Raw genomic sequence first — 104,753 nt, 5'->3', positions numbered from 1 at the left:
AATGTTCTTTAGAAATTATATTCCACGAGGGTCGAGACCTTCCTCATTGCCTCCAGGTTTACGTGGCAGAATTTCGAACGATTCGGCACACCCAGTTAGAAAAAAGCTGTGAAGGCGATCGATCCCTCGGATGCGCTTTCGTATCTTTCGGACCTTTCGTGTCACCTTAACTTATGATAACGAGTTAAACCCTTGACACGGGACTCGGGACAGGAAAATCTCGAGTTGGCCTCATGGTCACAAAAGAAAGCAATTTAAACCCGAGATCCTTGATCCAGATCAAGAGGTTCCGCCTTTCCCTTGTACTCGAGGAGGGACAAACTCATCCTTAGGACAAGGTGCTAACGATTGGTCACCTTGTAATCGTGTAACTCCTAATTGAAAGCCCGAAAAGAAACTAGGATCCCGGGAGGTTAAGCTTCCCGAGCTTTGGTTTGTCCAAACTGCAAGCTGCGCTCCCGTCAACCTCCTTTGGAGGTTGCAGCGACAAATCCCGGGTCGGGCGACAAATCCCTGGCGAAAGCCCGAGGATGCCCTCAGCCTCCTCCTGCTGGACCCGGGGATATCCCGACAGGGTTATCCTCTGGATATCCCGGGACCGGCCGACCCGGGAAAAGCTCCGGGTCTCTATTTGAGGAACGTGCCGGCGGAGCGCCCTAAGAAGCTTTTCGGGTAAAAATAGCGGAAATTGCATTCGGCGGGGGAGGCTGCGACACGACTTCATCCATCGCAGCCTGTACGTGACAGTCGGATTTTCCCTCTCTCTCGTCCCGAGGCCGAGGAAGCGACACCTCGTCTTCCAGGGCCACGAGCACAAGCGTGGCGCCTCCCATGGCTATGGGGAACTCCTCTGTGTGCACTCGGTTCCCCGGACTCTTTACAGCTGTTACCTTCAACCGTCGGGTACACCCGCGGTACAAATAAAATTCCACCGACGTCCCTGCACCTCGCAGTCGTCCCCAAGAGGTTCCCCCGAGGAGCTGAGCGAGAGATGAATTGTCAGGAAATACAAGGACGCATCCGATGGTGGGAAAATGGCCGCCTCCGGTCCAATCTCGCCTCCCACGGCGAAATTCGGGAAACCTCGACGGCACCTCATTAGTTCCTCCTGGTGGGTCAATTTTTTATCACTCGGTTTTCATGGACACGCAGGAGAATATCCAGCTGATCTTATCGACGTTTTAGTGCACTTAGTAGTTTTTGATGACCGAACGCTGCCAGAATTCATGGTATTCCTGCCCCTCGACGCCCGGGGCTTTATGGGCTCCGTGTAATAAAATTCTAGTTCTACCTATAAAAATACCGGGTCCGTCCTCTAAGCCCGTTATAAAATCAGCGACTCGCTTTGAAAATCCCACTGCCAGGTGGCTGGAAATATACCGACTAAAAATATCCGAGAAGCGATTCGGCGAGGACGCTGGCCTGGGTTTGGGAAAAATCGGGACACTTCGTTCTTTCGGTAAAATGCCCATTTTTACGAATTTCGGTGGCGACCACCCTTAGAGGGTGGAAGGTGTGGAGCGGGGCTTTAATTTCCGGTCCATTTTGCCGCAACCCTTTCGGTCCGAGGGGGTTAAAGGTCCGCTCGGACACCGCGAGAGAGATCAAAGTCGGCGGGGCTTTCTTCCGATTTTTCGTAGCCAACTCTGGGGAGAGGTCGAAAAGCGCTCGAAGGGGTTGAAGATGGAAGAGGGCGACGAGAGAGGTTGGCGTCGTATGTTTGAAACCACTCGTAAAAAGCTCGACCCTCCACATTTTTCCCGGCTATCGGATCCGATCGATGTATCGAACTATCGGCGACACTCGGCCGGTCGCCTCGATAATTGAAAACCGATCTCGAAAATGGAAGCCGGCCGCGACTGCAAATTGTAACGTCGGAAATTCCCGGCTCCGCTATCGCGGAATTGGTTTCGCCCGATTAAAGGAGTCGCGAGCGCGGCTTAGCTCGATAATGCGAAATCGATATCACACCCAGGAGGAATTGATTCGCGGAGAGGTTCGCTTCCGGAGCGGCGCCATCTCAAAGGTGGAGTCGCGATCCTCCTCATCGATACGTGTATCGCCAAAGCGAGAGGGTGAAAATTTTTGAGGTGAATTTTTAAAAATTCCACTCAAAGGAAACTGGCGAAAGACGCGATAATAAAGAATTATATCGATCGATCGGATCTCGAGAGACCTTGTCGAGAGGTTCGCGTCCGGGTCGGCGGTACCTCAAAAGTGGAGTCGCGAATGTACTTTGCTGCACGAATCGCCAGAGCGAGAAGGGATAAAATTCGGCCATTTAAAAAATTCATAAAATTCCAAGGAAAATCGCGAGAGGCGCAATAATAAACAATTAGGCCGAACGATCCGATCTCGCGAGACCTCGTGGGAGATTTCAGGAATCCCTCGAAGAGGCCGACCGCGTCGCGAGGTTTCTCCTCGGCGGGGCAATTTCGCTAATGCCCGTGAATCGGGCCGCACGCTCCGGCCAGGGTAATTCGCCTCTGGAAATTCGGAAATGAAATTGGTACCTACGGGGCCCTCGGCTTTTAATGCGCGTAATTACGTAATTGGCCGAGCGCGAGAGGCGAGTCTCGAGAGGGAACGAGTGCCCCGAGGAATCCGGGGAAGAGCTAGAGGGAACCACAAGGGCTCCTCGAGGAGGAGCGAGACGCTCGGCCCGAATTCCGACTCGAATTTGTCTCTCTTTCGGGAGAGGCCGGCGATTTATTCCCGCTGACCTGCGACCTCCATCTTGGAACGCGAAGAGTCATGGCGACCTTCCCTCCGAGGAATCTTTTTTTCGATCTCTTTCTAATCCCCGCGAAGCGCCAAGATTTATGGAAAGCACCGTCGAACGGCAATCGAGCTCGACAGGGGTTTAGACCTCCGCGTCGTCCGAAGAGGTTCAGACTTTTCTGGGAGCCCCAGACCTCGTGACAAATTCGGGAGCTCGCCTCTCTTGACTCGCCCTGTATAAGGCTCGGCGATGGATCTCTCGCGGAATTTTCTGCGAACGGGCCTCGACCTCCATCCACGGTCCGCGCTTAGAATGCGCATTACTCCCTGTCGTCGAGAGTTTAGCGCTCACTGCCATCACCGAGAATAGTCATGCTTTATGACGTTTCACAAACGAGCGCCTCCTCAGAGGCATTCCTTGCAGCCGGGCACGGCATGCTCGAGAGACCCGAGTATCACGAAAAATTTGTCGGCCCCTTCGCGCGCCTCGGCGCGTTCTCCAAAATGGCGTCTCCACCTCGCTTCTCGATGAAACTTGATACTCCGCATTTAGCGCCGACATTTTCCCCCGTCAAATTTCTACCCTTCCCGAAGCGGATCCGATACTCGAGGATCGTTCCCAAAGACGCTAAAGGATGTCTCCCGTTTTCGTGAAAATCGGAGAAAATGGAAATGCCCGTCGAGAGATTTCTTTCTTTCCGAGATCGTAATTCAGGAAATAAATCAGGGTCGGCGAGGTAGCGCCAGCGATCCCATAAATCGCAATCGACGATCGTTAGGGCGGGTATGGGAAGGTTAATTGTCGTCCGACCGATTGAAAGAGGTCGGTAAAAAGTAGTCATTTGCCGCCCTTTCTCGAGCGGGCGCACCAGGTGGCTGCGCGCAGACGCAATTACGCTCCTCGTAATTCAAAGGAAAAAATCACGTATCTCAGCTCGTCACCTGGTTCCGTCCACGGCGACGGATGATGGAGACTCGCGAAGTAACAACCCGCGTTGAAATCCCTCCGCAAATTATGAAATTCGGGATTCTTCCAAAATTGGAGGTCATTTATTGACGCGGTTTAATGGCGGCCGAGTTTCGCACCAAATAGAAAGATGGGCATGGGTCGTGGGGATAAAATAGTAAAGCTAAAGGACATCGGGATGCCATTGGAGGAGACCCCAGAGGGGTACTTTCTACGTAGGGAATTGAATTGCGTTATTTATACCTTATGGATAAAGTCTCGCGCCAAGCACACCTTTGTACTCGGGCATTTCGCCGGAACCAAGGAAGGCTCTTCTTCGGTGGCGGGTTTCGTGCCCCCAGGTGACTGCGTGCTCGCGCAATTTCGCACCTCGTAATTCGAGGGGAAAAAAGAGAAAAGAAAAATGGCGCATCTCGTCTCGTCACCGCGGCCTTTCGGGGTCGAAGGGCCGCGTCGCAAAAAGCTGCAACCGCGGCGGTGCAGGTGCACCTCGGAGTTGCAGCCGCGAAATATTTTCGGGACGTTCCGACGGTCGTAACTCAGCGGGCCGTGGCATAGCTTATTTTACTCCCGTATTTTGTCCTCGTCGAGGGACGAAAATATGAAGCGGGAAAAAACCGCGGCAAGTAGCCGCGGCGAGTCGCAACAACGACCGCGAGGTCTCGCGTCTCTATACGCCAACGTGCCCCTGGTACGACAAGCAAAAAGAATTCTGGCCCGAAACTAAAGACCCACTTTCCACGCTTTCCCGTGAGAATTTCACCTCGCTCTCGAGAAAGAAATTCGCAACATCCGAACCACCGTAGATGCGTTTCGAGGGCGTAATCGCGCATCCCGCGTCACGGAAATTCCGCCGAGGGAGACGCCCCGGGGGTTTCCTCCCCGCGTCTCGTTTCTAAATCGTAAATCAGGCGCGATGCGCGCCAAGTGCATTTTTCGCATTCGATCCCAAACGCCGAGTGGGAATATCCCGGATAAAATATGAAGGAAGGGGGCGGCCCCGAACTTCGAAAAACCGCTATAATTAACTGGCGCTCGTTTCACGCGTCGCGATAATGGGCTTTCGAGTATCCACCCGTGATTCCTAAAAAAGCTCCCCTAGGAACTCGAGCCCGAGGGGCTGCACGCGCGTCTTGCATCCTTAAGTCCCGTTCACCTGTCAACGCGACGGAAAGGGACGGTGAAAGGTGCTCGAGATGAAATTGCCGTAATGCGATTCGCGAAGGGCAGCTTCCCCCTCCGCTGCCTCTTTTTCTCCCGGAATTCTCCAGCTTCCCTCTCGCGAGCCTTATTAAAAAAACTTCTCTTTAAAATCAACACCAGGGAAGATCGTCGTAACGACGAGGGGCACCTCGACGAGGGCTCGAGGCGCAATCGAAGCTCGAGGGTCGAAGATGCACTCTGGATGCAACATCGGACGTGTGCATACAGAGAGGCGGTCTTTATGCCGCGAACAACGACAAATATTAACAACGCGCGTTACGAAAGGCCGGCTCGAAGGCTCGTAAAACAAAACGGCTCGTTCCCGCGGTCTGCCGATCGCTCTCCCTTTCTCTCTCTCTCTCTCTCTCTCTTCTTCTTCCGCACGTTTTCCCACGCTCGAGAGAGGGACGGAGCGAGAGCGGGCCTCTCGAGGAGGCCCGTGGCCGTCGTATTTGCATAAAAATGCCATTTGTTTCCATCGTCGCGCGACGTGTAACCCTTTCTTCAAATCGTATGCAAATGAGGCCCGCGAAGGCCAGGTGTAAAGTATAATTTGAATCGGCCGCCACGTCTCGGCCGCGGCGAGGAGCTTCCTCGGCGATCGCTGCGATAACGCTTATTATATCCATACCGTGCTGACATTCGGTAAAGGCGCTGTCAACTCGACTTTGACGGATCCTGTCACTCACCTGCCCCTGCCACTGATGGATGGACTTGCCACTGTCGGGGCTACCCGAAAATTATGGGGCTCCTTGCGAGGCGTTTTGCGATTCGACCGATTCCGGCACGCGTAGGTTCCCTTGGTCCTCCTTGATCAGCTGATCGAGGGAGGATCAATCGGTGGGAAAACAAACAGCCGGTCTAGGGACGATTAGCCGGTCGAGGGGTGATCAGCTGATCGAGGGATGATCAGCTGATCAAAGGATGAACAGCTGATCAAAGGATGAACAGCTGATCTAAGGACAAGAATAGATACCTATGAGGAAAGGATCGATCTAATCATCTCCTCGCATATAATCTACACGCAGAAATCTAAATTCCTTCATTAAACAAATTCGTACAATGGACTGCATTTGCATAATTCCAGAAGACGTTTAAATTGAACGAACTGAACTTTAGTTAATTGATCATTCACAATATGTGACGATGGAACGGTATTGACCAATTTTGTTATGTCAAATATTTTGCTGTCTATGTAATAACCGTTTTAGTGGTTGACACGAGACAAGTCTAGTCGTTTCACCGAAATGTTTCTCCGCGTGCGGTTTGACTCGAGCGAAAGAAAGAAGGGATATCGACGGTCGATCGGTTAAGCGGGAAGCTTAATATCGAAGAGTCGAACGCCAATCCTCGCCGGCGTCCGCTTTCCCGGCTCTTTTCCCGAATCCCTTCGATCTGGCCGCCTGTTCGGATTCGAGAAAAAGGTTAATTGCCACGATCCCTGTGGACCACCTCGACCTAAGTAATCCTAGCTCGACGGGCCCTGACGCGTCGATTGCTTCGGGATGAATTTTCCCACCTCCACGTTCATGGAAGAAATTCGCGGGAGGTCCTGCCGCCTCGGTGCGACGCATTTCCCATTTAATTTTCCCGAGGTGAAGCCATTTTCGTCCCGAGCACCTCGAGTGGTCTTTGCGGTCCGGCCACTTAATCAGGGGGATAAAAGTCCTCGATTCTATTAGCCAACCGGACTGCCTCGAGCGGCCATTTGCATTCCTAATTATTACCGGTTGGCGAACCTCGGCATCGTTCGCGCTGGCGCTAGCAATTTTCTCTTACGCTAAAGACCACGAGTCGATCCGCGACCGGGATTGCTTTCCTTTCGGCGAACGACCTGAGCCGCCTCGGAATAATCTCGACTAATTTCCAGCAAGGCTTTTCGTCCCCCGCTGATCGCTCGACGAGACCGATCGAGGCGGTTTGCACCTTACGAATGAAAAAAAAAAAAAAGAACTCGAGGGTTCGATCCTTTGAACGGAACCGCAATTCTGACGTACGTAGAATTAAGCGGTGGTTTCATTTCGCTTGCGGGTCTGTGACGTCCGTTTATCCGCATGTCAAATTTTTGTCATGCTCGCGTTTTCGCATGTTCAATTTTTGTCACGGTCACGTATTCGCATCTCCGATCTTCATAATACTGGAATTCTGAATTGGCACCCCTATATGCAGGAAAAAAGAAACGCATAATTCAGTGCCAAAGGGAAAAGAAAGGCACTCGCACGTAACGCCTCTCGATACTTCACAGCGCCGGGATGCCCTTTAGGCGGGTCTACTAAATCGACCAACTAATCGACCGGCTAGACTAGTTATTCCCACCCTAATGATAATTGCCAGGCGAATCTCCCGGAGATTCGCATCGGTGCGAATGGTCTTCTCTCTTTGCGAGGCAAAGCGATCGGCGACTATCGCTGCATTCCCCCGCTAATTAAAGAAAGCTGGCCGTAAATCATCCCGGCTAACTCGCATAGTCGTTCCTCCGCTGGACTATTTTATGGAGGAGACCTTCTGCCTTTACGGGGAAACAATTTGCCCGCCTAGGAGACTCGTGCGGGCTCGAGGATTTGTTTATTAGCGAAAGAAAGTAATTGCCCCGTTGTGTAAAAAACCCCTCCCGCGGGGGAATAATGCCCGGCAAACTAATTCCCCGATGTGGAAAGGAAGACCCATTGGCTAAGTCGAGGGGAAGGCTACTTTAAAACTAATAAGCTGTCACGGCACGCCGTAAACAATCATTCGCGGAATTCCCCATCCCGGCCGATCTTTATTTCTTTCCGCGGATAATCACCCTCTCGCGTCAAACGCACGTTTATTTACCGTTCCGCAACGAGTCGCTCCTTTCTACCCGGGATAATTCACCGCGACGTCAGTTTTCTCTCCTGGCTCGAATTTCCACGCCGGCTAATGGCGACCTCTTCGACGGCGTCGCGATCGACTTAGAGAGAAACCAGTCGAAATTCGCTCTTCGGTTCGTAATAACCAGGTGAGAGAGAAACCGGTACCGACATCGAGCCCGGTGGTCGTCCCGTCCGAGTCCGTGCACGTTGCTCGGCATTAGAGACGGGAAGACGCGCCTCCGGTTTTTCCGCCGATCGGCCATCGAACGTCGACCTCGAAGCCTCCGGAGAACCCGAGACTTCTCCAGGGGCAAAGTAGCCCCAGATATAAAATCAGAAGATATCTAAGATCGAAGATATTCACGGGATTTTTCGTTCACACGTTACGTCGAAAGCACAAAATAATAGATATAATTATGATGTGATAATGACGGTCCCAGCCAAATCACGTTATTTTAATCGGCCGATCGATGGCGTGAATTTCGTACAATGACCAGTGGGACTTTTTTGGATCTCGTGGCAAGAAGGTATATTTTTGTGCCTTGGGGATTTTATATCCTTGCATTTTTTTATTTTCCTTACAGCATACGTCTTCGGTGCGACACCTGTCGTGCAAGAGTATGGTGTCGCACGGAGCGCGGCGCGTCAACACGTGGAGGGTAGAAAGCCAATCGGAGCTCCGCTTAAGTGCGTCACTTCCTCCACAGTTAGGATTAAGTCAGCTACTGTAGTAGTTATTTAAAACGCTTATTTTATACCAAAGGTTCTTGTTTAGTTTATTTGACGCGTACGACCGTCTTTGTCTCGGTAAAAATGTCACGTTGGCCTTCCGAACACCACGACGGATGGCCAGCAGAAATGGACGTGATTTTATAGTAAAGTGGACGTTACTCCGTTAGTTAGTCGTTGCAATCCAGTAGTTAGATCCCGAGGGGCCTTTCAGGTGTCTCGAGTCGCGACGTCCGGCGAAAGACAGGCGCATCGGCGATAATCCGCGGGATCGATCGCGAGCTCCCCATTAATTCGCCTCGGTTCTTAACGACTCCATCGAGCCCGAGGTGCACCTTTCGTTTTGAGCGACGCAATTTGCATCGCGCAAATGAGAGCTCGCCGAGGCGAAGGCCGGGGCAAAAAGTCCTCCTTTTAATTCCGCCGGTTTACGATCGACGCGCACTCTGCCGGCCGAAGGAGTGCACTTACGCGCAGGCGCGCGCCCTCGCCGGAAATGAGATTTTTATTCCGGCCGGTGGTCGAGCCGCGGGTTAGCTTTGTGCCGCGATTTGCGCGAGACATTAAGCTCGAATTTCAATATTGTTTTTGCCCTTAAAGCGATTCGTTCGGCTTCGTTATTACCCCTGGCGAGTGCGGTTAAACCTCATTGTTCACGGATTTCGAGTGGCGGCGCACGGAGAGAGAGCCCGACAATCCGAGCTTTTTACTCGTACACTTTCCCCTTACAACGGAAAAGCTCACAAGGGCGAGATACGAGTTTCTTACGCCCCGTTACACCGAGCGCCAATTTCAACGTCCTCGTCGTACAATCGCGTTAAGAATTATTAATTATTCTTCAAAATTCCCCATCGATATTTAGTGATCGGTATTTTGAGCCCAATGTTCATTTTATACGATCCTTTCCCTCTAACCTAATATCGAAAAAGCTTGTCGGGGCAAGGAACAATTTCCTTACACCTCGTAACATCACGCGGCAATTTCAATTTTCTTCTTGTACGGTCGCGCAAGAAACAATTAATTACTCGAAAAATCTCTCCTTCGATATTTAGTGAACGATATTTTGAGCGCAATGTTCATTTTATACGATGCTTCCCCTCTAACCTAATAACGAAAAAGCTTGTCGGGGCAAGGAACAAATTCCTTACACCTCGTAACATCTCGCGGCAATTTCAATTTTATTCTTGTTCGGTCGCGCAAGAAACAATTAATTACTCAAAAAATCTCTCCGATATTTAGTAAACGATATTTTGACGTCATATACAATCCTTTCCCTTCCATCTGGCGTTCGCACCTTCGGCACAAAGAACCTCTCAGCTTCAGCTGCGAAATCGCATCACCCCGAGCGATCTCTCGCCGATGAGACTTCACCGGCGTAGTTCGTTAGAAAACGAGCCGACGCGACGCCTCGGGCCGTTCCAAACTTGTTCGCGACTGAGACGTGTAACTGGCTTAAGTACGAGAACGTGCTAATTAACGATTAACGACGACGAACTACTCCGGGCAGCTCTCGTCACGTCGGCGATCGTTAAACGACGAGCTCTAGGAGCGCCGTCGAGCCGCGAAACGAGCTCTCTCCCTCCGTGACATTGTGTATTATTTTTTTTTTTTTCTTTCACCGCCACCCTTTTTTCATATCACTTATAGGATCGTAATATTGTACCCTGTGAATGTGTACTTATATTTAAATGATTTCATCTCGTAACGCCATGCCCGGCTCACTGGAGATCGAGGGGACGTAACAAATGACCCTCTTTATTTTTTTCTATCGTTCTCTCTACTTTCCTCGATTCACCTATTTTCGGGTGGCGAGAAAAATCCCGGTTCCATTATCCCCGACAATTGTCTCATCTTCCATACAACTCCACCATCGATCGACGTACCAAGGGCTCCGGATCTCCCGGGAACGCGAAAGAGAAATGCCTTCGCATTCGTAACGATAAATCCGAAAGAAGATGGATCGCCGCAATAATTCCTCCCCCCTAATTAATAACAGCGATTCCTCCTTCCCGGGTCGATAAATCTCGAAATGGAAGTGCCCAAAAAAGAAGTAACGCTCGGTATTAACATACGGATTCCCCGATGTACGCGTGTTTCCATTCCTTCCTTTCTCTTCTACGTAAACCTGAACGAATTCAAGGGACGACCACGCCCTCGGATAAATTATCCCCGTTATTAATGGGGAATCCGTTAATCCCTGGAGGACCCATGGAATCCGAGCGTGGGAATCGGCATCGATCGTCTATCCCGGAAGTGCAACTTCGGCGCAAATTCGACGGGACTTCCTCCAAAGACCTCTCTTCTGCGCCCTTTCGATTCGAAGCAGGCTTTCCGGAGTGATTTACAGCCAAGAGTTTTCGTTTTCTCCTTCGACCTTTTTACCGCCCCCTCCCTTGTTTCGACTTTTTGCTCGCATTTCCATCGGCCTTGCGCTTCACCTCCGAGAGAAGAGCACGAAGCGACTTGCGATCTGTGGGAAAGGCATCTCGATGCAGCATCCGAGGTGGACTTAACCAGCCTCGATAAGACGCTTTTCCTCGTCCACGTTTCCCTGGATTTCGATGTCCCTTAAATCGATATCATAAAACGCCCTCCGCATCGAGGAATAAATCCCTTGGCACCGCAGGACGCCATTAATTGCCCGTATCGAATTTGAATATTTTCGTCCGAGAGTTATGGCGGTCCACGATTCCTCCCGGAATCATCTGTTAAATATTACCAGGCGCCCGTTTTCAATTAACCTCCTTATAAATACCTCGGCGCTTCATCCCTAATATCCGTGGAGGAATTAGGACCACCCCCGGGACAAAAGGACGAGAGAGCATCCGGACTAATATAGAACACGAAATAGTAGCCGGTGTCAATTTCCTCGGCCACGAGGTCCCTATGCTAAAATGCATTAAGAAGCGAGACCGAGGCCTCAAATCACGTTTATGAAGGGATGCCACGAGAGACATTAAAAATAGGAGCCTGTAATTAAGGATATACCGAAACTCGATCTCCCCTCCGCATTTAAGTGCACTTCAGCGGCGCGCCCATGACAGGTGTAAAGAGCGCCGTCCGCGTTAAATTTCTCTAAAAATTATACGCGTCCAGTTTTAGGTAGGCATCTCTTTACCTCCGCTCTAGATAAATGTCCCACTTGTTTATCCGCGACCGGAAGAGACGAGGAAGCGTACCAGGGCATGGTAGAAGGAACGGGGAAGACCGTTCCGTGTCAATTTTCCACGCGAGGGGTCCATCCCAATCCGACTGGGAGCCGAAGTGCATTAGGTAGGTGAAAAAAAAGAAAGAAAGAAGAGGGAAAAAAAAAGAAAAACGGGGAAAGGGTCCACGATGCAGCGTGCATGTGTGGCGGGTCTCGGGACTCGCCGGAGGTGACTCGTGGACCGAGAAACAAGTCCGTAATTCGGAGCAGGAGGAGCGAGTCTCGGAAGAGGAAACTCATCCGAGGGATGCTGGGGGACCGAAAGTGGAGCAAAAGAAACGGGAGAGGAGACGCGCCTCCACCGGCAACCAGTTGGCCCGCGTTAATCTCGCCCTCGGAATATTTCGACCTTCGACTTCCGCCACGAAGGAGACGAGCTTTTTCACCGTACCGAGGGATTAAAAGCTCCGGCAGAGACTCGGGTTTCCGGGATTACGGGAGACGAGCGAGCGATCGAGCTTGCGCTCCGCGGCGACGCCGTCGGGACGCTCCGTCGACGCCATGCGTCGCCGCTGATGGGGAACCGTGCTCTCCCTGTTCCTGGAAAATTCGAAAAAAAAAAAAAGAATAAGAAAAACTCGGGAACGACTCCACGGTCCGAACGGTTGCATCCAATCCTGGGGAACGGGACCAAGGGAAGCGTTTCCGACATCGCTTCCGGTGGTTTTGCTGGAAACGCGGAAACTGGGAATTCGAGGCCAAAAAGGAGGTACTTTGGTGGTAGGTCGAGGCAATCAGGACGAGAAGGACGAGGATCCTCGCCACGGGGTCTTAATCTCGGCCTCGAGAGCTCGCGGCTAATCAGGGCGTCCTGAAACCTCGGGAGGAACTCGGCAAAGTAGTCGCGTAAATCCCGACTAAGAAGCCAAAGTTCCTCTCTTTCCACGCAGTCGATATTTCTGGACGGCGGAGATAGAGACTCCAATCATATTATCCCGGGGCACTCTTATCCCCGTGGAGTTAGAAAACGGGACAAAGGCGACGGGGAACAAGAGGAGAGCGGCTGCACCCGACATAACCTCCTTGGGCTTTCGCTCGCGTGCATTTGACTAAGCCACCCTGCGTGTCTTTCCCTAACCCCGACTTAATACCGCTAAGGGAATGCCTCCGCAAACTCGACAATTTACGGCCGCCAGTTCGGTCAAGAAAGTTTTTCGGAGCCACGCGAAGGAAAGAACAAACCCGAGCGAAAGGACTCGGCCAACGGATCGTTTGTACGAAAATTCAGGAAATTTGGAAGATTCAAAAAATGAAAAAAAAATCAGGAAATTCAGAAAATTCATCGGGATTGTTAGGACATCAAATTTAACGGCAACCCCACGCGGAATGGCGGACTAACGAGGAGTCGTTGGCGCGACCGCTGAGTAAGCGCGCTTTATCGAGTGGCCGAAGTAAAGAGACTCGGTGCGGCGTGTCCGCGCGTCGTTTCGCGCCGGTGACATAAATCCAGCTGAGTCTCGGCAATAACGTCATTCCGCCGGCGCGGCATCGGAAATCTCCCGACGCGAGAGCGATTCTAATGATTCCACGAGAGCACGCGAGGGATGCGGCCCTAACGCGGCATGGCCGTCACGCGTCGGCGTCGTCGTCGTCTTGCCGCGTGGCGTCTTCCTCTTGGAAACGCGCCGTTTGATCACGTTTCAAAGCGCGTCCGGGCCGCCTCAATAAAGGAAAACGCCAAACGCGTTTCCTTCCCTCCGTCGTTTCGCGCCGTTATGCGCGAGCGCGACCTTCTCGCCCGAGGAAAAAATCCGCCTCTAAAATTACCCTCGGGACAGTGCGGAGGTATTTCGAGAAAACGAGACGCTTCTGCTCACCTGAGATCGCATCACGGGACGCGTTTCCCCCGCACGCGGAACCGTGGGCCGTAATGAACGCGATATATCGCGTAAAACGGCCGTAAAACTTCCGCGCGTCGGCTTCGTCGTCTCTTCGTCCCTCGAGGCGGCCGCCATCTTGGATTGCACCGCGTGGCCCCCGAAAGAAACCGCGCGAGGCTTTTCTTTGAAAATCATTCTTCCCCTACTTTCTCCGCTGGAATTATTTTCCTACCGAAGGGGAACCTCTTCTAGGATACGTTTTGTGAGGCCCGTTTGTTTGCCTTTCGATAATTTCCCCCCGTGGCAAGGGAGCTTTGAGAAGGAAAGTATGGAAGGAATCCGAGGCGCGTCTGCGACGCGCGGGGACGAAAAAATAAACGGCGATAACGAATCGATTACGTCGACTCGCTCGGACGGAAGTAATTCGATAATTAAATCGGAATTCGGTGTCCCGACGGGGAGAAATAAAGAAATAATGAATTCGCCGAGTGAGTCACGAAGGAGGGATAATTGAATTCCTCCGAGTCCGCTCGGAGTCCGCCATGTTGCTTTTTCAGAGCACGCAGGGTCGTTCCGTAGAGTCTGGGATTTGTTTAGTTTCGGTCACCCTGTACACTTAGCAATTAATTACCGAGGGCGGACCTTTAAGCGCCCCGACGCCCCGCGTCCTTCGGAGAACCGCGAAACGACCTTAAACCCTCTTATGGTCATAACTCGGCGGCCAATGAGAAGGAAGCGAAGAGCTTTTTTCGCTCTCCGGGGAAGAGAGCTTCTCTCGGGCTAGAGAGAGAAAAGGCAGAGCAGCCGAAGAGTGTCACGCTCGATAAAAGAAGCATTTCACCGGCATGTGGTTCCGCCTTTGGGTGCCGTCGCGACGCGAGGGCTTTTAATTAAAATCGTCGCCGTGACGGTTTTCGAGTGGAACGGCCGTCATGAGAATGGATCCTAAATTTTGCCCAGAAGAAAGGCGGGACCAAGTGTCGCCAAACGCTAAGAAAAAAAAAAGCATTGAGCCAAAGAAATATTTCTTTGAATAGTACCGAATAAATGTTCGGTTAATTCAAAGAATAATTATTTTACTCAAACTGGAATAAATTGGATACAACGTTTCTTAGGGATTCCGACAATCTCGTTAAATTTCTTCGGGTCAAATAATTATTTTTCGACTTAACAAAATATTTCTTTGGTTAAATGAATTTTCTTTTCTCAGCGTAAAAATCCAAAGAAAAATACTCTGGTGCTGTGATAGAGCCCAGAAATGATCCCGAAATATCCGCAGGAAGAAACCCCGGGAAAAGGATTCGTCAAGGATGCAAATCGTTCCACAAATCTCCTCAGAGTTGAATTCGAGCGATCGATCATCGAGCGACGCCCTTCCCTGACGTTTCCCCTTTCCGAGTGGGCGATCTCGAAGACAGCCTATTGACTCCATGGGTGACGTCGGCGTCGCGACGTCCACCCTTTGAACGTCGACGTTGCGCCGAGGGTCGCGAGACGAGGGTCGCTCGATAGATCGAGAGTCCTCCAGAGGTCGAGTCTCGAGAATCCCAGACCCACCGATTGATTTTCGTCATTTAACCGTCTGCGTGCCCGTCGACGCGTCCCAAGATTGCGGCGCAATCGTCGCCGATTACCCGCGAGCGTCTCCGCTCCTCGAGCCGCCACTACGGCATCTCGAGACGTTCGTTATATTCCCCCAGAAAGATCCACTCCCACAATCGTGGCCCAATTTAAAGGTTCCCCTTATCCCAATAGTTCCCCTGAAAACGCCATTTTCGAAATGCTACGAACACCGAGAAAAAAAAAAAGTTTCATCCAACCCAAGAAATATTTCTTTAAATAATACCAAATATATTGTTAATTCAATAAATTACTCAAACAAATTGGGTGTAACGTTTCTTCGAAATTGGGACAATTCATTTGAGTTTCAGTCGAATTCGTCGAATTAAAAAATCATTTTTTTGGTTCGATGGATTTCTCCTTACGGTGCGGAAATGATGAGAAAAATTCCCATCTCGAAATTTGGCACAAGGTAGCAGCTTGAAAAAGCTATTTCGAAAGGGCGGCCCTCGGTCGATCCTCAAAGCTCGGCAAACTCGAAGGGGTTCAAAAGAGCGCGAAAAGGCACCCGGGAGTTTCTGCCCTTTGCACTCGCATAGTCGAAGATCGATACCTCGCGCTAAAGCTCAACGACGTGTAATTAGGATTACGGCCAGCCGAGCTTTACCGGCGCTGGAAAAGCTTTCAGCGCCAATGAGGCAAAGCAAACATTGGTTACAAATGGAGAGACCCGCCCTGTCGTACGCCGAGAGCACTCCCTCTCTCCGTCCCTCCCCGTTCCTCTGCATCCCTGCTTCTCTTTCTCTCTCGGAGGTCCATTCTCGGTGTGCTTTTTTAACTCCTCGCACTCCGCGCTTTCAGGATCGATGCAGGCTCAAGGAGCGAGAATGAAAAGAGCTTTCCCGAAGAGTCACGAGCTGCTCTTTTTGCACTCCCCCCCAACTACAATTACGATAAACGCCATTAACGTCTTTGCTCCGATCCTCCGTGCAAATCGGAGGCACGAGTCCGAGAGTTTAAACGCTTTCTGGCTCTCTCGTTAAAAAGCACATTCGAGAATTACGTTTAAAAGTACCTATCCATTAGGTCTGACTATCAATAGTAGATCGATACCACGGTGGAGTTAAACTCAAAAACGGTGATGGATGCCCCGAGATCATTGAATTTGCTTTTAAATGTGTTCATCGGATCTGGATATCAGCACGAGATCGATACCCTGTTGGATGTTCAATGAGCTGAAAAGCATTGATGGGCGTCCTAAAATCATTGAACTTCGCTATTAAGGGGATGCATCGGATCCGAATGCCACAATAAGATCGATACCACTGTGGATGTTCTGAGCATGAAAGCATCAATAGACGCCCCGAAGTCATTGAATGTCACTTTTCAAAGTATCCATCGGATCTGAATACCAGTACACATCGATACCACGATAAACGTTCAGTGGGCCCGAAATCATTGAATTTCGCGTCTCAAAGCGTTTGATGGTCTCCTAGTGCGAAGTGGATATTGACAAACGGTTCAACGGGCGATCAGTCGCGGAACGAATCGCGCCATCCTAAAATGATGAATCAGTTGGACTGCAGTTTAGGTGGAGGATGGATGCTGGGGAGGAGGCGATAACGAATGGTTGTCATCGCCTCCCACCGGAGTGGACGATCTCTGTCGGGCGTCGATCTCTAGCCGACCGATCGATCGGGCTTTGAAAGGGTGTCGATCGTCTGCGAGGCATTAGGATCAAAGCCATAAAAAGAGAAAAACTGCGGCGACCTCGCCCTCGAGCCCATAGGGCGTGGTCCGGGCCGGCGAAGATCAAGAGCGCCGCGGCGCTTCCGGGGGTTCCGCGTCTGTTCCGCGTCCTCCGCGGAAGCGGCCATTATTTCCAGAATCCATAAATAACGCTTCCCTCTTTACCGTTCGGGCCGAGGCGACTTTAGGCGGCAACCGTTCGCGTAACCGTATTAAACGCACGATAAATCGGCGGGCGTAGATTATCCCGGAGAAGGCAGGTCCTCGGTGGGAGAGAAAGAGAGGATTCGTTACGGGAGGGACGAAGACGGCCGCATCGCGGCCGGAGCGGGGGACGGAGAGGGACTTCATTACCGCTTCGTTCGGTCTTGCATAAACCATTTAACCCGAACTCTCCGCGGTTTCCAGGCGGAGTCGACGCCTCGTACTAAATCTGCCGCTAAGAGAGTGCCGCGCTCGCTGGCGCGGATTTAGAGGCGCGACGCACCCTCGAGGACCATCCCCGAGGACCCCCGAAACAAAGCTGAAACGTCGCGAGTTATGTTTCTTAGGTTAACGTTAAAAGGGCTTGACAAAAAGTCACGGCGGGCCCAAATCGCCAGGTTCTCCAGGAGATGACGGAAACGCCGTAATTAGAGTCCCAAGGACAAAGGATTCCCGGATAGGAAAGAGTCATCTTTCCCGAGACGTCCACTGTTACTCAAAGAGCTCCAGGATGCAAAGACAAGACGTTTCGGGGACAACGAGATCACTTTCCACCTGGGGGGCGCAATTCTACAGGAATCATCGAGGGAACTAGGTGCGCGAATCATGTTTCTATGCCTCGAAAAAGGGGTGAAGACTTGGAAAAAAAGAATAGAAATATCACCGGACTCAAATCGGGAAATTCTCGGGAAGAAGTCGGGAACGCCGCAATTAGGGTCTCGGGGACAAAGGATTCTTGGGTAGGAAAGAGTCATCTTTGCCGAAACGTCCACTCTCGCTCAAAGAGGTCGACGATGCAAAGACAAGACGTTTCGGCGGAGGTGCGGGACTATTTCCGCCCTGGGGGCCGCAATTCCGGAGGAATTAGCGAGGAAACGCGAACTAGGTGTCCACCTCGACAAAGCGCGTTAATCTGTTTGGGTTGACTCGGCTCTTTGGTCCTTGGCTCTCTCCGGTCTCCGTCTAAGGTCCGCCGCGAGGAGGAAAATGGAGGAATAAAGGTCCACTCAAAGCTCTCTTTAATTATCCACTCGCGCCGAGGGAGAAGCCCCGTCCTCGTCTCGCCGGCTCCTTTTTTACGGGCAGAGGCGACCGGGAGTTTATTCAATTCCGGGGAGACGGAGGAATATCCAGTTTCGAGGGAAAACGTGGCTCGCCTCGTCGTCGCGCGGACGTGCCCGGTCACAGCATGTTTATGGACCGTCAGCTCCCGGTGTTTGCCTTCGTCGCCTCGAGTTCCTCTCTTTTAGCAGATATAGCGTAAATCCGACGGGAAGATTGTCGGACGAGATTCCTCGACGTCGCTCGACCGACCTCGAGCGATCTCGACGCGTGAGTTCCGCTCCCCTGGACGCTGCCGGCGTCGCCGTTAATAAAGAAAATCAATTTTCTTCCCTAAGGAAACGTCATTTCAGAGGGAAAAATTGGGAATGAAATGAAAAACGAATTCCCCTTGGCGCTCTGCTGGAATTTTTTCTTTCCCCAACCGGAGGACTAAAAATGTCGGGTTCTTAAATTAATCAAAGCCTCATCGCGTGAAGTAAACTTAATAAAACAAATGCCTGGTTTACGTGCATGGATACGCGCAAATAGATGTATTACATGTTTCTTCATTTATTTACTTTATGAGTTTCGATGCGTAGCCTAACTTACTACCACAACTCGCCCCGTGGAAACTCCCATACCTCGGCTCCGATTTCCGGCGCGGGTTCGATATAAACTTCGTCAGCAGTCGTTGCACAATAGTCCTCGATATTCCCGAATGTCCCGGATATTTCTCGTCCTCCAAGGAAACCCCATTTTCCCTGTCAGCCGGCGGTGCAAACGAGGCGGAAGTTGTACCTCGGCGAATCTCCGAGAATAACGGAGGACCGCCTTAAAGCGCGGACCATTTCCTCCGGCCGATGGATAAATCTCCCCTAGACACGATCGCCGGATAAATTTGACGTCCCCGTCCTTCCTGGGACCGCTTGCGTGGTTCTAAAACCCCCTGGCACGTATAATTTCCGTCCAGAATCTCGAGGTAAACCGTTCGCGCCCGATTTTTCACGGAAATTTCAATCGGCCAAGGAGAAGAGCGCGGACGACCGAGGTCGGTCCATAAAAACGTTACTTTCGCTATGAATCTCCGTTAAAAAACAAAGCCCGGAGAAAAATGGCCAAAGTTCGCCAGTGTAAAGGCATTACGGGCGCGCGTTAAACGAGGCGTGCTAGCGCAAGCTTGGAATCTCGGCCGATTCCAAAGAGAAATATTTATTCGAGCTTGCGAGGGGGTATCCGCCCAAGGGGATGATGCGCCTCTCAAAGAGCGCCATTGTATCTCTCGAAGCCCCGGAAAGTACGACTCTCCCCCGGGCTTAAAATTAAGAATTAATCTCGGGAAATCATCGGAATATCTGTATCCGCGCAGTCTCGGGGGGGTCCTTGAAGGTCCTGCAAGAAGGAGGAGGCGATCGCAGAGGTCGAGGCCATCGGCAGTTTGCCGGGTCCGACGGTGCCTTATCGAGTCCGGATTTCCATGAAAATCCGAGAAATGGACTCGGGGCGTAAGCCGGGATCGTATCAGGGCCGTAACCTTAACGGGAAATCGAAGCTGCTTTCCATAAAGTCCTCCTAAAGCTCCCAAATCCTGCGCAGCCTGGCGTCGCTTTACCAGGCCGCAGGATTGAAAAGCTCGGCCCGAGAACGAATGCTCTCCCGGAAATACGAGATCCTTCGGGTGTCGTAAGGTCCCCCCAAAAGGTCCCTTCCGTTCTTCCTCCCCCGAAGAGAGCTCATCGCGTCGTCGCTCCGTTTTTCAGAAACGATAAGTGCACCTTCCCAAGGATATTTCCCGCGAACCCTTTCGATCGTTTCATCGAGCCGAGTCCTGGCGTCTTTTTGATTTTTATCATAAATTAACTTAAGTTTAAACTAAATTAAAAACCCTTCCCCAATGCCTTCATATCTTAAATCTGCACCCTGCACATGCAATTTAACCCTCTGCCATATTCTCACGTACAAAAAAAAAAACATTCATTTAACCAAAAGAATATTTCCTCAAAAGTCCCTAAGAAATATTTTGCCAATTTATTGAAAATATTTCTTTGGTTCAACGCAATTTTTGTTGCTGTTAATAACAGTCGAAAATAATGATCGAAATGAAGGGGAATCCGTTTTTTAAAAAGACATGTGCATTTTCTGCGCTTTTGCTTAAGCATTAAATATTTTTCTTTAAGGATTAAATAAAGCAAATAATCTCCGGTGAAGAATATTAACCAGCATCGGTTATGATTCGGTTAAGTCGACCTCCGCGTTCCGAACTCCATCATAGAATCTGTCCTCGATACTCGAGCGTTCGATAGGATCGAACCGTTCGAAAGGGCCCCTTCTGGTGTTTCCGGATTTGTCCAGCAGAGCATGGGGCGTCCAATTTGAAGCCACATCTGCGGAGTGGGACACCGGGGTAGTTCTTTAGCCGCTTAATGAAAGAGGGTGACGTCGGTGGCGTCCTTATTTCTGCATAGCCTAATCCCTGGGATACGGTTCCGCATAATAAAAACGACCGAGTGGCTTAAGTCCGATCTTACAACTGTCGCAACTCTCGTTCGGCCCAATGGATCCACACGCGATACACCCCCGGGATTCGTAGCAGGTCCTCCAGAATCTGCCACGCGTGTTTACACGCCGGATTTAATCACCAAACAGCGGCAGAAAATTTATGCTCTCCAAGAGATGCGATCTTCTTCCGGCGGCCATTTTGGAGAACCATCCGAGCGCTAGGGTAATGTAAATCCCTGTGTTCCCATGTACGTATGTACACACCCCGAAGCAATAATAAGCCTTTATCGACTCTGCTGGGAGTAAAACATGTCATCCGAGCGAATAAAAGCTTCGGAGTCAGTGGGTTCTCCCAAATGGACACAAAGAGAGGCTTGTCTTGGTCGACGAGACTCGTGCCGAGGGTCCGACTAGATTCCTCGAGTTTTCTATTTACCCGCGTCGGGTTATAAACTCTCGTGTTCGAGTGCGCGGCGGAAACGCTTAAGTGCCGGCCGTGGGACTCTTTACGAGGGCGATTACATAAATCTAATAACGGGAGAGAAGGGGCGCGGGCAATCACCATCGACGTTGCGTAGGACGCGTAACTGCTGCCACGGAGCGAGAGCTACCCTTGGCCACGGGGCGGTGCGTGCAACTCGTGCGTTACGCGGCCACACGCGTCCAGGTGACGGGGGTTTATGTTGCTGACGTGCATGACTCCCGGGAAAGCATGTTCGCCCGGTGCCATGAAGTCTGGTTACAGTCTGAACGTGACACGCAGTTACGCCGGTCGGTTTGTCTTTATGCATGGGAAACCTCGGCCGGCTTTATTCGGGGAGCGAACGGGGTAAACACCCGCGTCGAGACGCCGTCGGCGTCGCGGGGAGATTTTTCGCTCCCGGGTGGAAACCCACGTTTCTCGGGGATTCGCCCTGGCTCGAGTCCGGGATAATTAATACAGGGGCACTTAATTAATCCCCCCTACGTGGGGATTATTTACGGCTCTAATCGGCCGCAAAGTTTCACGGGACCTAGGCCAGAGGCGACCGCTCGCGATTCCGCCTCTTCTCCCCGAATTCGGGCGCGAGTTCCGCGACGTCGCGCCGCCGTCGAGAGGGGGACCTCCTCGAGGACGCCGATTGTCGACCGCCGACTGCAAACACCGACGCATCGAAACAATCGAATTTCAATCTGCGCCCGTTCATGCTTCTGGTTGCACAGTTGAACAAACAATCCTTTCCATTAATATGACAATGCCGTCACTCTCTGATGTATTTACACGGGATCTGCCCCGCCCGTCCTCGCCGCTTCCGACGCACCGGTTCGATTTCCCCGTCGAGTTCGTCGGCCCGTTTTCAACAGGAGACGCCACCCTCCCGGTTCTCCGATTTTCTCGCCCCCAGACCCGAGGAGAGTCGTTTAACCGTTCCCGGATCGCGGCGTCGTCTGGGAGTCCCCGCGCGGCCGCCATCTTGGAAACCCCGAACACGCATCGGAATCGTTCGAAGAATTATTTAACGCAAACCTTCGGCTTGTAGCGGGAAAATCTCAAAACTCGATAAGTTCCTCCCCACTTTCCGCGGTGGGAACCGCCGTCCGGGAACCGATCTGCATATTCATCGCCCTCGAAACGTCGGTATAAACGCTGCCGTAGATAACCACGGGCTCGAGACGGCGCCGTGTAAACGCCGCGACGTGGATGGACGATTCACCCCTTAAACGGACGCCCTTACATGTCTCGAACAACGAGGAGGTGGAATCAACTTGCCCTGGGATTTTCACTCGGTCGGATCGCGTTTAATCCGGACGAATCGCGGATAACGAATTTGATAACGAGATCGACGTTGATCCCGCGGAGGAAACCTTGCGTAAACGGGATCAACGAATCATCCATCCGTCCACCACACATGTACTCACGCCGCAGGCTAAGGGCGTCATTTGTTATTAACGATATTCATGCGCTGTCAATAGCAGGGGTTTCCACTCTGGCCAGTGATATCAGCTGACAAGCCACTAAATCGAGTGACGAGCGACCCTCTTTCTCGCTCGATTTCGAATCATCTTCGGAACCATAAATCTACCCGCTCCGCTTCTGGTTATTCGAACGTACCGTCGCGTCGCTAATGCGACACCACGAGTAATCTTTAGTAAGGTCGAAACCCGTTTAAATTGAAAATCGAGTCCGATGCCCTCGAACCAGTGAGGACCTTCATTGTCGGGTTTATTCGGCCCCGCTTGATAATGCGAACCGACAAGCCGCTAAATCGAATGACAAGCTTACCACATCCCGATCGTTCCCTCTTTCTCGCTCCATTTCGCCTCGGCCCTCCACCCTCGGCCAAAAATTTACATGCGACCGCTCGAAATGGTAAATATTGCCCTGTTTTCCCCCAGATGCGGATTCCCATTGGATGGAAAACAGAGGACGTGTTTTTACACCTGGCGAGGAACAACCGATTCCAGCCGGCTAACGTGTCCGACTAATTGCATTATTGGGCGAAAACCCAAAAGCTCGTTTCGATCGGTAGAACGCGGTCGACTTCATCCCTTAAGATTCGCAAGATTTTCAGGATTTTTTTCATACAGGTTAGAGTCTCGTTACAGTCGCCCGATTTTTTTTACACACAAATCGTTGTCTTTGCCTAAACGTATAATTACCTCGAGTCGATCGGAGGGGTACCTAACTAAATTTACAATCCCATCTCTGACGTGGAAACGCGTTTCCAAGTTTCACCTCGGTCCGACCTGACGCATTTTTCTCCATCTCGTGAGTTTTCCCTCTTAAGTGGAAACTCTACACGTATGTGTTATTAATAATATCCACCTCCTGCACCGAGGAAAAGAGATTCATCGAATCTAAGAGATGTTTAATTGAACGGTACCAAAGAAATGTATATATTTAATTCAATGAATTGGGGTGAAATAAATTGTCGGGAATTATCAAGATATTTCGGTACCACGGAAACATTTCTCCGGTTGACCGGGAATTTTCCCCCGGGGTGGAAGACGATCCACCTCGACATCTCGGAAGCATCCTTACCCAGCGGAGCGAACTCGAGAAGCGAGGAACCATCATTTCCGGCGTCTTCTCCACGAGGGCATTCTTTCGAGTTCCGTCGTCCGTCTTATCCAGCGCATGCGCGCGGCGAGCTCGGGAGATCTTAACGAGCTGCAAACAAGCGGAGTGCAACCTGGCGCGGAGTGCAATTACGGCCAAGAGTTGCGTCCCCTTTAATTTTATTTTTCATTTCCCCGGGCCCCGGCGGGGAAGTTTCCACGGGGCCCGGGCCTCCACACGTCGTGGTTTCTTTTCAATTACCAGCCGCCCCGTAATGAAGCTCGCTCCCGCGAGAGACGGGGCCCCGAAATCGTAAATAACGTTCGCGCGATGACGAGTTTACGAGCGAGCGTCTCCGAGGACGGTGCCTTCCAGATTGCGAATTAAGCCTCGCCGCGCCGAGAGATGGAGAGATATCCTTCCGGTGATCTATGTGCGCTCGCCCCGTCTCGGATTCTCCCGCGGCCGGATAAAAAGGAGCAAACTATCGCGGGATCGCCCGGGGCGCCCGCAAGAGGACGCCGGGCAAGAAGCTCCATACCCGAGCTATACCGCGGGACGCCATAATGCCCCATAGATCACGTTTCTTCCTACCGTTCCGGCGTACCGGGATGTCGCGTGACGCCGCACCCGGAATCGCCAGGCTTTTTCCGCCAGCCCTCCGTGTATCGGCTTTCCTTTCCTCCAATTTTATCCCGACTTTCTCTGGATTTTCTGTCGACCCTCCGAGGGTGGAGGCGCGGGGGACGAGCGAAATCGGTCTGTGCCTTGTAATCTTGGTTCTGGTCCCGAACTTTCTTCTGTCTAGGTCTAATTTTCGACTCGATCTTCATAATATGATCGAGTCAAGGTGTAGATCTTAGTTTTGTACTTTTTATACGATTAGTAATGTCCTCCAATTTTATCCCGACTTTCTCTGGATTTTCTGTCGACCCTCCGAGGGTGGAGGCGCGGGGGACGAGCGAAATCGGTCTGTGCCTTGTAATCTTGGTTCTGGTCCCGAACTTTCTTCTGTCTAGGTCTAATTTTCGACTCGATCTTCATAATATGATCGAGTCAAGGTGTAGATCTTAGTTTTGTACTTTTTATACGATTAGTAATGTCCTCCAATTTTATCCCGATTTTTTCTGGATTTTCTGCCGACCCTCCGAGGGTGGAGGCGCGGGGGACGAGCGAAATCGGTCTGTGCCTTGTAATCTTGGTTTTGGTCCCGAACTTTTTTCTGTCTAGGTCTAATTTTCGACTCGATTTTGATAATATGATCGAGTCAAGGTGTAGATCTTAGTTTTGTACTTTTCATACGATTAGTAAGGTCCTCCAATTTTATCCCGATTTTTTCTGGATTTTCTGTCGACCCTCCGAGGGTGGAGGCGCGGGTGACAAGCGAAATCGGTCCGGGCCTTGTAATCTTGGTTTTGGTCCCGAACTTTTTTCTGTCTAGGTCTAATTTTCGACTCGATTTTGTTAATATGATCGAGTCAAGGTGTAGATCTTAGTTTTGTACTTTTCATACGATTAGTAAGGTCATCCAATTTTATCCCGATTTTTTCTGGATTTTATGCCGACCCTCCGAGGGTGGAGGCGCGGGTGACGAGCGAAATCGGTCTGTGCCTTGTAATCTTGGTTCTGGTCCCGAACTTTCTTCTGTCTAGGTCTAATTTTCGACTCGATTTTGATAATATGATCGAATCAAGGTGTAGATCTTAGTTTTGTACTTTTCATACGATTAGTAAGGTCCTCCAATTTTATCCCGATTTTTTCTGGATTTTCTGCCGACCCTCCGAGGGTGGACGCGCGGGTGACGAGCGGAATTGGTCCGGGCCTTGTAATCTTGGTTCTGGTCCCGAACTTTTTTCTGTCTAGGTCGAATGTTCGACTCGATTTTGATAATATGATCGAGTCAAGGTGTAGATCTTGGTTTTGTACTTTTCACACGATTAGCAAGATGGTCTCCTCAAGGCCTAATTTAGAACTCGATCTTGCAAATATGATCAAGCATGGGTTTTGCACTTTTCACAAGATTCGCAAGATGGTCTCTCAAGGTCTAATTTTTAACTCGATCTTGCAAATATGATCAGGTCTTGGACCAAGACCACCTGCAGAAGCCCAAGATTTTTCCCATCGCAAGACGCGCGGCTCGAGTTTCCCAAATGAAAAATAATGAACCGGCAGAAATGGGTCAGCGTTTTCGTGTCCTAAGCCGAGGGGGTCTCTCGCGAAATCAATGGAGCCTTAATAAAGGGCCCCGCAGCCCTTAACAAAGCGTCATTGTGGGCCGTTGTTATCGCGTAACGCGATATCGCCTGCTTTCACCTCGGCCGCTCCTCCGGGCTCCCTTTCCCGCTCCCATCCGGGATTCCTCGAGGTCCTCGCCCGCGGAGACGCGGGGTCGCGTCCTCCGTTTCCCTATTTCTTTCCCCAGGTCCCATGCCCCCCCACCCTCCTCGAATAAATTACGCCAGTTCCCCGTGAAAAGGAACTCGAAAAGGAGAAGCAATCGCTACGCCGAAGAAAGACCCCCGCCCTCGTCTCTCGCCTCCGTGCCAACTCCATTGGGGAGCGTCCATTCGTTCAAACTTTCTAAATAAATTCGAGAGGAAAATAAAAAAAACGAGAGAGAAAAAGTAGATGACGGACAAAGAACTTGGAATGTCCCTCCCGCGTAATAGAGGGTATGATTTGTCGGGAAGAGATCGTTTCCGTCGATGGAAACTGGGGAGGCTGAAAGAAGTTCTCTCAATTTCGAGCCATCCTCTTTCCCTGAAAACAGGGTAAATGGAAAAGAAATCAGACGCGCGTTTCATCTCACGAGAGGGAGGAATATCGTTCGAATTGATGCTTGTCCATTAACGCGGCAGCTCGTGGGGTGGTCGGAAATTTATTTAATTCGAAATCACGCGACATTCCCTATTACAGGGGCGGCCGCGAACTATCGCGAACCGCGAAACCATAACGCGCGACACCGCGTTAATAAAACACGCTATGATGTCGCCACAGAGTGTCATCTGCTTTTGACATGAACGGCCTCTTCGGGGTCGCGGCCCTCCCGGGTGCTGATTAATCGCTACACGTGTTAGTTCGCCAGTGGGGTGGAAAAACTACCCTTTTCTCCCGGGGAGTTTCCGCGAGCGGCCAACTTTTCCTCCCTTTTCCACCGAGGCAGTTTCCAGTTTCGAGAAAAGAAAGCCGTCGAGGGGGAGGAAACGGGAGCCTCCTCGTTCCAGGTTCCCACCCCCGAAATTTCCCGGTGGCCGTTTCATCCTTTCCCAGACATTTTCCAAGCTCGGGAAGGAAGCCTCACCGAAAAACGTCTCCCGGATCTTCGGGGTGACTTTCCTCGAGTTTTCGCGGGAGGGCCCCGTGGAAAGTCCGCGTCACGAGGGTGCATAAATTAGGGGACGTTCTCCAGGAGGAGCTACAGTTTACCCGACCTCCCCGAAAGGCCGGGGAAACTCGACCCCGGAAAAGGGGGCTTTCTTCCTTCATTTTACACGTCATCTCGAGGATTATTCGCCTCTAAATAAGTCGGGGGATGTATCTCTCGGCGTCTCACTTAGACGCGAGATAAATTGGGGGATGGCATTTACTCGAGCCTTTATAATTCATAACGCCCTTCCAGAAACTAGGGCCCTCACTGCAGGTGTATTTCCTCACCCCGGGCAACCCCTGAGGTGAGCAAATTTCCCTCTGGCCATTTTCGCCATTTTCGACTTTTCGCATTCGTTAATGCACGGAGTGCGTTCATATTCCCACGTAGAGAAGACGATTCCTCCTCCTTTCTTTCCTCTCGCGAGCTCGGGAGGATTTTCGAGCAATTCCTCAAAGTGCAGGCAATTCGCCGACCTAAAACGGAGCACTCGCTGCGCCGAGGCATAGCGCTGCCGTAAGGAGACGGCCTCGGGGGTGCATAAATTGAGGGACGTCTTCTTCGGATCCCCCCAGTCGTAGGGGTGAGGGTGAATATACAAATATGTCGGAGAAGCCGACATGCAGGAGCCGCGGATCCGCGTAAAATTGGATTCGGGCCGCGAGCGGGACGTCCCCTGAATGTCCGAGGGTCGTAGGGGGTGTCAGGGGGAGTCGCGACCCGGGCTCGTAATTTCCTTCGCGGTCTGCTTACCGTGCAAATCGCGTCGCTCAAAGGCGATGCCCATCGGTCGGCAATATAATTACCGCGGCGAGTAGGCGCGTTCTGCGTTTGAAGTCCCGGCCCCGGGATTGCTATTAGCGACGTGACTGGCCCGCCGGGCGACATCGGCCCCGCCGGTTATTGAAATTCTAAAATGATTTTATACCCGGTGACAGGTAATAACGGACGCCTCCCGGCCGAGCCGAGCGCCATCGCGCGACACCCGGAGGAACGCGCGCTACCCTTTGTTCGCGCCAGTGCGCGCGGCGGCAGCCCGGCGCGAAATGCCACCCTATGCGGGTCTGCGCGCCTATCAGGGTCCGCTAATTCGAATCGGGCCCGCCAGAGGCGCCCTCGACCTCCCGGCTCCACTGATCTATATATATTGACTGGATAGACGATACACTCAAAAAACCTCCAGCTGAAATTATTATATGCACCCGATTAAAAGATTTCTCAAATACAATGACACGCTGAGAAAAAAAGTTGGTTAACTCAAAGAAATATGCATTGATAGAACAAAATCCTAGGATCAAAATTCGTTGAAATCGACGATATAATTGTTTCTAGCAATTACGTATTATTCAGGCAACAATTCTTACCCTTCCTCCCCTACCCAGAGTTTCTCATCGAATTTACCGTAACAAGTATTAACGCAACCGTATAATAATTTATTAGAAATGCCTAATACCTTTAATGCGTGAAACAGCCTCAGAGGTTTTTTTCAGTGAACGTGTAGATACCTTTTTTGAACAACGCGCCACTTTCGACGCATGCGCAGGTAGTACGAGTTGACGAGACAGTGGTATCGGTTAGTTCGGTGTCCAGGCCACTACAAGAGCGAGAATCGAGGAGAAAATTCATCCCCTTCCGAAAGGGTTCCCCCGTTCCGACTTTCCCCAGACAGACCCGCGGAAAGTGGAGCGCGACGCTCGACTATCCGTCAAAAACCCCGCAGAGGGTTCTTTCTCCTTTTTGGCCTCCCCGCAAATAGCCCGCATGCATCACCCGCGACCGGCCGCCTTTACAAAGGAGGGGCCTCTCTCTCTCTCTTTCTCGCCTCGTTCCCTCTCGCTCCCGGGATCTCGAAATGATGCCTGAATAAAAAAGCTGAGCGTATTTCGCCGATGTCGTGCTATTTATTCTCGTACGCCACGGGGCACGTAAGTTGGACGCTGCCCCTTCGGATATCTTGCTCGCTCGCGCGTTCGAATCTCGCGCCATTGTGCGCCGACATATTGGGTTTCTCCTGATAGCGGCCATCGGTCACCATTGTTGCCCGCGACGCACCGATTTGCACGAGATATGAGCAATTATTTGCGTATCGATAAGCGCGAGGGCTTGGATCTCTATAAGACGAGATTTTTCAAGATCACTTGGTTCGCGTTTTAAAGGCGTGGTTTTGTTAAACCCGCGGTGTAAACGATGGTGTACCAAGGCGAGTCGACGCGTACTTATCGAATTTATCGGGTCGAGAAGTTAAACCACCGTTTACACTGATGGTTTTATAAAACCAGGCCTTTAGTACGCGGACCAAGGGATCGGGGTAAACTAAGGCTAAGACTGACATGGGCTTGGTTTTAGTTTTTCTATTATGATTATATCTTGGTCTTGGTCTTATGTGGTTTGCATTCGGTCGTGATTATACGAGGCATTCGTCTCGGCGTCGACCAGCGATCGGACGGTCTCGGTTGGTTAGGTTTTCATTACTTTCCGAGACGCGTAAACGACGCAACCTGGGCGGACGGAGTATTTCCGGCAATGGTCCCGAAGGATCTTTTGAAACGCTCCGAGCGAGTAAAAGAAATTGGAAAGTTCGCCGAGTGGACGCGGCGGACCTTTCGGTTCAATCTCGGTCGAGTTTGGGGTTGAAATGAGTTGGAGGAAGGGCTCAAAGGCACGGGACGGTTTTTTAATTCGATTGGTAAAACTTTCCTTGTTAATCCACGACGGCCGTTCCTTCGGGGAGGAACGAAATCCGGCAAATCCGATTTTGATAATGATCCCGATACCGTCGATGTCGCTCGCGGATGAGATCCGCCATGTTTCGCGTAAAACTTGTAAAATGGAAAAACGGCCGGGGGTGCGTAAAGTTTGACCGGGAACGAGATAAATCGTGCAACGCGAGTACGAGGGTGGAGGGGAAACGTCGTAAATTGATTAATCGTTGAACCGGATAAATTGTTTAACGGCGGCGAAAGGTAGGCGGGTCTCTAAATAAATTTGCGAAATCCCCGAAAGGAATAAAAGAAAAGGCCGCCCTAGATGGGTGGAGGCGGCCGCGTCCGGTCGAATCCCCGTCGCGTTTCGGGGTTGCGGACTCGCGACGAGGGGTTGGAACTTACCCGAACGATTTCTTAATTCGATTGGCGAAACTTTCGAAGCCCGTTTAAGAAGGAGTGGCCCGAACCGCCGAGAAACTTGGCTCGATTCGATTTCAATCGGTTTTCCGCCGGACAGCTCCGCGGCTATTAATGAAAAAAGAAAAGAAAAAAAAGGAGAAAAAGCGCCGAAGAAGAGGAAATCGGCCCTCGGCGTCCGCCGCCATCTTGGAGCACTCGCGCTCGCGGGGCGGGCAAACTTTTCCGATAATGAGTTCCTTAGAAAAATTCCATCCACCGGGAGGTGTGGGAATAATTTCGGCCCGGGGAAATATTTTCGATTGAAAGGAGTCTCCTCTCATTTTCCATCTGGCTTTTCCCCGGGCCCCCGGCCGGCAGTCTTTTCGGCGCTGCGAGCCGTTAAAGCTCGTCGATAAAAGGCGAACCTCGTTCCCAAAGAGCGAGGAGGCTCCCCTTCTCGGCGGCAGAAGGACCTCGTCCTTCTCGAACCGGACCAACGAGAGAGCTCCATCGGGATCCGCAAAAAATTCAACTCGTGTTTTTTTAAGGATACCCCGGCTCAAGGGGCTCTTCCACCCCCGACGTCCTAGGGCGGCCGACAATAAGGGGTTCGTCCAAAAGACATCCACGGCATCTTTAACTGCCACGAGTTTAGAAATTCCCAATCTACCCGACGACCCTCTCCGAAATTCAGCCCAACAATATTCCGACTCTCAGAAATCATTTTATTCGCCCCCCACCTGGATTCGAATCCCGGGAAGCGTCTCTTCTTCAAGGGGCTCGCGTGCGTCCAAAGGTAGCTATCTCGGAAGTCAATAATAAATACTGTCTCCGAATGGTTCGACCAAAGAGTCCAGCAATAACGATGCCCGTTCGAGCCGCAAAATTGACGGGATCGTGGCCGGCCGTTCCGAACCCTAACCCTTCCGGCGAAAGGCAAGGCTGCCTTTCAATTAAAGAGGACCCGCGGCCCGTCGAGGCAAAATCCCTCGGCGTATCGATTTACCTTCCCCGAACCCTCCTATGGGTCTACCTACGGGAATTTCCATACGTGCACATCCACGTCCATCCGTGCCGAGCAAAGAACTCGTGGTCGGGCAATCGGCGACAACCGTAACAAAGCGTTGCTCGCTTGGTATACTCTCGAATGTCTGCGAGCAAATACCGTGTACGCCCCTTGACCCTCACCCCCCCGGCAATACTTCTTTACACGGTCTGGCCCCTGCCACGCCCCCCATCTTAACGCCCGCTTTCAGTGTTTTAATGTTTTAGTGCGTTTTCAGGACGGCTCGATAGTAACTTCGCTGTAAATTCGTACGAGCTGAGGCCACAAAAATACGAGAGGGCGTAAAAATCGACATCGACCCCTACGAAAGGGTTGCTGCAACGCATTTTCTGTGTTTTAAATTTCTACACAATTTTCGGGCACTTCTTTTTAAGCGCGATTTCTTTACGTGGCTTGATCTCTCCTAGGCACCCCACCTTAATACTCGCTTTCAATATTTTAATGTTTTAGTGGGTTTTTAAGACGACTCGGTAGTAACTCCGCTGTAAATTCGTACGAGCTAAGGCCACAAAAATACGAGAGGGCGTAAAAATCGACGTCGACCCCTACGAAAGGGTTGCTGCAACGCATTTTCTGTATTTTAAATTTCTGGGCAATTTTCGGGCACTTTTTTTTAAGCGCGACTTCTTTACGTTGTTTGATGTCTCCCACGCACTCCACCTTAACGCTCGCTTTCAGTGTTTTAATGTTTTAGTACGTTTTCAGGACGGCTCGATAGTAACTCCGCCGTAAGTTCGTATGAGCTAGGCCACAAAAATTCGAGAGTGTGTAAAAATCGACATCGACCCCTACGAAAGGGTTGCTGCAACGCATTCTCAGTGTTTTAAATTTCTGCGCAATTTTCGAGAACTTTTTTTTAAGCGCAACTACTTTACGTGGCTTGATCTCTCCTAGGCACCCCACCTTAATATTCGCTTTCAATATTTTAATGTTCTAGTGGGTTTTTAGGAGGAGTCGATAATAACTCCGCCGTAAGTTCATATGAGCTAAGCCACAAAAATTCGAGGGTGCGTAAAAATTGACATCGACCCCTACGAAAGGGTTGCTGCAACGCATTCTCAGTGTTTTAAATTTCTGCGCAATTTTCAAACACTCCCTCGGATCAGGGTTAGAGATAAAGGGAACCGACGAAGTGCTATGAAACAGATAAGGGGAAGGGGGATGAAAGGATCGAAAATTCGTAACTTCGAGGATTCAAGCGCTGACCACCGTCGAGCAGGGGTGAGTCAGTCCGAACGTTTCCCGGAATCCGCAGAATCCCCCGGGAAGGCGGAAAGAAAAAAAAAAGAAAATAAAGTATGGGCTCTTGGGGTGCGTTTAATGGAAACGGGAACGTCCTTTCTCGTCCGCGAAGAGGAAGGGCTTGGCAGTGCCGCCCCTCGTTTAAGGGCGGCCGAAGGATCTCGGGGTGGCTCTCTAAGAATTGTGGGAAATAAGTAGTGTGGAACCGTGCCACGCCGGGGGGAGGTAGGGTGGTTCGCCCCACCAGCGGAATTTAATTTCGACATTTTAAGAGGTCACCCTCTTCGCCGACCACCCCGGCCGTCTTCGGGCCGCTCGTTCCGATAGACGAAAGGGGTTTATCGACCTCCCGGTGCAAACCTCCCGGAGGAAGACCTCCCCCTCTGGTCCCGAATTTCTCGGGCTTAATTCCTATTATCGTAAGTTACCTGCCTCGTTTCCCCAGGTTGACCTCGGAGGAAATTTCCCTGCCGCCCCCTGGACCCACCCCCTCGGGGTCCCGACTCTGCCAGTTCGCATGGTCCGCGGTGACTCACTTCGTGGGTCCACGTCGAGGAGCACGGTCCTCGGGACCAATTAATTAATGGAGGTAAATTAACTCATCCGACCCATTAGCATTCGTTATCGTCAATCGCGAGGTCGGCCGTCCGTCCGTTTCGCTCTAAGGGCGCCGCGACGCGGCGTCGTTTCGACGGCGACCCGCATAAGTAACCCGAGACCTTTGGGAACGCATCTCGAAGGGTCGACGACGTTCTCGTCGACGTCCCTTTCTCCCGGGAACAATCGCGCTCCGATAGACGGCCGTGCGAGTTCTTCCGAGAAGCGCGTCCGATGTCTATGCCCAGGAAAAAGGAAAAAAAGTCTTGAAAGAAGCGGCGTCAATTTTCCGACCGATCGGTGAACTCCATTTCTCCCCGATTTCACCCGCTTCGAGTACTTCCTTTGAAAATTAGTTTCTCTTTTTAAACCATTCGTCGTTAGTCTTTCAAAAAATCGTACGCTTTCGCCGATAGCGTGGCATGATTGTTTATATTTTTTTAAATAATACAAGCTTCTCACTTCTCGAAAATGGGACCCTTTCGTACTATGGGAAATTACACCCTAATATAGTTTCGTAAAATAGTTGGGCCCAGGAAAAAGGAAAAAAAGTCTTGAAAGAAGCGGCGTCAATTTTCCGACCGATCGGTGAACTCCATTTCTCCCCGATTTCACCCGCTTCGAGTACTTCCTTTGAAGATTAGTTTCTCTTTTTAAACCATTCGTCGTTAGTCTTTCAAAAAATCGTACGCTTTCGCCGCTAGCGTGGCATGATTGTTTATATTTTTTAAAGTGAAACAAGCTTCTCACTTCTCGAAAATGGGACCCTTTCGTACTATGGGAAATTACACCTAATATCGTTTCGTAAAAAGTTCCGGCGAAGGAGGAAAAAAGGGCATGATAAATAATTTCCGTAGAAAGAAGACTCGTTATGGGATTTCCTTGGTCGCCGTTTATTCTATAAGTCGGTGAAAATTCATTTCTAAGGCCCACGACCGAGTCCCAAGCATTGTCGTCGTCGATGGCGACATCGGCCGCTCTTTTCTTTCCCAGAAACAATCGCTGTCAGGTCGGCGAACGTGAGCATTGTTCCCCGACGTGTAATCGCCAATGAGAAGGAAGGACATTCCAATGGAACCCACCGCCACGGGTCGGCGCCGTCGCTTTTCGAGGAAATTCGAAGGAAAATGGCTAACCAAGATTGGCACAATACCAAAACAAGCGGAGAACCGAGCGGCGTCTCTGGATATTTTATATCGCCACTCTAATTCCAATTGGACTTATAAAAAGTGGAGGCGCGTCCCTCGTCGAGCTCCGCCGGAAACGATTACGAGGCGATCAGTGAATTACGGCTGGCGGAAAAGGAAAAAAAAAAGAAAAAAGAGTCGTTTCGTCTCTCTTCAACGGCAAATTCTCGTTTTCCGCGTCGATAATGGTGGAGTCGCTCTCAATTGAGATCTTTTCTTTTAATTTCCCGAACAAAGGCCCGCGCAAAATGCCGCCGCGAATCTCGAAACGGCCCTATCAATCGACGTCGAGATCGATATCGCGATCGTCGCGACTACAAAACGGCGGCATTGTTCCTCGAGAGTGAGAGAGGGAGAGATCGTTCGCTCGAGGATGCGACGCGTAAGACAATGGGACGTCCATCGACTCCTGATAGCAATGAAAGGGCGTCGCGACGCCACGCCGCGACTTCCGATCCTCCCTCAATAACGGGGTGACACGTTTTGAATAAAGCGATGTCGAAATGCCGATACGCTCCGCGAATCGGCGGCGATAAATAGCGGACGTCCACGAACGAGTTTCCCGGAGGAAAAGTCAATGGGCAATGGATTCCTATGATACACCTTTCGGTACCCCATGCACGTATTTTCTCTCCCTAGGTACGCGGGATATTCCCCATCATCCCTCCAAGAATGCTCTTCGAAATGTTCTAAATTTAATGATACCTCCGACAGATGCTCGATCGTAAGAAGGACTTAGATAAAAATAATCTAGAGAATGGAAAGTCCTTCGATGAGATTCGCAGATGTCGCCGAGCAAGATGGCGGCGTTAAGGATTTATATTTCCCGCAATGGAAAATCGCGGACCGAGATCCGTCTCCATTATCACTGAGTTTGTTCGAGTAGCCCTCGGCTGCCATTCCCGCGTTCTCATATGCATAAAGAACCAATTGTTCGACCGCCTATCTCTCGTTCTGCAACATTAGCGGACCGCCCGGCAATCCACTTGATTATCTTTTAATTAAACCTTTGCGCTTTATCGGAGCTCCTCTCCCTCGCGCGACATGTCGCGGGTAACTCGATTACGTCCATCGGAAGGGAGGACGAGATTCCCTCGGAACTTCAGGATATTTGCGGCGAAGAGGGGAAGACGCACCCTCTGCTTTTCGGAAAATTGGCCGCTTCGATTTGAGCCGAAAAATTCGCCCACGGCGGGGCCGACGCTTTTGTCGGTACGCCGAGGTTAATTAAATATCCCGGTAATTAGAATACTTGATCGTTTGTTTGTTGGCTTCGCCAAATTGTCGACTCTGCCTTTCAACTTAGGTTTACAAATTTTCCACGTCGATCTGGTCCAGCCGAAGCTTTTCGCTTCTTGGACGGTAACTTAACTTGCAAAATTTGCATTAATTATTGAAAAAATATTTATGTGTATAATCGTGTTACGAATTTCATGAGTTTCCCAAATGCTTTGAGTACACGTGGTAGAAGGAGAACCGTGACGAAACCTGAAGAAGAGTTTATACTTCTCGATGCGACGTGGAAGATGGATGCACTTCTTCGGATGCGACTCGAGTGCGGCATAAGTGCTCTTGGCTATGAGGCTCCATAAAGTTCGTGAGAAAGACGTAAAGTTAGGCCGAAAAGCCATAAACACGTCGTAGCAAGGGATCGAAATTGATATTTTATGCTCGACCGGTGTGTACCTTCTCACTCCTTCGGTCGCTTCCTTCCGCAGGGCCATTTTCTTCATTTCCTTCATTTTCTCCTCCTCGACCTTGCAATTCCAGATCGACGTTTGTCTCCCGAATTCCGATCATATTTAAAAATATTTTCATTTAAAGAAATTCAAGCATATCTTTCGTTCTTCCCAGCATTTTCTTCATTTTCTCCTCCTCGACCTTACAATTCCAGATCGACGTTTGCCTTTCGAATTTAAGTCGCATTGAAAAATATATTGATTTTGGGAAATTTCAAGACTCTTCCTCATTCTTCTCAGCATTTTCCTGATTTTCTTCTCCTCAACCTTACAATTCCAGATCGACGTTTGTGTTTTAATTTTAGGCCATATTTAAGGATATTTCGATTTTGCGAAATTTCAAGCATATTCCTCGTCCTTCCCGCATTTTCTCCTCCGTTTTCCCAGGTTTTCGCGAAACTCTCGACCGAGAGGTACTTTTATCATTCCACTGGTGTGCACCCCATCAAAAGCGCATCCGAGTCCCAGTAATATCCGCAGCTCGTCGGCGCAACTTTGAGCGCGAGCTCCGATACGTTTTATCACCGCGTCCGATCCATCGAACTCGAGGTATCGCCGAGCAAAGTCGTCGTTTCCCCGGGCGCTTATCCTTCCAATGGGAATTACGGTCCTGTTTATTTTTGGATGACTTAGCCGAGTGCGCTCGTACGATCCATTAATCCGGAATCGCGGTTTTATCGAGGCGGAACGATATCGATATTCGCTCGTGAATGGATTCGCGAATCAAGGACCACCGTGCAAACTCCCGTTCCTAGTATCTTTATTCCCCACGAAAACCACCCCAAAGCGAAATATCCTGATTGGATAACGTACCCTGATAAAAAAAAAAAATTCCCCCTAACTAAAGAAATATTTAGTTCATCCAAAAAATAATTATTCGACTCGAAGGAGGTCAAATAAATTGCCAGAATTCCAAAGGAACGTTGCATCGAATATATTAATAATTGTTCTTTGTATTAAGGAAATATTTCTTTGGGACCATTCAAACATATATTTCTCAGGGTGAAATTTTCAGGTATTACTAAGCTCGTACTGCTTGCGAGGGAGTAGGTTTTCCGAAAAGTAGGTCTAATGGAATTCGTAAATTGCTTGGACGCGTTCTCGAACGGCTGAGGGTCTTTACGTGTACGGGTCTCCTTTCCGCGGGAAAGAAATTGGAGGAAGCCCTTGTCATGTCGAGGGCTCGTTCGACCGGGAGACAAATATTTGGATTATGCTCCGGAAGAGTCTCTCCTGGGTTTACGAAACCGGCCTGGCCGTGTATCCGTGTATTAAAAAACGATCTCCCGGGTCCGGACAAGTGCGGAAACCGCGCGGACACTTTTACGACACCGGAATTACTCGGCGGGTCCCTTCGTGCAAACCGCGCGGAAACGAACCCACGGGAACCACCGAGTCGAGGCGAATTTCGATAAATATTTCCAGTGCGAGCCGGGACTTTACGAGTTCCGAAGGGAGGTCGCGAAAGGGGATCCTCATTCCGGGATAAATTCGGGGGGAAAATTCCGCGGCGGCGGAAAAAATTCCAAAGTGATAAATCCTGGATCGTTCGACTTCCTCCTCCTCTTCCCGTCGAAGTTTGGGGCGTAAAAAGTTCCCTAAGAGGCATCAAGTAGAGTGGTAATTTCATTTGGGGGATGGCTGACGCCAAGTTATCCCGCGGGGCCCGGAAAGAGCGAAGTTCCACAATCCACCCAGGCGGTTCCATTTATGGGCGACACCCGGTTCGTCATAACGCGCCCTCTAACGATCTCGAAACTCGTTATCCCCGTTCGCGCGGCCAACGATGGCTTGTAATAATTATTTATACGGAGGGTGGGATGTTTTACGTGCTCGGAGATACTTTTTCGGCCGCCCCCGCCTCGGTGGCTAAAAAAGACAAATCTAACCGAGGAAGCCCACGCATCTGGGAAGGACAATTATTAACTAGTTAACCGGTAAATGATAAATGAATTCTCTGGGAAGATCCTCGTTTCGGGTCCTCGGATTAAGGTTTGCAAAAGTGGAGGACACGGTGGGATCGTGGACGCAGGATTCGGGCCTTCGCTCCAGGCGTGATCGTAAAGGCCCTCTCCGTGAAACGTGGCGGAGATCCGCGATTACTCGCGGAGAAATAAAGCCCGAGACCGCACGGCGAGGCCCCCGGGATGCTCGATGAATTATTAAACGGGAAGCCCGCTTCTAATGAAGCTATAAAACGAGCTTCGGGCCGAGACCGCCGAGGAAAAAAGTACGCTTCAACCAGAGAGCCTCCACGCCGGCGAATTCCGATGGAATTACCGGCCACGGTCGGCCTATGGGCCTCTTTTTAATACGAAACGCTTTTCCCGAAAATTCCGACGCGGACGCCTATTCGATTTACGAAATGGCCGCTTACCGGCAATCCGACCGGGAGGACTCGATTTTCATTTCAGCCTTTTCCCGGCTTTGCCATCGACGAGGGCGAGCGGAATATGGAAATTTACGAGAATACATCGCAGACTACCCCGATGGAAATTCTAACACGGGCAGGCGGACTTTTTCGTGATTCTCGCGAGCCGATTCCAAGATGGCGGCGCCCCGCGTTTAGAAACCCCTGACGCAGAAATCGAAGTTCGAGTCGCGTGTCGCACGCTTGATCTCGGTATCGTCATTTGCTCGGAGAAAAAGAGTTGGGATCCTTTTTGGGGCCTTTTTCATCCCGGAGGAAGGCCCGGGACACGCGACGTCCCTCCGACCCGCGGGACGCCGCGGAGGCGTCGGCTCGGTAAATCCAAGTAATTTGATTCGGTCAAGTTAACGAACCGTGTCGCGGCCCAACATTCGTATAGTTCAAGCTGGCCAAACAAAGGGCCATTAAGTATGCTAATGCACCCGAGTTTCTGGCTCGCGTTCCCGAGAACCCGAGTCCGCCGAAAGTGCAGCGGCACGCGATGCCCCCTTCCTCCTCCTCCACCTCTCAGGGGCCGCCATGTTGATCCGGTCGACTCCAAATAGGGCGAGTCCTGCCGCGGGACCGCGATTGTCGCACCCGCTGTCTAATTCCCACCAGAACTCCGCTCCCGCTCGGGAAGAATGCCCAAATTTTTCCTCCCGAGCCACCGGATATCAAATTAAGATCTCACGAAACTTCCGTTCTATGCACCTAGAAGTATTGATAAAACATTCCTCTGGGTGCACCGAATCATTCGAAACTTCATCAAGTCATCCCGGAGGCCCTAATAATAATCGCAAAAGATATATGTGTCCTTGGTTATAATCTAGGATAAATGAAAAGATTTTTTTTTTAATAAAATGTCATGAGCGTCACGTTCTTCCTTACAGCCTCCATACCCACGTGCTGGAGTCATGTTCCCGGCGATTATATTTACGTCGATACCGAATTGAGAAAATTAAAGGGAAAAATTCGATTCCATGAGTCGAGTACGGGTTATGATCGTGTAGTAAGATTCCAGATAAATCGGTTGATGCATCGTTTTAAAAAGTTTGATATCCACGGGTTGGTAAAAATCACCCTTCGCGTCATCTTAAGTCATCTCCCTGGTGTACGGGCAATCGATAAGCACCGTCGAGAGTATAGATCTCGAAGAAACGAAAAATGAAACAACGCCTCGTGACCGAGCGTTAACGTGGTAACCTCGGCCCACTTCGATTGCGGTTATCAGCGTTCTTCCCTGCCCTCCCCCCGCAATTCCCTGATAACCCCGCGGAATGCCCGCTAAACCGAAAGCCGATGCATCGATGATAGAATTCTCGCTCCCGAAGTCCGCAATTTTTCTTGCCCCCGCCCCCCCTGCTGTAATTTACCTCCCCTCGCTCTCATCCTCCATCCCCAACGGGATAGCAATTCACTTATCTCGACTTGGTCTCTGACGAAGTCGCCATTGATTCCCGATGTTCCTCGCTACCAAAGCGAGGGCGTCGAGCAACCCCCTCGCGGTGATCGTTAACATGTCGTTATCATAATACCGTTGAAATTCCCCAGGAACCCTCGAGTTACAATAAAATCGCGTCGAATGAACTCTTAACCTATGGTTGGGATTTCACTTTCGACAGGGTCAGATCTCGAGGTTATCCGGATTTTCCTTCCTCTTCTTGGAACATCCCGATAACCCGGAGATCCGCGGAAGACAACTCGGAGATGGCCCGATGCTCCGATAATGCAATTCCCACCCCACCACGTGGTCCAATTTTCCCCCCTTTGGGGGACTGCCCGAGTTCGACTCATTCGTTCTTTCTCCATCTCCATCTCCGATGGGATCACAATTCAGTTATCCGGCACGCGGCGTCTCCTGCAGAATCGCCATCGATTTCGAAGGATCGCTCCTGGTCTTGGCTAGGGGTTTCGGATCACCCCTTGCGGTCCTCCCTAGGGCCTCCCCTAGGATAATGTTAATTTTTCCGCAGCCCCGCCGACTCGGCTCCCGGACATCGGGTGCACTAAGGGCATTTCAATTGTTCCCATTATCCCTGGAATAATTCATCGGTACTTCCTGTCGCGGACACGCCGAGGAGTTATGGCCCCGCGATCGTTCCCAACCGGTGGTCCATCGAGATTATGCCGTGACTTACGACTTCGCTCTCTCTCTCGGTCCATTCGTCCCTCTCTAAATCTATCTTCTATGTCCACCTGTACGCGGACGGGGTGGATACCTGACGCACCCCCGAGGATCTAGAAAATCCAGGTCTCTTAACCCTTTCGCTAAACCGGACGACTGTACTCGCTCGTCACGAAACGCCATTTATGAGTGATTACGCTTAAAAAAAAAAAACAAGCAAAATTCTTCATATTTTTATCCGCAGAATTATTTTGACATTTTATTTGTCGACGTACAAATGCTTTTGTACGAATTTAATGGTACAAGGTATAAACGCCGGAGTGTCCGTACCTATTTCATGTATACGCTTTTGACGTGGCGTCTTTGTCGGGGATGGCGTTCCGTCTTAGGGAAAAAATTAAAAGACTTCCAGAAGGTGACACCACTAGGGATAATTCGGAGGCCGCAATTTACCGTCTGACTCATCAGCGGTCTCCGAGTCGCAGCATCCCTGGACCACGTCGAGGCCACCCCTCGTCGGAAATCCGTTTTTCGTCGACGCGTCACCGAGCTGACGCGTCCGACGAGGGGAGGGAAGGGACACGTCGACGTGTCTCCAGATAAAACGTGTCGTGGTTAATGAAAAAAATTGATACGATCTCCCGGCCCGTCCGACGTCGCTCGTGCCCTCGGACGACGAGGCGAGATCCGCGAGAAGAAAAAAAGAAAAACGGCAGATCTCCGAAGGAATCTAGAGCGAAATCTCGCCCCAGGGGTTGGGACAAATTTTCAGGACCCACCCCTGGGGAGGGCCCAACTTGAACGATAAATTTCCTCCTCGGACGTCGAGCCTACGAAGGAAACTCGTAACTCGGAGGTCCGTTGATCGTAATTATGATTTACGTCCGGAGAGAGAGTTGCTTCCTCCGGAATTTTAAGGGTAGGGAGGTCGATCGGGGAGGGACCTTGAAAAAACGTGACGGGGTGGTTTCTCCCGTTGGAAGTCTCGAGGGAGATAGAAAAAATAGAAAAAGAGGATATATCCAGGCTCGAACGGGGAAGGGGGACGAGGGTCGCTCCTGGACGTCTTTCTTCCCCAAATCCGAAGGAATCCGAATGGTAACTCGATCTACAAGGGCCCGATGGGGTGCACGGGGTCTCTTCCCCCATTCTTGGTCTGAGATCGCCGAGCAATTACCTCGGCGGTGCAATTACATATTTAATTACCTATTACTTTGATTGCCGGTAATAATAAATAATGGATCGGGAGGTTGCACGGAATGATGCTTTCGCCTTGCCCCAAAGCAGCACGCAATTATATCGACGGTGTAATTACCTTCCCATTTACATCACGATTGGCTCGGTTGATAGCATTGACGGTCACATTGCTATGACCTATTTAGGGATCCATTAATTCAATTACGGATAAGTACCGGTAAACAAGACCCGGGAAAGGACCTTTCTTAGGAAGGCATTCCTTTGGTGCGTACCCAAGTTTCCCGGATTTAAAGTCCCTCCATCTTTGTCGGAGGGGCACTTATCCCTCCCCCCGGGCGATATTTCAACTCGCGATAATTAACGTTAGTGTTTCGCACGAGTCCGACCATTTCGGTTTATGCCAACCTAACGAATGAACTGGAATAAATCGACTGCAGGACGAGTCGACCTCGGAGGCGGAGGAGCTCCTCGGGGAGGATCTTGAATTCCACCCTCGTGGAAATTGAGGAAATGGGGGAAATCAAGGAAATCGAATTCTCCTTAGGCCATTTCTCAGGAGCGGAGCTTAATTCGCAAAGTTCGGGACGGCGAAGAGGCGCTTTTATTTAATCAAAATACCCCGTCGCGACTTTTCCACCCCCGAAATTCCTCCCTCCTCGGCAATTCTCCTCGGTATCGGACGGAGGAAAAAATCCCGGGGATTCCTCGGATGGAGCGCGGAAGGAAGCATCGAAAGAGGAGATTTCCTCGAACCTGCCGGCTCTAGAATCAGCCCCGAATGCGCCCTTTTATTTAATCGAGATTCTCGGCCTCGCAGCCGGAATGGCAGCCGCCATTCGGGGCGTCTTTCCGCCCTCCTTCCTGCCCCCTTCCGGCCCGAACTCCGCCGATATCAAGGCTCGATGTCAATCCAGGGTTTTCACGGTTTCGGATCCGAGATCAGGGGCGGGTCGAGAGAGGGACCGGAGGACCCAGCATCCCCTCGGACTACACTCCCTGTCACTCAAAAGCCGGGGTGCCAGACAACGGGGGTGATCACGACTACCGTGCCAACGCACCGCTATATTCCTACGCGTCCGGCTAACTTGGCAGTGTATTGTCTGCGGGAAATGGAGGGCCACGGAAGGGTGGATATATCCCTACCCTCGTGATTCCAAGCGGAGCCGATATTCCTGAAAGTTGCCCGGAACAACGAGACCTTCCTTTTTCAAGCCGCGGATTGCAAATTGCACATTCTTAGGGGATGATTGGTGCGCGTCCCTCTTCGTGATACCTCGAAAGCCGAATAATTGAAATTCTCATAGCGAATCACGCGGGGAAGTGTTCTCTCGGAAGTTCCCGTCGTGGAAAAAGTCCTCGGACGTCGGGACCAACCCCGCGGTTGGGGATGGTCTGATCGCGGCGGAATGATCCTCTTGACAAATGCGCCCTGGCGGGGTACAAGAAAACGGACGCAAAAAAGGGCCGGATCTCGAGTAACTCCGTCCTCGAAGTGACCGGGGTTACATTTTTCAAAGTCGAAACTTTCCCCGGGTTCCCTGCGACTTGCCGAGCAGTTGCGGAGGAGGTGCGGAGGGGTCACGGGGAGAACGAGATGCACCAACGCAGATGGGGTGGCTTCAAGGACGTGAAAACTCTCGGGATATTTACAGGAGTCTAAGATTCGAAGGGATTTAACATCCTATTCAAGAATACCAACAAAGTAGGAACTCTCAACATTTTGACGAATTTCGAATCCTCCTGGAAATTCCCCGTCGCGATAAAGCGGACGAAACGTTGGCCCACCTCGTGCTCCGCGGATTTAGATAAAAAGGCAAGCCGACCAAATGACGGATTAAACCGGACCGAGGAGACGTATAAAATTGGAATTATCCTGCCAGGAAATTTAAATACCTCTTTATCTCTATTGCGCACCACCGTGAGATTTTGGAAAACTAGTACAGGGGCGAAACCTCCCCCCGACCTCGTTCGCATTCTTTTCCACGAGTTTTACATGTTTCATCCCAGGAATTTGAACCGTACGATTTTGCCTTTTAAACTGTATTTCTCGCCACGTTTGTTCCAATTTTTCGTGGATGCACCCTCTCGGCCCGCCATGGGCAATTTTAAAGGGGATGAAACATCCGCGTCCGGCGCGTGACGCGGATTTAGATAAAAGAAAAGCCCACCCAATGGCGACGGACTAAACTGGCCCGTGGAGAATTATGAAATTAAAATCAGCCGATTGCGAGATATCCCTTTATCGCCGTTTTGCACATGCAGGAGATTTCGGAAAGCCCTTTTGGGGTCGGCGCCTCGAGCTGCCCCTTCCTCCCTGTCCGTCCAGTTTCCACCTTTATTACTCTCCCGCCATATATTTCCTATTCCAGATAACGCTGCATTAAAAAAAAAAATACCCCAATTTTACATTTCCCCTCTCGCCACCGATAATATCCCCCTACCCTATCATCTCTTTCTCTTTTTGCCTACATTTCCCTGCACCCTCCTCCCTTGGCGTCCCCAATCCAGTCCCCCCTTTCACTTCTTTTTCTATCCGCAATTCTCTTTATATTATTACACTCCACCACACATCCTCTTCCTCTTTCCGTTAGAGCATTTCCCTCTCATTGATTCTACTTTTCTCTCCATCTCGCTTCCTCCCCTTTCCTCGTCCCGGTCTCTTTGGCTCTAGCTCCATTCAACGCACCGGCGAAATAAATCCGAGCGTGCTCGGACCTATCCCGCGGGATTTCCATAATTTGAATTGTAAAAGTATTCGGCGCCAATTGCAGTCCCCGAATTTATGCATTCCGCCCTCCTCGGGTCGTGTTCGACGATTTAAGCGTTCCAACGGGGTCCGCACCCCTCGGAGAGTCCGTACACCCTATACAGCCGGGTGTCTAGGGAATTTTCACCAAAATTGGTGGCTCTGCCCTCGCTGGTGCCTTCCGGCCGGTCAGGAAGCGTGCTTCCTGCGGCCTTCCTGCCCGATATCTCCGGCGCTGATTGGCCCATCGTTGTGTCCGTTTCCCCAATCCCTCTCCCCTTTTTTCCAACCCATCCCACCGGTGCAACTGCAATTTTTTACCTCCCGAACCTCGGAATTTCCCATTACTAGTACTTCCGAATACATTAAGACGGTTGAGTTTGCACGGTAAGCTAACTCGAGGGAGTTCACCCGAAAACACGGAAGCACCCTTCCCACCTTGGCGTGAGCGAAATCGACGACATGGCCGAGCATAACGAGCAGCTCGTGTCCGGTGAGCAGAACGAGTTAATTAATCCTCCGGAGACGCGGTTGCACGTACGCCACGCCGCGCTAATTACGCGCGTATGAACACACCGCGAACTTCTACCGCGCGGCGCCGCCACCTCCTACTCGGACGCAGCCCACTCCTTCGCCCAACGTCTCGCCGACGTGATATACAAACATTTCGATCCGCATCAGCATATCATTGGCGACAAGGTGAGTATGACTTCGCCAGGATGGATCTGACAATCCAATATTTCTGTTTATAGAGACGAAACCTTATCTGAAAGAAGAAACAAATAATTAATCCAAATGTCCAGTGAAGTCAACGTTCTAAATCTAAGAATTTTAATCTATACCACTATACGATCTTTCCAATGAGAAGATAATTGTCTTTAATATAGTACCTAGTAAAATGTTTAAATAACCTATAGTAGTTATTAATATCGGACCCTTTGTTAACCCCTTAACTTGTGCGCACGAGTTAATTCGAGCGGCGTTGTATTTTATGCTACTATAATTTTTCACCCTCGAATATAATCGAGAATTTTATTTTTTTGCCAAGACAATGTTCTAGTGTTTTTTTTTTCCTTAAAATAATTTATTTTATTTTTTTTAATCTGTGCATTAAGGGGCTAAAGGATCGCTTCGAAAATGGTTTGTCACATTTGCCGAGCAGATATGTCTATTATGTAGATTGCCGGTACGACGAAGAAAGAACTCGAGGACGCAATCGGGGCCTTCCACTCGAACCCTGGAATTGGCGAGTCGATCGTAATTAGTCGGACAGCCCGTAAAGCGGAAACGTACTCCCTTCGTTCCGGGAGCGTCGTAAACGAAACAAGTCCGTCCGGCAGGGCCGGTTCGCCGCACGAGCGCGGCCACATTAGCGGCATGTGTTCCGAGTGCGTGCGACGTGATCGATTCTCCCGACGCGAGGCGCTTGGCACGCACGCGTGTACCCACGTGTGCACGCACGTCCGCGCCTCGCGGATATTGCGTGGGCCGATCGGACTTCTTTCGCAAGGTACGAGGGAACTACCTAGGCGTCATTGTCGGTTCACCTATTGCGAACTGGGATCTCGTCCATGATGCAAAGGAGACAAGACGGGCTCCCACGGAGGTCGCACTTTTGTCTGGTTCCATGCCTTCCGAATCGCCACCACGCTGCAATACGACAATAACTTGATTACCACTACCATGACGAATTGATTATATGTGCCCATAATTATGAAAGTGGTCTAAGTCATATATTTTTTGTTTCGAAATTACATTGAATTAATTTCGTTTGAAATAATATGCCGTGAAATAACTGATAAACTCATTTTTTTTTTTTTTTTTTTCATTTTGACTTAGACCACTTTCATAATTATGGGCACATATCTTCGAGATCAAAAAATGGTAAGACCATGTAAAAGGTGGAACGGAAAAACAAAAAGTCTTACCATTTATGCATTATTTTCATATTTCATCTATTTTAAAGTTACTTCATTGGTCCGTGTAAAATGTTGCAGTACCTGAGTCATATATTTTTTGCAGTACCTAAGTCATATATTTTTTGTTTCGAAATTACATTGAATTAATTTCGTTTGAAGTAATATGCCGTGAAATAACTGATAAACTCATTTTTTTTTTCATTTTGACTTAGACCACTTTCATAATTATGGGCACATATCTTCGAGATCAAAAAATGGTAAGACCATGTAAAAGGTGGAACGGAAAAACAAAAAGTCTTACCATTTATGCATTCTTTTCATATTTCATCCATTTTAAAGTTACTTCATTGGTCCGTGTAAAATGTTGCAGTACCTGAAACCGTGAAAAATCTCGCATGAAAACTCTCGCCGGTATCAATGATGCTGCAGAGGTTCGCGGCTTAAGGGTAAAGAAACAAGAAAGAAGGAAATTGTTTGTCCGTCCCACCCGAAGCATGACGTGTTTTTAAATGCAGATTCCTGTAAATCCCCCGGCAGGCTTTATATTAGTTTAACCTCGGATCCCTGCCGACGCGAATGCGTGTACGTGCGGACGTGCCGGGCAACCGCGCGTACCGAGTTCTTGCGTACGTGCGGATATTGCTCGGCTCGACTCGGCTTCTTTCGGGTATCGCCGCCGACTTATGATCTCGAAAGGGGCCGAAGAAAACGAGTACCAAAAGTTACGGCGAAACCCGACTAAAGGAGATAAATGTGCCTCGGAAGGACAAATATTTCCTGAGCCGCGTGTATTATTCTTTGTTTTCTTTCCTCCTTGGTCCAGACTTCCTTCCGCGTGGAGAAGGGGGTGGAAATTAATTGGGCCAAATCCTCTTTGAGGTTTCGTCACGTGTCCCCGTCGTGGTTTTCGAGAAACGTGAGTCTCCTCCTCTGCCTCTCTAGACGGGGGCGAGATGGATATTAATTGGGAGAAAAGTTCCAAGGGCTTTGGGGAGCCTGTCATATGCCAAATTTTTGGCAAGATGAGGTATGCGAGCTTCTTAACGCCTGCTCTTGTCATTTGCATCGTCTTCGCTGAAGGTTCTCGAAAGGCACGGCGCCTTAATTAGCTGCAGTGACACGCGTGAACGATTGGACCTCGTCTAATAAAACGGCGGCTTAAATCCTAAAAATGAGTCGAGCCAATTAAAACCCCATACCGGATAAAATTGAGGTTATGTAGGTTAATAATTATCATTAAACCATTATCGACTGGCTAAACTCTGTAGTGTAGGATTTAAAGAAAACTATAAATGTCGATCACGGGATGAGGGATTAATCCCGTGGGCAAGAATTTCGGGGAGAATTTTTATTACAATGCAAACAACATGTAGGGATGCAGAGATGGTTATTACTTTGGGCTCTCCAATGTCGTGGAAAACGCGATTCAATATATTCGAAGAACGCGAATCGGACATGCCGGAGGGCCGCATCTCCATGTAAATGAAGACTCCGGCGGCGGATTAAATGAGAGTTTAGGAAAGAAGAATTAACCGGACAAGAATATACCCAAGAATTCCTATCCCGGTGGTTTCCCTCTTTTTGTCGACATTCTTTCCCTCTCCCGCGGAAAATAAAGGAGCACGTTCTTCCCCGGCGTTCGGATATCGCAGGGAAATCCGCTCGTTAAACCGTAACCGTTTTCCGGTCTCGCTCCATTTTACAGCTTTCCAACCCTTTCACTTTGTGCTAATTGCCTTCTCACCATTTGTTCGATCCAACGCATTCTTGGCTTCTTTTCCCGAATACCAACACGTTATCGACGACTCGCCCACGGTTCAGCACGCACGCGAAAGAATGTAATTAAACTAACACCATTGGAAATCGGTTAAGATACGTTGGAAGACGCTGCGTTCAAAATGAGACGGTGCTGCCATCTAGCGGTCACCGCCTCAACCGACACATGCAAGGTTAGAGATGTTGCAAACATAGTTTTCTACTTTACCAAGTTTCCAAAAGGAAATACCTTTTCCAGATTTTTGTTCCACTACCCGTAGCGCAAACAAGTTTGTCTCCTGTAGATATTTCGATAACCAAACGTCCCAATACGCAATCATTGATTTTAGAGAACACCAACATTCACGATGGTCGAAATTTCGAAAGTGCGACACTTTTAAAAGTGAAAATTCGGGGGTCTCTGTAGATCCGGAGATATGGTAATGGCGATTGGGGCCCAGCAAATGGTTATGAAAGTGGCCGCTAGATGTCAGCACGGATATACTACTAGCTCTTCTAGTTTCTTCTTGTAAATAACTGAGGATTTTTGTACGCGATTTTATGTCTAAATGTATGCGTGTGTGTCTACAATATAAGATCGATACCAGTGCTAGGTCTTCTTGGTAGTAATTAAATAAAGTCTCTTACTTCACCCCGCAAAAATGCAGGTAACGTTCCAGCTTGTCCATAGGTTATTGTGTAAATTGTTTATGAGGTTAGAAACACGACGCATCAGCAAACGACAACGAGGGGTATTCTTTCCTCTTCAGCTATAGGATATCGAATTATCCCTATGGAACTTTACATTTGTTCATTTTATATAGTTTAGAGTAAAATATAATAATAGTTGTAATGTGGTGAAAGGGGTGTTATCTTACCGTATATTTTTTGTACTTTTCTCAGACCAACATCCCTCTACCACTAAAACCCGTTAAAGGAAATCAGTTGGAGGACCGGCGACTCTGGGTTGGAAATCTTGACTTGAGAATTAATGAGTAAGTGTTTACATAGTTATCGTTTATACTTTATATAAAGTAGGGCTATTATCTGATGGATGTAGAAATCTACGAAACTTCGAATCGTCCTAGAAAAATTAATTTCTTGTTTGTCAACCGGTACCAACTCCTGAAACTCGTTCAAAAATATGGAACGATCGAAAAATTTGACCTGCTCTTCCATCGGTCGGGTCCACAAGCTGGTCAACCAAGAGGCTATGCCTTTGTCACATATAGAACAGCAGACGATGCTGAAAAAGCAAAGTTTGCACTGCATAACCTACGAGTTGGAGCAAAAAGTATCGTAGTTAGATGGGCTCATAGTGTAAACGAAGTAAGTATGACACTTTTATTCATTCGAATTTAACCATTTTTAAATGTTTCAAATTAAATACAGAACATGTTCCGTAATGTCTATTCACACAAACGTAAACAAAGTAAAGTCAAAATGAATATTAATACAATTTCAGATGGAGATTGATAAACCAAAACCACAAATAGATATACCTGCATTAGCAGGTGCTAAAAAAGTAGACAAGAGAATTAGGTATGGATTGTTATTTATTAGTTAGATGTTGCCGCTGAGCAACTTGTAGAGATTACAACTAAATACGTTCCTATTTTTTTTTCCAGTCGAGAAACAGCTATACAAGCAATTGAAGCAAAATTAAAGATGATGAAGGAATCAGAAGAGGAATTTGAATTAAATAAACCTTTAGATGGTGTACCAATTATACATCAATATCAAAAACCTGACAGTCAAAAAGCATCTACCTCTGCCAGGTATCATTATCAGAGCCGGGGAAGCCGGTATAACCAGAGACCATACAGTCGGCCTAGGTCGAGAAGATAATCACAACTATTTGTCAGATTACCACCTTCAAACCACATGACAATGTTTGAAGTTATCTTGAATCTGTACTGCTTTAACATAACTCTTACAATTAAGTTAATTATTTGTTTCTTATCATGACATGCAAGTGTAAATTGGACCAGTTGATAGTGTCACTCGCTGCAATTCAGCTTAAGAGTGAATCTGCCATGCACCATTGTACTTAATTCTTAAGTGAACAAAAACTGCTTCCTAAACGTATGCGTGTTCATGTGTGTATGTGTGTACGCATGTGTGGGAAACAGAGAAACGATTAGAATGTTTCTCAATTGACTGTTAATTTAGATATTCTTAATGACTTGTACACTGTATGTACCATCAAAGTACATGTATTTTGGTATATCGTCACTGTACAAAGATTTTTTGTATATTAAATAAGTCTAATTTGAATGATCATGTACATTTACTCAGAAAACAAACCAATTACCTACCAAATGTATTTGTCAACGTAACACTGGGAAATGTGCACAGCTTAGTTTGGAATAGCATCTGGGTTATTTCTGTATTTTCCTCGCATGTGATATGGTAACGGTACGACTTGTGGACAAGGTAATTGGCCAGGTATTTCACAAATGCAACTTTTTTCACAACCTACTCCAAAGTTGGCAGGGTTATCTTTCTTCTCCCGAGCAACTGCTTCCTTTTGCAATGTTTCTTTTGTCTTGCCAACTACGTTTATTAAATGTTGCAACAATTCCTCCTTAGTTTTACTATCTGCATCTATTAGCATTTGCTTTCCATCTTCTGTGAAATAAAGTGTACCTAATTAATTTTATTAAGTACACTATAAATTGACAATCCATTGCAAGTTAATAAAACCTACTTTGTACTTAATTTTTTTACCATATATCTAAAGGTTTACAAAAAGGTTTAATTTTCGAGCACCTATTACAGTAATCGGATCAAATATTTACAGTAATTTTAACGTACCAAAATAACATCTGAAGAATGGAGATGGTGTCATATTCCTAAATGTAACTACCTGCACATGTGGACTTTTATACTGAACCTGTGGTAAGTACCAAAATACAAAGTCCCTGTGGAGAAAATAAAGAAGAAAATATTTAAATGTATATTCACTGCAACCTAACCTTATAGCAGAAAACTTACCGTGTTCCTTCATGGTGATCACCCACAAGATTATAATTTACAGTGAAAATCTGAATTTTATCCTTCAGCACTAATTCCCCTGCCTGTAAATATTGCAGTGTCCTCCTGATGGGAGCTCTACCGATCATGAAAGGCATTTTTGCCTTTTAAAATTAATACCTTGGCTTGATAAAATTACTTTTAACTATGTTTCTTAATTGAATTTGCTATAAAATCATTTAATTATACTTTCAGAGCATTCGAAGAAAACACTTTTCTAACACCGGAATAAGGTTATGTGATAACAGCTGTGGAGTTCTTAGATCTTCATAGATGGCTAAGCACAGCACAGGACGAGATCGCGCGACTCTGCCCGTGAGCAATCTCCCAACTCATCTCCGTTTTCGAATTGGCCTAATCACCATAGATAGTGATGTTAAAGAGAGCAGCGCGAAAATTTAAACGAGCGATGGCTGCATCGTTCAAATACAGCGGAACACTGTAAAACAATATGAAAAAGTGAAAAGAAAGATGTTAAAGGTAGTGTGCATTATTTACAATTACATTCCTCGTGTTATAATTTAGCCATCTATCCGTTGCTTGCAGTTAAAAAGTGTCTAATGAAAACTTTCAAATGTAACGACCATATACGTGCACGAGAATTTTCAATATGGCCGACTACCGGTTGAAATGGGATTCTTATTTCTCATCTGCTATTCGAATTGTTCAAGGCAGAAATTGTTACACTTTCCTCAACTTTCCTGCTCCGATTCTATCCCCTTTCACTTTAAATTCTTTCTCCAAAAGTTTTTTATTTTTAGTCAATTTTAGTCGAATGTAGGAACGTGTCACTGGTGTTACACCGTAAAGACCTTCCACGTTATTTAGATTAATTTCTTCGTTCGTGGAAACTAGTTTCTGTGATAATCATTGACGTAAGTATGTTCAGTCGCCGGGTGAACTATATAAAAATTTAAGTAACACTGATAATTCTTTGAATAAATGTCACCCAGTCAAGGAAACTTGAAACGAGACTCCTTACCAAGTATACATATGTACATTAACTTCATCCCATATGGCTTTACTGTTAGTTTAGTGGTTTTTAAAATTAGTGCCTCTCTTTCACAATTCTTGTATAAGGAAAACTCTCTCTTTAAACTATTCTGCAACTGGTAATTAATTCCAGTAACAGTATTCTTCAAAATCTGTAGAAAATTTAATTATTAAACAGGCTGACATGTGCATATACATATACATGTAAACTTTCCATATGGTAAATTATATTAATACCGCTATTCCTTTTCTGCGCCTTTTAATACTTATTTCTGTTTTTCAGTAATTATTGAATAATCAAAATGGATATGTCGATGAGTGCAAAAGATATTCGTCAGGCGTACATAGACTTCTTTAAGAGCAAGGGTCACCAGTACGTGCATTCCAGTTCGACAATACCACACGATGACCCCACCTTGCTCTTTACCAATGCTGGAATGAATCAGGTAGATTTAAATAACACAGTCCCTTTATGTTAATGATTTTAATGATCTTTCATGTATTATATCGTTTCCAGTTCAAGCCAATATTTCTTGGAACTGTAGATCCTAACAGTGACATGGCGAAATGGGACAGAGTTGTCAATACTCAAAAATGCATCCGTGCTGGGGGTAAGCACAACGATTTGGATGATGTTGGAAAGGATGTATACCACCACACATTTTTTGAAATGATGGGCAACTGGTCCTTCGGAGATTACTTCAAGGTAAGAGTATTCTTATTCTATAGAATTCGATTTACTTAATAAAATTAATCAAACACTAAAAATTTACTTCCTCATAGAACGAGATCTGTACATGGGCCTGGGAATTATTAACTGATATATTAAAACTTCCTAGCGATCGCTTATATGTGACATATTTTGGTGGTGATGCAAAAACTAACTTACCTCCAGATGAAGAATGTAAAAATATTTGGATTCAACTTGGGTAAATAATACTATTCCATCATGATTATCTTTTCCAATATCCTCCTATTATTTATAAATATTAATTATAATGTCTTATATCAGGGTTCCAGCTTCACACATTTTGCCAGGAAATATGAAGGATAATTTTTGGGAGATGGGAGAGACAGGTCCCTGTGGTCCTTGCAGCGAACTGCATTATGATCGAATTGGTGGAAGAGAAGCTGCTCATCTTGTTAATATGGATGATCCAGATGTCCTTGAAATATGGAATCTTGTGTTTATACAGTATAATAGGTATCGTTATGCGGAATAAGATAATTAATATGACTTTTATAAAATAATAGAATTATGCTAAACCACTTTTTAGGGAGTCCGATGGTAGCTTACGACCCTTGCCAAAGAAACACATTGATTGTGGCTTAGGGTTAGAAAGGCTAGTCTCTGTTATTCAAAATAAGCGTGCCAACTATGACACTGACCTATTCGTGCCCTTGTTTGAAGCCATTCAGAAAGGAACTGGAGCTCGTCCTTATCAAGGGAATGTGGGAACCGATGATAACGATGGCATTGACATGGCCTATCGAGTGTTGGCAGATCATGCTCGTACCCTTACAATTGCTCTTGCTGATGGAGGAGTGCCGGATAACACTGGTAGAGGGTAAATTATACTTGATATAATCATTTCTATGTATGTCATTATATTCAGTTTGATTTTGTCAAATTTTCTGTAACATGGTAATTGCTCAGATACGTACTACGAAGAATCCTAAGAAGAGCTGTTCGTTATGCTACTGAGAAACTCAATGCCAAACCTGGATTTTTTGGTTCATTGATCCATGTTGTTGTGGACCTTCTTGGTAAATATATTTAATGATGGTATTCAATATTAATTGAATGTCATACTTTTTATTCTAATTTATGTGAGCATGTACTACTCCTAACATTCATTACAGTTTTTATCATTTTTTTTTTTTCAGGGGATGTATTCCCGGAATTAAGAAAAGACCCACAATCAATAGTTGATATTATCAATGAAGAAGAAATTCAGTTCCTTAAAACATTATCAAGAGGTCGGAATTTATTAAATCGAACGATAGCAAAATTAAAATCAACTACTGTTGTGCCTGGAGACATTGCTTGGCGTTTGTACGATACATATGGCTTTCCAGTAGACTTAACTCAGCTCATGACGGAAGAAATTGGTCTATCTGTCGATATGACTGGATACGAGGAGGCCAAAAAACAAGCTCAGGTAGTAATAGTTAAATGTTATGTATTTTAAGCATTAAAAGTATTAAATTTTTAACATTTGATGTGTGGGAATTAAGTATTATATCACCTGGTGAATGTTTTAGATTATATCTCAAGGTAAAACAGGAGGTGCGGACGACTGGATAAATTTAGACGTTCATGCCATTACTGAATTACAAAATAAAGGCATCAAAACAACTGATGACACTCCGAAATACGGCTACTCAGTAAAGTCTGAAGAAAAATATTCAGAGTATGAATTTGACACTTGTATTGGCACGGTGGTTGCACTGCGACGTGCCAAACAATTTGTAGAGTCGGTGTCATCTGGTGACGAAGTGGGAATTCTGTTAGATCGGACAAGTTTTTATGCGGAACAAGGTGGTCAAATTTATGATGAAGGTTTTCTGGTGAAAGTAGACGATGAGGTAAGAGAAAAGTTTGTTACAGATTTATAGAAAATAATTAGTGTTATCACTATTCTATTCTGTTTCTATCAGAACACGGAAATCCGTATCAAAAACGTGCAGGTCAGAGGAGGTTATATACTGCATATTGGAACAGTGTGCGAAGGTACATTACGTTCAGGTGACAAGGTTTCAACGAACGTGGATACTGTTCGAAGAAGGTTGATAATGAGCAATCACACTGCTACACATATTCTTAATTATGCTCTTCGGAATGTACTTGGTACCGAGGCGGACCAAAAAGGATCATTAGTTGCTCCTGACCGATTACGCTTTGACTTTACTAATAAAGGTATTAATTACGTAAACAAAATTTTAATCTAAATCGTGGAAAAGAAAGTGACTAACAAATTAAGACAAAAGACCATTTATTTTAAAGGAAGCATGAGTGCAACTCAAGTCAAGAAGACTGAAGAGACTGCAAATGAGTTAATTAACAACAAGAAAAAGGTTTATGCAAAGGAGAGCAGCCTGGCTTTGGCAAGAACTATCCAAGGTCTTCGAGCTATGTTTGAAGAGACGTACCCAGATCCTGTTCGAATAGTCAGCGTAGGAATTCCAGTAGAAGATTTGGAAAAGAACCCCTTGAGTCCAGCAGGCATGAAGACTAGTGTCGAATTTTGTGGTGGAACGTAAGGATCTGTCATTCTGAATTTAATAAATCGGCTCAATTATGCTTAATAATAATTTGATAATTTCATTTAGTCATTTGCATAACGCAAATCACATTGGTGACTTTGTAATAGTCAACGAAGAAGCTATTGCGAAGGGTATAAGACGTATTGTAGCTCTCACTGGACCTGAAGCATCTAAGGCCCTCAAGAAAGCCAGTTTATTGGAAAATCAATTGAACCAAATACAAACTGAGTTAAACGCAGATAAAAATGGTGCTAATATAAAAGAATATGTCAAAAGAATCGTTGAGTTGACGGAGGACGTTTCACGTGCAGTTATTCCTTACTGGAAAAAAGTAAGTAGAAGTGGTGCCTTATCATGCATTTGAAACTAATCAGATATACGTTTTGCATATAGGATAATATAAGAAATTCACTGAAGTCATTGAAAAAAGCTATTGATGACAAAGAACGTGCTACGAAGAACGCCATAGTGACAATTGTAGCTGAAACAGCAAAGCAAATGATTCAAGACATTCCTGGTGTTCCACTGATGGTTGAAGTCTTAAAAGCTGATAGCAATACAAAAGCATTAGATGCTGCGATTAAACAAGTTAGAGCGATATCCCCCGAGACTAGTGTCATTTTCTTTAGTGTTGACAATGAAGCCAAAAAAATCTTTGCTCTTAGCTCTGTTCCAAAGGTATCAAAGACATTAAAGAAACTATTAATTTCACAGAAATAGTTTAGAAGCAGTCTAATAACTGAGATAAATTTACAGAGTGCCATTCAAAAGGGTTTGAAAGCTAATGATTGGATTCAAAAAATTGCTATTCTCATGCAAGGCAAAGGTGGTGGAAAGCCTGAGTCTGCACAAGCTTCTGGACCAAACCTTTCATGTTTGCAAGAAGCAATTACGGTAGCCAAAGTCTTTGCCATGTCTAAACTTAAAACTGAAGCACAAGGTATGTTTAAAAATAATAAAACAAATAATTTAAATACAAAATTAACAGCATTCTAAAGTGAACGTTTATGCAAATTAAGACAATCAATTGATCATTTTTAATATGTATTGTATAAATTTTAGTTGCTGAAATTCCGAAAATGTGCAATGCATCATCGGACCCGAATGACGTCCTTACGAAGGAGAAGTCAAGGCCCAGTGGATTGATTCTTCTCACCAGTGCAGAAAGTGTGACACGATACCGAGCGGAAATAGTTGCCCAGTTCTGTCAACAAGTATTGACAGTGGAAATTGAAACAGAGAACAACCAAAAACTTCCAATTCTACAGGATGGGAGCCTAGAATTACGAGATAGTAATGCAATCGCATTTTACTTAGCTGATTCCTCTTTAAAAGGCGGAGATAACCTCTTTGACAGGAGCCAAGTAATCCAGTGGATGAGTATCGCAGATAACCATATTTTACCATCGGTGTTTAGTTGGGCATTAGCTCTTTGCAGTTCTGGCAAGGGAAAAAATTCTAAAATGATTTCCAAGGACGGTCGCGAAGACTTCCTAGCTATGTTAAAAAATGTAAATACCCTGTTGCTCACTAAAACATATTTTGTGGGCGATAGAATAACACTCGCTGACATTTCTATGTTTGTCAGTCTTTTACCATTTTACGAACATGTCTTTGATCCGGATACTAGAAAAAATTATGTTAATCTTAACAGATGGTTCAACACAATCCTACATCAGCCGCAAGTAAAAAATGTTGTGAAAAGTTTTAAAATGTGCTGCCAACGAAAGAAAATATAGATAAATACCAATTGTGTACTATCATAAGGGCAAAAGATTGCGATATTATTTGCTACTGCATGATTTCGAAAGATTAGAGTTTATACCATTTTATACAGTGCCTTTATCCTATATAGAAATCAATGTACTTTCTTTACTAGTTCTTTTTATAAATTAATATTGTCATTCTATTGTCACGAAGTTATTTCATAGAAATTAATTACATTTTACTGTGAACACATTAAACCATGTTTAGAGGGAAATTAATGAAGGAAATGTTTAATGCGTTTCAAGGATATTTTAATATCACTTAAAGCTAGGTTATGAAATTATAAAGACTTTTCTAAATCCGCCTTGCTATTGTTTAACTGTTTATCATACAATATCCTTACTTCCCTCAGCAAAATCGACACGTTATTTCCCTTTTTAGCAGAAATTGGGATGACTGGAAGGCTTACTTTCTCCTTTAATATTCGAAGGTTCTCCTACAAAGTCACAAATAAAATTATTTCTGTAGCAAAACACGTTCCAACATTGAAATGAAGAACTTAAAAAATAATTTAAAGGAAAAGTTGTTAAAAGTAAAAACTTAAAAGTTATATTAGGTTTAACTTTACTTCCAAATTATCCTCACCTCGGTGTCTGGTAGATCTATCTTATTAGCAATAATAATTCCCGGGCGTTCGATTAAATTTTGACTGAACTGGCTGATTTCGTATCTTAAAGTTTCCAAATCCCGCCACGGCTCGTCTAAAGAAATATCGAGAATAAATAGCAAAGCTGCGCAGCGTTCAGCATGCTTGAGAAATTGAATTCCAAGACCATGATTCTTGTGAGCATCCTCAACCAGACCTGGGAGATCTGCCACTAAAAAGAGTAAACGTTTACATTTGAAAAATATTCTAAGAGGTTAATTACTGTTAAAAACTACTGCGTGACCCACATGTCTTCACAGTGATTAATCTATTTTTCAAAATTCTTCAATTTCCAATTTAGGAAGTTACCTGCTATTTGTTCATAGTCATCGTACTCTATCATTCCAATGTAAGGTCGCAGAGTAGTGAATGGATATGAAGCGACCTTAGGTTTGGCTCTAGATATTGCTCGTAGCAATGTACTTTTCCCTGCATTAGGCAGACCAATCTAATTGAAAATGTAAATATTACATAGAAAAATCAAGGTTGTCAATAATAACGTGTTAGAATTAATGATTCGCATTTTTAAGTTGTGAATAATTTTCATACCAGTCCAACATGAGCCATGCTTCGTAGTTCCAAGACATACTGAAATTTCTCGCCTAAAGCACCATACTCGCAGATATGAGGAGATTGCTGTGTATCAGACTTGAAAAAAGCATTTCCGCGACCACCTGCACCTCCTCGTGCTGCGATGAACATCATGCCTTCTGCGTTCAAATCAGCAACGATTGTCCCATTCACTTGACGCACTATGGTACCAACTGGAACCTTGATTACAGTATGATCAGCATTTCTACCACAGCAATCCTTGTTGCTTCCTTTTTCTCCAGACTCTGCTGCTTCTACTGGTTTTACATGACTGAGGTCTTTTATGTCCTGTGATACCTACAAGAAATAACATCTAGTACCATTCATGTTACCCAACTAGGGATCTTAGTACAGAAAGATTTCTGGAATATTTAAATGCCAATTAAAAGAGCTTACTTCGAAGATGACATGTCCACCGTTGCCTCCATCTCCACCGTCTGGGCCTGCACGGTCATTAATGAATAGCTGCAGGAATGAAATCATTCCATCGCCTCCCTTTCCTGCTATTGTTCGTACCTGATAAAAAAAAAATCCCATTTCGATAAGATGTAGTTTAAAACACAATTGCATTCTTTTCATGTTGCCTAACCTACAGTTCGCATGTCGGTGAATCGTATGTCTGTATTTCTCGTTGACTTTGGTTTTGTTTTCCTTAACGGTAGTGGAACTTCACTTTCTTCACTTGCTGTGCTGCTGAGAGCTCTACTTAAATTTTTACTAACCATACAATTCAGACTTAGAGTTTTAATAGCAAGGTATGCAGTGGTTTTTTGTTTCTGCAGTACATGTAAATTTTGAATCCTACAAAGGACAGTCAAACGTCGGAGGGGATACATCTGCAAAAATTTATATATAATTATCATAATATTAAAATTCATTAACTTGTATAGCAATTATATTAAGAAAGGTAATTACAGTAAAATTTTTCAAGTTATAATGACATTTAATTGATCTTCTAAAATTTTCGCAATGATATTTTGATGAATATCGATTACTCGTTTCCTGTACAGTGGTAAACGGTAAGATGTATAACTGATCCTGTAAGTCTTTGTCTGTTTACCAGAACGAGGAAATGTATAAGACCTAACAAATGTAACATCATGTATTATCTGCCCTGCAGAATTATATAAAGTTTCAAACAATTTATATTGAGAAAAGTCAGCTGTGATGGCAAAGGTTATATCGAATTTAAATATTGGGGAATCATGAAATTCATTAATAGAAAACTCTGTGCTATTGGCAATGTCAATTATTTGCTTCCATGTAATGCCCTGTTTAAATTCTTGTAACGCTAATTGATTTGCCGGTTTGATACTCCAAACGTCTGGCAATCTACTCTTTATGAAAAAGTGCGTTAGAGAGTTTTCGATGTTGAATCTTTTCTCCATACTGCGGTAGCCAGTGTTAGAATAATTTGGAAATAACGTTAATTGGAAGGGTTCCACAGTTTTCAAAATGAAATTTCCATGTGCTGCCATTTCTACAATTTGCCAGGAATCATCCCAACGTCTTTGAGGGTTATCCGCAGCCGTACCACCCTGTCCTTTACACAGTGTCACTAAGACTTGTCCAGAGGGCTCCAAGCATTCCCCGCAATTTAAGAAGAATCGTTTCAGAAGATCTCTATTTTTATCTATTTTCATTTTGCCACCAACATGAGGAAAATTAAAAATGATCTTGTCAAAGCGTTTTAAATTTAACTCCGACCTTTCAGTTAGTTTCGTGGCATCAACACCTAATAAGACGTCGACATCTGAAAAGAAAAACATAGAATATCTTGTAAACATAATATATTTTTCCTTTTATATAAATTTTCAAAATGCTATGATGTATATTGAATACTTTTGAATAATATTGTAACTTATAAAATACTGACCATTTTTTTTAAGGTATTCTATGTTTTTCATTCTGATTTCACTGGCTACCACAGATTCATAACACGTTGCTGTCATCTTAATCTTTATGCCCTGATTTAGCAATGCTACAGCAAATGAAAAGTTGCCCTCTCCTACTAGCAATACTCTGTCATTTTCACAAAAGACCGATAACCTCATATTTTCCTAAAACATAGCCAGAATAGATATTCAAATAAGTCGCAAAATAATAAATTTCTAGCTCTGTAGAAAAGGTACGAACCTTTGAAGATAATGATTTGTTAATATTTAAGAAATTCTCTGATTCTTTCAATGCGTCACCAAATTCTTGTATGTAACCAAAATCAGTACATATAGTTTACCTTAAACAACCAGTAATAGTTACATATTTATTACGTATTCTGATACTTCGAAATTAATTGTTTTATTGAAATCATTTTGTTGTCCGAATGAAAAATCCTAAGGAAAACAAACCACGAGACTTAAGAGTATTTCATTTATCTATGACTGGGGTCTCATAACCTCTAAACCGTTTGCTGCCATCTATGAAGGCGCAAAATTTCAAATCAAATATAACAGACAACATAAAATCTCTTACAATGATTATTTAATGTACAACTCCTATGAAGATATGATTTTTTCAATTAAAAAACACGTAGGATCACTGTTGTATATTTCTAAAATCTATTATAAGTTTGTAATAATTAAATAAATTATTATAAACATTTGGTATAAGTTACATAAGGTAGCAATAATGTTTGTACTAGCTGACATGACTTGATTCTACTCTGTAATTGTGCCTAGCCAGACGATGATTCCTTCTAGCAGGCATTAACATTATCTGTGCCGCTCCCACTGCTCCCAATAATCTCTCATCTGCATTTCTGAAAGCCTGGAGATTGTTCTGTCAAAAGCGAATAATTCTTCCTCTCCAGTGAAAATATTCGACTTATGATTGTCCTAAAAAATGTGGTTAAATCAAACATATAACATTTGTTACAATAATCTAGGTTTGGATCATAAAAATAGTATAGGGCATCACTGGAATTTATGGACGTCGTAAAATTTAATATAAACTAATAAATCACAGATGCAATATATATATATTTTTTCATTACTTACAGATCCATGGGAAATTTTTAAATCATCCATTAACATTCGTTTTTCATCTGTATACTCAGAATCACCTTCAGCAACAAATAATTCTGTATGCGGTGCATCAGCAGAAATCACCAACCGAACCTAAAATGGTACTACTAATTATCAATTTTTTACGCATTATAAATAATTACTAACAATAAAATCCTTATAATTTACCCTGTTATCGTAAAGTGTATCTATAAGGGTGATGAATCGTCTAGCTTGTGACTTGAGCTTAAGATTTAATTGTGGAATATCTCTTATAATAACAGTATGAAAAATTTGAGATAGTTCCAAATAATCACTAGCTCCAAGAGGCTGGAATATGGAATTTTGTTATTAGATTTATACCAAGATTAAGTTTTATTTCTAATTATAAAGGAAATGATACTCTTGCATAAGAGAATAAGACATTACCCTGTCACATAATTCTTTAAATGTTGTATCGATAACTCGCCCGCAAGTTTTCTCAAACGTGACATTCCGCCCTTTAATTGATATAATTCGTGATCTTGGTACATCATTCTCCATTGAACATAAGTATTTAAATATCTTATCCACGGCATCATCTGGGTCTTGGCCTTTTCTTTGAATTTTTAAAATTTTCAGTAAATATTCAATGTTCATTCAGTAGAAACTTACATAAAGTAACTCCTATGTTGACCTGAATTTCCTTTCAGTCTATAATCAATCCCAGAGTCTAATGAAGTAACGACACAGCGATCCTTCAGGACTTGAATGAATGGAAGGAAATTTCCTCTTTGTAAACCATTCTTGTATAAATCATCTGGAGCCCTGTTACTAGTAGCCACTACAATTACACCGAGATCAAATAGTTCAGTGAAGAGTCGTTTTAAAATCATGGCATCAGCAACATCGGTTACCTAGGATATTTTCATTTGATTTAAGAAAACATAAACAACTTTAAATCAAGAATGACTACAAGTCATTCTTAAGTCACTAAGTTAAATGAATGACAGCACCTGAAATTCATCAAAACAAAGCAACCAAGCTTCCGCAGTGATGGCTGAAGCAACTGGAGGGATTGGATCAAATGGTTGCAGTTTATCGCTGTTGTTTCTCACAATCGTCTTTTTTACCTCATGAATTTTACTGTGTACGTCTAGCATAAAGGAGTTGAAGTGAACTCGCCTCTTATATGAAATCTGAAAATATCAGTTAAGATTTAGGACAATATTTCAATTTTGTTGGTCTAGAGGAAACAGTGCAGAATGTAATGCATATGGAAAGCCATGTTACTTATTTTACTTCTAAAAACCACTGTTCCCAATTCATGCTTTTTTTAAAATGTAAAGAAAAAAAGTCAACACAAATGTAATTTTAAATGTCTCATCGCGAACTTAAATTAAAATGATGTATTAAAACTATAAACTAATAATTGCAGAAAATGTTCATATTTTTCTAGTCAAACCTACATTTTTTTTCTTAGAGTAGTAAATATATTTAACGAAATGAAGAAATTGGCTCGTTGCAGCTGGCTCCCCATGTGCAATACGGCAGAGATGTTAACTGAGATACCTGACAGCAATTATAGAAAAGGTCCATCAACATTGTTTTACCTCCACCAACCGCTCCATAAAGGTAGAGCCCTTGCGGTACTTTTCTCTTTTTCTTGCTTTTTCCTATCCATTTGTTGAGAAAATTTGGCTTTTCTGGTTCGTAACCACACAAGTCATTGTATACCCTTTGTAACTCCGTAGTTATTTTGACTTGATGCTCGTCAGTCATCAATTCACCTTTAGATACTTTTTCTTTTAAAACGCTGATCGGACCATTGTCACAAACTGCACGTACAGTATCAGCATAATTGCAGACTTGTAACGATGCCAGAATGTGTGGATGTAACAAAGAAAAGACATGCTTAAAACCAATTAATTTTTTGGCAATGTAGTTTGCCATTATCAAGGTGCTTATCTGCAAAAATGCAAAAAATATCATTTGGTAAACGTAGCAATATATTCCCTTAATATAAAAGTCATTTTGAAAAATCCTTAACAATTTTCAATGACTGACCGCTAAAAATACCTTTATGAAAATAATAGATACTTTACTACAATCTTTGGTAATATTCACAACCGTTGCATTCTAACAATAAAAATGAATACATATTTGAGATCAAGAAAGACTGCAATTAACTTTAAATGGTAAATAGAAAAGCATAAAATGTATTACCTTAAGATTAAACGACAAGAAATTTTGGTGATATTTTGAGCCAAGGTGATATCGAAAAACGTCACGTGACGGACTTTGACGGACGATCGAGCGCTCTGCCGGTAAAATTACAGGAAAAAAATTACCCCCGAAAATAACAGCAGGTAGCGAAGGGTACCTGTAACTCATATTTCGAGGTTGTCAAAGATTCTCTGTCGCCTAGCGTTCACGCGCTGAAACTATTCCACACTTTAAATGAACACGGAATAGAGCCAGTAGGTGGACTGCAAGCGCTCTCCATAGTTCCCTAGAAAACCAATATGGTGGAACTTACAAGACGCCACCTGGCGAGTGCTAAGTACAGTTGTCCCGATAGATGTCGCTAGGCTCGGCTCGAAAACAGAAAACCGAACCGGTCATGGGGGCCAGTTAACGACCGTGCACCGCGCTCGCGATTCTGGGATTTTACCGCGAATTTCGGGATAATCATCGAGCCGCTAGTCGAGCAACGTGTCACTCTCGGCTCATTGGAAAAATGGGCGCCTACTTGTCGGAGCCGGTTACGGAGAAGGTCTCGAGCGACGGGTCGGGCGAGAACGTCGCCTTCGGCGCGAGCTCCATGCAGGGCTGGAGAGTCAACCAAGAGGTAAGCCGCCGCATTCATCGGCGCATACGTGCACCGTTACCTGCGACCTGCATCCCGATGCCGGCACGACCGAGCGAGCTCGACCTTTCTTCCGCATCTCCACACGTGATTCTCGAGTTTTCTATGTATCACAACACATCGAAATCATTGCTACACGCGAAACCGCAAAATTCGTAAAACGCGACCACTTCGAGGCACTTGGGCGAAGCTCGAGCGAGCTCGACTGTGACGGATGTAAAGCGATTTCTATGACGATACCGCTTTCCTCGGAGCGTTAACTCGAGCTAAAAGCAGCGTCAGATTGAAAAATCCACGATTTTTGGGCAAAAACGCCTAACGGCTATGTTATGCATTACTGAGGTGTCTTATGATACTTTTGGCTGAGCTTCTGATAAATAAACATGGCTGTATCAATCAGGGCAGCTCTGTATGGAAAGAAAGTTTTGTCTGAAAGATGGAGGCTTTCGTGCTAGGATGAAATGAAAATTGATAAATTCTAATAGTATAAATTAGTACGGCTTTAAGAGGTGGATCGTTTCAATTAGCACAAATTTATTTTGTGGCCATTTGATACCTAATTGAAAATGTTTTGTTTAATGACTCCTAGGATGCACACAATTGTTGTATCGAGTTTGACGAGAGTGTCTCCCTGTTTGCTGTATACGACGGTCATGGAGGACACGAAGTGGCTCAGTATTCTGCTGACAAACTACCAGAGTTTATAAAGAACACCGAGGCGTATAAGACAGGAGACATCAAACAGGCATTAATAGATGCATTTTTGGGATTTGATGCCACCTTGGCTAAACCAGAAGTTGTCAGTATTCTAAAGGAGATTGCTGGCACGACCAATGCGGACGGTGACAAAGAGAATTCCACAAAATCTGGTAAATTCTTTTCATACATATATTTTATATTCCTCGTTAACTTTTAGTGTACTTGTGTCTCGCTTTCTATATTAGCTATTAATATATTAATTTCTCTTTATTTCCTCAATTCTATATGAAAGCATTTAATATTTTTCTGATGTACCGTATTATGTATAGATGAAGAGGAAAACGTTAGTAATTTATGTATGGAGGCAACGATGCCATTGGAGCAGGTCATGGCGAAGTATCAGTCAGAAGGGACAAATCCTAGCATTAAGGCACTTAAAGGAGAGAAGTGCGGAGGTAAACGTGTATGTACAACGAGCCCGTACTTACGTGGAAGGAGAACCAGAGACAAGGCAATATCCTCCAGTGGTGCCAGCTGTTCCTCTTCCTCTTCATCAACCTCTTGGAACACGAACGAAGCAGATGTCAGCAGTTCGAGTCAGCCATGCGGTTCCTCTCGATCTGTTGCTGAGGAATCTAAGCAACAGGAGTGCATTGGAAGTAGCGAAGCTGAACAAGTGTTAGATTCGACGACCAGTAATGGTGACATTGTACACGCTTCACAGCCAGTGGACTCTATGGTGGACACAGTGCCGGCAAAGTCTGCAGACATGCCCGATAGTTCAGAGGATGTGCGCGACAAAGTGTCACCTGGTGAAATTACAACAGCAAGGCCCAGCATGACAGCGGAGACAAATGGTGAAGGTTCGAAGCAGAGTTTCCGAGATGCCGACAGCAGCAAAAGTGGTGGTGATAATGTGTCGAGCAGCTCCTGCATACCTTTAGAAAATGGAGAAGCAGGACAGCACGAACGAATCAGTAGCAGCAAGGGAAGGAAATGGGAAGACCTGGAAACATTTAGAAGTCGTACATCAAAACGGAAGAAGGATGACAGTTCCGATGATGATGACGGGGAACCTGCGAGACCCCTTAAGCCAGAAGTGGAGGAAGACGATGACAGCGAGGAGACCGATGAAACTTTTGACGGTGTTGAAGAAAGGTAACAATTTGTGCTTTTAAATTCGGCTTCAATTTTTGCATGCTTCGATTGCTTATTAATGTTTTGTTTCAGCGATGACGACGATGATGACGATACAGAGGATGTCGAAGATGAGAATGATAGCAACGATGATGACGAAGATGAAGATGATGATGACGATGATGACAATCAGAATGACTTTATAATAGATATGATGGAGGAAGTAAGCTGTTTATACATACAAAATACATAGCAGGAAGTACATTTATTGAATAATTGATATATTTCAATTTATCACAGCCAGGATCTGACAGTGGATGTACAGCAGTTGTTGCAGTGCTTAAAGGAAAGGATCTTTATGTTGCCAATGCTGGGGATTCGCGATGTGTTCTCTGTCGAGATGGTCAAGCTCTTGAGCTCAGTTTGGATCACAAACCAGAAGATCAACCAGAAATACAACGTATTGTAAAAGCTGGTGGTAAAGTCACAGCTGATGGCAGAGTGAACGGTGGTCTCAACTTATCAAGAGCTCTCGGAGACCACGCTTATAAACAAAATACCGAATTACCTGCACCGGAACAGATGATCTCTGCTTTACCTGACATCAGGCACATTACTCTTGAGCCAGAGCGAGATGAGTTTATGATTCTGGCGTGTGATGGCATTTGGAACTTTATGTCGAGTCAAGATGTCATACAGTTTGTACGTGCACGGCTATCACTAGGTCACTCGAAAATCTCGAAGATCTGTGAAGAGGTATGTACAACATGTAACATAAATTGCAAAAATCATAGACTGCTTCACTTAATACAGCAAATAGTTTTGCTCGGTAAATAAGATTTAAATCGTAAGAATTATTTCAATGAATAATTTATTGCAGCTCTTCGATCTCTGCCTTGCTCCGAATACGCTAGGGGATGGAACCGGCTGCGATAACATGACAGCAGTCATAGTCCAGTTCAAATCGATCAAGCCAAGTAACCCAACTTGCAATGATGTAGAACCCTCCAAAGCTAAGAAGAGGGCGGTCTCACCCAATGATGCTACAAAAGGAAACAACTCTTTCTCGGAAGAGGCAATCGTTGAGGATAGCAAACGTCCTAAAATTGAAGCAGTCTGAAGAACAAAGGAGTGACACACTGTACGAACTGATTTCCACGAATCACTAGGGAACTGGAAGAAAAGAAACAGTGAATGTAAATTTATGCAAGATGGTGTAATTCTGTAAAATTGAGCCCCACGCGCAGACGAGTCGGCTGTAGTGATCTTACAATCGACGCGCAGTTAACACACGAAGTATGATGTGTTAGCTTTGGCTATTGATGACAGACTGACCGATTGGAGCACATGGAGCGATGACATCATTCACACCTGATAATACCATTCTGTAGTTTATATCCCTTGTTCATTAGTTTTATAGTTCAATGAAGAATTTTAACTTTCTACTCAAATGCACGATTTGTTACACAACTACAAAGGGATTTAGATATGTTGGTAAAGCTTTACTCTCTTTGGTAGTTAGCAAACTTCTGCCCGCTCCATTGAACATTCAGCTGCAAAGTGCACCAAAGTCTACATCACAGCTGCATGACAGCGAGTTTAAAGAGATGCAGGTGGAAGTATTCATGCAATAAGTATTTCTTCGAGTTCAATTCAAAACATCTGTTAAAACATATTAATAAATAAGCTGTCGAAGCCTAATTCACGCGAGTTCGATAAAAATTGCAGAGAGTTTATAAAGAACTCTGTCATCGTGGTGCCACACAGCGAACTCTTACTGTGTGTTAAATCCATGGCAGGTCTTACTGTCGACAGTGCATCGGACAGCCTCTTCGATACGCTGGGAATGTTTAACGATAACAAAAAAGAAGTAAAAAAAATTCTCTTAGACATTGTCCCATCTGCTCCACTTACATTTACAAGGTATACTCCCTTAAATCCTTAGGTTACAGGTGTAATAGGTACGTCATTGTATATATTTATAGAACTAGGACCTAAGACAGTAGGTCTTACATTTGTAATTCAACACGTCTCTTCTTATTTTTACTAAATAAAGTTTATTTTTGAAGCCCCGGTTACTGCGCTCGTGTCGGCCAGAGTACACGACTGCGACACAGTGAATAATGACAGAAAACGGCTGCTCGCTTAATTGTTCCCATCATTTTTATAAACTGATCTAAATGATAAAAGCGCAGCGGAGATTTTGATCGCGATTAGGTGGTTGAGTCGCTATCCAACGACGCTGTCACCTATTCTTGATATTGACGACTCGTGACGAATATGTAAATTTCTATCGAATTATATACTTTTAATGGCTCCCTGTAGAGACGTGATTAAGGATTGTATTTATTTGTAAATCCTCCGAGCCGCGTTGATGATCGCTATACATGAAGAAGAAGAAAAAAAGAAAGGCAAAATTCGTCCAAAAACGGTTGAAAGAAAGAACATGATTAATAGAAATAGCTTACTAGAAATCCTATCAATGTACATACATACATACATACATACGTATACATTATAACGATACAAATGGGACCTTTTGAGAGTACTGTATCAAGAAAGTCAGTTGTCGATTATATTCTTCCGAATTTGTCCTCTTATGTACACGTTTTTACTTTATTACTTATCTGGTATTTGTTCAAAACCGTGAGAAACAGCCAAGCGATATCAGTGTGCACTGACAGAACTATTACATCGAGTGTAAACTCCCAGCAGTACAAGGTGACAATTATTTAGCCATTTCAAATGATAATAAAAATGTTTATGCTGGTTAAAAATTTTGTAAATCTAGACAATGGTAGTTCTTAGCGACTCCCTCTAGAGAAAAAAAAATACGCAGTTAATTAAAATCCGTTTTATAAGAAAAAAGTAAATTATTTATGTTGAATTGAAGATAAAAATAATTTTACTGTGGTTCAGAACAACTTTCCATATAATCCCTGCTTTTATAACTAAATTTGAAGACATTTGTTCTTGACATTTTTGAAAACATGAATATCATTGAAGTACGAGAGAAATTAAGTGATTAGTGTAAATACACTTGGCTATCGAGATAATCGAGCCTTCAAAATGGAATATCATATATATCAGACAGTTTAAACTGATGTGCCTTTCGAGTTCAGGGGTCAGCGATTTTCGGAGTGATGTACATTATTTCCGTTGCAGAGGGTTCCTGCGACTTAGAACCTCTTCAATTTTTATCTGCAAATTCTGTCATAAGTTTATGTACAATATCTATCCTGTTTAATAATGTTTAATAATACATGTATCACTCGAAACGCCACCATGCGAAATGCTCTATTTTCCATATAATTACTGTACTCGGTTCTGCAGACCTGTTAGGTTTTTTTCGAGCTCTGCTTATTTAGACTTTTTAAATCTTTGATATTATGCACCGTAGTTGTCCATTAGTAACAAGGCTCTACCATTTATATTTCATTATATTTGACTGCTTCTGCCTTTTATCAAATCTTTTATGGCCTTAAATGATATATCCTCTTTTTATGCTTAGCATAAATCGTGTTTTCTTAATTAGTTGTTAAATGCTCAATCGTTTCCAACTGCTCTAGTTCTATTTTCTTCAACGAATCAAATTGTATCCTTAAACGCTCAAGTTCCATTGACTTCTCAATAATTAAGGCCTGAAATCATTTTTAATTGTCAAACTAACGAACATGTCAGCATCGAGGACTTATTTATATAAATTCATTAAAGACCTGTATTTGTTGTTTTTGAGCATCCCTCTGCTTTGTAATAGATCGTAATAGATTTCGAGCTCCAATGGTGCGCATTCTTTCCTTTTCTACCTCATTCGCCAAGCCATCGATAAGTTGAATAAACTCTTCAGAGTTCTTCTGAAAGTCGCTGATTTCTACAAGAATCCAGTATTAACACTTTTCTTAGAAATATTCCAAAGTCATATTAAATCGTTTCGAGTCAAAACATTTCAAGAATGAATAAAAGCAGTATGGTTCAAGTTTCTGAAATAAGTTATATCCTTTTTTTTTTTAAATAAAATCTTATGAATCATAAATATTAAAAGATGCCAAGAAACGAATCCATGAAATTATTGACCTATTTTTAAACAACATTAAAAAGGATAGTAAAAAAAAAAAACATGAGACGGAAAAAACAACGCATCCAGTTACTAATGTAGTGCATCCATCGATATAGTTGGGCAATATATACCGTTTTATCTACTATATTTATATGTAAATTTACCGTAAACGTATTTGATTTTTGGAGTAGTTTCACATTGCCCGGACAGATGGCGCAGCGAAATATCAACGGACAAATGTATACATATATACGTCGCATTCATTTCGAACGAACGTTGACGAACAGAAATTACTGTACACAAGAATAATAACTCGGCAGAAGGCAGAAAAAAGAAGTGAGTATCTTATGAAATTATCGAACCATCAATTACATATAAGTGAAGAATCGCCTTAATAAAGAAAGCGAACAGTTTTCGGAACCTCTAACACGAACGTCACGTCTATGGGTATGCGTTATCGCTGACTTACTTGATACAAAATTTTGACATTCATCTTTCAATTTGTTAGTTTGATTGGCAACCTCGGGCTCCAAGACGCAAATTTTACAGAGATCGTCGATATAAAGTCCGTACTTTGATAAAGAGTCGACCATTTTTCTATGCCAAGATGTGCGTCTTGATTCTTAGATAGTTATGTAGGTTAGTTAGTCACTATCTTGTTTGTGGTTGTGGCCATTTTATTCAAGGAGCAGTGATAACCTCGGCATAGAGTACTCACCTACGCAGAGAATGAACAACACGAAAGAATTTATTTACCACACAGTTGTACAGAATCTTATGCAGTTAAATCTAGTATTCATTTGTAGATCTCTTTAAAATTGTATTATTGAGCTACTTCGTTTAACATAAAAAGGAATAAAATCTATCGAGTTTCCGATTCCTACGTGAACCATTTTTATAGCAACCGTGGGTGTAGGTTACCTGATGCTGCGTTACGGAACGCACTTGAACTCCGCAGTATTTCGGAACACATGATGTGACAAGAACACGCTTGCGCGTTCACCTTGTTGCTCCAATCATTCCCGAGTCCCTCGACAATATGGAGTAGGGCACGATGTACATATGTACCGTATGCCTTTCGAGTAGCTCGTTGAGGTCAACGTTGAGTGCCGTTTTTTGTCCCGAGGACACGCCGGAGATGTCGGTAACTAATCTAACCTAGCTAAGAGCCGTGGCTCGCATCAGTGTTCGCACGGTGGCAGCCCGAAATTCGCGTGTACCCGTCGCAACGTCTCCGTTGCTCGTGTATTAAATGTTGAGTTTGACACTCGACAAAATCGATATCTCGTCCTCACCGTCATCGCCGCGCTCGTCGTCGGACGCGGAGGCGTTCTTGATAAACGTCTTCGTCATGTCGGGCGATCACAAGACGGTCATTAAGTATCCATCAGAGTACGTCAAGTTGAACATTGGAGGGTCTCTGCACTACACGACTATAGGGACACTGCGAAAGCATGACACTATGCTGCGTGCCATGTTCAGTGGTAGGATGGAGGTTCTGACGGATTCGGAAGGTAAGGCGTTACGAGACACTGTCTCCAGAAGCTTTTCTGGAACCTTTATTTCCTCGTATGCATATGATCGTGTACCTGTAGAAACAGCAAAAACATTGGAAGCCGGATATAGGTTCTACGAGTAATCAGAACATTAAGAAAAAATTTATACGTGTTGTATTTTTTTAAATCAATTACGTAAAGAAGTACTGGCAAATATATTTATGTTGAATTGGAATAAGATTAACACGATTGTGTTTGGTTCGTTTCAGGTTGGATACTAATAGATCGCTGTGGAAAACATTTTGGAACAATTTTGAACTTCTTAAGAGACGGGTCTGTTCCCCTACCTGAGAGTGCCAAAGAAATGGCAGAACTGTTGGCCGAGGCAAAGTACTATTGTATCAGTGAGTTAGCGGAATCATGCGAGCAAGCTCTGCTCAAGAAGGAGCGGGAAGCAGAACCCATTTGCCGCGTTCCTCTGATAACGTCACAGCGGGAGGAACAGTTGCTTATTAGCAATACTATGAAGCCTGTTGTAAAATTGCTCATTAATAGGCATAATAACAAATATTCCTACACAAGGTAAAATTCATATTACTCTTATATAATTTGATATATTTCTATGTATAAAAACATTGAGTTTAATTACAAAATTAATAAGAATAAAACATAAAAGACTTCTAACATTTTCAGTACATCCGATGACAATCTATTGAAAAACATCGAACTCTTTGATAAGATGTCACTTAGATTCAGCGGTAGAGTGTTGTTCATTAAAGATGTCATTGGTTCAAGTGAGATCTGTTGTTGGACGTTCTATGGTCATGGTCGGAAGGTAGCAGAGGTATGCTGCCACTCGATCGTGTATACCACAGATAAGAAACATACTAAGGTAAAGCGATTTTTATATCAATGAATTGTAATTATTATTAACTCATTGTAATGTACTTTGTCATTGATATGGATTTCAGGTTGAGTTTCCAGAGGCTCGCATTTACGAGGAGACATTAAACATTCTTCTGTACGAGCATCGGAATGGTCCTGATCAGGAACTTATGCAAGCTACATCTTCACGTGGAGCAGTCGGAGGTGGTCCACCCTGTACCTCTGATGAGGAAGAGGGTGAGCGATCGGGTCTGGCACGTCTTCGCTCCAACAAACAAAATACCAACTGACCCTCTCTTGCTCTCCTTACTTCTTCCCATCCAGCAATCCTCAGTATGGTCCGATCCCTCAAAACCAGGGCAAATATCAAGTAATGGCATGTATGAATCTTGTGCCAATGAAATCACTACTTTGATGCCACTCCAAACCTCGTATTGAAGGTTGATAAATAGATCCTTGATACATCATTCACAATTGAGTAAAAACAAGGTAGTTTGGAGGGGACCATTTCGTCATAGTGAAGTTATGTGAAACCTGGATGAAGGTTTACAGGTACGTGTAATTCTACAAAATTTAATGTTCAGACTTTTTTTATTCTCATTACTTAAATCATTAACGTGATTTTAGAGGACCCAAAATAATTGTTACTGTGACAAGTGAATGTTATCAGAAGAATGTGTATGTATGTTGAGTTTGTGCCAAAAATTGTTATCAAATGTGAGAATGGCTCGAAGTCCCCTTTCTATGATGGATCGAATTATTTTACATTAAATGCTTGAAGTATCATTACTACTTTTGAGCAGTATTTGGAAACTAAAGTCTGTAATTGCCTGTAGAAAAATTACTTATAATGCTTAGAACAGCAGACCTTCCAGCTTTTCGTTAAGTCGTACAAATGTGGCATTTGCAGTTTTCTGCGGATTTTTATGTGCAGGAATACACATTTCCATAAAGACCACGAGCATTTATATATTCTGGTAATTGTATTTACCAGGTATTAACCGAATTACAGAAAAGATACACATTCAGGTAACGCAACCAAAAATCACATTTTCACATTTAGAATCTCAATAAAGCTCAAATTTTCGTCAGTTAAACTATTGTGTTTCACTCTATAATAATTAACACATTGTTCATATTAATATCATTTATACTCATTTCTTGACATACTACTGAAAGGGAGAAGCGGAAGAACCACTGCCATTTGTTTTTACAACATTGTAAGTTTATTCACAAAACAGCTTTAGTTTCGGAGAAAGCCTAAAAAAATACTATGACCCAGATTTTAATTTAAGAAATTATGGAAAAAGAGATAGAAGTATTAATCTGTTTAGGACACAAACTTTTCATAATACTAAATGTTGATTCATCATTTAGTACATCTCTCCCACAAGTAGAAATCTTTAACAGCCTATAATAAGAGAATGTAACTTGCGCAGCAATGGGCATGGCAAAGTTAAATGATTTTGTAGTCGATGCTAGTAACCTCTTTAACTCTTTGCATTCAGATATCACCAATGTGCCAACAATCTGGTTAGTTAAAGATATATGGATGCAAAAGGTTAATTGTTAGGAGAGCCAAGATTCAAATTCATATCACATTCCTATGGACAATCATGATTATTATTCCGAAGACTTTGTAAAAGATTAAGGCCAACCTATTATGTGATAATATACCAGCACTTCGCAGTCGCGCAGATTTTGTTGCACTTTGAAGACCCTTGAAAGTGAACTCGACTTTTGTTACAACATACACATTCGAGATGTCTATACATATCGCACTGATGTTTCACAAATTTTCTATGTCAGTTTCGAAAGTAGGTTTCGTCCTTCCGCAAGATATCTCTATAGAGTTTCGTGTGTCGGTCAGGGAAATGCTAAGAAAGGTAAAAATTGTAATTGGAGTTTCCTGTGAGTGAGTACTGAACTTCCTGCAATCACCCGATGTTATGTGTCTATGCAGTACTACGTTGCAGACCTAACTTAGCTAGCACTTACCGATGCTGTAATTATTGTATCGTAATGTCAAGAAAAATATGTGCTTGCGTTTCATGATACTACCGTGTAGGACACAGGGTAATTATTATAGGTGAAATGGAAACTTGATATATGCATATATATACATGTATAAGTACATTTATTGTAAATACGAAGATTCAACGTCTAAGCTCTCGATGGTTCGATTATGACGCACTTGTAAAGTTTACGCGAAACTTTCAGCGATTAGGCATAAACGAGTTTACCTTACTTCGACTTCGTGTCTGTATATACGGTACGATAATGATTATTTGTATTATAAATTATTGTAATCAAGAAATGCGAAAGTGTTGAGATTTGGACTCTAGAAGTATGGGAGTCGTATATGTATACGTATTTTATTCGTCTACTGTATTCTAGGGCCTTGGGAAGACTTAGGCCAAATGGCATCAACGACTTAAATGGAAGTGACATTTGTAATTCTATTGCGTCGAATTTAAGTTTAACTTGAATAGGTAATGGGCTGATTGCTTCATTACCACTTTATAATTTACTTGTCAGTTTATTAATGCTTATGAAATACTTAGAATTAATGTACAATGGACGCTTGAATGGAAGTTCCAATTGTTGATAGACGTGCCGGTAGTGGGCTTTGAAACCAGTGACGTTACTACCGTTTAAATATTTAATGTTACGATGAATTTGGTGGTTATGTGCTGTTCATTTTTTGATACTTGAGTAAGCGGTCAGCATGAAGTTTAAAGTTTCCTTATCGTTATGAAGTTTTTTGATCGGGCATGTATGACATCGTTCTAAGGATGATAAGTAATGCACTTAACGCGCACAAATCGTGAACATAGACGATTGGCTGTGGAAATATTCATTTTCTACATATTAAACGTCAGAGAGACAATAAACGGGCAGACATGTTTAAGAATGAACTTGTCTCTTCGATTAACTTAACAATTTTACTGTAGTATTTTGAAGGACCTGGAGTTACATTTAGTTTAATGTAAATTGATGGTGTGAGTGATCATTTGTAATTCACGTTAACTTTACTTATTGTTTTTCCATTGTGGTAAATTGTTTGTTACGTAATCTGAAGTCACGGGAGAGCATGGTTCTCAAATTTACTTGTTATATCACGAATGTATATATAATAAGGAAGTAAGAATGTAACAATAGAGCAAGTGCCAAAATCATGTAATGTGGTAGTCTGTAACTTAATGAATGCATTGTACATTAAAGAATGAAACGAGTAAGCCGATTGGAATGCTGAATGCGATTGTTCGTTTCACCTCCTGAAGTACATGTAAGTTTAGATCATTGATAGTTCTTACTTTATAATGGGTATTCATTGCTTCTTATAGAACACATCAAGGTAGTATTTATCAAATGTGGGATTTTTTTGGACGATATACTTCCAATGCAGCAATTCACTAATTAGGGCGAACAAACTGAAAAAGTAACCTACCGCAAGGATGACAAAACCTATATACAGATTCTGAAGGTCTACGAGCATTTTTTGCGTTTCTGTCCCTTCTTGAGTCTCTTCTGTTTTAGACGATTGCAGAACTTCGTTTAGCCACTTTTGAATGAGACCTGTTTCGACCATTCTTTGTATCTATAAAAAAAATGATTAAAAATGTTAAATGTATTTAATGCATTTAATTCTACTAGACCTACATTGGATGACAATATTCAAAACTTATATGTTTTAACATTGTTGGTTTACAGATATCAATTACCAGTTTATCAACACGTGGCTTTAATGGAGAATGTTTATCCAAGCCAACCGATATTGGCATATGTACGACGCATTCTTGCATTATATGCAAGATTCGGTCCAAGTGGTGTGCTTCATTTCTAGACGAAGCATTTTTTTTCTGCTCATCATTTAAAATTTGCCTCTTTGTACGGGCCTGTTTCAGATGGTAAATATTTTCGTAATAGCCAAACGTTCCATTGGCAACTCTTGACAATGCTTCCTCCTCATCGGTTACAAGCTCGAATTTACTGCCAACTTTTTGGGCATATACATCGTTCGATGTCAAAAACAGTTCCTTTTTATCTTCTCCCCACCCCCCAACAGCTATGGGACTTTTGGCCAGTTGCACAATTGTATCAATGGTTATCCTAAAAATACCATACAAAATTTTAGCAGCCATTATAACATTAAATATTTAATGATATTACCTATCGACAGAATTAGCAAGTACTGCAGTCATGCTTGCACGATATGATACAACAACCAATATGCTGTACAACCACCACCAGCCTATAAAGACTCGCAAAGCCCAGGCATTAGGCAATCGAGGCAGCGAAACCAAGAGAAGCATGCTGTAAGTGTATAGAATACTGTTCTGTAGCTCCGTAAAGAGGTACAAACCCTTTTTATCATCGGAAATGAAAGAAGCCGGTGACTTGATGCTCTGCTTTCCAGTTTTGGCACTTTTTGGAACCTCAAAGTTTTCTAGATTTTTTTCTAAACTTGTTTTCATTCTCTTAAAATGAATTATATATCTCTCGTAGGATAGTGAGAACAAGTGGAAGATGATCCCACCCGACAAGAGAGTCAGGATTACAGCGATCCATGTGTATAATCTAGTGTAGGAAAAATATAGTGACGTTTGGTTAATATTTAGAGATTATTCTGAGGAGAGAAATGATAGACACTTAATGTAGAAGTAATGTATTATAGGCAGAAATACTTGAAAGGAGCAATGAGAAGCTTCCATGAGTTGTCCATCAAAGATTCAGGTGTTAAAAAAGTAAGGCACTCGGTGTTGTATGGTAATGACAAGTCGAGGAGTCTGTAATGACGGAGGGTGTAGTGGAGATCACCAAGAAAGAATGCAGCTCTACTGGCCACAGCTTCTCCAAGAAGTCCAGTGTAAGTATCGTTCGGACCTGGTGAACCCCACCTTTCCTTATCGACATTAGGTGGAGTGTACAGCGAAGCTTTAAAATTCATTACTTTGGCAATTACTCTCAAAATCTGAAACCAATAACAAATATGATTTTATTTTCACTTCATTATCTACTTTAAATTTCTTCTACGCAATTTTATGTAAGTATACATGAACATGTATTGAAAAAAATGTAAGGTACACACTTCAAATTCTATTCCCAGTGCTTCAGAACTGTTGGGAGTTTCTTGGATGTTGTTGTTCTCACCTTGAAAAAATTGTCTAGCTTGCTTAGTGACAGCAGGCACATGTTCGAACACAGCAACTCTGAAAATTCTATCCTTTGCAGGTAAACGAGATTTTTGGCCTATTGGTATAAGTTCTTAAAATACCTCAACAATTTCCCTCGAAGATCTCTAGTCTTATCAGGGAAATGATTTCTGCCGTAACGAAATTTACCATGGTGCCAGGTGTCAATGTGGGTGGTTGGCAGGGTCTTTCTTCCATGGGCAGGATAGTGCAGCACATTCAAGTCCAATCTCTCTTTAACAGGCTGTTCTCCAGATCTACGTTTATAAACATTGAATCGGCGTAAGAAAACAGCATTAACCAGTCGATTCCATAGGTAGTGCATTCCAGAATGGAATAATCGGGAGTCGTCCAAAAATAGAAAATATCCTTGAGCATTAAGTAGCCGATCTCTAAAAAATTTACAACTGTTTCCTAATAATGTATTAAATGGTCTTCAGTATTATTAAGTATTTTATAATTAAAAGGTATGGTCCTATATAATGTTATAAGTTCTTTCAATGGCATTTAATACAGTATTTTTTTCAATTTCTTAAATATTCAGTTTACTCACCCTTCGGCAAACTGCAACAGTCGAGACACTTGTAATCCATTTGCTACAAGAATGACATACGCATTGCAACCAGCCTTCTTGCTCTCATTGAGAATCTTCTGGAGCCGAGTTTTTGGTGGAAAAAAGTCTTCGTTATCTCGAATGACTACCTACGCAAAAGAAAGTTGTCCTCTGTAGAACGTCATTACTTTTCTGAAAGCAACGAAGATGTAGAAGATAATTTTTCATACCACATATAGAGGTAAAAGGTAGATCTCTTTCATCCAGGCATCACCCATTGATTTACTATAGTAGGAATCCAAAACAAACACCATACACTCGGTATGGTTTGCAATTTCTGCGATGACAGCGTGAATGACAGCCTTAAAAGGTTCTTTTGCATTTTCGCAGTAAATATCAGACTTTAATTCACTGATTGATTCATTTAAGAAATACTTTGTGAGATTTCTACTAAATCCGAATATTAATAGAAGTCCAAAATCGTAATATAATTTCTTACCTTACGTTAACAGCAAAAATGTTGTGAATAAGAATTAAGATAAGGAACATGATTGGCAGTAACCGAAGATAATGTTGAGCGATTCTTCAGTTTGCAGTGGCAGAGCCAACATGAACACAAATCGGATCAGTTTCTTTGAACTTACCAAAGCAGGCTGACAATGCTCTAATCTTGCAAAGATCCGCTTAATATTTAGTGGCTACTTTCCATGGAACTGAACCATGTCAAAGGTAAATAATAAATTACAAGAAAGCTCAGCAATCCTCCTGCTTCAGGCATGTCTAGTTAATATGTTATCAACTTATTATGAACTGTTTGTCCTAACAATAGACCATACATGCGATACAAGATAGTATTATATCTATACAGAAACAACAAATTTAAATTAAGAAAAAATATTTACGTGATACTTTAGAATCATTCTTTATTGCACAACAATAATGCATGTCTTTGTTACATGAGATCATTAATTTCTCTTAACAATGGCTAATGTATAATGAGCGAACTCTAATCCTGAAAATTATCAAAAAATATATACCATGTAAAAATGATTCCTTAATAGTTGATACGTGAACTGATAAAGGCGTTTTTCCGCAGCAACTGGTAATTTTAAATGCAAGTTACTTTGACACAAAAGCTAAGTCATGGAATCATATTTTGGGGTCACTAGGTGTATGTACGGTATCGCCCGTTCAGTATAGGTTAGGTTATGCAAATGCTTTGATAAAAATTGAAATTTTTGAAAAATTACGACGGCTTCAATGTATGATATGCAACCTAAAGCAGTGAAATCAGCCAGTTTGCAATATTTAATGGATTATTTTTACCATTCGATAAGGTTCATTTTTAAGCTGGAGTTAGGAAATATATAAACGTCTTGTGGTATGTTGAGTGCTACGAATAGTATTAATGGTTAATTGTTATCGTCGGATTTGTCTCAACCATCACATGTCATCGATTAGACTAAAATACATTAACTGGAGCTGTTGACGCTTTCAAGACAAAACAGTGGTGATTCCTTATCTGGTACATATAGTTGATATAGTTAAGAAGGAAATTGTATTCCAGTTACAATAAGTTGCCTATAAAATTTGACAAGACTTAGACCATAAATATCTGGACCTCGCATAGCAGTGAAAGGGTAAACGAATAATGTACCACGTATCCCGAAGACTCAACCACACAGTTAAAGCCATTCTGCTTACTGAAAAATTGGGAGTGGCAGGTCCAATGCGAGATCTAGATATATATGGTCGAAAGGCAAGAACTTCCAAGTATAATTATGAGATAAAAAACTTTATCAGATCTACCTTGCCAACTGATGTTAATAAGAATATTATTGTTCCTTTATGATGTAAGAAAAATGATTAATTTTGTTGTTCTTAACGGGCTGTTTATTAATTTATTATACGTATATTCTTTTTCTTTGAGGAATTTAATGCGAAGCATTCAGTAGTGATGAATATTTTCTCTTAGGGTCCTTTTCACTCTATTTTATTCAGAAGTTACGCTCAAACTTTGATACTTGTGACGAAAGAGTTATTTCGCAAAAATGCAGAGTTAGCATTCCTTTGACTTCCAAGGTATACTGGTCATTTAGATTGCAAAATCTGAAGGAAGAAAACTGTCGTACTGATTGGTTTACAGATAGTTTATAACGGTATTAGTGTTAATTATTAATTATTTGACATTTGTTCATGGATATTTGAAAATTCTCTTTAGTTGTGAAGTACCACTAAATTTGTTGCAATATCTGTAAGTAAAGTTATGTCCATCTCGCTGATATTAAGTTAAATGTTGTTTGTAATGATTTATTTTGTCCTATTATTAACTTTAAATCATTCTTAATTTCAGTTCTTAAGGGTTCGTACTATTTCCACGATGAAGTCAGTAGCAGAGAATTTAATAGATAATTTACCAAACGGTCCACTGGACAGTTATCGGAGACGTGCAACTTTCAATTGGAAGTCTTTGAAACTGAAACTAGAAGGAGAAGACATTGTTCGTTTTCAGGTAGGAATCAAGTTATATCTTTAATATATTTTTGAAATATTAATTAATATCATACCTTCTTTAATAACTTGAAATTTGATTTTCAGAAGGACCTTTGGACTTACATAGAAAAAAACCCATTATTTCAACAATCAAATCATAAATTAACATTGGATGAATTAAGAAGAAGATGCAGTGCACAAATGGATGTTTTAAAAAACGAATTTTCGGTAAATTAATTATTTCTAATTATTAAAGTATTGTTAAACGTGCACGGCACTAGAATAAGATGAATATTGAATGAAACATTTTGTTTTTTCCTTGCTGCATTTAACAGACAGAAACCAGTTTATGTAAGTTTGCTAGCAGAGTTATGGTTAATTTTATGGATTCTAATGCGCAGACTGATTTTATGATTACAGATATTGCAAGCAGGAAGTGCATTCAATTATTTGTTTTATTACGATCCTGCTTTAGTAGTGAAGTTTGGTATAACATATGGCATGGTACCCAACGCAGTGTTTTCTTTAGGCACCGATCAACATAATGATATTTTTCAACATTTGTACAATGGTGACGTAAGTATGAACCGCAATAGACCATTATGAAAATTACGGATTAGTATACAGTTTTTATTACTTCAGTATATTGGATCCTTTGCACTGACTGAGATTTCTCATGGCACAAATGTTAAAGCCATGAGAACAACGGCGACCTATGATGTGAAAACCAAAAGTTTTATTTTCCATACTCCAGATTTTGAAGCAGCTAAATGTTGGGCTGCAGGATTAGGTACAGCTGCATTCTTCAGCGACAATTATGGAATCTTCGTATCCACTAAAAGTTTTCTTTAAATTGTTTAGGAAAAACAGCAACACATGCTGTACTCTTTGCTAATTTAATCACTCCCGATGGGAAAAATAGAGGTCTTCATCCATTTATTGTTCCTATTCGTGACCCAAAAACTATGCTGCCGTTCCATGGTGTTACTCTTGGAGATATGGGAGAAAAGATTGGTCTCAAGGGAGTAGATAATGGCTTTGCACTGTTCAATAGGTATTCAGTACCCAAAATATGTTTGTTAAATAAGACGGCAGATGTCACAGAAGATGGAAAATACTTATCGTTCATGAGTGAAAATAGACGATTTGGTAAGAAATGAATTTCTAATTTATTATGAACTCCCAGAGAGTACAACTTAACATACTATATGTTATCAATGATTTTTAATAAAAGCTTTGTTTTCGGGTTCGACAGGACTTTCCTTAGGTGCCTTGTCAATGGGACGTTCTAACATCACAGTAATAAGCACTATGAATGCATCTCTGGCTATGATTATTGCAATCCGATACTGTGCCGTCAGAAAACAGTTCGGCCCTTCACAGGAGGAAGAGTGGTCAGTGATCGAATACCAAGCACAGGTATGTTAACATTCCATTAACGCTCCTATTAAAACCTACACTTAATATAACTCACAAAAATGTTTATCCAGCAATGGAGGTTATTCCCACACCTGGCAGCAGTCTATGCCATGAAGATATTTTCTGACAACATTTTTAAGATAGCTTGTAATTTCCAAGTAAAACTATTAACTGGTGAAAATAAGGATTCACTTGTCAATGAAGGTACCGAAATTCATGCCCTGTCCTGCTCAACTAAGCCTCTTTGTTCGTGGATGGCGAGAGATGCAATTCAAGATTGCAGAGAAGCTTGTGCAGGGCATGGATATTTAAAAGGTAAGTAACCTACAAAGTAGACAAAGTGAAGATTGACACAGCAATGGTATACAAATATTTACATCAATCCATTGATATTATTATTTTAACTTTCAAACGTCTAACCTCCTTTTGCAAAATATGCATTGTTTTTAGTGTCAAGATTGGGAGATATCAGAGCAGATCATGATGCCACTTGTACATATGAAGGAGAGAATAATGTATTGATTCAACAAGCAAGTAATTGGCTGCTAAATCAGTGGCAGAATGTTATAGATGGAAAAGCAGTTCTCTCTCCTCTTGGATCCGCAGATTTCCTTACAAATGCGGAGGGCATTCTTCGATTGAAATTTAAGCATACTACAATTCATCAGACAATGAAACTAGAAAGTGAGCAACAATGTCATGTATTTATAAAGATTCATAATTGAGCCTATATTTTATTTATTATAGATTTCCTCGAGATACTCCAATGGCTGGTTTGTTATTACGTTAAAAAAACTTATGAACGCGTACAAATTCTTAAGAAAGGTGGGCATAGTGAATTCACTGTCAGGAACGATTCACAGATGTTTTTTGCTCGTACTTTGACACTCGTATATGGAAAGGTATTATTTTCATTGAAACTGAATTATACATAGTATACAAAAGGTATGCTTTTATTTATTTTATAGCAATTTATATTTACATCTATTAAAATATTTCGCAGCACGCACTTATAAAAGAATTCATAAACTGTCTACAAAGCTCAATGTGGAACCTTGAAGAGAAACGTGTGCTTACAAAGTTATGCTTATTGCACGCAGCATGTGTGGTGGAGCAGAGTCTAGGAGATTTATACGCAGGTGGTTATGTCACATCTGATAGTCATTTTGACGTGTTTCTTCGGGAAGGAATTATGACATTATGCAAAGATCTAGTTAACGAGGCAGTCGCATTAGTTGATGTTCTTGCACCCCCAGATTTTGTTATAAATTCTCCGCTAGGAATGGCAGATGGGGAGGTAACTATTATCCTTCCATTGGTCTTACATATGTCAATAGATTAAAGGTTAACTTTAATTGTCCCTATTTTAATAAATGTTAATTTTTCTTTCTAGGTATATAAGCATCTCCAGAAAAGTTTTTATAAAGATAAAGAAACTTTTCAACGTCCTACATGGTGGCGTGAGTTAGTGCAATCAAAATTGTAATTTGTATTTTGCCAACTTGACACTATAATTTTTGCAGTAATTTTGAGCGATGTGGTTAATAGAATATATTTTTGTAACAATTTCCATGGACGTATCAAGATACAATTGAGTGGATTATGGGATCACGAAGAGCTTGCTAATGTGTGCAAAGCCAACAACAAAGTAACTAAAATCTGAAAGATTTTGTGAATTCGACAAGATCTTTTTGATTTTAATTACTTTGTTATTGTTATTGGCTTTGCACACATTAGAAACCTCCTCTTGCTTACATTAATTTAAAGCAGGGCAAATCTTGAGTAATAGGCGTAGTTAATATGTTATTTTAATTGATGGCTATATAAATAAGGAACATTATTCAGAACTTCTTAAATCTAGTATTTGCTAGAACTTTAGCAAACTGGCCCCTTCAGGATGAGCAAAGACCTATCATTGAAAATTTATATATTTTATAAGCTCTTGTTCGATACTTTTTGTGTATTAAGTACAGGATGGCTTTAAAAGCGTTTTTCATATGAGATTATAAATTTTGCAAGGATCACAGAGCCACTTATACTTAATATGTACATACTGTATATGGTTGCGGCTAGAACATAATTTTAATATATTTACAAAAAATATTGAAGAATTAAATGTTAACATTTGTGTATGTAATACAATTTTTAAATAATTAGGATGTCCTTGTAAATTAATTGACAAAAAAGCAATGATTAAAAAACATCAATGGATGTTCGATCACAATTCTATGTGCGCTGTTTTGCTAAAAAATGACCTGTCAGATTCAGCAAACCATTCTTCATATACTTTATCTGGATCGATCATCCAGAATTTGTGAAACGAGATTGGTTCCTGCGAGGCAAGATATGCTGTGGCATAGTCAATGGGTCTAGCCTGGAATATAGCATTCTCGGACAGGTAAATTTAATTTTACGCGATGTAACAAAATACAACCATAATAAGTAAATTAAATAATTTTTATGAATACCTGGTGAAATAAAGGTGAATGAGTAGGTAGTACACCAACTCGAGGGAAACACGCTCCGAATAGATACATATCATCTGGAGTAGATGGTGAAGGACAATCACAGATTTGTGGTTGAACCAGCCGTTGAACCAATGTCGCTGATAATGCCAATCCAGCTCCTCCAGTTAAATAATCGTACCCTCCTGTTAAGTAATTATTATTCCAAACTCGAAATCCGTATCGTTCACCCAATGCTATAGCCTCTGAAGGATTATAACATGTTAGAAGACGTAGAAGTCTTGAGAAGCTGTAATCCAAGGAAGCAACAATTATGCATTCGGAGTCATTAAATCAAAGTGCACTACAATGAAATAGTTTATAAAATTGTTGAAAATTATTTATGGCAGAGAATACATTTGAAACTAAAATCTTTCAATAAGATTTTGATGAGATTTACCTGAAAATAGTGTCATCATCGCTAATAATTAACCAGTCAAAGCTCTTCTTCTGCATTAGATCATTGGCAATTCTTAAGATGGAATGCGACTTTGCACAATGTCCGTGATCGGTGTTTGGTACAATGTAGGCATTGGATAGGTTTTTATCTATACTAAAATTAATTAATTAATTTTAAATCTTGCTACTAAACATCATGAAATAATTGCACATGAAATAGCTTTATGCACACCTGCTTCATTGGTGAAGAATCCTATATTACTTGCATATTTAGCCCATGTTCTGAGAATAACTGGAATCCTATCATTGTGGTACTTATGGCAGGTTTTAACAGCGATAAAGACATTCTCTGGAGATATCGATTCACTCTAAACCATAATATGGTTCGGATATTAGTTCAAAGTATTTTTTTTAGTTATTCAGGTTATCATTCAGTGATTACTGAACTTTACACATATTTGTAATAGATAAGGTTAAATAATTACTTACGCATGGGTGAAAAAATCGTGGATACGTGGCACAATCTTCACTGGAAACTACACAGAATTCAGGAACGTGCTTTAAACGTACACCTCGACCTTCGTCAAAGACAAAGGTTGCAAATTCATAAGACACATCTATGGTAAAATCACCACTTGGTCCTTCACCTTTGTAAACTCTTTCTGCTAAACTGATTGATATTAGCTTTTTATATGAATGGTTTAAATTCAATTCATGTAAGTAAATATTATTACAGATTAAAATATTAAAAATGACATTTTTTTTAACATACCTTTTTAAAAGTGGTGCCGTTATAGCAAATCCTGATGCAACATTTGGATACTTAAATTTCTTAGATTGTTCTGCAAAGTGGTGAATAATTGTAGGATCTTTGTCATAAAGAGCATGGCTGAGCCATTGATTCTAAAATTCAAATAGGAATTTAAATCAAATTGCGAAATAATATGAATAATAAATGGCACACATATATGTCCTCGTTATTACTACACAAAGTTATGGATTTTACCTGTGAAGTATTAAATGTTGTGAACAAATGTAAAAGGCGTCGCAATCGAATTACTGTATTTTCTAGGCAGAAAAAGAACCATTCAGATTCGGAATATTCCTTTGATAGGTGAGGCAGCAATGGACCTATCGTCCAACTCCCATTAATATTCAATTTATGTGATAATACAACTTCAACTGACGTCTGAAAGTATGGTGAAGAAGAATTGTGAAAAACAAGTGCTATGTTAGAAAATAAGTTTTTCTTTATAAATTTTACTATATATTTAATTTACCACTCCCATATCTATTGCTTGTCTCTCTACATCTTTTTTCAGTAATTCTGCATGAGCAACATGGAATGCATTTCCTTGACTGAGTATTAAAATAACGATGCGCTGAGAATCTAAAATAGAAAAGTATATAATTTCCAGTATCAGTAGTTTAATTTAAATATATAAAAGCCAATGTTGCATGTTCTCGAGAGGCAACAAAGTTCCGGAAGTTAAATAAAAAAAAAGTGAGAAGAATTGTTGAAAATTAGGTCCCGACTTACCTAAGGCACACGTGTTATTGATTGCAGGCGATGTGCAGAAAATTAGAAAAATTAACGCGAGGGAAATCATTTTTAAATTGTCATCTGAAAATCGTATCACCACAGAAAGCTGGGCGGCACAGAGGAGCAGACTGAATTCATCTCTGCTGAAACGACAAAGTTGCGAGAACATTCACGGTCGATAAAAAGCATTCTTCTTTCTCAGTTAAGAATTGAGCGCTACCTTACGTCAAGAAACTAAACTACTTCACGGGCCGCGGAGAACAGCTACTATCGATAAAAAAGCAAGCCGTTAACATCTGTAATTAAGAAATTTTAGGAAGATCGAAAATTCATGCTCCCGATATAAAACAGTACTTATACATACCGTTAATTCAGACTATGCCACTTGTTTTCAGTTACCTTTTCTGTATCATGTTCTATTTACCTCAAGACGGAGTTAGGCCGGTGTTTCACTGAGCGCGTCGGGTGTGACATGGAACGCGGTGCGTCGACGCGTCGGGGGTGAAAAACCAATCAGAGCTGCCGTTAATCACGTGCGCCTCTTTTCAAGTTGGTTTTTCATCCTCGACGCATTTCTTTTAACCATGTAAAGGCGTTAAACTCACGTATCAACATTTCAGTAAAGCACGGTCGATCCGCGTATTCCTATGTTTCATTTACGCGCACCCCCATAGCTGCAACCCCGTGTTTTGATTGGTCGAGACCTCCCTACCACGTGACCCCGCGCGTATATACGTCAGCGAAGGCGCGCTCCTTTGCCACTCGCTCCGTCAAGCTTTCGCGCCGAGGTTCGATGGCGTCGGTCGTTAGAAATTTCGTGCCCTCGGGAGAATCCATCGGCAATTCGAGAACCTAAGATCTATCTCCGTTTCACTGAACCCACTCCTAGAATAGGTACCTAGAAAGCGTTAAAATCAAATCCCCGTCACGCGTTCTCCTTATCGTCTCTTTGCCAAAATTGAAGACCATCGATCAATCCGATACGGGTTAATTTTCTTTTCTTTTCAGTAAGGAAAGGGAGCCGATTCTGAAGATAATAATACCGCTTAGAAGGGAGGAGGACCTTTTTAATGTTCTTGGTCGGTGCCGCTAACTTCGATTCTCTCACTGAGTCGTCACGTGACGTCGGGTAGGGGATTGGATTTAAGGCAGGATCTCTCTTTATCGACCGAGCGGGAAATCGTACTCGAAGGTGGGCATGGGTCTGACGGATACCAGTTTCGAACTACTTCTGACTCTGTGGCGGGTTTTGGGCACGGGAGTCCTCTGGACCTGCGGCCTCTCGCAGTGCAGTGGTGCCTGGACCGGCCGCGACACCGCCAGCCTCGGCCATTAGCTCTTCTCTACTGGTAAGTGTCTCTTTTAATACATGAAGGCTCAATCATTTTCCTTCTTCATAATCTCGTCCCCATTTTTCCCCCATTACGTCTGCAAAAATAAAAAGAAACCCAAAGTTCTTCGCTCAGAAAATTGCTTTCCTTATTGACGAGGTGCGGAAAATATTCTAATTGTTATTTCGGATTGTTAAGAATAATTTCAGAGTTTGGATTTTGGTACTCGGGATTCTGATAAGAAATTGATGGAAAGAATTCATCGCGTGTTCGGTTAGTCGTAGGGGTCGTATTACAGATATTTCATTTTTTTCTCGAAGGAGTTCTATTTATATCTCGGAAGAGGAACACGTTAATTAAGAAGAGAAACTGAGAACTTTTAATTGGTACGATGTGAATGCACTGGTGATGAAAGCAACGTTAAAAAGTGTCGCAACTAGGATATTAATTATACATAGTCGCGGTAATGGAGATTTCCGCATTATTGGTACCTCTTATGGGAAAAGCGTAACGCGCGATAGGAATTCCAACAGTTCAATTGATCTACGGCTCTTCTTTAAGAATGTTTCAGAAATTCGTTTCCTCGTATACCGCGATCCATCAATCTGCCAACTCTTCTCTGGGAGCTGTACGACGGCAGTAAACAGAATTATTAAAGCAACAAGTGTTTCCACTTTAAAAACCACATGCCTGTCCGAGGCCAGGGAAAGTAAATGAAGTTTTCATGAAGTCGAATAAATTCATTGTAAAATCGAATCATGTCCGCATACCGTTAATACGAGTCCAAGTTAATGACGGAAAGCTCTTAAATATCTATACCTAACGAAAGAAAAATGTAAAACACGTAAATTCGGTTTAAACGGTACTAAAGATAATTTTCATTCGGGGGCTGTACCTTTGAGCAGGAGAGAGATCGCCTAATAATAATTTATTTACGGGAAGGTACGTTAAAAATCAAGGTGTAGTATTTTTTTTTCCTTGCCCTAAGAGGCGTGTCGGCGCATATTGGGCAATAATAATGAAGCTTTCTCTATAAATGCCGATCGTGCACGTGACAGAAAACCCCTCGTCGAGCCCCCTCGAGTGGGGCGGTCTCGTCGCCTTTGAAATAATGCCGATTTGACCGATGCCCGTCACGGGACACAATGAGCTCGTTACGAGAGGATGCGGATATATATATACGTACCCCGTATATACAAATACACGTTTATACCTGTACATACGTATATATATGCGTACACCCAGGTATACATGGATATATCAGAGGAGGTGCGAGGCCTCCAGAGGTGGAGGAGCGTTGACGCGATAAGGGCTATCCATAACTCGTCGACATCGAATTACACACATACGGCGTTAGCTCGCGAGTTTTTTTCATCGGGCGAGGTTTATCGACGGATCAGATTTGCGGGGATTTTCGCGAACCATGGGAAGTCGAAAAGATGCCGCGAAGAGCAGTCCGCGAGCTCGGCGTCTCTTTGCCCTCCTCCCTTTTGATCGCTTTTTACGCGGTGGGACATCTCCTCTGAGGTAAAAAATACCGAGGATGGTCCTTTTCCGAAGAGTCGGCGGAAAAACACCGCGGCGCTTTTGATATTTTAATTTTAGATAATAACTTGCAGACCGGCGACAAGAAGATGACTGATATTTGGACAGGGGTTGTTGACCGAAGTGAATAAAAATGAATGTCGAAACTAGGTTCATAATGATAAGGGAATGTGATTCCCTGAAATTACCCAAATGCCATCAAAGGATTTTGTTCAATGAACCAACTTTCTTTCCGGCGATGAATTTTTTATATCTAATAATGAATGTTTGTTGGAAACGGATCGCGGAAATGCCGTCGAAGGTGGTGATGAGATAAGAAATGCCTAGTGCTGATCGATTTTTGATATCTAATAAATATTTCTCGGCAACAGGGACCGCGGGGATGCCATCGAAGGTGGTCAAGACGACGACCCCTGCCGGGGTCGACGGCGACGGTGACGGCGAGAGAAGAGAGACCTGGTCCGGGAAAGTGGACTTCCTCCTGTCCGTCATTGGATTCGCCGTCGATCTTGCCAATGTCTGGAGATTCCCTTACCTGTGCTACAAGAACGGGGGAGGTGAGTCGTTGATATCGATCGTTCTTAGTGACCATTAAAGTCACCCGGTGATCAAGCAGAGAAGAAATGGCGATTGACCAAATCGTTCCGAATGACGTTCCACGTGGTCATTAAAGTTTTCGTAAAAAGCGCAGGCAAAAGGAAAATCACCTGCGGTTCTCAGGGAAAAGTGCGCCCTGATTTTCAGTCTCACCGACGAGAGCACTTTTCAAAAGCTGAGGTAACCTCGTCCGCGCGTTCATAACCATGGGCCATTATTTCAATCCGGCCGAGGTGATGGAACGCGAGTAATATACTCTCGTAAGGTAATATGGCATTAACTAGAGGACTAATTGGCATTTCCCTGGCAGAAAATGACCTCCCTGGATTTGGCACGTTCGAAGTTCCATGCCGGAGCGGGAAATACAAAGTACAACCTCGATCGACCTGAGAAGATTTTTTATGAAGTTTTACATGGATTAGGGAAGGATTCGCTCGAGTAGATCGAACTTTCCCAGAGTTCAGTGAATCCGATTGATTTATGCCAGGTTTCGAATTTTATTCATTTATTTAGTGGTTTTCATTGTAGTTTTGAGGTACTGCAGTCGGTCAGTGGGACGATCATCCGTCGTAGATGTTGTCGAGGGATCCGACGAATTCCGCGTCGACGGAACCGTCGACGGGGAGGATGTCGATGCCATTAGTCCTCTATCAAGGCACGCAGGAATGTGATTAGGGCTCGCTGTTAGTGATACAGAAGCTTCTCAAAAGCGGCTGCTAACCTAGTTAAACGCGAGAGGCCGCGCGGCCCGACGCCATTAGGATGGGAAAGATCGGTCGCTAATTTCCAATTACCTCGATTAATGACAATTTCCCATTCGGCGCGGCTCTTTCCGCGCTTAACAACTTCCGGCCGATGTCCGACGAAGAGCCGAGAAATCCGGAAAAGTTAGGATAAATGCCTTCGGCAGTTTCAGAGGCGAGGAAAAATGAACACAAGGAAACAATCCCGAGTTTTTATCAAATCGTGTTGATCTATCGATCGGTATTCGATACGTCATACGCCGTACCGAGTCATACCGATCGGCTTCCGCAACAGTGATAAATGTACAATCTGAAATTGTTAATCGATAGATTTAGTAATAATAGAGGTATGTAAGATTAATTGAGGAAAAGTCACAGCTTATGGATCGCTCGGTGGGTTTATTTCGGAAATCGGGAAAGATTTCGCATTAAATGCCTTCGGTAGCTCTCGGTACAGGAAAAAAGAGCCCGAGGAGGTAATCTCGAGTTTCCATCGACAGAATCTCTTTCGTCATGCGTGAATACTAGCAGCCACGATAAATATGCAATCTTGAGTCATCGAGCCATAAACTTGGCAATAAGAATAAATGAATGGTTAATAAAGGGCACTACGTGTAAATCGTATATTTCGGAAATTGGAAAAGATACGAAATTAAATCGACGGAATCTTTGGTCGCACTGGAATACTCATAAACGAGATAAATATGCAGTATTGAATTATTAAGCCGTAGACTACTCAATAAAAACAAGTGTTAGTCAATAAAGGACTCCATGCCGGAGTTATTCAACAGATGGGAATATTGCCTATCGCATGCATAATTATCCAATCGATTATAATCATTCTTACATTAGAAGGAAAACACTGTTAGCGGATCCATTTGTTGGGATTATGTAAATATAAACCACAGTACACGGTAATGGTCACCTTTTCTACGTGTTGCAGTTACGTCAATACTCCCACGTGATGACAATTATGAATGCTTTTATGACCCCATTCTAACATGGCCTTTGTGGTAACATTTTTTTATTCTCTTAGAAACAATGGTAATACACTGACAAATAAGTTTCGTAAGGTAGATTTCAACCGCGATTACGTATTAACGGGGTCGATTACTATTTTTCATTATTTATTCTGGCGATACTTTGAGCCTTAATAAATTGTTAATGATGAATCCGAACGTCGTGGAGTGATTTCCTGTGTTATGAAAATGGTGGACAAGCGAGAGGAAATAGCCAAAGATATGGGGAATCTCTTTGCAGTCTTCAATGCAATGGCACTCGTAATTTCCTCCTAGTCTTGTGGATCTGTTTACGGGGCCGTTTAACCCTTTTACCTTTTCTTAGAGAAAATTAATAGGAAATGTGCTCCGAGAGAGGATGGCCTTCGGGAAACAAGATCCTGATCATACATCGAGTTCTTGCATATGCTTATTTATTCTTGGTTATCATAACATTGCTTTAATCATATTAAATGATAATGCTACACGAATTTCAGGAAATAATATGTTCATATAACTAAAGGCGCTGGTCTTTAGTATTATTTAACGAGAACTTCTCTTTTTATCTTTTTCTTTTCTCAACGTACCATTTTACCGAATGGAATAAGAGGATACAGTAGGAAAGATGGAATCGAGGCCGACAACTCGAAAGACGAATTAATCAAGTCAGACAATATCCCTCGTAATGCGATTATGTCAATGCGCCTCCATGGATATGATAAAGACAAAGACCTTAGATAGTATCCTTTCCTAGGGTAGCTTCTGGCCGAGGTCCTGACAGGACGAAAAGCCCAGGGATGAGAAAGAGAAGGAAGAAGAGAGAGATGACCTGTTGATCCACGAGAATCCGTCAGATTATCCCCATTCCCGAAGAAATCCTTCAACTTGAGTTCCGGCATTTTTTTTCTTTTTTTTTTGCTCCATTTTTCGTCTAATCTTTTAACGGGAAAAAGCGCGATCTAAAGTGAGGAACGTGTAGAAATAATTAGGAAGATATCTGATTGCACGTTCGAAATATTAAAAAAAATATATATATATATTTATGAGATGAGTAGGTGCGTATTTATTTTTATATTTAATGAACTCCGTCTCGGGAATAAATGTTCTTAATTTCGAAAACCTCGAGAACTTCGTTCTTGGCCACAATTTCTGGGATTAAATGGATTTTCCGAAACGTTCCGGGAAAAGGGGCAGAGCGTTTCGCAAGCGATCTCGTTGCTGGAGTGTTCATTCGGGAAATTAATTAGCAATTATGCTCACCAGACCTCCGCCGACACTTCATCTCTCCAATTTCCCTTTTCCCTAATCCAAGTCATTTCCACTTGCCTTGTACTTAATTTTTTTGTCATTATTACTCAGTTCGTGTACCGCATTTGTAGGTGTAAATGGACTGAATATATTATATATAGTCTTCTATCGTCGGTATATCATTGTACTGTAGATAATTAGAAAGCCCGATTAATTTCTTCTTATTATTGAATTTATGTACCGTATTTTCTTTTATAGAATATGCACTGAATATATAAATTGTCTTCTACCGTCGACATTTTATCGCGAGCCATCGTACGTACATTAGTTTCAATGACGTAATATTAAATTGCACGGGGAAATTTTGAAAGTTCACAATTGGATTTCGACGCTTAAAAGCATTCCGTGCTCTAAATATTCCGAAATTCGCTCTCGTGGTCTTTGTCCCCACCTTCTCCCCTATTCGTCCATCTATCCATCCATCTATCCGCCTACGTAGCAATTCGCTCACCTCGCTTTCGGACTCATTTTTACGAATTTCACCCATCTGAGATGATTTTTTTTTCTCACCAAACGAAAACACAATTTCCCCTCTCTTATCTACTTCCTTTTGTCGGTGAGTGCCGCTTCCTAAACGATGACAAAAATTCATGAAGAGCTCCTTACGAACTCTTAAAAAATGGCCACGCGTTAAAGCCGAGCTCTCGGTCCTCCTTTTTCGTTCTTCTCTTCTCGACTTTTCCTGCCCGTTCCACCCTGGGCTTCCTCATCCCATTTCCAGTCGACAAGTAGAGCTCAAACCTTTTGCAGTCGCACAATTACCACCCTCTCCGCCTCACAATAGGTTCTTGCCACGAGACTTTCAACTTTTCGCGACTTTTGAGCACCCCTAAAGGGACAATCGAGATTTTACTCGATTAATCCCCCTCTGTTCGAAAAGCGTGGAACACGGGTCGCATTTAAAATAAAAAAGAGAGAGCATACATTTTTTGAACCGAGGAGAAAATTCTTTAACCTGTAAAATTCGGAAGGAAGTTTGGGTCCTCCTTCTCTCTTTCCTCCTAATATCTAAACTCAAAAATAATCTCATTTCGATACCTAAAAATACACATTAAATCTAAATTTATGTTTTGAAAAAAAAAAGGTTATCGAAAGAAGGATTCCTGGAAAAAAAAACATGGAAAGTTTCGAAAAATGAGTTCTGTAGGTATTTCAAAAATTCATTCGATAACTCTTATAAAATCCTCTGTAATTAATGAAATACGTATTTAAGGATGGCAAGTGTTATTTTTTTAAATATCATATTTAAATTTCACGTTTTCTCGAATTGTCCCGTATTTTTTTTTTTTCTTTATTCTACTGCGGTGACTCGACGCGCGAAGATTGGTTAATGAAATCTTCGTGATCTCTCTTTTGTGTTTTAGGTGCATTTCTGGTGCCGTACTGCGTGATGCTAGTAGTCGGTGGAATTCCCTTGTTCTACATGGAACTTGCTCTTGGCCAGTTCAACCGGAAAGGTGCCATTACATGCTGGGGACGTCTGGTTCCGCTTCTCAAAGGTGCGGTCCAATTTTGATTTCCCTGAAACGGAATATGGAAATTTCGTTAGCAGGCCGAGCTAATACTAAATAATTAATAAAGCGAAATTAGAGCACGTTATTGCCCTATTTATGGGGTCGTCTTCCGCTCGGAGGATGTCGAGTGACCAAATCCAAAGGCGACCTCGTAACGAAATGCACCACTTTATTGGACACTTCCCTCAGAAATCCCTGCAGCTCGGAGGCGCGATAATATATTATTTTTATGATATCACCGAGCCAAGGGGCATTGGTATTCCAGGGGCAGGACAGTGCCACTCGCTTTTCACTCTTTCCCTCTTTCCCCTGATTCCTGGCCGCTTTTTATCCCCCTCTTTTATCCCCGCCTCTTGGCCTCTTAAAGACAGTTCCTTGGTCCGGCCACTTTCCGTGATACCTATCTACAGCCGATTGCATAAATGGTTCAGATATATTTTTCACTTCTGAACCTCGAAAATGTACAGTTTATCATATGGAAAAATTATCAGAGGAATATATGATACGTATTATATATATGTGCATACGTACTGTAAGTACTTTAAAGCACGGAAAGAGCAAGGTTGCGAGCCTAAGACCTCGGCGAAGTACCATTTCCTGCAATTTTCGATTTTTCTCACGACTGCCTCTGAAGTATCCGAAATATCGGGAAATCATCCAACTAATGTCACGACGATGTTCGCCTTTAACCTAGTAAATATATCTTTATTCGGTTCAGCAAGGTCCCTTTTCTCTTTTCTTTCCAGGAATCGGATATGCAGTGGCCTTGATCGCGTTCTACGTCGACTTCTATTACAACGTGATCATAGCCTGGGCACTTCGGTACTTCTTTGCCTCCTTTTCGAGTATGTTACCCTGGACGACGTGCGACAATCCTTGGAACACTCCTCTCTGCCGGGAATTCGACGTGAACGTTTCCTACATCGATGACTTCCCCGATCCGGAGATCGATTCCTGGTCAAACGTCTCGACGAGTTTTCGGAACGGTGTCGTCAATGCATCCTTGGAGGATTATGGAAACAGCACGATATATACCAGCGCCGCGCAGGAATACTTCAAGTAATTTCCCGTGTACATTCATTATGAACTTGTTAACAAGGACTTTAATTACGACCGTCTTGAATTTCAAAGCCGGGCCATCCTGGAGCTGCACCAGAGCGCTGGACTGCATGACTTGGGAGCCATCAAGTGGGACATTGCCTTGTGCCTCCTCATAGTCTACCTCATCTGTTACTTCTCCTTATGGAAAGGAATTTCCACCTCGGGAAAAGTGAGAATCTATCGTTAGAGCTCAATTTAAAATCCAAGTACACGTGGTGAGTGAAATTTTATTCCCCATTCTGCCTTCTTCCAGGTGGTGTGGTTCACCGCCCTGTTTCCGTATGCGGTTCTCCTGATTTTACTCGTACGTGGAGTGACATTGCCCGGAAGTGGCGAAGGCATCCGCTATTACCTGAGGCCGAACTTCACCGCCATCACGAAGGCGGAGGTAAGTCGGAGGAAATGTTGAAACGAGGAAAATTGGGGAATTTCCCAGCTAGTAACAGGTACCGAGATCGAGCGCTCCAAAGGGAAGCCCTCGAGAATGTCCTTTCCAGGCGAAAGCACCCTCGTGGTAATGCATCGTGCGATCAAATATGGCGGAAAAGTAAAAGGAGGGGTAAAAGGAAAGCGTGGCAGGAGGAAGAAAAAAGTGGGACTGGCGTGCCCGAGCGAAAATGGAAACTCTGTGTAGCTGTCATAATAGCCATTAGAGATGTCGGTCGCTCGTATCCTCAACCCTCTCGGCAGCTCGCACGTGGAATGCATTTTCCCCTGTGATCTTGGACACGCGGGGACCTCGTACAGGATGTGACATTAACTGCTGGACATTTTATCCGAGAACTACGAGCCTTCCACCGTGCACGATTCGACCATTCCCAGTCATGTCCTTTGACTTCAAGCCCCCCGATTTCCTCGCTCAGTCGTTTAACTTTAATTCCTGTATGTATTTCTCCGTATCACTGTTATCAGGTGTGGGTGGATGCCGCTACGCAGGTCTTCTTTTCCCTTGGCCCAGGATTTGGCGTACTCTTGGCCTACGCGAGTTACAATAAGTATCACAACAACGTTTACAAGTAAGTCTGATGTGAATTTTGTGATATTAAGTATTTCTTCGTACTTAAGTCTTCTTGTATTTTTGCGCTCATGTGATTGTATTCTTTTTTTTTTTTTCTTTAAGGGATGCCTTGCTGACTAGCTTGATAAACAGTGCGACTTCGTTCGTGGCCGGTTTCGTGATATTCTCGGTTTTGGGGTACATGGCACGAGCCAGTGGAAAATCCATTCAAGACGTGGCCACGGAAGGTCCAGGGTTGGTCTTCATCGTTTACCCTGCAGCGATTGCAACAATGCCAGGATCTATATTTTGGGCTTTGATTTTCTTCATGATGTTACTGACCCTTGGTCTGGACAGCTCGGTAGGAATATATTTTAACGTTCTTAAGCCCTTGCAACAACTAAAGCTCACATATATAATATTTTCCACTTTTAGAGATTTAATTTATATCAGAAGTATTTTCTATCTCTTTAAACGCGATAGGCGTCTTCGGGCGTCATAACCTGGTGCGGGTACAAAGAGCATTCATTTTCATTTATCTCTGCTCTTCTTCTTTCTGATAGTTCGGAGGATCCGAGGCAATCATCACGGCGCTAAGTGACGAGTTCCCGATTATTGGCAACAATCGCGAAATCTTTGTCGCCTGCCTTTTCACGCTCTATTTCCTCGTGGGACTTGCATCTTGCTCTCAGGTAAGTTGAAAGAGAACGGAATCAGATATCTACTTGTGCTTTTTATCCGAGGATACATTATGTAGAAAGTTAACATTGAAATACTGTATAGTGATTGAGCCTACGAATTTATTCATTCCAGGGAGGTTTTTATTTTTTCCATCTCTTGGATCGTTACGCTGCTGGTTATTCGATGCTATTTGCTGTCCTGGCGGAAGCTATCGCAATTAGTTGGATCTATGGAGCTGATCGTTTCTGCGCCGACATTAAAGACATGATTGGTTTCTCACCCGGCCTTTATTGGCGAGTCTGCTGGAAATTCGTCGCCCCCATATTCATCATGGTACGCTTGTTTCTGTATTTCCATAACTTTTGCATACAATTTCTCCGTAGAATTGACCTGAATTAAGATTCATGCAGTACGGGGCATTCAAAGCTACGATTGTCGGATTAATCTCAGCCAATTAGGGCGTTTAACTGATGCAGAGTACAATTCCTCGTTTCCTTGTTAATGTAAATTCTTACTTCGTGTCTGGTATCTAGTTCATCATAGTCTATGGGTTGATGGGGTACGAGCCGTTGACGTACGAAGACTACGAGTATCCTGTGTGGGCCAATGTCCTCGGTTGGCTCATTGCATCCTCCTCCATTGCCATGATTCCTGGAGTAGCTATCTACAAAATCATCACGACGCCTGGAACATTTGTACAGGTCAATGATTAATTTTAATAATACCCATTTAAGATCAACGGACCAAAGGATCAGAAGACCATGACATACATTCACATGATATCTTCTTTAAGAATGATATCGACAGAGATAATTCAATTTTTCTTACGATAAGTGCACGAAACAATAAAAATACCAATAATTCGCGTACCTAATGGACAATTAAATTGAACTTGGGCATTTAACTTCGATTTTCCAGAGGATGAAAATTTTGACGACACCTTGGAGAGACACTCAGCAACGGGCTACGTTCTCTTCCGTGGCGAACGGTGCTGTGAGGAGGAGTTTCCTCGCAGGGGAAGGCTTCGATGTCACAACGGCAGAGGAAGAAATGACGAAGGAGCAGACGGAGGTCATGATCCAGCCCTGTGAAGAAATCAATGGAGATCCTCCTCCTGAACCCGTGTAGGACAATACCGTAGTAATCCTGCACGGTGCTCGGTTCCAAGTTTACCTTTGTTAGCGTAAACCAAATCCGTAGCTTCGTCTTTACGAATTCTACGCTCTGCCGGGGTTTGTTACAGAAATTAACGCGAGATCGTCTTCTTACGGAAAGACTGAAGTGCGGTAGGACTGGTTGTGTGATTTTGCCTTTAAGTGGTAGAATGTTGAGCCTTTTCGTTTTTTTTCTTCCCTGAAAACGTGATGATGTTCATGTCACCTCATTGCATTTCATTACAAGAATTGTGAATCTAATAATAGGCGAGAATTATTCATGATTGGACATTCATCCTACATCCGTGAGTTTCTATAAGCAAGAATGTGTATAAGAAAGCTGGCAGATGTGGTTACTTGTATGTGTCCTATTATGAGCCGTCGTTAAAGCGTGAAATATTTATAACAAGGGGTTTACAAAAAACGTGCAAAGTCTAACGGTCAGAATCTGCCATTTTTATTGCGAGGAACAATATTTAACAGTGATGTAATAGAACTTTTATGTCACTGCGGTAATACGACCAAGTAAAGATGCAAAGGGCTCAGCGAAATTGTGAAAAATAACGACAATTTCGCTGCGAGGTATGATGTGCACTTTTTATTCGGGACAACTCTTTGGAAAAGTACTTATTCACGTTTTCTTCGATGCCACGTATCATTTTTATTTTTCTATTGTGGATAAATAGCTGCCTTTTATAAATTAATTACAGAGACTTATACTGTCTTAATGACATTATATCTTCCTTTTTTGAACATTTGCTAAAATTTCTCTGTAAATAATCCGAAGCTAGTTAAACCATTTGTAGCTTCTTATGAAACAATACTCGATTGACGGGCCATTTCGGTGAAATGAATGATAATTATTGATGTAAAGGAGACTTTTCGTAAGGTATATTACATTTAAGAGAAAAAGGGCGTCGCCGCTTTTACTCAGAAGGGAAATCTTGAGAGGGCGAAATGTAGGTCAAGGCTTTAGTAGAAATGTAGTTAAATATCTCTTAAGCTTCACAGAGTGCAAGCCGGATCTTGTATTCTGGAGAGATCTTTTTTAGATTTTATTCATCACTTATATCCCCTTCAATATCGTCCATAAAGAATTTCAGCGGGACTTTTTGTACCTAATGACATATTCCACCGTACTTGCATTTCTTAGCATCTGGTGTTTAACAATGTTTGCAAAAATCTGACTTATTCCAACGAAATTCGTCGTGAATATTTCCTAACGAGAGATATTTATCTACCATTAATATTTATTGAACAATGATTTATCCATTGCTTTGTGTATACAAAATCAACGGGTTTACGATTCCTTTGATTTTATCCCTTGACGTTGTTATACAAAGGTATTCGCTGTTAGACTATTATATTTTATAAGAAAGGACAGATTTATTTCCCGTTCTGCAGAAGTAGGAAATACTATTTAAGATGTTACGCTTTGTTAAGGATAAGAAATTGTAATGTGTAAGTGGGCGTTACTCTCGAACGAGGGCCGACAGTTTAGAACCAAATACCTGATGTTTACTATACAAGAGATATAGTAATCTGCTCGTCTTGATAGTACCTTATAAGACTATAAATTCATAAATTGGGCGAAGCGGATATAATATGGACTACACTCAATTGTCACGCTTTCCCAAAAAACAATGCTATAACGCGACACGTAATTCACGCTATACGTAAATTACCTGTAAACCAACTCGATCGACGAATTAATTGAAACGGCGATAAACCCATGAAAGTAAATCGAGATCAAAATGAAAAGTCGAAGCGAGACTGGCCATGATCGTTGCACATAGTGCAATAAATAGACGCGGCGTAATTCGACCTTTTCGACAGATCAGGATTGCAATAATAATACTAGCAGGGACAATAGCGATTAAGTAATTCGTAAGGCCTCTGTAACTCGTGCGATTACCATTCGTTCGCTTTAAAAGACGATGTAAGTACGGTATGTCGTAAATCGCAGGAAGAGAATCTGTAAACATATCCGAGAGAAAATCGGAAATGGTAATACATTCGACCAAACACCAGTAACTTAAGCAACGTTTCCACGTAACTTAGATTAATATTATTTATTAATTATTTCACGGGCGCTAATGCGGAGTTTAATTTTAATTTCAGTATTATTTTCAATTATTTAAGCATTAAGACGTGTGAGAGAATGTGTCTCTGTTGGTCACACACGGACTCAAGGGTATTCTCAGAATTTCTATTGAGAAGACTTTAGTCTGTAGGTGTGGAAATATGATATATATATAATAATTAATTATGAGCATTCATACGCGGTACCGTACTACCTCTATATGCAATTGCGAATGTTCATACAAATCATGCCGTGAGTCTTGCAGCCATATTCACGATCGCGTGATTAGACGAATGTTCGCGTTCCGTATGATAAGAATTTAGAAAATGTTACGAATCAAAATTTAGATTACGAGGAGAAGGATAAGTTCCCGTAGAAGAATTATACCGTGCTTTGAAATATTATCTCCCGAATAGTCAGATTGTCTAGAAAAATTATTTTTCTTTAGTCTTATGGTCTACCATGATATATTATAAATTAAGTCTATGTTTATCGAAACGAAAGAACAGTTTAACAGGAATTTTAGATGTAAATTTTCCACGTGCATTTAATTTGCGTCCCTAAAGTTGTTTAACTGTGTACTAAAAGACAAAAGTTAAATGGGTTAAAAACTGTCACTACTGAGTAAGAAATCCCTCCCGATGATTGTGCAGTAGAGTCATTGGCGTAATTGTAGAGAGCGATAGTTTGTAGATATTGTTGTTAAATAAGTTATATACATATATATATATATTTTGTACATCGCATCTGAGCTGCGGCCACAGCCATAGGTAGCAGCTCAGGCCTTGTTGATAATAATAGGTGATAATTGATGCCAAGTTAACGAATCCCAGTCTGGTAGGCAAATTATAAGTACTCCGTTTGACGGATATTTGCATAAACATTCTACGTCGGAAGTCATTCATACTGCGATCTGAATTCTCGGTGGCCATGCACCTCCAAGAGCCATATTGGACGCGCATCCACTGAGAAGAATAAATAATTATTTTATATTAAAATTCTTTATAACCATTGATGTTATTATTAAATTATTATTAGCGCTCAATTCCGGCGCCATTGATTTCGATTTTGTAGAGTACGGCCAAGATGTAACCATCGTTTTGAATCGAATAAAATTTGTTTGTTTAATGAAACTGCTGCTTCGACGGAGAGTAACCGAGTTATATTTTTACTATGTACTTGGAACATTCATTATAAATAAATTCATGCTTCGTATGTTTAAATAGGGGGCTCTGAAGATCATACATTTTGAATTTCGCGCGGTATGCATCACGGTCAATCCAGAAGTTTCGATTAATCGACACCGGTCGGCATTGTATGTACAACATGGCGTCGGACGATGAAAAGCTGTTGGCCCTCCAAAAGGAGATTTTTACGAAAATTTACAATGATAAGGTGACAGAACTGAAAACATTATTGGGGGCGAACAAGATCAAGGTTGATTTCATCGACGAGAATGAATTGAGTCCTCTGCAGCACGCCTGCTACAGAGGTAACACCGAAATAGCACAGATGCTCATAGATCAGGTAGGTTAGGTCCGATATGTCGATGTTATTCTTACTGTTGATGGCACAATTTCCCTTAAAAATGTGTGCCGAAGTAAACGCAATATTCCATCAAAACTACGGAATCTGAGATGTTTATGTTATAAAATTTAAGATATTCGATTTTTAATATACATGTTTCTCATGAAATGTTATAAGTCCATCGGGAATATTTTTTGCATCTTGATTTAATGAAAGCTAAGCACAATATGCCTATTGGATGAAATAAATGATGTGTTCACATGTATTGGGTGTAATGAGGGCATTATTTACAGGGCGCGGACGTAAATATGTGTCTGCACGAACATGCTTATACTGCTCTCCATTTTGCTGCATTAAGTGGCAATGCCGATCTTTGTCATTTGTTAATGTCACACAATGCCAAAATTACTGCAGTTAATGACGTTGGACGCACACCGGCGCAATTAGCTGCCTTTGTTGGGAATTACAATTGTGTGGCAACTATAAATAATTTCATACCGAAAGCTGATATAGATTATTATATCAAACCACAAGGACTACAGACTGAGCCACTACTTCCACCTCATTTAGCAGACTCGTTTCATAAGTTCATAATGCAAGGGAACGTTCATCCTGTACGTGTAGCATTAAACTTGCAAAGATGTCCTGGACTTTTGGAGAATCTTCCCAAGGTATTTTATCAATTAATAAAGCATTTACTTATATATTATTTTATATAAAAATATATGCACTTCATTTATTAACTCGTTTAGGTGCAGAAAGTATTGGAAACAATGCGATACCGAGAGATGACTCGTGGAGTGGAAACAAATGAAATAATGGCATTTAAATATCACTACCTCAGTTGCGTAGTTGCCGAAGTAATAAAATGTCAGAAACACCAAGAAGCACTGAAAGCTGAGAAAAAGTCTGATCCTGTTGAGTTACTAGTCAGAAAATTTTTGAAGTGTAGCAAAAGTGATGGCAATCCTGAGTATCAAGAAAGTTTCTTGCGTGAATCCGTGCGTGAGTTTCCCTTTAGGGAAAGCACAATTTTTAGACAGATGGTAGCAACTCTGGCCAGTAACGATCCACCGTCGGCTGTATCGGTGGTATCAGCTGCGATCAATGGTCAAAGAGGTTTTACCGATAATCTTCAGATTTGTATAACTTGTGGTGAAGAGAAAGCCACAAAGAAATGTAGTAAATGTAAGGCGGTACAATATTGCGACAGAGAGTGCCAAAGGTTGCACTGGTTTATGCATAAGAAAGCATGTGCTAGGCCAGTTGGCCAAACTTCTGGTGGTATAAAAGTGACTGAGACAGACAAGATTTAAATTGGTAATGCAGTTAGCACAAGATTACAACATTTTGCGGTCAATTTGGACGTGTGATCGCCTTGTAAAAAGGAGTCGTTCAATCAATTGTCGCACATCTGGATGCTCTGTACCTCTACTTGGCTCTGCACTTATTTATTTTCTGTAAATAACCAATTCCCATATGTGCGATCATGGCTGCAAGAGCCATGACATTGGTGCTTGAAAAAGATTTCATCAGTTCGTAATTTCGTCCTTTTTAAACAAAAATGGATTGCAAGAGTACAATTTATATCAAGCATTAGTGCAGTCATACATGTCATTTAATTTGGAATGAATGAATGGAAATTCTCGAGAAAAGTATTATAATTCAACGCCATGAAATATTGTTGTAACGTAGTCACTGATGTAAGGAAAAATGGGAGTGGTCATCGAAAGCAGCCAGTTAGTTTATTGTGATATCAGTATCTCGATGAATTAAGTTTTATAATACTGCTTTTGGTGTTGACCATCTTTTAAAACAATCCATAGATAGGGTATAAGAATATGGATTTTAAAAATAAGCGATACTCTAATGAAACAGTAATTGATCTGCAAGTATTTTCCGGTGAAATGCAATTCATTTCTTAATGTTCACCAGCCAATTGCCAAAGTAAAAGGTGCTAATCTTTAGCATCTTCAGGAAATAGACTTTTATATGACGGCATGTGACGTAACATCAAAACCCACGCAACAGTGCTGACAATTAGTCCAATGTAAGGACGAATGTCCGTATCGAATGATCTCTGTACGATAACATTATTTTTGAGTACTTTTTATGTGCTTCTGATTTTTTACCATTCGATTCCAAACAGTCTGTGCATTTTGCAACCAGTACATCCCCCTGGAGCATCCTATTATCAGTGTACTCACCCATGTGGTTGTAATATCATTGTAATGCAATCGTGTACATTTGTACTTAGTCGAAAGTAACTCTTTTATTCCCAGTCTAGGAGTTGTTGGGCGAGTCTTCGTGGACCTCGTAGAGGCAATGATTCTAAATAAAAGTACATTAACATCAACGTCCCCAATTACTAAATCTTTAATCCTTTCCGAAACATTGAAAAACAGTTCTTACATAATATGTAAAATATTTCATGATGTTACTTAAGTGAATACAAATTGAAAACAATAGATAAATTGCATCGATGACATGCCCGAGTGCCAGCCGTATACCTTAGTTTATTTTCCACGTCTATTGACTTGAAATTTTCGTGTTTCATTGTACAAGTCAATCGTTACATGCTAAATATACATATTTCAGAGTTATGCGGAACT

The 104,753-nt window shown here is 43.4% G+C and overlaps 13 protein-coding genes and 1 long non-coding RNA gene across 35 annotated transcripts; 7 read left to right on the top strand and 7 right to left on the bottom strand.

Annotated features, from left to right (window-relative positions):
* Positions 1–45,399: 45,399 nt before the first annotated feature.
* Positions 45,400–48,103, bottom strand: LOC105695482. Its single transcript, XR_001103629.1, has 4 exons — positions 48,022–48,103; positions 46,579–46,650; positions 45,884–46,008; positions 45,400–45,595 (listed from the first exon to the last, which is right to left on the bottom strand). It is a non-coding gene; the product is annotated as an uncharacterized LOC105695482 (long non-coding RNA).
* Positions 48,104–48,546: 443 nt separating this feature from the next.
* Positions 48,547–50,309, top strand: LOC105695582 (probable RNA-binding protein 18). The gene is made up of 5 exons (XM_012417276.1): positions 48,547–48,700; positions 48,936–49,027; positions 49,148–49,361; positions 49,498–49,574; positions 49,661–50,309. Exons 1-5 carry the CDS (start codon positions 48,695–48,697, stop codon positions 49,878–49,880), a joined length of 609 nt encoding a protein of 202 aa, XP_012272699.1. The 5' UTR covers positions 48,547–48,694; the 3' UTR covers positions 49,881–50,309.
* LOC105695583 (probable 28S ribosomal protein S25, mitochondrial) lies at positions 49,155–51,341 on the bottom strand. Of its 2 annotated transcripts, XM_012417279.2 has the most exons (4): positions 51,030–51,341; positions 50,850–50,956; positions 50,351–50,663; positions 49,155–49,278 (listed from the first exon to the last, which is right to left on the bottom strand). In XM_012417279.2, exons 1-3 carry the CDS (start codon positions 51,164–51,166, stop codon positions 50,392–50,394), a joined length of 516 nt encoding a protein of 171 aa, XP_012272702.1. In that variant the 5' UTR covers positions 51,167–51,341; the 3' UTR covers positions 49,155–49,278; positions 50,351–50,391. The 2 variants fall into 2 exon arrangements, with proteins under 2 accessions (XP_012272702.1, XP_012272701.1); XM_012417278.2 differs by lacking the exon at positions 49,155–49,278 and having other exon boundaries at positions 50,233–50,663.
* Positions 51,342–51,466: 125 nt separating this feature from the next.
* Positions 51,467–57,221, top strand: LOC105695579 (alanine--tRNA ligase, cytoplasmic). 6 transcript variants are annotated; one of them, XM_012417269.2, is made up of 15 exons: positions 51,467–51,548; positions 52,345–52,507; positions 52,579–52,767; positions 52,845–52,990; positions 53,074–53,265; positions 53,339–53,629; positions 53,719–53,828; positions 53,949–54,223; positions 54,327–54,650; positions 54,723–54,981; positions 55,069–55,321; positions 55,395–55,659; positions 55,722–56,006; positions 56,085–56,268; positions 56,391–57,221. In XM_012417269.2, the coding sequence occupies exons 2-15, from the start codon at positions 52,364–52,366 to the stop codon at positions 57,065–57,067; spliced, it is 3,594 nt and encodes a 1,197-aa protein (XP_012272692.1). In that variant the 5' UTR covers positions 51,467–51,548; positions 52,345–52,363; the 3' UTR covers positions 57,068–57,221. The 6 variants fall into 6 exon arrangements, with proteins under 6 accessions (XP_012272692.1, XP_012272690.1, XP_012272693.1 ...); XM_012417267.2 differs by lacking the exon at positions 51,467–51,548 and adding an exon at positions 51,854–51,943; XM_012417270.2 differs by lacking the exon at positions 51,467–51,548 and adding an exon at positions 51,975–52,053.
* Positions 57,222–57,329: 108 nt separating this feature from the next.
* LOC105695581 (mitochondrial ribosome-associated GTPase 2) lies at positions 57,330–60,771 on the bottom strand. Of its 5 annotated transcripts, XM_012417273.2 has the most exons (9): positions 60,469–60,753; positions 60,209–60,392; positions 59,248–60,085; positions 58,926–59,168; positions 58,729–58,848; positions 58,291–58,629; positions 58,051–58,189; positions 57,681–57,913; positions 57,330–57,531 (listed from the first exon to the last, which is right to left on the bottom strand). In XM_012417273.2, exons 4-9 carry the CDS (start codon positions 59,166–59,168, stop codon positions 57,376–57,378), a joined length of 1,230 nt encoding a protein of 409 aa, XP_012272696.1. In that variant the 5' UTR covers positions 59,248–60,085; positions 60,209–60,392; positions 60,469–60,753; the 3' UTR covers positions 57,330–57,375. The 5 variants fall into 5 exon arrangements, with proteins under 5 accessions (XP_012272696.1, XP_012272697.1, XP_012272695.1 ...); XM_012417274.2 differs by lacking the exons at positions 59,248–60,085; positions 60,209–60,392 and having other exon boundaries at positions 60,569–60,755; XM_012417272.2 differs by lacking the exons at positions 59,248–60,085; positions 60,209–60,392.
* Positions 60,772–60,862: 91 nt separating this feature from the next.
* Positions 60,863–63,764, bottom strand: LOC105695580 (putative ATPase N2B). Its single transcript, XM_012417271.2, has 8 exons — positions 63,540–63,764; positions 62,886–63,281; positions 62,330–62,512; positions 61,989–62,230; positions 61,764–61,932; positions 61,524–61,664; positions 61,329–61,448; positions 60,863–61,166 (listed from the first exon to the last, which is right to left on the bottom strand). The coding sequence occupies exons 1-8, from the start codon at positions 63,705–63,707 to the stop codon at positions 61,044–61,046; spliced, it is 1,542 nt and encodes a 513-aa protein (XP_012272694.1). The 5' UTR covers positions 63,708–63,764; the 3' UTR covers positions 60,863–61,043.
* A 160-nt stretch (positions 63,765–63,924) lies between these two features.
* LOC105695616 (probable protein phosphatase CG10417) lies at positions 63,925–68,086 on the top strand. Its single transcript, XM_012417351.2, has 6 exons — positions 63,925–64,164; positions 64,772–65,051; positions 65,211–66,039; positions 66,112–66,241; positions 66,319–66,774; positions 66,899–68,086. The coding sequence occupies exons 1-6, from the start codon at positions 64,054–64,056 to the stop codon at positions 67,136–67,138; spliced, it is 2,046 nt and encodes a 681-aa protein (XP_012272774.1). The 5' UTR covers positions 63,925–64,053; the 3' UTR covers positions 67,139–68,086.
* On the bottom strand, positions 67,974–71,058 carry LOC105695619 (intraflagellar transport protein 20 homolog). 2 transcript variants are annotated; one of them, XM_012417355.1, is made up of 4 exons: positions 70,997–71,058; positions 70,545–70,793; positions 69,735–69,889; positions 67,974–69,659 (listed from the first exon to the last, which is right to left on the bottom strand). In XM_012417355.1, exons 2-4 carry the CDS (start codon positions 70,666–70,668, stop codon positions 69,546–69,548), a joined length of 393 nt encoding a protein of 130 aa, XP_012272778.1. In that variant the 5' UTR covers positions 70,669–70,793; positions 70,997–71,058; the 3' UTR covers positions 67,974–69,545. The 2 variants fall into 2 exon arrangements, with proteins under 2 accessions (XP_012272778.1, XP_012272779.1); XM_012417356.1 differs by lacking the exons at positions 70,545–70,793; positions 70,997–71,058 and adding an exon at positions 70,240–70,410.
* Positions 71,059–71,128: 70 nt separating this feature from the next.
* Positions 71,129–75,695, top strand: LOC105695618 (BTB/POZ domain-containing adapter for CUL3-mediated RhoA degradation protein 3). 2 transcript variants are annotated; one of them, XR_001103652.2, is made up of 5 exons: positions 71,129–71,589; positions 71,841–72,153; positions 72,265–72,463; positions 72,543–73,008; positions 73,084–75,695. XR_001103652.2 is itself a non-coding variant. In XM_012417354.2 (4 exons), the coding sequence occupies exons 1-4, from the start codon at positions 71,328–71,330 to the stop codon at positions 72,744–72,746; spliced, it is 978 nt and encodes a 325-aa protein (XP_012272777.1). In that variant the 5' UTR covers positions 71,129–71,327; the 3' UTR covers positions 72,747–75,695. The 2 variants fall into 2 exon arrangements, 1 of the variants encoding a protein (XP_012272777.1); XM_012417354.2 differs by having other exon boundaries at positions 72,543–75,695.
* Positions 73,262–78,556, bottom strand: LOC105695620 (ionotropic receptor 21a-like). Of its 4 annotated transcripts, none has more exons than XM_023434629.1 (8): positions 78,435–78,556; positions 78,205–78,353; positions 77,735–78,043; positions 77,549–77,669; positions 77,145–77,431; positions 76,630–77,037; positions 76,182–76,569; positions 73,262–76,057 (listed from the first exon to the last, which is right to left on the bottom strand). In XM_023434629.1, exons 1-8 carry the CDS (start codon positions 78,516–78,518, stop codon positions 75,788–75,790), a joined length of 2,016 nt encoding a protein of 671 aa, XP_023290397.1. In that variant the 5' UTR covers positions 78,519–78,556; the 3' UTR covers positions 73,262–75,787. The 4 variants fall into 4 exon arrangements, with proteins under 4 accessions (XP_023290397.1, XP_023290398.1, XP_023290399.1 ...); XM_023434630.1 differs by having other exon boundaries at positions 77,735–77,908; XM_023434631.1 differs by having other exon boundaries at positions 78,205–78,349; positions 78,435–78,511.
* A 262-nt stretch (positions 78,557–78,818) lies between these two features.
* On the top strand, positions 78,819–83,863 carry LOC105695615 (peroxisomal acyl-coenzyme A oxidase 3). Of its 7 annotated transcripts, XM_012417349.2 has the most exons (13): positions 78,942–79,714; positions 80,180–80,363; positions 80,558–80,716; positions 80,803–80,925; positions 81,118–81,273; positions 81,340–81,487; positions 81,559–81,846; positions 81,953–82,116; positions 82,188–82,431; positions 82,567–82,800; positions 82,864–83,018; positions 83,120–83,413; positions 83,510–83,863. In XM_012417349.2, exons 3-13 carry the CDS (start codon positions 80,585–80,587, stop codon positions 83,600–83,602), a joined length of 2,031 nt encoding a protein of 676 aa, XP_012272772.1. In that variant the 5' UTR covers positions 78,942–79,714; positions 80,180–80,363; positions 80,558–80,584; the 3' UTR covers positions 83,603–83,863. The 7 variants fall into 7 exon arrangements, with proteins under 7 accessions (XP_012272767.1, XP_012272772.1, XP_012272769.1 ...); XM_012417344.2 differs by lacking the exons at positions 78,942–79,714; positions 80,180–80,363 and adding an exon at positions 78,819–78,933; XM_012417346.2 differs by lacking the exon at positions 80,180–80,363 and having other exon boundaries at positions 78,942–79,585.
* Positions 83,864–84,301: 438 nt separating this feature from the next.
* On the bottom strand, positions 84,302–86,690 carry LOC105695617 (beta-1,3-glucosyltransferase). Its single transcript, XM_012417352.2, has 9 exons — positions 86,560–86,690; positions 86,300–86,409; positions 86,026–86,208; positions 85,792–85,922; positions 85,509–85,689; positions 85,252–85,387; positions 85,021–85,168; positions 84,585–84,870; positions 84,302–84,490 (listed from the first exon to the last, which is right to left on the bottom strand). The coding sequence occupies exons 1-9, from the start codon at positions 86,627–86,629 to the stop codon at positions 84,335–84,337; spliced, it is 1,401 nt and encodes a 466-aa protein (XP_012272775.1). The 5' UTR covers positions 86,630–86,690; the 3' UTR covers positions 84,302–84,334.
* A 651-nt stretch (positions 86,691–87,341) lies between these two features.
* Positions 87,342–101,747, top strand: LOC105695724 (sodium-dependent dopamine transporter). The gene is made up of 13 exons (XM_012417558.1): positions 87,342–87,456; positions 87,571–87,911; positions 89,810–89,995; positions 94,449–94,583; positions 95,345–95,657; positions 95,730–95,868; positions 95,953–96,087; positions 96,612–96,715; positions 96,820–97,057; positions 97,260–97,388; positions 97,510–97,710; positions 97,911–98,078; positions 98,296–101,747. The coding sequence occupies exons 3-13, from the start codon at positions 89,821–89,823 to the stop codon at positions 98,503–98,505; spliced, it is 1,947 nt and encodes a 648-aa protein (XP_012272981.1). The 5' UTR covers positions 87,342–87,456; positions 87,571–87,911; positions 89,810–89,820; the 3' UTR covers positions 98,506–101,747.
* Positions 101,748–101,940: 193 nt separating this feature from the next.
* On the top strand, positions 101,941–104,501 carry LOC105695433 (ankyrin repeat and MYND domain-containing protein 2). The gene is made up of 3 exons (XM_012416972.1): positions 101,941–102,141; positions 102,435–102,812; positions 102,894–104,501. The coding sequence occupies exons 1-3, from the start codon at positions 101,941–101,943 to the stop codon at positions 103,455–103,457; spliced, it is 1,143 nt and encodes a 380-aa protein (XP_012272395.1). The 3' UTR covers positions 103,458–104,501.
* Positions 104,502–104,753: the final 252 nt, after the last annotated feature.

The sequence above is a fragment of the Orussus abietinus genome, unplaced genomic scaffold (assembly GCF_000612105.2).
Source record: "Orussus abietinus isolate OABI.00-Male unplaced genomic scaffold, Oabi_2.0 scaffold4, whole genome shotgun sequence".
NCBI lineage: Eukaryota > Metazoa > Arthropoda > Insecta > Hymenoptera > Orussidae > Orussus > Orussus abietinus.
Note: the sequence above shows the minus strand (reverse complement) of the source record. Positions and strands in the feature narration are given on the sequence as shown.

Bases quoted from the DNA above. Each gene is read 5' to 3' on its own strand.
- LOC105695582 (XM_012417276.1), top strand. The intron at 49,028-49,147 runs GTAAGTGTTTAC...GTTTGTCAACCG, and splicing joins CTTGACTTGAGAATTAATGA to GTACCAACTCCTGAAACTCG. The intron at 49,362-49,497 runs GTAAGTATGACA...ATACAATTTCAG, and splicing joins GGGCTCATAGTGTAAACGAA to ATGGAGATTGATAAACCAAA.
- LOC105695583 (XM_012417279.2), bottom strand. From the start codon at position 51,166: ATGCCTTTCATGATCGGTAGAGCTCCCATCAGGAGGACACTGCAATAT. The intron at 50,957-51,029 runs GTAAGTTTTCTG...TTTTCTCCACAG, and splicing joins GATCACCATGAAGGAACACG to GGACTTTGTATTTTGGTACT. The intron at 50,664-50,849 runs GTACGTTAAAAT...TTTATTTCACAG, and splicing joins ATTCTTCAGATGTTATTTTG to AAGATGGAAAGCAAATGCTA.
- LOC105695579 (XM_012417269.2), top strand. From the start codon at position 52,364: ATGGATATGTCGATGAGTGCAAAAGATATTCGTCAGGCGTACATAGAC. The intron at 52,768-52,844 runs GTAAGAGTATTC...ACTTCCTCATAG, and splicing joins CCTTCGGAGATTACTTCAAG to AACGAGATCTGTACATGGGC. The intron at 56,269-56,390 runs GTATGTTTAAAA...TATAAATTTTAG, and splicing joins ACTTAAAACTGAAGCACAAG to TTGCTGAAATTCCGAAAATG.
- LOC105695581 (XM_012417274.2), bottom strand. From the start codon at position 59,168: ATGTATCCCCTCCGACGTTTGACTGTCCTTTGTAGGATTCAAAATTTA. The intron at 58,630-58,728 runs GTAAGCTCTTTT...TATTTCTTGTAG, and splicing joins GTGGACATGTCATCTTCGAA to GTATCACAGGACATAAAAGA. The intron at 57,914-58,050 runs GTAACTTCCTAA...TACTCTTTTTAG, and splicing joins TGACTATGAACAAATAGCAG to TGGCAGATCTCCCAGGTCTG.
- LOC105695580 (XM_012417271.2), bottom strand. From the start codon at position 63,707: ATGAGTTACAGGTACCCTTCGCTACCTGCTGTTATTTTCGGGGGTAAT. The intron at 61,933-61,988 runs GTAAGTTTCTAC...AAAAATTCAAAG, and splicing joins CAACATAGGAGTTACTTTAT to AAAAGGCCAAGACCCAGATG. The intron at 61,167-61,328 runs GTAAGTAATGAA...CACATTTTTTAG, and splicing joins TAAAAATTTCCCATGGATCT to GACAATCATAAGTCGAATAT.
- LOC105695616 (XM_012417351.2), top strand. From the start codon at position 64,054: ATGGGCGCCTACTTGTCGGAGCCGGTTACGGAGAAGGTCTCGAGCGAC. The intron at 65,052-65,210 runs GTAAATTCTTTT...TATTATGTATAG, and splicing joins AGAGAATTCCACAAAATCTG to ATGAAGAGGAAAACGTTAGT. The intron at 66,040-66,111 runs GTAACAATTTGT...GTTTTGTTTCAG, and splicing joins TTTGACGGTGTTGAAGAAAG to CGATGACGACGATGATGACG.
- LOC105695619 (XM_012417355.1), bottom strand. From the start codon at position 70,668: ATGGTCGACTCTTTATCAAAGTACGGACTTTATATCGACGATCTCTGT. The intron at 69,890-70,544 runs GTAAGTCAGCGA...GGATTCTTGTAG, and splicing joins ATGTCAAAATTTTGTATCAA to AAATCAGCGACTTTCAGAAG. The intron at 69,660-69,734 runs GTCTTTAATGAA...AAATGATTTCAG, and splicing joins CTCAAAAACAACAAATACAG to GCCTTAATTATTGAGAAGTC.
- LOC105695618 (XM_012417354.2), top strand. From the start codon at position 71,328: ATGTTGAGTTTGACACTCGACAAAATCGATATCTCGTCCTCACCGTCA. The intron at 71,590-71,840 runs GTAAGGCGTTAC...GGTTCGTTTCAG, and splicing joins GGTTCTGACGGATTCGGAAG to GTTGGATACTAATAGATCGC. The intron at 72,154-72,264 runs GTAAAATTCATA...TAACATTTTCAG, and splicing joins AACAAATATTCCTACACAAG to TACATCCGATGACAATCTAT.
- LOC105695620 (XM_023434629.1), bottom strand. From the start codon at position 78,518: ATGGTGTTTGTTTTGGATTCCTACTATAGTAAATCAATGGGTGATGCC. The intron at 78,044-78,204 runs GTGAGTAAACTG...TAAATTTTTTAG, and splicing joins CTGTTGCAGTTTGCCGAAGG to AGATCGGCTACTTAATGCTC. The intron at 77,432-77,548 runs GTGTGTACCTTA...TATTGGTTTCAG, and splicing joins CACTGGGAATAGAATTTGAA to ATTTTGAGAGTAATTGCCAA.
- LOC105695615 (XM_012417343.2), top strand. From the start codon at position 80,025: ATGTTAATAAGAATATTATTGTTCCTTTATGAT. The intron at 81,847-81,952 runs GTAAGAAATGAA...CGGGTTCGACAG, and splicing joins GAGTGAAAATAGACGATTTG to GACTTTCCTTAGGTGCCTTG. The intron at 82,117-82,187 runs GTATGTTAACAT...ATGTTTATCCAG, and splicing joins TGATCGAATACCAAGCACAG to CAATGGAGGTTATTCCCACA.
- LOC105695617 (XM_012417352.2), bottom strand. From the start codon at position 86,629: ATGATTTCCCTCGCGTTAATTTTTCTAATTTTCTGCACATCGCCTGCA. The intron at 85,923-86,025 runs GTAAAATCCATA...TTTGAATTTTAG, and splicing joins CAACATTTAATACTTCACAG to AATCAATGGCTCAGCCATGC. The intron at 84,871-85,020 runs GTAAATCTCATC...CTTGGATTACAG, and splicing joins GATGATGACACTATTTTCAG to CTTCTCAAGACTTCTACGTC.
- LOC105695724 (XM_012417558.1), top strand. From the start codon at position 89,821: ATGCCATCGAAGGTGGTCAAGACGACGACCCCTGCCGGGGTCGACGGC. The intron at 95,658-95,729 runs GTAATTTCCCGT...TGAATTTCAAAG, and splicing joins GCCGCGCAGGAATACTTCAA to CCGGGCCATCCTGGAGCTGC. The intron at 98,079-98,295 runs GTCAATGATTAA...TCGATTTTCCAG, and splicing joins CGCCTGGAACATTTGTACAG to AGGATGAAAATTTTGACGAC.
- LOC105695433 (XM_012416972.1), top strand. From the start codon at position 101,941: ATGGCGTCGGACGATGAAAAGCTGTTGGCCCTCCAAAAGGAGATTTTT. The intron at 102,142-102,434 runs GTAGGTTAGGTC...CATTATTTACAG, and splicing joins CACAGATGCTCATAGATCAG to GGCGCGGACGTAAATATGTG. The intron at 102,813-102,893 runs GTATTTTATCAA...TAACTCGTTTAG, and splicing joins TTTTGGAGAATCTTCCCAAG to GTGCAGAAAGTATTGGAAAC.